Source organism: Manihot esculenta, chromosome 17 (genome assembly GCF_001659605.2).
Source record: "Manihot esculenta cultivar AM560-2 chromosome 17, M.esculenta_v8, whole genome shotgun sequence".
NCBI classification, from domain to species: domain Eukaryota; kingdom Viridiplantae; phylum Streptophyta; class Magnoliopsida; order Malpighiales; family Euphorbiaceae; genus Manihot; species Manihot esculenta.
This window is the reverse complement of record NC_035177.2, coordinates 10,556,607-10,700,785: the sequence shown is the minus strand read 5'-3', so window position 1 is coordinate 10,700,785 and position 144,179 is coordinate 10,556,607. Positions and strand designations below refer to the sequence as shown.

At 36.4% G+C, this 144,179-nt stretch overlaps 1 protein-coding gene and 1 non-coding gene across 3 annotated transcripts; both read left to right on the top strand.

The window, feature by feature from the left end:
* The first annotated feature begins 25,691 nt into the window (after positions 1 to 25,691).
* On the top strand, positions 25,692 to 25,798 carry LOC122722320. The gene has a single exon (XR_006349288.1). It is a non-coding gene; the product is annotated as a small nucleolar RNA R71 (small nucleolar RNA).
* A 3,945-nt stretch (positions 25,799 to 29,743) lies between these two features.
* Positions 29,744 to 140,732, top strand: LOC110605481. 2 transcript variants are annotated; one of them, XM_021744077.2, is made up of 64 exons: positions 29,744 to 30,113; positions 30,678 to 30,781; positions 39,453 to 39,587; positions 39,676 to 39,726; positions 41,240 to 41,334; positions 41,408 to 41,525; positions 45,767 to 45,868; positions 45,983 to 46,171; positions 46,263 to 46,423; positions 51,448 to 51,618; positions 53,859 to 53,951; positions 54,057 to 54,378; positions 54,474 to 54,578; positions 54,662 to 54,757; positions 63,318 to 63,385; positions 64,248 to 64,368; positions 64,450 to 64,656; positions 64,819 to 65,022; positions 65,876 to 65,985; positions 66,810 to 66,906; positions 67,019 to 67,117; positions 73,756 to 73,920; positions 74,002 to 74,076; positions 74,155 to 74,610; positions 74,697 to 75,041; positions 75,131 to 75,262; positions 75,551 to 75,664; positions 75,744 to 75,928; positions 76,009 to 76,117; positions 81,720 to 81,863; positions 82,004 to 82,291; positions 84,717 to 85,367; positions 85,464 to 85,655; positions 92,259 to 92,362; positions 104,345 to 104,634; positions 104,741 to 104,825; positions 104,913 to 105,248; positions 105,430 to 105,792; positions 105,884 to 106,373; positions 108,565 to 108,728; positions 120,231 to 120,393; positions 120,507 to 120,776; positions 120,939 to 121,130; positions 125,697 to 125,739; positions 126,224 to 126,348; positions 126,471 to 126,932; positions 127,562 to 128,329; positions 128,438 to 128,511; positions 128,613 to 128,964; positions 129,048 to 129,146; positions 129,223 to 129,378; positions 130,287 to 130,468; positions 130,549 to 131,067; positions 131,630 to 131,807; positions 131,901 to 132,037; positions 136,025 to 136,151; positions 137,062 to 137,283; positions 137,363 to 137,722; positions 138,745 to 138,903; positions 139,027 to 139,311; positions 139,447 to 139,662; positions 139,779 to 139,831; positions 139,975 to 140,083; positions 140,205 to 140,732. In XM_021744077.2, the coding sequence occupies exons 1-64, from the start codon at positions 30,017 to 30,019 to the stop codon at positions 140,538 to 140,540; spliced, it is 13,020 nt and encodes a 4,339-aa protein (XP_021599769.1). In that variant the 5' UTR covers positions 29,744 to 30,016; the 3' UTR covers positions 140,541 to 140,732. The 2 variants fall into 2 exon arrangements, with proteins under 2 accessions (XP_021599769.1, XP_043808419.1); XM_043952484.1 differs by lacking the exon at positions 29,744 to 30,113 and having other exon boundaries at positions 39,392 to 39,587.
* The last annotated feature ends 3,447 nt before the right edge of the window (positions 140,733 to 144,179 follow it).

The window sequence follows — 144,179 nt, the reverse complement described above, 5'->3', positions numbered from 1 at the left end:
ACCTGAAATTATAAAACTCAAGACCACAACATCTCATAGCAACTCTCTCTCTAGCTCTTCTTTGGTTCACTAACCTCTAGCTACTAACTCTTCTCTGAATTTCTATCTCTTAACTTCTGCTCTCACCAAAACACTAACATCCTCTGGGGTCCACAAGAAAATACACATCAAAAAAACACTCATAAGGAAGCATACTTGGCACCACTGGGTGCGATGTGTCTACCTCTCTTCCTTGCCTACTGGCCTGAGCCGCTCTACCTGCAAAAGTCTGCTGGGACTGAGCCATCCAAGGCGTAGTAGGACACTCACGTACCATGTGCCCTTCCTGTCCGCACCTGTAACAAGCTGTTGTCCCCGCAAGACAGACTCCCTTATGCAACCTTCCACACCTCAAACATTTTAATCTGCCTATACCAGAACTCGAACCAGCACCACAACTCCCTATCTTATTCTTCTTCGACCTTCTCAGACCTCTACTTCATTTCCCAGTGGTTCTCCCCCACTTCACTCCCTTCGAGGTAGTTGTACTCCAAATGGAAGGATCATTCTCTCCTGAACCAGAAATCCTGGAATCCTTGGTCTGAGCATCTTCTAAAGACTCTTCGTCCATATTCACCTGCAGACCTACCTCCCTTTTCTGCACATCTAACTCTACTTTTCTCCTATCTCCAGATACTCTCCCTAGATCCATTCCTTCTCTGTTTTCATCAAAAGACCCTTCCGACGGATCTGATTCCACAGATTGACTCACACCACTCATCTTAGCTCTTCTGAAGAACAACACACAAACAAACAAACATGAGCACACATATAGTTCATATGAAAGACACATGAACTTACAACACATACATGCATACATAGCATCACACTAATGCACATGCATAAATTCATGGCATTTCACATCCTCATGCAAAAAAAAACTCATCATCCTATCCTAGTGGACATGATTTTACTTATTGTGTTGGCCCTTCTATGACTCTAAACCACCCTCTTTCCGATGTGGGATCTCTCTAATCCTTGAACAAAAAAGCTCACACACCGTACTCTTGAGGCCCTATGCTCTGATACCATCTGTAACAGCCCGAAAATCGGTACCCCTCTGTAACGGCCCCAAATTGCTCGGCGCTAGGATCCAGATCGGCTTAAGGCCGCCAAAACCCGTAGCAAGCCTAACCTGTACTCAAAGTATCTGACAAATCCCATACATGATCTGATAAAACATACAATTGGAAAACTTTTCGTTAAAAATTACCAGACTTAACCTTAAAGCACTCAGATATACCAATCTGAAATAGCCCCCAGGGCTTACACCAGTAATTCTGCCCGTGTTAGGGTCAAGGGAATCAAACCCTTTCTTCCCTTACGGTCTGGTCTTGGGTCAAGGGAATCAAACCCTTTCTTCCCTCACAGTTGTCTTTCACTGGAGTTTTATAAACACATCATCTGTTAAGCCTGATTTGACTCATTTCTCATCAAGAAACATAAAACAGGAGACATGCGTACACAAGGGATTAAGCATACTCTAGGCAAAGCACATACTAAACCATAAACACACTAACCTACTATCTGTTACATCATACATCTCTTTATTTTACATCATGTCCACTATTCTATTACATAAGCAGTACTGTAGCTAACTCTCTGCTGCTTCTGACTGCCCATGGCTAACTCTGAACCTGCAAAACTGGGGTTAAGGGAAAAGGATGAGCTACTAAAGCCCAGTGAGTAGAAACACTGAAAACAGTTCATTAATTACACACTGTCATGAAATGCGTCACTGCACAAACATTTCACATCTCGGATTAGACATGACCTCAAAACTCCCTCTGTCGGCGCCCGATTCCCGAAGGAACTCACACAGGACTTTCACTGCCATGATAGATCGTGGGCTATTGATGTCGCCTTGGTCCAATCCCCACTATCAGTAAATAATGCAATGCACCATAGTCATGATTCTAATGCAAGCACCCTAGTACATATCATGGTATCCATGATGCATGAACTATGCTAAAGCATTCCGTTTCTCAGTATAAAAGATTAAGTTTAGTTCTACTCACCTCTGCTCCTCTAGCAGATACTGAACTGACTCTGCCACCACTAACACTGACGACCTCCTCGATCTCTCAGGTCCAATCCTACACAAGTGGACTCGAATGAGGTTTCAAACACAACCTAAACAACTCATTAACAACTCTTAAACAACTCCGCAAAACCCCTCTAAAAGCTCTTAAAAGAATCACATAAAGCATGCAAAAGAAGGCTGGACAGGACACTTTCGGCGGCAAGTTCGGCGGCCGAATGTCCTCTCCAGAGCCGAAACACAAGCCCCTTCGGTGGCCGAATCTCTACTTTCGGCTGCCGAACCCTTTCGGGGGCAAGGTTCGGGGGCTGAAACACACTCCAGAGACGAAAGTCTCTAACCTTCGGCGGCCGAATCCCCCTTCCAGAGCCGAAACTCAAAACTCTCAGGGGGAGCTTTGGCAGCCGAAGCCACCTCTTCAAGGGGTTCGGCGGCTGAATGTACCTTCGGCTGCCGAACCTGAGTTCATCCAGAACTCATCCTCGATGGCAACCAAGCTTCTCAATCCATTCGAACTCTCACAACATGCAACCCTTAACTCCTCAACACACATATACTCAAGTATATGCACAAAGGGGTCCAAAACTACCTAAAACCCCAACAAACAACACACATAACATAGATAAACATGCTTTCACCCACAAAACACCAAAAATCATACTTTTACCCTAATCATGCAACTCTACCCTTAACCTCCATAACACCTCTATAAATCATCAAAAGAAGTTCAAGATCTTCACTTACCTCTTGAAAACAACAAGATGAGCGATCTGAACTTAGCGATATAGAGCAACTCTCCTTCCAAGTCTCCAAACCACAAAACTTCTCTTTTGAACTCAAAACCTTCAAAACAACATTAAAACTCATTAAAACGTTGCAAGATTTGAGAAAACATGAAGAATACCCATGGAGGACATGATCTCACCTCAGAGAGTGAAAAGAGAAGCCAAACTTATCCATTTCACAGACTGGAGGTGCTTTATAGCTTGCTGACCGACTCGCCTTCGGCTGCCGAACCTGCATGCGAAACCATACAACGTTCGGGGGCCGAACTTGAAGTTTCGGAAGCCGAATCTAAGGCACTTTCGGCGGCTGAACATTACCTTCGGCGGTCGAACCTAGCAATTGCCCCCATAGTCTTTTCTCTTCAAAACTCAATCCTATCTCATTCAACACCTTTCCAATACTTAAAAACATTTTAGAAAACCTTTCTCTTACCCTTCTAGAAAACTTCGACATCCCTGAATTCCACCGGACGATAGGAATTCCGATGCCTGATCTAGCCGGGTATTACATAGGGGATGTTGCATCTCCTCCACCCCCAGCAGAACCTATGATCCCAGAAGCCCAAGCACCTAAACTTAGCTCATCTGGAGGGAGCAAGGTCAAGATGACTGACTATTTGAAGTTGGATGCTCCTAAGTATGAAACAGGTGATGACCCGTTTGAGTACCTCAAGACGGTCAAGATGATAACAGATGAGTTAGGGGCAGATGATAGTAGAGCCATTCAGATGGCTGGGTTCACACTGAAGTGCAAGAAAGCCCGAGAGTGGTTTAAAAACTATGTGAACCCGAGGTTGGATAGCATATCATGGGAGGAGTTTGCTAATGAGTTTGCAGGATGGGCTTTCCCTGATAGTTCAAGGGAGTTGAAGATGATTGAGTTCAAACAGCTAAGGCAGATGGAGCAGATGAGTGTAGATGTATACACTGATAAGTTCTTGGAGCTGTTACCATTTGCTGGGCAAAATCTTGACACAGATCAGAAGAAGGCTAGGAGGTATATCATGAGGCTTCATTCCAGGTATTCCTCCTTGATCCAGTCAGCAGAGAGGGAGAGTTTCCATGCCATAGTGGATATGGCCCGGAGAATGGAGGCTAGTGCAATAATCGAAGGAAAAGTTAAGCAGTCAGTGGCACAATCTTCTGGTTCTAAGACCCCAGGTGGGGGAAAGTTGGACCCTTCTTCTTTGAGTTCAGCAGCTTCAGGCAGTAAGAGGTGGGGCAATACCACCAAAAAGTCAAAGAAGAACAAGTTCTGGAACAAGATAAAGTCAGGTCTGGGATTAGGAGGTGGCTCGAGCTCAGGTGCAGAAAGTGCAGTATGTATGAAGTGTGGGAAGCCGCACAAGGGAGTATGTCGGTTTGGGATGACAGCCTGCTTCAGATGTGAGCAGGAGGGACACATGGCACGGGAGTGTCCTAGGCAGCTTTCATGGCACAGTCCCAGCAGACAGCTTCTGGTAGTGTGGCTCAGCCAGTAGCTCCAGCCTCGACTCAGGCCAGTGGCAGAGGCAGAGGGAGAGAGGCAGTCTCTTCTTCAGCGGGTTTCAGAAGTGAAGGTCCATCAGCTCCAGCGCGGATCTTCACGATGACATAGTAGGAGGCAAATGCATCAAACACTATGGTATCAGGTAATCTCATCATTGCTTGTTCGGATGTTTATGCCTTAATGGACCCTGGTGCATCTCATTCTTTTGTTGCTCCGAGAGCCGTCGAGAGGTTGGGTTTGATGGTCTCTGGGTTAGAGTGTCCCCTTTGGGTCAGTGGACCTAAGTGTGATCCATCAGTGGCGGAGTCAGTCTGCCGGTTTAGTCCAATTTTTATTGAGGAAAGATGCCTTCCAGCCGACCTTGTGGTTCTAAATTTGACAAATTTTGACGTCATTCTAGGGATGGATTGGCTATCTACCCATGGTGCTACCTTGGACTGCAGAGACAAGGTAGTCAGGTTCAGAGGTCAGAATGGGTCAGAGGTTATCTTCAGAGGAGATAGAAGGGGTACACCTAGAGGTTTGATATCAGCCCTACAGGCTCATAGGTTGCTCAGAAGGGGTTGTTAAGGTTTTCTAGCTCATGTGAGAGAGCTGGATAGTCATGTTAGAGAGCCCGCCTCAGTGCCCGTGGTCAGAGAGTTTTTAGATGTTTTTCCAGACGAGCTGCAAGGTTTACCACCTGCTAGGGAGATAGAGTTTGAAATAGAGTTGATGCCTGGTACCAGACCGATCTCTATCCCTCCCTACAGGATGGCACCAGCAGAATTGAAAGAGCTTAAGGAGCAGTTGCAAGAGCTGGTAGATAAGGGCTTCATCCGACCGAGTACCTCGCCTTGGGATGCTCCAGTACTGTTTTTGAGAAGGAAACGGGCAGTTGAACAAAGTCACTACCAAGAATAAGTACCCGTTGCCAAGGATCGATGATTTATTTGACCAGCTAGCAGGAGCGGGTTGTTTCTCCAAGATAGATATGAGATCCGGGTACCATCAGCTGAGAATAAGAGAAGAAGATGTGCCGAAGACAGCGTTCAGGACCAGATATAGGCACTATGAGTTCCTTGTAATGCCGTTCGGGTTAACCAATGCCCCTGCAGCATTCATGGATCTCATGAACAGAGTTTTCAGACAGTATCTGGATCACTTTGTTATTATCTTCATAGATTATATCTTAGTGTATTCCAGGAATGCAGAGGAGCATGCCCATCATCTGAGGTTAGTCTTGCAGACCTTGAGGGAACACGGCTTGTATGCCAAGTCCTCCAAGTGTGAGTTCTAGTTGAGGAGCATTTCATTCTTGGGGCATGTTGTGTCAGAAAATGGAATAGAAGTGGACCCCAAGAAGGTGGAAGCTGTAGCTAACTGGCCTAGACCCACTACAGTGACAGAGATCAAGAGCTTCTTGGGTTTGGCAGGATACTACAGGAGGTTCGTTCAGGACTTCTCTAAGATTGCAGCTCCTATGACCAGACTGACTAAGAAGAATCAGAAGTTTATGTGGACTGATCAATGTGAAGAGAGTTTTGAAGAGCTAAAGAAGATATTGACGTCGACACCGGTGTTAGCTCTGCCTACCAGTAATGAAGACTTCACAATGTTTTGTGATGCATCCCATGTGGGATTAGGTTGTGTGTTGATGCAAAATGAAAGGGTAATTGCTTATGCTTCTAGACAGCTGAAGAAGAATGAGTTGAATTATCCTACACATGATCTAGAGATGGCAACTGTGATCTTTGCACTCAAGATGTGGAGGCATTACCTTTATGGGGTTAAATGTGAGATCTTCACAGATCATAAAAGCCTGCAGTACATCCTGAGTCAGAGAGAGTTGAACTTGAGACAAAGAAGATGGGTAGAACTGCTTAGTGACTATGATTGCAAGATTCAGTACCATCCGGGTAAGGCGAATGTTGTGGCAGACGCCTTAAGCCGGAAATCACTTGGCAGTCTATCCCATATCACAGCAGAGAGGAGACCGGTGGTAAAAGAGTTTCATAAGCTCATTAATGAAGGTCTGCAGTTGGAGTTGTCTGGTACAGGTGCTTTGATAGCCCAGATGAGAGTGACACCCGTGTTTTTAGAGTAGGTGGCTCAGAAACAGCATGAGGACTCAGAGTTAGTGAAAATTGCCAGGACTGTTCAGTCAGGCAAGAATGATGAGTTCAGATTTGACAGCAAGGGGATCCTCCGCTAGGGGAATAGATTGTGTGTACCAGATGACGTGGGTCTGAAGGGAGACATTATGAGGGAGGCTCATAATGCCAGATACAGTATTCACCCTGGAGCCACCAAAATGTACCAGGATCTTAAAAGAGTTTATTGGTGGCCAGCTATGAAGAGAGAAGTGGCACAGTTCGTGTCAGCCTGCGAAGTATGTCAGAGGGTGAAGCTGGAACATCAGAAGTCGGCTGAAATGCTTAACCCACTGCCGATTCCAAAGTGGAAATGGGACAATATAGCTATGGATTTCGTGGTGGGGTTACCGACGATGTCCAACAGATTGGACTCCATATGGGTAATTGTGGACAGACTAACCAAATCTGCTCACTTCATCCCTGTTAGGAGTGGCTATTCTGTGGATAAATTGGCGCAGGTGTTTGTTGATGAAGTGGTCAGGTTGCATGGGGCTCCTGTTTCAATAGTGTCTGATAGAGGACCCCAGTTCACCTCCAGGTTTTGGCGGAGTCTGCAGAATGCTATGGGCACCAGGTTAGATTTCAGCACTGCTTTCTATCCTCAGACGGACGGACAATCAGAGAGGACCATCCAGACGATAGAAGATATGCTCAGAATGTGTGTGCTAAATTTTGGCGGTTCTTGGAGGCAGCATCTAACTTTGGTGGAGTTTGCCTACAATAACAGCTATCATGCTAGCATAGGGATGGCTCCATATGAAGCGTGGTATGGAAGGAAGTGCAGGTCACCTGTCTGTTGGGAGGAAGTTGGAGAAAGGGCTTTAGCAGAGCCTGAGCTAGTAGAGATCACCAGCAGAGTAGTGCCCATAATCAGAGAAAGGATCAAGACTGCTGTAAGCAGACAAAAGAGTTATGCAAATATCCGCAGAAGACAAGTAGAGTTTCAGGAGGGGGATTTGGTATTGCTCAAGGTGTCTCCTATGAAAGGGGTGATTCGGTTTGGGAAGAAAGGTAAGTTAGCTCCATGGTACATCAGACCCTTTAAAATCTTGCAAAAGATTGGGAATGTATCGTACAAGTTGGACTTACCTGCTTCAATGAAGAGAATCCATCCGGTTTTTCATGTTTCCATGTTACGGAAGTTTGTGTCAGATCCGGGCAAGGTTCTTAGTGAGCCTGATGTGGAGATCCTTGGAGATCTCACCTATGTTGAGCAGCCAGTGCGGATCTTAGACACGCAGATCAGAAAGTTAAGGAACAAGGAAATCCCGATGGTGAAAGTCCTTTGGAATCACCACAACATCGAAGAGTGTACCTGGGAGACACGGGAGTCTATGCTCCAGTAATATTCTTATCTCTTCTAAGGTGAGTGTTATGTGCTTTGTATGTATGTTTATGTTTTATGCTATGTTATGCATGTACTAGTTTGAGGAACATTCGGGGACGAATGTTTTTAAGGGGGGGAAAATGTAATACCCGGCTAGACTTCGGTATCGGAATTCCTACCTCCCGGTGGAATCTCGGATGTCGGAAACCTCTAGAAGGGTAAAAACATGTTTTTACAAAATATTTTTATGGATTTTATGATTTTAAGTAAGAAAGAAATTGAGTTTTGAATGAAAAAGACCATGGAGGCATTTCCAGGTTTCGGCCGCCGAACCTCAAGTTCTGCTGCCGAACCTCAAGTTCTGCCGCCGAACATGGGATAGTTTAGGGGGGCAAGTTAGGCTTCCGAAAGTGGCTTTCTTTCGGCCGTCGAACCTCATGTTCGGCTGCCGAACTTGCATGAGTTTTGGAGTCACCTTCGGCATCCGAAGGTGGCCTGGCCAACCACCTATAAAAGGCCCCATGGCCGAAAAGGGGCGAGCTTTCTCCCTTATTTTCGACCAACGGTGAGTCCATGCCCTCTCATGGTTGGTTTTGATGATTTTCCTCAAATCTTTCAAGTTTTAACAAGTTTTAACGTGGTTTTGAAGATCTTTGAAGCTAAGATCAAGTTTTGGAGCTTAGAGACCCAAGGAGCTAGATTTCTCCCATCTCTAAGTTAGGATCATCTCTCCTCTCGATCTGCAAGAGGTAAGAGTAGATCCTCACCCTCTTCTATGTTTTAAGTAAGTTTTATGAAGATTTATGGGGTAGAAATGTATGTTAGGGTTAATGTTGAGTTATGGGTAATGTGTGTTGTTTGAGTTGCTTTATGTGTTTGTGTTGGGGTTTAGGATAGTTTGAGACCCCTAAATGCTTGGTGGTATGTGTATGCATGTTGTAGAATAGCTAAATACATGTTTGAATGGTTTGGGAGGCAAAATGTGCATGAGGAGGCTGAGTTCTGCCCTTTGGAAGAACTCAGGTTCGACAGCCGAAGGACTTTCGGCCGCCGAACCTGCCTGTGGAGGCAAGCTTTCGGCTACCGAACCCTGCCCCTGAAAGCTGGACTTTCGGCTCTGGAAGGGAGTTTCGACCGCCGAAGGTGCCGCTGAACATTCACGAGTTTCGGCTCTGGAACCACTTTCGGCCACCGAAGGTGCCGCCGAAAGTGGCTGAGTTTCGGCTCTCGAGGGACTTTCGGCCGCCGAACCTGCCGTCGAAAGTGCCCTGTTCAACCTTCCTTGGCATGATTTCAGTGGTTGTTTTAAGGTGTTTCAAGGGGTTTTTAGGGAGTAGGTTAGAGTCATGTTCATGTATGTTTGGTCCCTCATTTGAGTCCACCTGTGTAGGTTCGGAACCGAGGAACCGAGGACCCCAGTAGTGAGATAGATGCTTCAGTGTCTTGTCAGAGCTAGCCTGAGGTGAGTAGAATGAATCTTCATGTTTCAAAGCAATTAATGAAAGTTTTAGCATGATTCACGCTTCATGAATCCCATGAGATATATTAGGGTGTTTACATTAGAATTCACGAATATGTTGCATTGCATAATATAATGTTGATGTGGATGGGTGTTGAATGATCCGTTAGCCCTCGTACGATGATATGATATGATATGATATGATATGATATGGTATAGTATATATGACCAGTGAGGCCCATTTTATGCCCCTAGTACGAGGTAAGAGAAAGACCAGTGAGGCCCATGCTACGCCCCTGGCACTATTGGAATGTTATATTATGTTATGTAAGAGAAAGACCAGTGAGGCCCATGCTACGCCCCTGGCACTATTGGAATGTGTAGAGGGCTATTGGTGACAAGTCCATCCTTGATGTGATTTGTTTGTGATGTGATGCATTCCATGAAAGCATGAAATTTAATATAATGTTTTTACTATTCTGCTCACTGGGCTTTAGTAGCTCACTCCATTCCTTTAATCCCCCAGGTTTGCAGGTACGGAATAGATCAGGAAGTCAGCAAGAGTAAAGTCATGTTTTATGTAATACCTAGTTGTGGACATGAGAAAGACATTGTAATGTAAAGTATAGTAATGTAATGTAACGTAAAGAATGGTATTGAGGATAGAATTGTGCTTGGCCCTAGAGTATGTTAATTCCTTTTTCACATGATCTATGAAATGTTTTAATGATGTTTATGTAAACCAAGCTTAATGTACGATATGTTACCCCATTGGAGCATTTGATGAGGGCTCCAGTGTGGGGTTTTATGTTTATGAGTTTGTACATGCACAGTTTAAGTTTGGTAAATGAAAGAGAAAGTTTAAAGTTTTTATGTATATGTTTGATCATGTATGGGATTTAACAGGTATACAGGATGTATGTTAGGCTTGCTACGGGTCCCGGCAGCCTTATGCCGATCTGGATCCTAGCGCCAATAGCGGTCCGATTTCTGGGTCGTTACATGTAGTTTTATAATACTGAAAATCACTTAATTTTTTACATTTTAAATTACTTAATAGTTCAGCATTCTTATCCTTTAAGTGCGATGAGTCTCCTATAAAATGTAATGAAATTGTTAGAATTAATGTTGATACTGCATCCTGAATGGTTTCTCCTAATTCATTATATATAGGTTCACAATTACTATTTACTTAAATTGAGTTTAAAATTTCTAATTGTTGCATATCTGTTAGGTGGTAATCCCACCATCCTTTTAACTGTCCTGTAAAGCCTGCTATAATTATTTCAGCTATTACCCTATATGAGGCAAAAGAATGGATTTTATACGCATTAGCTGCCATAGTCATCTGCTGTAATAAACTTAAAATATTATACTCAAATAATCCATCTATATTTCATTCATAGACTGTCGAAGCATTACACTTAAACTGAGAAATATTATTTGGTTTATCTAATAATCCTAGATCTGGTGCCCTACTTACTATTTCTCTGTGTGATATGTGATTTATTTCAAATTGTTTTATATCCTCTGACTCTGGCTGACTTTGCTCAGTTTCAAATTTTAATTCTTCTTCTATTACATTTATATTTCTAGACTGAGGTGTTTTTGGAGCTACATTTTTTGTAGACTCTGAAAACTCTATTTTACTTAACTGATCTCTTAAACTTTGTAAAATTCATTTTTATTACTTTTTAATTCCTTTTGACTTGAACTAGATATCTGATAAGGTTTAAAAATATGCGGTTTTATTTCTTTTTTCTCTTCTATTTCTATCTCTTTTTCTTTTAAAATTTTTTCTATCTTTTTTAACTGAGTACCTATACATATTAAACTTGCATTACTAAAATTATTATGTTCTATGATCTTCTTATCTGTATCATTTTCTTTAGCTATCTTATATGATGCACAAATTATTTCATTTTCTCCATGCATTATTTTATTAATAGTTTTAGGTGGAAAATCACTCTGAATTACTTTATCATTTATAATCCATTCTGGCATTTTATCTCTTACAGTTATTAGATTTATGCTTTTTGTCTTTTTTAACTCAAACCACTCAAAAAATTTTATTTTTCCTATTTTACTAACATATTCAAAATATTCTTCTTTTAATTTTTCAAAATTATTCTCTTTAACAATCTTATTTAATTTGCTTAAATTTTTTGTCTTAGTTATTTCTTTTAAAAATTTATTTTCAATCTTTTCTTTACTAAAAACATTTAATTCTCTATTTATATTATTTATATTTTCTGTTATAGCAGATGCTAATGGTGATGAAGATGCTATTTCAACCTGCTGATTTAAATAATTTTCTACTGGATTATATACTGCCTGGGGAACTGAAGAACTATAATCTACTCCTTTCATTTTAAGATGTCTATCTGGAATATCTGATGTAGAAAATATGGGTTTTACTATAGTTTGGATTACAGGTTTAGGTTTATCTCCTTTATTTGTAGCATATATTATTGAAGGTAGGTTTGAGGCTATATCTTCTGTTACTACTGAAGATGATGACTCTGTATACCTACTGCTTACACTTCTATTAAATTTTAACGATACTTTACCATCTTCAAACTGCTCTATCTTACTTAAACTTGTATTTGGTTTTACTTTTTCTTGTTCTGGACGAGGTATTATACCTTATAATATCCATTCTTCTAGTAAGGTTATATCTTTCCACTGAATTGTTTTAGGTATTACAGTATTTATTTTAGTCAAATCTGTTTGTAAAAATCTTGTTTCTCCCAATTTAGGCTGTAATTTATATTTAGTTCCAAAAGCCGAATTCATAGCCTTATAATGAATTTTATATATTAATGCTATCGGAATAGATCCTGATTTAATTTTATAATTATGAGTTTTAATTTCTAAGACTATACTTTCTAAAATATTTAAATCATTTAATAATATTGTCATATCTGGATATACCTCAAAAGATATTGGTCCTTCACTTAGACTAGTTTCTATAGATCCTAATAAAGAATCCTGAAAATTTAAAAATCTTGCATCTCTTACTACTGCTAATATACTAGTGTTTAATCCTTCCCTAGTTAAAGTTTTATACTTACTTGAATTAATCCTATATGAATATACTTATACATTATACTTCAATGGTGATTTAATGTTTTTGCTGATAAAAGAGTTATTTTCTCAAAAAGTTTACTTAATTGAAAATCTCTTTCCTCAGTTTTTATCACATAATCTGTTTTAAAAATATTAAACTTTGGAATTTTATAAATTTGTTCCTTATCTACCTTTGGAATTTCCCACTCATCTATGACTTTTACAAAATCTTCAATATTAATTCATTTTTATTTATCACTCTTTTAATTTCCGAAAACTCTGAATCATCTGATTTTCCTGTACTTGCCGATTTATACAAAAAATTATCTATTTTCAAAAATCTTGAATTATGTCGCGGCCACTGCCTGTTCTACCCTAACAGATGCCTACCAATGGCTAAGACGAGTTCAGTAGGCATACCCAAAACATATTCTTTCAAAATTTTTTAATAATGGATTCTTTCCCATGCAAATAACCTAAGGCTCTGATACCAACAAACACAAAGGATCGACATGCAAATAAGCGATTTAGAGTTAATAAAATTATAGTTTTAACAGGTTATAACTTTCAATATTATATTATATTATATATATACATATATATATATATATATATATATATATATATATATATATATATATATATATATATATGTATGTATATGTATATGTATATGTACATGTATATGTATATATATACATATATATGTAGATGTATATGTATATGTATATACATATACATATATATGTACATATATGTACATGTACATGTACATATATGTACATATATATGTATATGTATATACATATACATATACATCTACATATATATGTATATATGTATACATATATTTTTAAACTATAAGTTTTTTCTTATAAAAAACATTTTTTCCTAAAAAATAGGTTTAATTTTATTTTTAATTTATTGAAAAATATATTTAGTCTTTTATATATATTAGAATTAAATAACTCAAATAATTAAATTATTCATATCAAATTTGATTTTTATAACAATAAATTAATAAATAAAATTGATATAACACAACAATTGCTTAAAAAAAAAGTTATGAGCTGTCACGATAAGATAAGACCACATGGTAAAATTCTGATAAGCCGTTACGTGGTCTCACCCACACAAGGAAAGACCCAAATACTGTTGCACTCGGTTCTTCATCAAGACTTCCCCCTCTCCTGAAGAGGCCGAGTCTCCACATAAAGTTATCGTTAGTAGGAATAATTCAGTAAATTTCAATTATGCCTGTAATCGTGAGATCCCCAACCGATTAGCTAGCAAGATCCCTTATCGATTAGTCGACTATATCATTGCCGGATTTTTAGAAAATACTATAATTAACTCTATTTTCTCACAGTATGAAGGCTAACGATCATAGAGGCAAAGGTACGTAATTCTTACACAACTGTTCTTAAGTTCTAAGAAATTACTTATATTCACCCTATTTTCCAATTTACTAATTTGAGCGTCGTAGTGGCTGTCGTAGGTGCCAACCACCTCACGTTCTCTTTCTCACAGGATTAACAATCACAGTATGGCTCTATTTTGGTCACATCATTTAATTCTGTTGCTGAAAATTCCATTGAATTCTCTCTATTTATTAAAATCAGTCTCTTATCCCCTTTTCTCTTAAAAAAAATCTCTTTTCTCACTCGAAATGGTTGATAATTCACAAGCTGCTGCTAAGTTTGCTACTAATGAAGGAGTTATTATTTCTTCCACTCCTGGCAATGGATAGAACACAACCCTTATAGTAAATGAAGTAGATCTCAACAATTTGAATAATGAGCAAATGCATGGCTCTTAGAGGAAGGGAGAAAGCCTTCATTGATGTCCCAAGGGCTCAAAAGAGAGGCGATCTAAACGCAATCTAGAAGGAAGGCCAAGTTGAAGAAGAAAAGTCACCAGACGATGCTCCGAAAGACTTCGATTGGAAGTTGGTACGAACTATTCAAAGGTACCAGAAGGAGTATGAGAAGGACTATGCCTGAATGATGCCTCGCCCTTATCAGAAAAGACATTAGAAGAAACTTTCCCAGCCAAGTTCAAGCTCCTAAGTTTGAGTAAATATAACAGATAGGAGACCCCAGAAGTCACCTGGCGATCTTTAAGACGATCATGCAGCTTCAGAATGTCAATGACTTCGTGTTCTGCTGAGTGTTTTCATCGACGCTCATAGGTCTGACTAAAAAATAGTATCAGCATCTTAATCCAAATTTAATCATGAACTTTACACAATTTGCTATATTATTTAAATTCAGGTCCATTACTTGTAAACTTCCTAAAAAGCGCTCATTTGACCTGCGGAAGATCCGCTAAGAAGAGGGCGAGTCTTTAAGGAGTTTTATCTAACGCTTTAATAAAAAAGTAATACAGGCGGAGGAGTTAAATTATGAGATAGCATGTGAAGTATTAAAGAAAGGGACACACAACATCAAGTTCATGGATTCTCTAATTAAGAATCTAGCCGCTACTTATCAATGGCAAATGGACAAAGCCCATAAGTACATCATGCTGGATAACGAAGTCCTAAAATTGAAAGAAAATAAAAGGACATGTCAAAAATAAAATCAAAAGCTAGGGAGGCGAGGATATGAAGGAGACCACAGAAGCTACTCAGTCTCTCGAAGGAGGGACGATCAAAGTAAGTATAAAGATAATACTCCTTTGAATGACTCACGAACACGCATTCTAATGTGGATCAGGAAGAATGACAAGGAAGTCAGATGATTTTTCAAGCTCAATTTAGAGAAAGCCGAAAGATGAGACAGGACTAAGTACTATCATTTCCACGAACACCACAGACATACAATGGAGGAGTGCCGACAATTGAAAGACAGGATCAAGAAGATAATAAGGGATGACACACTTTAAAAATTTGCCAGAAAAAAATAAAGAAGAAAAGAGGTCCAAACCTGAGGCAACAACCCTTGAAACTCCACCAACAGTGAATTTGTAGGGGCTATACATGTAATTACAAGAGGACCTAAAAATGGCAAGGAAAAAATAAGCACGTCATAAAGGATGTTATGCCAGTCGAGTAGGAACCATAGGCCAAACAGGAAGTAAGGTTTGGACCTGCAAATAAGGCAATAGGATTTTTCCAAAACGAGTAGTTGGTTGTCAACATCCATGTAAACATGTATGAGGTGAGGCGAGTATTGGTGGATACAGGTAGTTCTGTTAATCTCCTCACCTTAAATGTTTTTAATAAATTAGGCTTGGATAAAAATAACCTTGTTAAAGTGTCCTACCTATTAGTGGGACTAGGAGATTAGACCGTGGCAGTATTGGGGACTATTAATCTTGCCCTGGTGTTGGATGATGAAAAGTATAAGCAGGAATTGTATGCGGAGTTCGCGGTGGTAGATATCCCACTCGCGTACAATGTGATACTCGATCGCCCAGTTCTAAACTATCACGATATCACGGTATAATTATTAACATGGGTTCTATATGTCATAAGTTACCCGCTCCAGGGGGATTAGCCGTAGTTTGAGGCAACCGAAATTCGACCCAGGAATGTTACAGAGACTCTACAAAAAACCTTGGAAAAACGGTGATGCCCATTGACTTGCTAGAGTAGCCTGATTCTCACATAAAACCAGAGCCAGCAGACCTAGTAGAAGAGGTCTAGTTAGCGAAGGAACAAAAGGTTCGATTCATTATTGCGTTAACTGGTGAAACAAAATTTCATTTAATAGAATTACTAAGATGCACAGTGACAACTTTCACCTAGTCTACTGAAAATATAACAGGTGTGGATCTGACTCTTATCACCCATAAGTTATCTATCGACAAAATAATGAAATTGATATAACAAAAGAAAAGAAAGTTTGCTCCGGAGAGATAGCAGGTGATTAAGGAGGAGGTTAACAAGTTGTTAAGTGTAGGATTAATAAAGGAGGTATAGTATCCTACAAGGCTCACCAATATGGTACTTATAAAGAAGGCCAGCAGGAAATGAAGGATGTGTGTGGATTTTACCAACTTGAACAAAGCATATCCAAAGGACCACTACCTGCTCCCATTTATTAGTAGGTTAGTAGACTCAACATTGGGTCATGCAGTGGTTTTCTTTCTTGATGCTATTTCAGCTTACCACCAGATTATGATGGATATGAATGATTCAAAAAAGACTGCATTCATTACTGATGTAGGAGTTTTCTGCTACAAAGTGATGTTATTCGAACTAAAGAATACAGGGGCAACTTACCCAAAGCTAGTGTCAGGTATCTTCAAAGACTTGATAGGGTCAACCGTCAAAGTGTACGTGGATGACATGCTTGTAAAGAGCTTATCCTTAGAAGATCATTCACACGATATCCGAAAAGTTTTTAATGTTCTAGATAAGACAGGTATGAAACTAAGTCCTGAAAAATACAAATTCGGGGTAAAAACTAGAAAGTTTTTAGGGTTTATAGTTTTATAAAGAGGTATAGAAGTAAACCCAGAAAAGATCAGTGCCATTCCAAACATGGGCACCTAAAACCATTAATGAAATATAGAAGTTGAACGGGCACATCACAGCCCTTGACCGATTTATATCATACTCGGCCAAAAGGCGTCTCCTATTAGGAAATTCAGAGATTTACTGCAACCCAAACATGCAGCGAAAAAAAAATTAAAATCTATGATTTTCTTCCCGGGATCTGTGTGCTTCGTTTAATTCGAAAGGAAGGATAAGCTACTAACCTGTTAGACTTGACGAGAAGATACAATCCCGGACTCAAGGTATTGCTTTTTCAACAAACACCCGCTATGGTATCCACACGAACATCTCTTATCCTTCTAGAGTGCTAGCTTTCTCAAGGATGGATAGATTATGTGCTCCACAATCTGCAACTGTTAGACTGAATTTTCTAAAAAAAGTTTACTCCAGAATTCGTAGAAGGAGTTTTTATATGTTTCAGTCTTTTGTTTTTTCCACAACTCTTTTCGTAAAAGAGTTGTGTTCAGAACCCACTATCACGATCTCATCGATACTCAAATATCTTATGTGATAGAGTTCTTTATCTGTAATAGTTACAGATAGACTGCAGATCCTTTTAAATATTATTATCTTATAATAATAAATAATTAATATTAACAATAATAACACTTTATTATTATTAATTATACTAATGGATTTTTAGCCCATTAATATAGCACATCAACAACGTTCTTGTGTGTGACCCAATAGGCTCACATTAATTGGCAATAGGCTCAGTCTCACAAGACCCATAAATCATAAGCGGCCTCTAGCAAGACATTATTACTATCCAACTAATATGAGGATCGATAGTTCGATAAAGCCTAATAAATAGAACATATATTAATCCCTTTGTCACACAATATCTTGTTTGAACATAAGTCATAGTCAATGTCAAACTTTTGATTTCTCGATCTCTAAGTAGACTGATAAATTCAAATGATATTGATCACACTATCAATTCATTTGAGCACGGCCATACATTTCTCAGTCTCACTTATCGAGGGGCCCAGAAGATATCTCTCTCAAAGAGAGGAACAAATTCTATCTTGATTGTTCAATATCCTCTACATAATTTCTATTATGCTCAATCATAATCTTTATGATTGTCCGATTAAAGACAATGTTTGGTTATGTCAAAACATAACAGTCCCTATGTTGGAAACTATGACAATCTCAAGTCAAAGGATTAAGGCATAACTACTTTGAGATCCACTTGTGACAATAACCCATGTAGTGATCTCAGTGCAGGTCCATCCAATACTTTGTTCTCTAACAAGTATCTATGATTATTGAATTATATCAACATATACATAATCATCTCATAATTATCAATCAATAACCATATTAGTTATATTTTATTATTATCAACATAATAATAAGTAACCAGAGATGTTAATTATTATTATGTAACATACAAATAAATAATAATGATAGTAAAACCTCTTTTATTAATAACCAAAACGACATACAAAAATGTCTAAAATAATGGTCTAGGGCAAATACACTAACATCTCCCATTTTTTAAAGTCTTAAAAGGTAAAAATAAGTTTGTGTGGAAGGAAGAATGCGCAAAAGCATTTGAAAGGTTAAAAACCTTTTTATCAACTCCATCATTGCCAAGCTCGCCCGTCGAAGACAAGGTTTTGTTTCTATTCTTGTCTGACTGATGGGTGTCAAAACCATAAAAAATAACCTACTAAATATAAAAAAATTATAAATTGTGTATAGGGAGAATATGATCAAATCTACAAGGAATTGACGCTAAGAATTTCCAAAGAATTACTAGGAAAATAAATAATAAAAATAAAATGGAGAGTTTTGATGATGAGTAAAATAAAAAGCAATTTAAAGAAAGCGATAATTAAAAGAGAGATAAATCAAACCAAACAAGTTCTAGTTGAAGTGTAAGGTTTATTTTAGTTTGAAAATTAATCATCGATATAAAAATACTTTTATTCATTTCAATAAATTAGCTACAGTTATGAAAGATGCTCCACATAACCAATCTCTCCTTAGATTTAAATTAATTCCAAAACGTTTGCTAATTAACTCTAGCAAACAAATTGCTCAAAGAACATTTTTGAAATTTTATTTATCAACTACTTTAAGCATTAGAGAGACCTAATTCTAACTGACTAGCCGCGTGGTTAGTTTGAGTTAAATTATACAACTTCTTAGTTGTTACACTAATTGTTACTTGTTGTTAAATAACCTAAATAATTACGGACTTCAAGCATTCAAACTAACAATATATTACTTTAAAATTAAGAACAATGGGCCCTCTTGATCCAATAACAAACCAATAATAATATGAAGAACAGAATTTGCATAAATATTGAAGAATAAAAGATGAAAAATTGAGTTTAGATCTCTCAGTTCATGTAAAAACTGAAATTTCACCGTAACTTCAACTAGAAATAAAGAATTTAGCCATTCATGGCTTTTAAAGAAAATACAAAAGAGAAGAGAATTGAAGATGAAAGATCAGTGTTGGTGAAGAGAGATGAGATGAGATATGCGACTATCTTAAATGATGGGCTTATATAGGTGCTTAATCCTAGTAAAGTTCTTTTGGTAATAGGAATTCTTCTTTGCTTTGAATTGGAAATCCTTCTTTGCTTTGAATTGGAAATTGTAATACTCGGCTAGATTCCGGCATCGGAATCCCTATCTTCCGGCGGAATCCTCGTTGGAATCTGGAATTCTGAAGATGCCAGAGGCTTCTAGAGGGGTAAAATGTATTTTCTGAAATGTTTTTACTGATTTCATGGTTTTAAATGGAAAAGAATTGAGTTTTTGAAAAGAAAAGACCAAGGAGGCATTTGCCAGGTTCGGCCGCTGAAAGTGAAGTTCGGCCGCCGAACATGGGAAGGTTTTGGGAGCGCTTTTAGCCTCGGAAAGATTTGTTTGAAAGAACCAAGGTTCGGCCGCCGAACCTCAAGTTCGGCCGCCGAACATGCTTGAGTTTAGGGGGCACGTTAGGCTGCCGAAGGTCTTTGACCAGGACACCTATAAAGAGCCCTTAGATCGGAAATGGGCGAGTTTTCTCCCCATTCTTGAGCTCAGGTGAGTTTTTGTCCTCCCTTGGCCGTTTTCATGTTTTTCTTCACTTCCTTCATGTCTTTATGAGTTTCTTGGTTGTTTTGAAGAGTTTTCAAGCTTAGATCTAAGTTTTGGGAGCTTGGAGACCCAAGGAGTAGTTTCCTCCCATCTCCAAGTTAGGGATCACACCAACCCTCGAACTCCAAGAGCTAAGTGTAGATCTTTGCTTTCCTTTATGTTTTAATGAAGTTTTAAGAGGTTTTAATGGTTGAGTATGGGTAGATATGCATGTTTAGGTTTATGTGGGTTTTATGCCCAATGTATGCTTATGCTTGTTTATGTATGTTTATGTGAAGTTATGTTGAAGGTTTAAGCTAGTTTGTGTATGTGGGAGAGTGTATGCATGATTGGGATAGAGCAAGTGAGGTTTTGAATGATTTTGATGGTTTTGGCTTATGTGGGTCATAAGCTATTTATGTATGCTTTATGATGTTCTTTGTTAGAGTTTAAGCTTGTTTAAGCTCCTTTGTGCATGGTTAAGGGTTTATGCATGTTTTGGAAAGGTTGGGTGCTTGTTTTGGGGTGTTTGGAAGGTTTGGGGGGCTTGTATGCAGAGGCTGAATTCTGGATGAACTCAGGTTCGGCCGTCGAAGGTGGTTTCGGCCGCCGAACCTGCCTGTGGATGCATGGATTGGCCGCTTAACCTTGCCCCCGAAAGTTGAGTTTTGGCTTGAAAGCAGACTTTCGGCCGCCGAAGGAAGGTTCGGCCGCCGAAAGTGCCTGACTTTCGTCTCTGGAGAGGGACTTTCGGCCGCCGAAGGTGCCGCTTAAAGTGCCCGAGTTTCGTCTCTAGAGAGAGGGTTCGGCCATCGAAGGTGCCGCCGAAAGTGCCCTGTCCAACTTTTTCATGGTTGTTTTCTATGCATGTTTAAGCGATGTTTTAGGGGGTTTTTGGGCAGTTGTTTTTGAGTTGTTTAGAGTGTGTTTGGCACCTCATTCGAGTCCACCTGTGTAGGATCGGACCCGAGGGACCAAGGAGGCCATCAGTGTTAGCAGTTGCAGAGTCAGTCCAACGTCTGCCAGAAGTGAGTAGAACTAAACTTAATATTTTACTTTACGAAATTCAAATGCCTAAAGCATGTTCATGCATCATGTTTATATGTAATAGGTTGATTGCACTAGTTACACGAATATGACGCATTGCATTATTTACTGTTGATGTGGATGGACCAAGGCGACCCCAATAGCCCTAGCTATGTTATGTTAATGAAGTCCTGAGGAGCCCCTTGAGGGCCGGGCATAATGAAGTCCTGAGGAGCCCGAAGGCCCGGGCATAATGAAGTCCTGAGGAGCCCGAAAGGCCGGGCACCATGTTATGTTATAGTCAGAGGGAGTTTTGGCGATCATGTCCAATCCGTTATGTGAAATGTTTGTACTGTGACGCATTTCATAAGAGCATGTAATTAATGAACTGTTTTCTTTGTTTCTACTCACTGGGCTTTTTAGCTCACCCCTCTCCCCTAACCCCAGTGTTGCAGGTTTGAGGAAGATTGGGAAGTCTCAAGAGTAAAGGTTTTGCTTATGTAATAGGTTAGCATCTTTAGTGTGGACATGTATTGTAAATTGAGATAATGAATCGTAAGAGAATGTAATGTAAAGTAAAGTAGAGTTATGTTTATGGATTAGAACTGCGCTTGGCCCTAAAACTTGGTTAGTCCCTTTTTAGTACATGATATATGTTATGTCAGATGTTGAGTTGAGTTTGAACCAACTTGTGGCATGTGTTGTTTACCACGCTAGAGTTTGATGAGGACCCTAGTAGAGGTCTTATGTTTGTGGTCTGATGCATGCACAGGTTAAGTTCTAGCTCTTTGGATGTGATCCCAGCTCGATGTATGTGTTGTTGACCCAGCTAGAGTTTTGATGAGGGCTCTAGTAGGGGGTTCTTTATGTTTCCAGTTATGTTGCATACAGGTCAAGCTCGGTATTTTACATCAGATGTTTAAGTGTTTATGTTAAAGTTTTGATCATGTATGGGATTTGACCAGGTGATAGGAGATATGTTTGGCTAGCTACGGGTCCCGACGGCCTTAAGCCGATCTGGATCCTAGCGCTGGTAGCGGTTCGGGCCGTTACAAAGGAGTATCGATTTCCGGGTCGTTACAGAAATCCTTCTTTGCTTTGAATTAAGAATCCTTCTTTTAATATGTTTCTTCTAAGGATGGAACTCCTTGATTTGAGGAAGACATGGTGTTGCACTGATGGAGAAGAAATCGCATGGGTCTCGCAGCTTTTGATAAAAAGACATGGTCTTCTTATTTTTAAATCTGATTTTTTTCCCGCTCACTGTTTATTTATGTGAATCTGTTGATTTGCTCCAGTGGTTTGGGCAAATCGCTTGGTCAAATCTATCGTTTGAAAATGGTTAATTCAGCCTGTGGGTCTGGACAATTTCTGGTTTCTGTGCAGTATGATCATCTGGAAGGTTTTCCCAAATTATTTGGTCAAGTCAGTTTCAGTGCTTTTAAAACATTTTTATCAAATCTTCTTCTCTTTTTGCTTTTCTACAAAATATGACTAAAAATACAAAATTAGCCAGAAAAATACTCAATTCAATGCTAAGAATAGTATGAAAAATGTGTTGAAATTACTTTCGATCAAATACCCCCACACTTAAACCATGCTTGTCCTCAAGCATCCAAATAATTTAGATAATCAACTCCACTATTTTATCTAGACTTTTGGATTGAAGCACAACATTGTACCTGCATGCGTATAACTAATAATCTCATGAGTCACATTACAAACAATAATCCCATCAAAATCTCTGACATAAATAAGAGAGCTCAAGCTATTCTCACTCAATCATATAAATAGTCAAGTAGCATTCATGGAGTAGTTATTAGACCTTACTTTAGCCAATTCTATTGATATTCAGAGCTGGTTCTTAAGTCTAAAAACAAAGTATCAAAGACCTTTTTTTTTATTTATTATTTATGAACACTTATTCATCTCTTGCTTGAAACGTCACCACTCTTTTAATGCGAAGGTATATATTTGTGATATCTACCTTCGGTTACTCAATTGGTCACAATTTCAAGGTTACTAGCACTACTCATGGTTGCTTAACCAGCAAAATAGATTTATTTTGTGCTCTCTTTTTTTATTTTTTTTTCTTTGGTACCTTGAACACCTTATTTCTTTGACAAAAGTTCCATGAAAATTAAAAATTCATGGCTTGAGCAACTCTTAGTTATACTCCACTAGTGCCTTAATCATGCAAGCACACACATCTTATTCAAGCTCAACTATTTATGCATCAAAACAATTATCAAAGATTATTGCAGGTAATGTGAGAATCGAGACAATCACAAACATAAATACTAATATACTGTTTATGATTCAATCTAAATTTAAAGAATTCAAAGTGAGTGGAATAATCAAATTGCAAAGTTAAGCCAAAATTCCTACCAAAATGCATAAAAAGAAATAAAAGGAAATGCATGAAAATTTAAAAAAATACAAAATAAAACAAAAAATAAGAAAATGCAACATATATAGTTTTTCTCCCCCACACTTGACCAACACATTACCCTTAATGTATGCAAAACCGAAAAAAGTAATACAAAGAGGGTTAGAATAATACTCTCCCGGTCAAGTTGATGTGGCCAAGGAATAAGACATGACTCAAGTAATTGGTGGAGGGAAAAGGATCCCAATATAATTAAGTAAGAAATGTAGCATGCCTTTTATCTTGGTTATAACTCATTCTATTTCTTCCATGTACTCATGAAATAACATGATTAGTTTCTCATCTTTTAAGTGAAGTGTGTCTCCAGCCACTATGTTTGAATTTTTAAGGTGATTGGACAGTATTTTGAACTCCAATTCATGTTTTTTTCATAACAAGTGGCTGTAGTCTGGTACCGGACTTGGGCAAATCACGGGGCAAATAAGTTCTATGCAGTGGCTAAATGTTGTCTAGAGCATAAACAATCTCTTGTAACTTTTTATTGGCCACAATTTTCTGATTTAATTGCTTTGAATCGTCCATGTCCACACTCCTGTATTCAGCACAATTCAACTTGTTATCAACACTTAATTCAAATGTATTTTGGCTTAAAGTATCAAGAATATATATACCATCAACATTAGTTGCATCACTAAAAAATTTCAAAGAATCATAAACATTAAATTTAATCACTTCCCCATCAAATTCCATAGTGAGAATACCATTATGCATATCTATTTTAGTTTTAGCCGTGCTAAGAAAAGGTCTACTCAATAAAATATCAGATGTAATATTAACTTTATCCTCTTTCATGTCAATGATGTAAAAATCTGCAGGAAAAATTAATCCATCAACTTAGACTAGGACATCTTCCAAAATACTCTCGGGATACATAATAGATCTATCAGCAAGTTAGATGATAATATATGTTTTCTTTAAGGGGCCAGCATTCAATGAATTATAAATAGATAAAGGCATGGCATTAATTGAGGCTTCAAGATCACACATAACATTTTTAAATCCAATATTACCAATGGTGCAAGAAATAACAAACATACCTCTATCATTGCATTTGAGGGGTAATTTTCTTTGAATAACTGTAGAAATATTTTCCCCACACTTACCCTTTCATTCTCAGGTAGCTTTTTCTTTTTGTTACAAAACTCCTTCAAAAATTTTTCATATTTAGGTGTTAGCTTAATAACATCAAGTAAAAGAATGTTTACCTCAACCTTGCAAAAAGTTTCATAATTTTTCTTTTCTTTTTTTTTTTTTCCTTTTTGCTATTATCTAACCTTTTCTGGAAATGGAGGAGGAACTTTGAATTAATCTTACTGTGTATTCTTGGTTGCCTTGTTCTCTTTTTGTTGTTCTTGAATTGTCTGCAGTTGTTCTCTTTTTGCTATTCTTGAATTGTCTGTAGCTTCTTCTCAATGGTTTGCCCAGAGGTTTAGGTAAATCGCTGCTCAGATCTATCATTTTGCAGTACTTTTTTGGTGGTTTGTCCAGAGTTTTAGGCAAATCTCTGCTCAAGTCTGTCATTCTGCAGTACTTTCTCGCTTGTTTGCCTAGAGATTTGAGCAAATCACTGCTCAAATTTGTTATTCTGCAGTATTTTCCCGCTTCTCAAGGTAATAGCACTGACATTCTGTTTTAGGTTAACTACTGTTTGTGAAAACAATTTTCCTTGTGACTATAGCCTACTCACTAATGTGGCTATTTGGCTTATCTGTTGTTCCAAATTTTGCATAGAATTAGCAAGAGATTTAACAATATCTTCAAGAGGCATACCTTGCTTTTGAGGAGGTGCTTATTGAGGGTAGCTGTACTGAAAATTCTGAAAATTATTGGTCCTTGCATAGTTAAAGTTGGGATGATCCCTCCATCGTGGATTGTATATGTTGGAGTAGGGTTCTACCTCTTTTAACCACTGAACCCTCCTTGCTGCTCAACATCTTGAAGATAAGGACACATATCTGTTGGGTGTCCTACTATGTCACAGATCCCATAGGGTCTTACTTGCTGAGCTTGATGAGTTTGCTGGGCCTGTCCTACAAGCAAACTTTGTACAACAAATGTTAAATCAATAATTTGTGAGGCCAAAGAAGATGCACTTACCTTATTGACTCTCTTAGGTGGTCCCTTTTGATCTCCATATTGCTTTAAGGCTGCTGCCATGGTGGAGATTAGGTCTCTTATGGTATGAGGTGTCTTATCCTCAATCGATCCTCCACACGCTGCATCAATCAATCTCCTTTCTAAAGGTAACAAACCTCCATAAAAGTATTTAATAAGAGATTTATCAGAGATGTCATGTTGGGGACAACTTGTGCACAACCATTTAAATCTCTCTCAATATTCATATAGTTTTTCAGAATCCTTCTGCGTGATACCACTGATCTCTCTCCTGATGCCAATGGCCTTTGAGGTTGGCAAGTATTTACTTAAGAAGGCCCTCACCATCCCAGCCTATGAGGTTATGGATCCAGGTGGCAAGTAGAATGACTACTCTTTGGCTGAATCATCTAGGGAGAAGGGAAAGACTCTCAATTTAACATATTCTTCGGTTATTGCTTGGGGCCACATGGTTAAGCAAACAATATAGAATTCTTTGAGGCGTTTGTGTGGATCTTCATTTTCTAGACCTCTGAATTTTTGAAGAAGGTGAATCAGTCCAATTTTTAACTCCAAAAGCACTGTCAAAGGTGGGAATATGATGCACAATGGTGCTTGATCATCCACAGGAGCTGCTAATTCACACATGTCATTTCTGTTAGTGTAAACCCTAGTTCCATGTACATTGTAAAGACATTTTATCTACGATAAATAAAAATGAGACATTTGTTTTATCACTTTGTTTATTACTGTACACATTAAATTGATAAAACATCCATGAATGTTGGGTCTGTTCAAGTTATCAAGTGTGAGGCACTTGGTAGTAAAACCTTGAACCTTTAAAGAATAATATTCTAAACTTCCCTAGTCAATTATTGCCATGGGAGTGACATTGAACTAAGGATAGTATGATCTTTGTGAAATGATCATATTTTACGGATCATAAGTTATTGAATATCAATCAGATAACATAAATACAAATTAAGAATGTTGTATTTGGAAACTATCCACTTATGAGAGCACTACATGGTTGAAAGTCATAAGTGTTTCTCTAGTGATACTTGTACTAGAAGTCCTTAGACTGAAAATCTCTATGGATACCTAGACGAGTCCTCGTATACTTTGACTTACACCTAACGCACCTGTAAATGGGATGGCAAGTACGGGTATGATTGGGTATGTCACAATTCATGCTAAGCAACATGAAAGAAGTGAAGGGATTGCTTCTCTCGAAAAAAGAAAATATCATCGGCCACTTGACTAGTGAAACTGAGAAGAGTGTGGTCACACCCAAGTTGTATGATAAGAGTTATCATCAATTTGATTGATTCAATATCACTAATAAGTGAAGGAAAATGATTTAACAATGAGTAGGGATGACCTGTTCCATGCCTCATGCAAATCATGATATATTATGGCAAATGATTGTACTAGTTCACTAGTAGAGTGATTTTCTGAGTAAATTTATAACTATTTAATTTGGATAATTATAATGTCTTGCTAGAGACCAATTATAATTTATGAACCTTAAAAATCCATTACCAATATTGAATAATCCTATAGGATCGCACACGATAAAATTTGGATAAAGGGTACTTTTGTCTTTTCTTTATCGGGTCATTAATAAGTGTTAAAATATTATCAATGGATTCATGTGAATTTCGGCACACATTCCTGGGCCTACTTAATATTGCTTAAGGTATGATATAATTAGTTAATTAAAAGGTTTAATTAATTAGTTAAAAGAGAGACAGAGTTCTAATAGGATTAGGGCTTGTTTTAAGGAAGTATATTTTGAATTAAATGCCAATATCTAATTGGATTTGAATTCAAATTAAATCAAAATTTTTCTCTAGGTTTTCTTCTCATTAAGGCCGAATTTGAGTGACTATAAAAGGAAAAAAAAAAAAGCCTAATTGGATGCCTAAATAGATGCGGCTATATAAGTGAGAAAAAGGAGAGAAAAACTGCAACATCTTCCACCTCCTCTTTTTGGCTGAACCTCTTAAAGAAAAGAAGATATTTTTCTCCTACTTCTCTGAAGTTTTTGGCCCTAAACACATCAGGGATTGATAGAGAACAAATCTCCAATCCTCTACCTAAGTTAAATTCACAAAACCGAAAGGAAGAGACAAACATTCAAGGTGTTAGCACACTTCCTTTGGCTGAGAATTTCAGTGTGTGAAATTGTAGAGAAGAGTCACTATTGGGCAGTCCCTTGGTCACATTTTACTGCAGGAAAGGAGATAAAAAAGGTGATTTTGATTCATTTCGTTTTGGTCTAGTCTTACAAACAATTTAGCAAAGGTAACTCTTGCAACTTTAATGCTATTGTTACATGCATTGACTCTTATTTATTCTTATAGCTTAAAATTATTTTGTTTTTATGTTGCACTAATATGATATTAAGCTCATAAGATTTCCAACACTTTCTTGTGGCATTAGAGCTCTTTCTTTGATGATTTCAACTTTTAAATCAACAAGGCCAACAACTGGTTTAAGAGCAGTAGTTGCTGCGTTTTCTGCCTCTTCAGGTGCTTCAGGTGCTATTGTAATTCCCTCTATAGCAGCTGGTTCAACTACTGTTCGAGAAGCTAGTTCTATAATTTTTTTAGCAAAAATTTCTAGTTGCTGGGCTGGTTCTTAGGCTGTTTCTTTGTAGGCTACAGAAGTGGATGCTAATGAGACTTGTTTCCTCAATTTGGCTTGTTTTCGCAAGCTTTTGGAAATCCTTTCAATCTCATGATCGTAAAGCAAATCTTCTTCATGATAAAAATCAAGGCCATTCAATATCAGAATTCCACAAGGCGAGAGGTTCATAAAGGAAAAAATCAAGGCTATTTATTATCAGAATTTCACAAGGTGACAGGTTCGTATTAAGACAATTCATTGCCAAAATCGCATAAGGCGACAAAGGTTCATCAAAAGGAACCACTAAGGCGATTTATCCTCACACAAGATGACAAGTTCGCCAAAATAACCACCAAGGCTATTTATCCTCAAAATCCCATAAGGTGATAAGTTCATTAAAGAGAACTATCAAAGCGATCCTGCAAGATGACAAGTTCATCAAAGGGACTAACCAAAGCAATTTATCACCAAAATCCCACAAAGCAATATGTTCGTCAAAGGGAACAACTGAGGCATTTCGTCGAGCTTAAAGATTCAATCACTGAAGGGAGGACTACAGATGTATTAATAATAAAATATATAAAATTCATATCTTAATAATTTAAGTTACGTCAATTATTCAGATGATCTATTAACTTTTAATAAAGTGATAGAATTCTAATTTTAGTAGGTATATCAGAATATTATCATTATCCAATAGGATTTTATATCGTATTTTATTTAAAATTTCTTATCTAGATATTATTAGGATTCCTTATCATATCTATATGGTATTTCACATTCTATATTACATATAATTGTATATACTCATACACTTCTAATAATATCCAAACTCTATCCATTATATTATACAAGGAGTTTACAACCTCTATAATTAAGTATGCTATTATTTCAATAGTTCATATTGATTTAACCATTGGATAAATTGTCAAACCAATCCTTTCTTATTTTACAGGTTTATACCTGAAAAAATATGATATGAATAATATTAATTAGTTTCTAAACTTTTTAGAGTTTTTTTTTTTTTCAGAAAATAGATTGACTTTACATAAGTGAACAAACTCTTTTTTTCTATTTTTTTTTAGTTTTAAAAAAAAACTAATATTTAACAATTTTAAAAGATTTTCTATTGTTTAAAAATTATTAACTTACAATGACAAGAATTAATCATATTAACTAAAAATAAATAAATAACTAATATATTTAAAATAAAAGAAGTTTTAAAATTACGAAGATATGTATAATTTAACCACAATTGTAAATAAAAATATATTTTTTTATTAATAAAAAATGAAAGTATTATCATGTTCTTTATTTTTGATAAAAATAAAATTAAAGTTTTCTAATAATAAATACTAAAAAGCAGTATATGATTTTCCACGTGTAAACAGCCCAAAATTTTTGGGAAAAAAAAAACAGCCTAAAATTTGAGCTTCACAAATGGAGCTCATTTGGTGACGTGCATCCTACTCATTTACATTCGGTATTTAGCCGTCAGTAGCACGAGGTTGACGTGGCCGAGTGCAGCTTGAAAGTTACGCACGGGATAACTGCTCCTCTCCCACTTTCCAGTCCAAAAGGAGAAAGCCTAGTATGTTCAAGAGACTAGAACTACAAAAAGGACAAAATAATAAAAAAACAAAGAAAAGAAGGAGACGTGCTTTTGGCTCCTTAAACGGCGAATCCCTCTGTCAGGAAGAAAGAAAAAGAAAAGAAAAAAGAACAAAACAATCAAAGACTTGCTCTCAACTTCTTCTCGTTTACATTTCTTGATCGAATTTTGCCTAATCAGCTTCCTCTTCCACTCATCTACACAGTACACTGGCGATGCTACCAGCAATTGATCCTCTAAAACGCTGATCTGAGAATCTAATTCATCTCCTCAAGATGTTGGAAGATCAGGTGGCGAATCTATTGCAGAGGTACCTGGGCAATTACGTCCACGGCCTCAGTAAAGAAGCTCTAAAGATTAGTGCCTGGAAAGGTATGTGCAATTTCCTCCTTGTTCTTCTACCTTCACGATTGTGTTTTATGTCTTCTTCTCGTGGAAGTTCGTAATTAGTTTTTCCTTTTCTTGAAATTTTGTTTGAATTTAAATTTTGAGGGTTTTAATTGGCTCCATTTTGGTTCTCGAAGTTGAATTTTATGTGGTTGATGAGCTTGGTGGTGACATGAAATGGCTTTTGTGGAATGCTATTGCGTGTTGGTGTTTGATAGTATTGTTTCGTTACTTTTAGTTAACATTCAGTTGAGAAACGTAATGGACTGCTTGTTCCAATTAATTTCTGTCCTGGCTTGTTTAGGACACTAATGTGATAGATTGGAACATCAAATCTATCCCCACTCTTCGGAGCGGATGATTGCAAAAATTTCTACATATTGGGAAGTGATTAACTTTCTTTTGTTTTAATTTTGTTTTAGTTTTTGGATTTCTTCAAGAGTAATCGGATTTCTCAGTAAACATTTTGTTGAGGTCAAAGGGGTGTTACTATTGCTTTAGTACTTGGTGTATTGTGATTTATTACTTATGGTTTATAAACTAAAACAGGTGATGTGGAGCTAACAAATATGCAACTGAAGCCAGAGGCACTCAATGCATTACAGTTGCCTGTGAAGGTTAAAGCAGGATTTCTTGGATCAGTGAAGCTTAAGGTTTGTGGTTTAGCATGCCTATCACTGTAACTTACTCAGATATAGTGGCATAGCCACACTAGGGCCAAAGGAGGCATTGGACTCCCCTGGACTTTCAAAATGTTTCAGGGGTGCATTTGTAGTTTCTCAAATCCCTACATTATTTAGTGTACCAGCAGCTTCATCTTTCCCATTACTCTGTTATGAAGCTTTTTTAGAGAAATGATTGAAAATCTGAGTTTTAGACTACATCTTAAAAAGAAAAAGAAAATTACTTCTACTAAAATATGGATTTCATGGGTAATGGGTTAGTCTACTTAGGAAAAAGAAATATTAAATCCAGAAAAATGTGAGTTTAATGAGTTCTGTCGGTTACACTATTTAAATCTAGAAAAAAAAAATTTAAATCTAGGAAAATTATGAGTTCCAAGTTTAATGGGTAAGACTAAATGGAGAAATAATTTCCATTAAAAAAATATTATGACTATTTGAAACAAAGATATTCAGTTTTTACTACCAATCTCTTACTAAACCTAGGAAAATTATTATGACTATTTAAATTTAGGAAATACAAGTTTCATGGATTGTATTAAATATATGGTGAATCCATATAAAAAAGAATGTTACTAAATTGGAGTTCTTAGGAATTATAATAATATGAATTAAAAAATTATTTGATAGTACAAAAATTAATTCTTTTTTATTATTAAAAATGGTTTAAGTAATATTATGATTTTTAAAATAGTTTTATGTAATATTCATTTTAAATGGTAGTGAACTGTACTTATAAATTATTCATCTTAAGAAACTGCATTTATTCAGTTTAAGTGATGGTAGTTTATAGAATAATCATTTTAAGTGATATATGTATAGAATTGAAAATAAATTATTATATCTTTTAGTTAATGAAAATAGATTATATCTTTTAGTTAATGAAAATAGATGAGGATTATTGTAATTTAATTCTTACAGTTTATTCACTATTGTCGGAAATTAACTTATGAACATGTATTTATTTTATATATGTTATTTTTGTAAATCAAACATTTTAATTGAATCCCCCCCCAAACTGAACTTTTGTGTCTGCCACTGCTCATACAGGAAGTTTCTGGTGTACAATTTCATATTTCTTTTGAAGTTTATGGAGGAGGCATTTAAACTTTTTCATATTTAAACTTAGATTATAAATTCCTCCTTTGAGTTTGTTTTGTACATTGGAGGCATATTTACTGCTTATGTTGGTTATGGACGTCAGTTTTAATGTGTTGAGGCAGGCTTAAGGTGTCACCTTTATATTTATATCTGTTTTTCTTAAAACTTATGATCCTAAGAGTTTTTTTTTTTTTTTTTTTTTGATTTTTGACATTATAACTTCATATAAGGTCAATATATGGAAGAATTGTAAGAGTATTTCTGGATCCCAAAATAGTTTTTGAGTGTAAGAATTTCATGTTTTATATGAGTGACAACTGATGATAAACTCATGACAAAATAAATATATAGAGAGTCTCTTTTGAGAGTGTTGGTTGATGAATTTTTAAACTGCGTTCTGAATTTTGTCAAGGATTTGGAAGAAGGGAATATAGCTCTACCTTTCTTTATTACAGTTGTTGTGGATGACGGCAGTACGAAAAGATGTCTATTGGAATGTGTTCTGTGGTAGACAACTGCAAGGGGTTTGGAAAATGGCTTTGCTGACTTTTCATTACTGTAAAATAAAGAAACACCAGTTGGCTTGGTCAGCACTTTGCTTGATTAGTGCCTGAAATTTGCAAGCATGTTAAAATTCACTGGGAATTTAGTTGGTAACTCCTTCTTTTGGATGCTGTTTTATGAGTTTTCGATCTATTGGTTAAGATGGCAGGATTGGATTGGACTTTGTTGACCAACATATAAGGTTCCTAATTAGGAGGATCAGATCTTTGGGATTCTAATTAGGCTTGATTATAAGGATTTTATTTTCATTATAAATATTCCTATTTTAGGTTGATTTTTTGTGCACAAATACTCAATATTATAAAGATCAATTCAATTGGAATAAAATAAAAAATTTCTCCCAAAATTCAGAGTTTTTTTTTCTTGATTTTAAAGTTTAAATTTAATTTTTGCTCTTTAGGATTTCTAAAACTCTAGATCTACCTTTTTGGTATTACCCTATCTGAGAGCTTTTTTTTCATCTGGAAAGCCTTACGCGTGAGGCTCATGTGCCCTTGCAAGATTCTGCGTCCTTCCTAAGCACTTGCACATGTGACATTTTTCGATGGTCTTTTTCGATGACGATCCTTTTTGGCGGATTCGTCTTCAAATCGCCTCTGACCTGTGTGGACCCGTGACTTGGTTCACCAATTTTCGGCATGAGAGACGTTTTTCGGTGGTTTTTTTTTTCTCGCAGTGATTCTTTATAGCAGATCGCCTTCAAGTCGTGCATTTGATTTGCTGGACCTGTGCCTTTTTCGCTGGTGAACTGTTGATAGAAAAAGGGTGGTTTTCTCTTGAAATGGCAGCGACTTGTGTGGATGATGTAAGAAAATGCTTTTGTTTCGCCTCTTGGTTTTGCTCCATGGATTATTGATTCTGGTGCAAATAGATATATGACGCGCTCCTCTGAAGGCTTTCTTAATTATATTCCATGTCTACAAAAAGACAATGTTAGAATCGCAGATGGTTCTTTCACTCCTATCTCTGAAATTGATTCTATTGTTTATACTCCAAATATCAAGCTATCTTCCGTTCTTCATATTCCTCATTTCCCTGTTAATCTTTTATCTGTCAGTGCTCTCACTAAAGCATTTAACTGTGAAATTAAAATTTTTTCCTGATCATTGTGTTATTTAGGACCTTTAAACTGGGAAGAGGATTGACAATAGTAGACTATACGATGACTTATATATGTTGGGAATTTGAGTTTGAATTCATTTCGTGCTCTTTTTTTCGAAGAAATCATATGTCAACAAGGAAATTATACAGTGACATCGATAGTTAGGACATCCATCCTTTTTGTTTTAAAGAAACTTTATCCTGATTTATTTTTCAAGGCTCACTGTGGTTCTTTAATTTGTGATTCCTGTGAATATGCTAAGCATACAAGAACCTCTTATTCCTCCAGTAGCAATAGGAGTATGATCCCTTTTGTGATAATCTATTCTGACATTTGGGACCTACTCAAGCAATCTCCCTATCAATTAATCATTGATTTGTTTCTTTTATTGATTGTTGCACTCGTATGACTTGGGTTTATTTTATAAAGGCAAAGGGTGATGTGTTTTCTTGCTTTCAATCTTTTTACAAGATGGTTTGTACTCAATTTGATGCTACAATAAAGTATTGAGAACTGATAATGGCACAGAGTACATGGATGAACGTTTTTCTGCTTATCTGGAGTCTAATGGGATACTACATCAAACTAGTTGCCTTACACTAGTGCTCAAAATGGTGTTTCTGAAAGGAAAAATAGGCACCTGTTGGAAGTAGTCAGATTTCTCCTTTTCACCATGAATTTTCCAAAAATCTATTAGGGAGATGTAGTCTTAGTCGCAACTTATCTCACTGATAGAATGCCTCTCAAAACTCTTGCCTTTAAAAGCCCTTTAGAGGTGCTACAAGGGAAAAATGTTTATACTGTTTCACCAAAGGTGTTTAGATGCACATGTTTTGTTCATACTAGGACAGGTGAAAAGCTTGATCCGAGGGCTCTTAAATGTGTGTTTGTTGGGTAATCTCTCACACAGAAGGGTTACAAATATTATCACCCTCAATTTAGAAAATACTTTGTTAGTATAGATGTTACGTTTAGAGAGACTGAACTTTACTTCGGTACCACCCTATCATTTCTTCAAGGGAGGACAATGAGAGAGAAGAGATGATTTCTAGTTCTTTAACTCTATAACGTTTTACTCTAGAGGAGACTACTATATAGGGGGAGACTATTGGTGATTAAGAGACTATTATACAGGGGAGACTATTGGTCTTTTGGTGATCAAATTGGGCGTTTGGATAAACCAGATTTGAGGAGATATTCAAGAAGAGACAAAACAGAAGCAGAAAAAGGTATTGTGCAGCCTACTCAATATCATGAATCTTCCTCTTCTCCATCTGGTTAGTCATCCCTAAATCTTGAGCCTATTGATGATTTAAATAAATCAATTGCTAAAAAAAAAGGAGTTAGATCTTGTACAAAACACTCTATTTCTAACTTTCTCTTTTATGATTCTTCGTCTCCATTCTATAGAGTATTTGTCTTCTCTATTTTCTCTGTGTCTATCTCACAGGATTGGAAGGCATCTTAAAGATTTTAATTGGAAGTGAGCAATGATTGAAAAAATGAAATTCTTAGCTAAAAATGAGACCTGGGAGTTGATGTCTCTTCCACCTGAAAAAAAAAAACTAGTTGGTTGCAAGTGGGTTTTCAATATGAAATACAAAGTAGATGGATCAATTGAAAGATTTAAGATTAGACTAGTTGTCAAGGGATACACTCAAACCTATGGGGTAGATTACCAAGAGACATTTGCTCCTGTTGCCAAAATGAACTCAATTAGAGTATTGCTATCTTGCACTGCCAATCTTGACTATGACCTATAATAATTTGATGTGAAAAATGCATTCCTTCATGGAGACTTGGAGGAGGAAGTATATATTGAAATTTCTCTTGGATTTGCTGATGAAAAAATACAAGGAAAATGTGCAGGCTAAAGAAGGCTTTGTATGGGTTGAAGCAGTCATCCAGAGTTTGGTTTGATCGATTCAACAGAGCTATGATTTTCTTTGGCTATCAATAGAGCAATACTGATTATACTCTATTTGTCAGTAAAATTACTTTTCTCATAGTTTATAGTAATGACAGAGGATGACACTAAAGAGATAGCTCTCTGAAAAAGCTTTTGGCTCGGGAGTTTGAAATTAAAGATATAGAAAAACTATAATATTTCCTAGGAATTGAGGTTCACTGGTCAAAGAAGGGAATATTTATTTCTCAGAGAAAATACATTCTGAAACTTTTGAAAGAAACTGGTATGTTATGTTGCAAACTAGCAAAAACTCTCATTGAGAGCAATCACAAGCTACAAGGAGGGATTGGTGAATCAGTGGATATTGACAGATATCAGAGATTGGTAGGCAGACTGATTTATTTTTGGCATAGTTGACTAGACATGGCATATGTAGTCAGCTTAGTCAGTCAGTTTATGCATGACCCTCGTGAGTTGCACATGCAAGTTGTTTTTTGTATTTTGCGATACTTAAAGTCTGCTTCTAGAAAAGGTCTCCTATTCTCTAAACACGGTCATCTCCACATACACACATTCACAGATGCAAATTGGGCTAGATCCCTAGTGGTTACCACATACTTGTGGGAGGAAATCTTGTCACTTAGAGAAGCAAAAAGCAAAGAATTGTTGCTCGATCAAGTGCTAAAGCAGAATATAGAATATAGAGTAATGGTACAAGGTGTTTATGAACTCATATGGTTGCAGAGATTGTTGGAGGAATTGAAACTGTTGGAGAGGGACAAACTCCTCTTATACTGTGACAACAAAGCTGCCATCAGTATAGCTCACAATCCGGTTCAACATGACCGAATGAAGCACATAGAGATTGATCAACACTTCATTAAGAAGAAGTTAATAAATGGTGTCTTGAGACTAGATCATATGACTTCCGATGAACAGTTAGCTGGTATATTTACCAAAGGACTCAACAATAAGACCTATCACACCTTGATATGCCCAACTTAGGCATGTGTGATATTTATGCACCAACTTGAAAGGGAGCATTGACCAACATAAAAGGTTCCTAATTTGGAGATCAGATATTTAGGATCCTAATTAGGGTTTATTATAGGGCTTAATTATAGAGATTTTATTATTATTGTAAATATTCCTATTTTAGGTTGATTTTTTGTATATAAATACTCAAATCTTATAAAGATCAATTTAATTGGAATAGAATAAAAAATTTCTCCCAAAAATTCTTCAGACTTAAATTAAGTGTTAAAGATCAATTCCATTGGAATAGAATAAAAAATTTCTCTCGAAAATTCTTGAGACTTAAATTAAGTGTGTGACGGAAAAGTACAAGATTATAGGATCCAAGCTTTCATGTGGGAGTTGGCATGATAAGGTGCCTTGCATTGATTTATGCCAAACAAGTACTTGGATTTCTAGAGTTTTTGGAGATGTAAGAAGACGATCATTTTGACTGCATTTCTTTGCTACTAAAGTATGTTGATACTCTGTACTATGTTTCTTCTATTTCCCTTGTAAAGAGTGGTGTGTTAAGGATTGAATCCCTTACAAGTTAGAAAGAGAGCAAAGGGGAGAGAAAATAGAAGAAAGAAGAGAGAAAGAAAGGGGAGAAATGCAGAATAGAGAGAATTAGAAAGAGAGAGATAGTAAAAAGAAAGATTGATTAATATTGATAATTCTTGGAATGGGTCCCCTTTAGTTACAGTAGCTGTTATTTATACGGCTTTTAGATCTCTAAAATAACTGTTCTTGCCACTCCACTCTCTAACTAATTCCTAGTTAAGTTTACTATCATCTACTCCTTCCTTTTATTACAATTTCAACCTTAAATACCTTCTGTTTATTTTCTAACACCCTTTATTCTCCTTATCATAACATTCCCCACTTTTTGAAATCATTCTTGTCCTCAAGAATGAAGAAAATGCTGAAAATTGAAATGAATTTCTGTTGCTTCTTTCCTCAGACTTGGTTAGAAGGATGTGAATATCCTACACAGCAGCTTTTTGTTGGTTAGTTGATCACCTGAATTTAGAACCCCAAATGTTAACTTCTAGCACATGCTTCAGCTGAAATGTTCCAGAAAGTTGGGCTGAAGTTGTGGGTGGTTTTATGGACTCTTTATTGACAAGGAATTTTTTTTTTTCCTTTTTGTTGTTTAGCTGAAATGACCCATAAAGCTTGGTTGAAGATGCTATATTTTCTTCCTTTTCCTTCTCCAAATTTCCTATGCTTGTTCCTTCAAGATCACAATAGAATTTGATGTCATAACCTTCTTCCTTTCTCTTCTTGCTATTTCCCATTTATCTTCCATAAGAATTCCAGGATGACAACAGCTGTACTCACCATCTTGGCTCCAAAAATACTACCAAATGTTCCAACACCCACACCTTTTGTAACATCTTTATCTTGTTTTTTCCCCAATAACATTTTCTAGAATTTGAGTAACAAAAGCTCAGTTTTAAGACTGAATTGTGCAAACATCTCAGAATCAACTAATATTGTCCTCGTTTCAGACTCTAGTTGCCCATCATCACCATCTTCATCATTCTGCTCCTCATTGATCTCACTTACATTCGACATGTCAACAAAAAGCTCCTGCTGCTCCTCAATGGCTTTGTCTTTCTTATTAGAAGTTTCACGTGAGACATCTTGCTCTTCACTAGGCATTTCAAAAATTTGAACTTCATTGATCAAGATTGCAATTTTTTTCCTTTGTCACTTGAATTGATTGCTCAAATCTTTCCATTTTCTCATCTATTTTCTGAATCACTTTTTTGAATTTTTGTTCCAACTGCTCTTTTCGTTCTGCTAATCTTCTATCTAGAATTCCTTGAATGCTATCAAGAAAACTTTATGCCAAATATTGCTGTTCCATAATTCAAGAATTTCAAGAAAACAAAGAAAATCAAGAAAGAGTAATCTGAAGAAGCAAAATGGGAACTCAAGGAGGAAATTTTCGGGGAAATAAAGAAAGTAGGAAGAAGAAGAATTTCAAGAAAAATTGGGGAAGAAATAAGAACTTAAAAGATTGCAGAAAAAAAAAATCTTGTTTCAATAAAAACCATAGCTTGAAATTTCAAGAACTTCAAGAAATAGGTTTCTTGAAATGAACAAAGTGAAAACTTCAAAAAGAACCAAAGGATTAACCAGAAACTAACGAAGGAAGAAGTAAATCTGATTCAAGAAAGTAAAAAAAAGAAAGAAAGAAAGAAGGAGAAACATGATCTGTTAAGAAGGAGAGAAGACAAGAGGGAAAAGAAAAATGGAGAAATTTCAGGTAAAAGAAGGAAAGAAAATCCAGGGAAAGAGGAGCAGAGGAAAGAGGGGAAGAAATATCTGGGAAGAAGAAAGAAGAAATTCAGAGAGGAGAAGAAGAATAGAGAATAGAAAGAACCTGGAATATAGGCCTCCAAATCGTTGGCTCTGATACCATTTGTTATGGATTGAATCCCTAACAAGTTAGAAAGAGAGGAAAGGGGAGAGAAAATAGAAGAAAGGAGAGAGAACGAAAGGGGAGAAATGCAGAGCAGAGAGAATTAGATAGAGAAAGATAGTAGAAAGAAAGATTGATTAATATTGATAATTCTTGGAATGGTTCCCCTTTAGGGGAGAATGTCAGAGAAGCTGTTCCATTCTATTTAATTTGCAAATATATGTTGCAGAAGAAGCAATCTGATGTTGATGGTAGAAATTCAGATGTAATTCCTTACCATTCCTTATATTTGTATGCATCCAGCACACTTTATTCACAATCCTCTGTAAACTGATAAAATAACCTGTTAAGAAAAGTAATTAGTGTAAATAATATGCTAGATGGAAATTTTATGTTTTTTATTCTCCAGCTCTACTCTGCTTTCCACCTAATTTGAGAGATTGTTTACTTGTGTAGGCTTATTGTGTAGATGTTTTTTGCATGCTCAAGAAATATACATGAGATATTTCAATTCCAGGTTCCATGGAGCAGGCTTGGCCAGGATCCTGTTTTAGTTTACCTGGATCAAATTTTTTTATTGGCAGAACCTGCAACACAAGTTGAGGGACGTAGTGAGGATGCAGTCCAAGAAGCAAAGAGAAGTCGTGTACGGGTAAGACATGTTGACCAATGAATAAATTGATTTTCATTATAGAACATATCTGGATGATGTATTGACTTCTTTATTCTTTTGGGCACAGGAAATGGAAATGAAGCTATTGGAGCGAGCACAATTATTGAAATCAGAAGTGGTACGACATTTGTCTGCTATGTCATGCAAATCCTAGTTAAAGATGCTGATTGTAAAGAGTTGCTAGCTTTTATGCTTAAAACTTTTAAAACGGGTTGTAAACTAGTTGGGCCAATCTTTGAACAACTCTAGGTCGACTATTATATTTTTTGTAGGCTTGTGCTCAACTTGTTATAAATATAATAAGTTTGAAATTGATTCGAGATCAGCAGATCTCAATCTCGTTATAATATAAATGAGCGGAGCTTGAGCTCGACTTTAGTTTGTTAATATTATTATATAGTTAAAATTTAATTTAATTTAAAATTCAAATATTATTATATAATTAGAATAGAGGAAAAAATTCAAATATTTTGTCTATAAGGCTCTGATATAATGTAGAAAAGTAATATTTCTTTTGTCTATTGTAATAGATATTACAACATATTTATACATAAAAAAACCTATCTAAAAAGGAAAGGGAATCCTTTTATCAAATCTATGATCATGCAATCCCTAAGATTAAGCAACTAATAGATCTATTTTATCCATATTTACTTCCTATGACACACTCATTGTAGGTATCAATTCATGCTTTTCTATAAAAGAAGATGAGTTGGATCCAAAAACGTATAAATCCAAAAAGGTAAAAATAAAGAAAATTGCTTACAAAGATTAAACCTAGTTGGGGCTCGAGTACCTGGAGACAAGAAGATGGGAATGGAGGAAGGTTTCTAGGACATATGCTAGTAAAAATAGCAAAAGAAAAAAAAAAGAATGGGTTTAGGGATGGTTGGGAGAGGAGAGTTGGAGGGAATATATAGGGGGAAAGGAAAGCGAGAAGGAAGCAGAATAAGGAGGTATAGTATATTTGTGCATTGAAGGCTTAAAGTTGCTAAGGTCAATGTTTTTAGAGGGGGTGGGGAGGGGGGGGCGGGGGGGGGGGGAGGGAGGGTGAGTGTCATTTGGGTACCACTTCAGATCTGCACTTCTGCAGGCCTGATTGTAAATGAAGATGATAGGTTGTTTTTGAATCTGGGTTTTCTAAGCTCTATTAATTTTGCTTATTTTCAAAAAATGCAAAGGCATTATGGAATGCGGGTTGAGTTCATGGAGAAAGATGATGTTGGTGTGAACTTGCTCTTTCTAGTTTTGTAGTAAATTTGCTGAAGGTTTTGAGGAGTGAGTCTTTGTAGCTATGGTGGATGAACAGGAAGGAGAGAGGTGAGAGAGTAATTAGGTAAGATGAGGGTATTGTAGGAATTAAAACATTTCTCTATCATTTGATCATTGAATTACCATTGACTTAATGGAAAATGACTTAAAATTAGATGGAAGGACTTAAATGAAAGTTAGGGTGAATAATTGCTTTTAAAAATCAAGGACTGTGTTAATTTTAATGTAACTCAGGGACTATATAGTACTTTATACTAATCTTTTGATCTTTTTGTTATTTTCATTTCTGAAAAATCCTATATCCTGAATTTGGTTGTAACTTACTCTGCGTTGGGTTTTTGCATGTTTGACTTTTGAAGAATACGACGTGGTTGGGGTCCCTTATCAACACCATAATTGGGAATCTGAAGCTTTCAATTTCGAATATCCATATCAGATATGAAGACCTTGAAAGGTGTGCTCTCTCCTTTTAGTGTCAACTCTTGATGTTTTATTAACTTGATTCGAAACTTTTCTCCTTATTGTAGCAATCCTGGCCACCCATTTGCTGCTGGTTTATCCTTAGGGAGACTCTCTGCTGTGACGGTAGACGATAATGGAATGGAAACTTTTGTAATTGGGGGTACTCTGGACCGGGTTCAGAAGGTTCATATTTATGTTGCATACATGAATAGTCAATCTTTTTTTGGGTATATAAATAGTCTATCATGGAGAAGCTCTGGAACACTGTTTCCTGTTCAATTTTTAGATAGAAATAATTAGTTTATTCTAAGTACCAAACTGATACATACATAATGTTGTGTTGACTTATTTGCTGATTTCTAATGATATAATTTGATTTGATTATTGATTCTAGGAATAAATTAGGATCCTTAATTATTTTTGTAGTTATTTGATTATTTGCTTTCTTTTTAGTCTTAATTCTTTGTGTATAAATAGTCATATAATCACTTGTAAAAATTAAGAGTGAAAAACAAAAATACTTTAAAATTCTTTAAAATTCTTCATGGTATTAGAGCCTTTTCCTTATTTTAGGGTTTAAATTTAATTTTTTCTTTTTAGAATTTCTAAACTCTAGATCTACCTATTTGGTACTGCCTTATCTAGGGACTTTTTTTCATCTCATTGCTGCCACCAGCAGAGTCATCGGACTGTCGCTGGCCAGCTGCCTAACTTCGATGCCGCAACTCCATGTGTGTGAGGATCATGCGCCTTTCCTTCCTTGCGCATGAGCTTCTGTCTTACACTACTTTCCTGCCCAGTCCACTCGGGCTGCCATTTCCGACCTCTTTTTGGCCATCCCATGCCGCTACCTGGTCTCTTGGTGATTTGGTTAAGACTCTCTTATGTGTACGATCTTGGGTACCTTTTATTCTTTCACAGTTCATTTTTATCATGGCAGAAGGTAAAAAGGTCTTGATTCCTAACTCTGATAGCCCTTCCTTGCAAATTAGTCCTGCAAAACTTGATGGAACCAATTATCTTGCTTGGTCAAGGTCTTGTTTGTTGTTTTTCAAGGCTAGAGGATTGCAGAGCTATGTCACTAGTAATAAGAAGCAACCGGATAAGATTGATCCAGATTTTCCTCAATGGGACTCAGATAATTGTCTTGTTATGACTTGATTACTTAACTCTATGCAATCTCATATCTATAAGTCCTATTACTTGATACTGTTGCAAAGATATGGAAGGCTTTGTTCTTGACTTATTCCAAGATTGAGAATGATGACTAAATTTATAATATTCGAAATATGATCAATAGTATTAAGCAAAGAAAAATGACTGTCTCCCAATTTTATTCTGAGTTATGTGGTTGATGGCAGGAGCTTGATTACTATCTGCACTTTCAGGCAGAGTGTACTGGAGATGTAGTGATTTTCGAAAAATGATTAAAAAGGAGCGCGTCTATAATTGTTTTGTAAAGTTGAATAATGAATATGATCCAATTCGAGTCCAAGTGTTAGGTAAAAACCCTTTTTATTCACTAGAAGAGGCCCATGTCTATCTTCAACAAGAGGAAAGTCACCGGCATGCTATGCTTTATACTGTACCAGTTGAAATGGCTGGTGTTGAATCCCACATCGATTGTGGAAAGGGGTAATGTGCCCCTTATATGGGCTATACGCACTCCTCCCTCTTGAGCTAGCTTTTGGGGTGAGTTAGGCCTGACCCAAATTTAACATGGTATCAGAGCCTCTCCATCCGATGTTGGGTGCCCCATAAATGTGCCACGCACCAGTAAAAATTCTGGGCGTGGGGGTGTGTTGAATCCCACATCGATTGTGGAAAGGGGTAATGTGCCCCTTATATGGGCTATAGGCACTCCTCCCTCTTGAGCTAGCTTTTGGGGTGAGTTAGGCCTGACCCAAACACCGGCATGCGATGCTTTATACTGTACCAGTTGAAGTGGCTGGGTTGGCTACAAGTTTGAGCACACTGCAGCCTCCTAATTTTGAGAAAGTTCACTTGCATCGTGACTATTATGGGAAACCGAGGCATGCTAAGGAGACTTGTTGAAAGTTATATGGTCATCCTACTAGGGGCTATGGGGGGAAACGAGGTACCTCTAGAGTTCACACTAATTTATTAGAAACTGTGGAGGAGCCCTTTAAAGAGAACAACAGCTGAAATTTACAATTTCAAGCGCCTCCTGTCTCATATTGACACCTCTTCCGCTTTTGGTGCCACATATAATTTTGTGAAGTTAGGTAATGCTTTCTCTCTTGATACTGGCTCATGGATTATTGATTCTGGTGCGAATAGACATATAGCACAGACGGTAAGGGCGTTCATTGTTTTTTATCTTAGAAAAACTTTATCCTAGTTTGTTTGCTAGAACTCAATTTGGTTCTTTATTTTATGATGCTTGTGAGTATGCTAAGCACAATAGAACCTCCTATCCGTTGAGTGATAATAAAAGTCAAATTCTTTTTGTGACTATTCATTCTGATATTTGGAGGCCTACTCAAACTGTCTCCTTATCTGGTAATCAATGGTTTGTCACTTTTATTGATTGTTGCACTCGAATGATTTAGGTGTATTTGATTAAAGTTAAAAGTGTTGTTTTTTCTTATTTTCAATCTTTTCACAAGATGATTTGTACTCAATTTGATACTAAGGTGAAAATTTTGAGAACTGACAATGGAAGAGAATATATGGATAGTAGGTTTTCTGCTTATAAAGAGTCAATGGGATAGTACACTAGACAAGTTGGTCTTATACTAATGCACAAAATGTGGTTGCTGAAAGGAAAAATAAGTATCTATTGGAGGTAGCTCGATCTCTTTTGTTTACCATGAACCTACCCAAAGCATATTGAGGAGATGCGGCCCTTATAGAGATTTAGATGAAAAGGTGTTCATGGAGATCCTTCCTGGTTTTGCTGATGAGAAGACACAAGGAAAGATGTGCAAATTAAAAAAGGCTTTATATGGGCTATAAAAATCTCCCAGAGCTTGGTTTGATAGGTTTAGTAGAGCCATGATGTCCTTTGGTTACCAACAGAGCAATGTTGATCATACTCTGTGTATAAGACCACTCTTCTTATAGTGTATGTTGATGATATAGTGGTGACAGGTGATGATAAAGAGGAAATGACTCAACTAAAAAGGTTGTTGGCTCAAGAATTTAAAATAAAAAATATGGGAAAGTTTCAATATTTTTTAGGTATTGAGGTGACTAGATCAGAAAAAGAGATCTTTTATCTCCCCAAAAAGTTCATTCTAAATCTTTTGGAAGAAATTGTTGTGTTGGGGTGTAAACAAATAGAATTTCTCATTGAAAGTAATCACAAGATACAAGTGAGTCTGTGGATATTGGAAGATACCAAAGATTGACAGGGAGGTTGATTTATCTCTCACACACTCGACCGAATATAGTCTATGCTGTTAGCTTAGTCAGCCAGCCAATTCATGCTTGACCCTGAGACTCATATGCAGGCTGTCTTTCGCATCTTGAAGTATCTAAAGTCTGCATCAGGAAAATGACTTCTTTACGCCAACCATGATCATCTCTGAGTTGAAACTTTTACAGATGTAGATTGTGTAGATCTCTCAATGATAGGAGATCAATCTCTGCATACTGCACGGTTGTGGAAGGGAATTTTGTCAGCTGGAGGGCCAAAAAATAAAGAAGTGTTGCTCGGTAAAGTGGTGAAGCAGAATGCATAGTAGTGGCTCAAGGCGTGTGTAAACTTTTGTTGTTGCAAAAGTTATTGGAAGAGCTGAGATTACTCGAGAGAGACAAGATAATTTTGTATTGTGACAACAAAGCTGCCATAAGTATAGAACAAAATCCAGTTCAATATCACCGAATGAAGAACATTGTGATCGATCAACACTTCATTGAAGAAAAAATAATAGACTGTGTCTTGAGCAGTTTGCGGATGTATTTACTAAATGGCTCAATAATAGAACCTATTATAATTTGATTCTGTTCACCAACTTGAGGAGGAGTGTTGACTTATTTGCTGATTTCTACTGATATAATTTAATTTGATTATTGATTCTAGGCCTAAATTAAGATCCTTAATTATTTTTGTAATTATTTAATTATTTGCTTTTTTTTTTTTAGTCATAATTCTTTGTATGTAAATAGTCATATAAATCACTTGTAAAGATTAAGAGGAAAATACAAAAATACTCTAAAATTCTTCATGTTGCAAAATGTTTAGATGAGGGCTGATAGCGATTGCAACTTACTGTGTTCAGTGTTCTTAATACTTTAAACTTTAGAGGATCTGTGCTTGCTTGTGGGATGAATCTTGTCCTGGAAATAGCATCAAGGTTTTCTTTGTCACTGTCCCCTTACACTGGATTAATGATTTCAGTGTTGGATTGTGTGTTACCACTGTTTTGGGTAATTTTCTGTGTTCTGCTCTTTTTCAGTCTGTTGAACTTGATCAACTTGCTATTTATCTGGATTCTGATATATCACCATGGTATATTAGCAAACCATGGGAGAACTTGCGTCCTTCTGAGTGGGTTCAGGTATCATATTTTCAGTATTTTTGTTACATTAGTTTTAGGAACTATTTGGTTTTGCTTTATGTTTATCTTGGCTCCGTAAATGATATTTATTTTCAAGTTTCCATGGAACTTCAGGTTTTTAGGTTTGGTACAAAAGATGGTAAACCGTCAGATTCTATAATGAAAAAGCACTCATACATTCTGCAACCAGTGACTGGAAATGCTAAGTACTCAAAGTTGAGGTCGAATGAATCTGTTAATGGAGGCCAGCCTCTCCAGAAAGCAGAAGTGAACTTGGATGATGTGACACTCTGTTTGTCAAAGGTCTTCACTGGTCTTCTGCATCATGTTTGCTTTTGCTCTGAGAGCAGTAGGATCATGAGGTTTTTCATTAAGTTATCTCTTTGTTTTGCAGGATGGATACAGGGATATTTTAAAATTAGCTGACAATTTTGCTGCATTTAATCAACGCTTAAAATATGCTCATTATCGTCCTTTGGTGCCAGTAAAATATAATACACGGTTGTGGTGGAATTATGCATACAGAGTTGTCTCTGACCAATTGAAGAAGGCAAGGTATTGAAATAGTAATTCTTTTCTTTCTGAATAAAAATATTGAAATCACTAGAAGTTATTGCAGCAGACATAGGCACTATTATTAGTTACAGTCTTCTGATTCAATTCTTCACCGTAGCAATTCAAATTTGTGGGGGAAATCTTAAATATGCCTGAATCTTACGATTTTTGAGTCAAATTGTATGGTTGTTGATTTGATTCCCCATTCTAGTGATTTGGATCTAGAGTAAATAAAAAATGTTCCTGAATTGTGACTAAATCAAAAAAATTGATAGTTAATAGGTGAGGTTGATTCTTCACCTGATTCTGTCAGTTCTTCTCTAGAAGATTGTTGGACTTTATAGCTTTATAATTTTAGTATTTCGTTTCTTTTTTGCTATTAAAAGTGAATATAAACTTTCCCTTGGCTATTTTTCTTCCATTGGTGCGAATCTTTTCTCTATCCCCCTTTTTTTTTTCCTTTTTTTTGTGAATTTTCTTTGTTAGTTATATTTGTCAAATTTTGATATTTTTATTAATATTTGCTGGTGGTTTAATGTGTCCTGCTATTCTTTTTCTGTTATTATTTAATTATTTGATCATAGTTAAGTGGGAGTTTCTGCATATGTAAAATGATAATCAACATCTACAATCCAAAATTTCATAATGTATAACAATAAAGCCATTTAACATGACAAGAATATACTGTTCTATTATAAAACATAGTCTAATTAGCGTATTGATATTTTTACATTTATCAAAACATGTTGTTATGATTTTTTAATTATTTTTTAGAATATAAATTATTTTAATTACTTTTGAGAACTTTTATAGAATCTTATGATTCAGTTTTGATTCCAGATTCACAATATGAAGATTTTGATTCTTGCTTTGACACTGCGAAAATAGGTATAGATATGTGACAAATTTAGGTGACCTTTCTTGGGATAGTCACTGAGGTTTTGCATATGATGTCAGATGGTGGAAATCTTCTCTTCCTACTTGTTTGAGAGCAAAGCATGAGTTGTTTTGTTCTATAGTACAAGTTTCATCATGTGCATGCGGTTAAAAAATCACTGGAGTATTTTTATGGATGAAAGTGATATGGAAAATTGTTATATGCAGTGTGTATGAATATCATGAATAATAAGTAATGTTCCTGCAATTTGGCAACTTATACGTTTGGATTTAGGTGATTGTTTAACATGGCATCAGATTAGGAGCTTTTGTTTTTAGACCACATTAACCTCCTAAATTATTAATCCTATCTTTTGCTCAGTATTGCAGAGTAGGTTTAAAGTGAGGTTTTTTGAGAAAATGATTAACTAACAACATAAATTGGGTTATGCGATGAACTATTCTTTAGCCTTCTACTTAGTAACATGATATTTGAAAGTATCATGCAATTTTTTGACGCTGGTTTTTGATGCGTTGCTAATGATAAGATAAAAGCTTTATCATACATTCTTATAACTTTTTATATCTGAATAAATATGATACTAGGAAGTCTAGTTTATGTGGTGGACCTCGTTAAAATTCCTCCGACCCACTCTTTATTAACATAATGACACCAAGCCCTTATTGCATCCCGTTGCATGGCAATGAAATTAAAAAGTTAAACTTAAGCTTATTCATAGTACTCACAGATGATGATTTTGGTTATAAAAAAATGGTGTTGGATTGTTTTCTTCTTATTTGTGGTGGGTGAATGGTACTGGAGGTTGATGCCCTAGAAATCACTGGGGTGAGTTATGGAGTTTGCCTTTATGTGCCTGTTTTTGGATAAGCTTTGGAGTTTGGATGATACTAAAGAAACAGAAGCCATGGCTTGGAGAAAATAATTGTGTTGACCTGTTCTCTTCTTATTTTTTGTGGGTGGATGGTGTAGGGGTGAGCATTCGGTCGGTTCGGTTCAAAACCGATCCGAACCGAATAAATCAAAAACCAAAATTTTAATATTTATAAAAACCGAATCGATTTTGGTCAGAAACCGAATCGAACCGAACCGGTTCGATTCGGTTGGGTTTGATAGGTTTAAATTTTTAATAAATTTTTTATTTTTTATACTTTATTTTTAGTATTTTAAAATTTAATTGAACTATTTTAACCTTAATATGATCTAATCTCTCTAAATTATTGAAAATAATATATTATTATCACTAATCGGTTCGGTTTGGTTTTTTCAATTTTTTCAGATCAAAACCGAACCGAACTGAAATAATCGAAAATTTTAAAATTAAAAATTAAACTAAACCGAAATAAATAAAAAACCGAACTGAATTTTCAAATTAATTCGGTTCGGTCGATTTTTTCGGTTTGAACTGAATACTGGTCACCCCTGGTTGCAAGGAAGATATCCTAGAAATCACTTGACAGTTGACATGAATTATCAGGTTCGCTTATTGGTGGTATATGTATAAGCTTTGGATATTGCAACAAAAAAAAAGTGCTTCTCAATTATATTCTTCTTCGCACAAAATTTATTTAAGGCGCAGCTACCTTATCTTTGTCTTGATTTAGTTGCAGTTAGATGTGTATGCTGATATTTGTCCGGAGACTTGTGTCCATGACTCAATGTGTTCATCAGTATTATTTAGAGATGTGTCTGACTCTGTGTGTATGAGTTTTGTCACTCAGTTTGCTGTGTTTTATTTGCTCAGTTTTGGACTGTTTGGTTAACATGTATAGAAAGATAATATTTGTTGTTGTATATTACAATAGAGATTACAACCTATTTATACATGAAAGACTGTATCTAAACAGGAAGGAAAATCAAGTCTATGATCATACAATCTCTAAGATTAAGCAACTGACACATCTATCAATATTTACTTCCTATAACCTATAACACTCTCCCTCAAGTTGGAGTATAGATGTTAATTATGCCCAACTTATTACATATATAATCTACTCAAGTCCCATTTAGAGCTTTAGTGAAGATATTTTCTAGTTGTTTCTCCAATTTGGATATATCCTGTTGATATTATCTTTTGTTGGACCTTCTCACGAACAAAATGACAATCAATCTCAATGTGTTTAGTCCTATCATGAAATACTGGATTGGAGGCAATGTGGATAGTTGCTTGATTATCACACCACAACTTAGCAGGCACCGAATTTGTGAAGCCAACTTCTTCCAATAGTTGACGTACTCACAAGACTTCACAAACGGCTTGTGCCATGGCTCGATATTCGGATTCGGCACTAGAACGGGAGACCACATTTTACTTCTTACTTTTCCATGAGACCAGGTTACCTCCCACAAAAATACAATATCCAGTAGTTGACTTCCTATCAACCTTCGAACCTGCCTAATTAGCATCAGAAAAACATTTAATATTTGAGTGCCCATGGTTACTATAGAATAGACCTTACCCTGGGGCCCTTTAAGGTAACAAAGAATTCAGCTTGCCAACTAATTTTCTGTACCTTTCAGGATTTGCAAATGACTCAATGTCTTTTGTGGTAAGTTGAAGGTTAGGGGACATTGGAGCACTACAAGGCTTAGCACCCAATTTTCCTGTTTCTGCCAATAAATCAAGGACATATTTTCTTTAAGATAAGAAGATGCCTTTCTTATACCGCATAACTTCGATTCTCAAGAAATATTTCAAGGAGCCCAAATCCTTTGTATGAAACTGTGTTTTAAGAAATTCTTTTAGGGATGTGATACTAGCAACGTCACTTCCTGTGATAACGATATCATCCACATATACTACAAGCAGAATTACTCCACTATCAGAATTTCTATAAAACATTGAGTGATCACACTTACTCGTCTTCATTCCATACTGTTGGACTACCTCATTGGACCTGCCAAACTATGTCTGACAAGGGGACGTTGTGGCGACTCTGTCAATGGTGACCGGAGCAGCGACGGAGCAGGGATGCGCCTTCACACGCCGGCGCGTGAGGCCCACTCGCTAGCCGAACGCCCGTCGGCTCTTTAGGGAAGCTTCGCCGGCGCTTCGGCGTCCTTCCCAGGGGGGCTGTGAGATCCAAATGTTACTCTATATGGGTAACCCAAATGAATAGAGTCCTAAGTCTCCAAAAAATTTTTAAATCTTTATGGGTGAAGCTCTGATATCATGTAGAAAGATAATATTTGTTGTTGTTGTATATTACAATATTACAAAATTTTTAACTTATTTATACATGAGAGTCAGTAACTAAACAAAAAGGAAAATCAAGTCTATGATCATACACTCCCTAAGATTAAACAACTGATATATCTATCAAAATTTACTTCCTATAACCTATAACAACATGCATTCATGTTTTTGACAAAAATAAAAAATTTATTTAAAGCGCATGGAGGTTGTTGTTCCCAATAGGTTTGGGATAAGGAAATTGTGCTAAATATAAAGACTTGGGCAGTCTTCCCTTTGACTAGTTTTTGGGATTGGGTTAGGCTCACTAAATTAATTTCTCTACATGATATTAATGTCTACTCTTGATTTGTTGTTAGACCACTTGCAGATGTTCGTTCTTGTAAACTTCACACTTTAAATGTTCATGTCTAGACATGAGGGGATGTGTTGTTCAACATCAGTTTGGGATAAATAAATTGAGATAAATATAAAGACTTGGGCAATCCTTCCTGCTTGAACTAGCTTTTAAGGTTGAGTTAGACTAGTCCATTTCTTATAGAGGTAAACTGAAATGCAAAAGTGCTCAGATCCGGTACATGATCTTTGAAATGTTACTCAAAACAGGGAGTATAAATCCATTCATATTCCCTGAATGTTATTCCCTGCATAAATAAGTGTAATCCCTGAATGTTTATGATGCTTTGTTTATGAACAATCTGCTTCAGTGTGAATGGAAGTTGCTGAAGCCACAAAAGAAAAATAAAAGAAAAAAGAAAATGCTATTTGTCTTTATTTCTCAAGATAATTTTTGGCAATGGCTTATTACTTTCTGTTTTAGGTTGGGTGGTTGCAATTGGTTCTGGGATTGTAGTACTTGTATTTTATTTTTTCCCCACATAACTTGTTTTAGGTTTTGATTTGCTTCTGTTGCTAAGGAAATGATATTTGTGGCAGTGGGAAGTTATCCTGGGAGCAGGTACTAAGATATGCAAGTTTACGTAAGAGATATATCTCTCTATATGCTTCTCTGCTGAAGTCTGACCCAAAGCGGGCAATAATAGATGACAACAAAGAAATTGAGGAGCTGGACCGTGAACTTGACATTGAACTCATACTACAGTGGAGGTATTGACAAGTGTGCAAGATATATTATTATTGTCATTTTGTGTAGTGCATGCTCATTGTTAAGCAAGTGGACGAGTAAAATTGTTCAGCGGAAGTGGAAGTTGCAGGAGTATTATTTAAGATTCTGATAATGTGGAAAGGGAAAGAGAAAAGCTCTGTTATATAAACTGCACTGTTTTACTGGGACAAACATGGAAAACTTTTGCTCTCATATGCATGTATGTGCACGCACTTTGCTAGTTTCACTTGTGCAAATATTATTTAAGATACTAGCTTCTGAATATTCCTGTCCAAGGCGTATAGTGGTTATCTGTCGGAGCTAGAAGTGATGCACATTTTTTCGGACACTTACCAGTTCAGTGTCTATTATTATTTTATTTTATTTACTGTTATTTGTTGTTGAACTTTTAGCCAGAGTTAATTTTGTGCTCTGAGTTATTTTTCCTTTAATTTATGAAATAACTTGTTTTACGATGACTAGGGAAAACTTTTGTGTTTGAAAATTAGATTTGAGGTTTGGAGAACTCAAAAAAAGGATTGAAAGACTGGTTTATATTTAAAGTTTATAGAACTCAAAAAAGGATTAGAAGACTGGTGGCAGATCTGATTTTTGCAGAAAACAGAAGAAAGGGCAAACAAAAAACTACTACTAGCCTCACACTGGTTGAATCTTGAACCCACTCCAATTAAGAAAGCATCACACTTTCTGGGATTAGAATTGCATCACGGAACTCAGAAACAAAAGCATAAATTGCGTGAATTTTATTCACCGTAAAACTTCAAAAAGCATTAAGCTTAATAATTTCTGGACTGGAAGTAATCCTGTACAACAAATACTTGAATCCCTAATCTTGATCCTTAGAAGGACTTGGGTTCCAAATAAACAGCTAAAACTAACTGCTAGAATTACTAAGGTTCTTTAATACACAAAACTAAGACTCTAGAGACTCCAGCTGAGTTCATTCCAGTGAAATTATAAATTATCAGATACTGTGAATAGTATACTTCCAAAATCATTAACCTAATTTCTGTATAAGGTTCTTTTATGGTAGGAGAAAATCTGTTACAGCCAAGAGGAAATGACAAATATACATGCATAGGCCTCTAGAGACTCGCATTGTTTTAAATGCGTCTATGGAAACAGGCCTATGCCAGCTGTAACATAAAGGCAATGCCTGCTGCTACCCAAATTTTTCAAAACAATTTGCAAAGTTCATGAAATGAATTGATTTGATAAGAGTAATGTACATGACTATATAATAGGCATACATGACGAATAATGAATACATACATCCAATAAAGACTATATAACTTAAACATCATTAAATTAGGGAAAAATAAAGTAATGTACATGACTATATAATAGGCATACATGACTAATAATGGATACATACATCCAATAAAGACTATATAACTTAAACATCATTAAATTTTCTTTCATTTCTATCTGACATCAACATGAATTTTAATCAACAAAAAAAGCAAAAGACAGCAAATAATAAAAAATAAAAGCGAAAAAGGGAAAAATAAAGTAATGTACATGACTATATAATAGGCATACATGACTAATAATGCATACATACATCCAATAAAGACTATATAACTTAAACATCATTAAATTTTCTTTCATTTCTATCTGACATCAACATGAATTTTAATCAACAAAAAAAGCAAAAGACAGCAAATAATAAAAAATAAAAGCAAAAAAGGGAAAAATAAACTCACTTTTAGAAGAAAGAACTATGAAATGGAGGTAGTTTATGATAAATCTTAGCGTATGGGGAGAAAGATGCAGGAAGAATGTGTTATTTGAGTGAAAAGAAAGAGATATCCTGAAAAAAAGAGCTGTAAAACTGTTGGAGGTCGTAGGAATGCAGAACACTTCTGTTTGGCATGTGATTTTAAGGGGGTGAAAGTGAATTACATGTAAAGGCCATAACAACCATTACAGTTACACCTACAGTTGTTAGGCAGCCTTTAAATAACAGTGTCATGGGAAATGCCCCCCCCAAAAATCCTGTTATACGACTGTTGTTTGATTCCATCACTTTATCCCTTGCCTTGAAATTCCCATATATGTGCGTGCTTGCATCTATATGTACTTATGGTTCCTATACTATGAGTTATATGGTCAACTGTTCATGATAGGTCTGCAGATCTCTTCTTTTTTGTTTTTTTTGTTTTTTGTTTTTTTGGCATTGGACTATTTTTATGCTATCCTGATTCCTGATATTGTGCAGGATGTTGGCTCACAAGTTTGTGGAGCGGTCAATGGAATCAGAACTTGACTCGATGAAACAGAAAGCAAAGAAATCATGGTGGTCATTTGGATGGTGATATATATTCTTTTCCTTGAGAAAATCCTTTGAAGCTGATCTTTATTTAATTGGCAATGCGGTAAAATTTGTAATATTTTCTGTCTCTGTCTACTTTTTCAGGAGCAGTCAATCTTTCAAAGATGAAAGCGAACAATTTCGTTTCAGTGATGAGGACTGGGATCAACTTAACAAACTGATAGGTTATAAGGAAGGTGATGATGGGCAGTCAGTAATATTCAATGAGAAGATGGATGCTCTTCATACTTATTTGGAGGTTCACATGCAACATAATGCTTCAAAGCTTGTTGAGGACCACAAGTGTCTTGCTGAATTATCTTGTGATGGTTTTGATTGCTCCATTAAGCTTTACCCAGAAACAAAGGTTTTTGACATGAAACTGGGGTCCTATCAGTTATCATCACCAAACGGTCTTCTCGCCCAGGTTGGGGTCCTCCTTGTTACAAAGCCATAAAAGCTAATTATTTGTTCCTTGACATTAGTATGTTACCCAAAATCATTTGGCCCTTCTCCCTGCAGAGTGCAACTGCTTTGGACTCTCTAATTGGTGCCTTCTGTTATAAGCCTTTTGATGCTAAGGTGGACTGGAGCATGGTTGTCAAAGCTTCTCCATGTTACATGACCGTATGCTGCTACTCTCTATTTCTCATAAGATGATAAGCTTACACTTTTGTTGTGTTTGTTTACTGATTAATGTTATTGACCAGTACTTGAAGGATGCCATTCATGAGATTATCAAATTTTTTGAGAGCAACCATTCTGTCAGTCAAACTATTGCACTGGAAACAGCTGCTGCTGTGCAGGTATTCTTCTATTTGTACATGATCTCTGTATTATAAATAAAAAGTTAGCTTGGATTACTAGGCAAGCCTTCTAGAAATTATTTTATTGTTGCTGCACTCAAGTAGGTTATTGTTTTGGAAGGTGCAAAAAATGTTAGTTAGTAGGAGCTTTCAAGCTGGTCAACACTCTTGAGCAAACATGGGTTATAGTTCAGGAAGGAAATTTGATTGTTTAAAGGAATCTCATGTAAGCATGCTTATAATAATTGGAGACATGAGTACTGTTAGAGAAAAGGAATTTTACCAGTAATATCACACAAGAACCAACAAGAAGGAAGGAGGAGTTGTGTTAAAAAGGATAAACAGCCAAACAAGTTCAGGAGATAATTCTCCCTCGAGCAGGAAAAGTTCCAGCTCCCAATTACAAGATAAAACACTAGATAGTTGATACCCTCTAATTATTCCTTAATTAAGATGCCGTTTTTTCTTTCGGTATCACCATTTTGAGATAGTTTATCGATACAAGAAGACTAATGAAACATTCTATTTTGGGTTCATGAAGGTTTGAAAGTTCTTTGAAAAATATTCTTTGGCATTGTCACTGCATAATAGCCACACAGGAACATTGAACTGAGTTTTAATTTGAGAACAAAAGGCTCAAAAGATGGAAAACAATTCTGAACGATTCTTCATCAAATACAACCAGGTAACACGAGAGTAATCATCAACAAAAGTGATAAAATATTTAAGACCAGGCTTAGAAACAATAGGCAGCTTTGTTGTCGCATTAAAAGAGGAGTTTGTCCCTCTCCAACAGTTTCAATATTTCTCCAACAATCTCTACAACCATAAAAGTTCATAAACACTTTGTGCCATTGCTTTATATTCCGCCTCAGCACTTGATCAAGCAACACTTTGCTTTTTGTTTTTCCAAGTGACAAGGTTTCCTCCCACAAGTGTGCAGTAACCACTACTAGTCGACCTTTTATCATTAAGAGATGCAGTCCAATATGCATCTGTGAATATATAGATACACGGAGATGACTATGTTTAGAGAATAGGAGACCTTTTCAGGAGCAGACTTCAAGCATCGCAAAATGCAAAAAAACAACTTGCATATGGGACTCACGAGAATCATGCATAAACCGACTAAGCTGAGTGTATATGTTATGTCTGGTCGAATATGCGAAAGATAAATTAGTATGCCTACCAACCTTTGGTATTTGCCAATATCCACTGATTCACCAATCATTGCTTGTAGCTTGTGATTGCTCTCAATGGGAGTTTCTGCTGGTTTGCAGCCTAACATACTAGTTTCTTCCAAAAGATTTAGAATGTATTTTCTCTAAGAAATAAAGATTTTCTTTTTTGATATGGCAACCTTGATTTCCATGAAATATTAAAGTTTTCGTAAATTTTTAATTTTAAACTCCCGACCCAAAAGCTTTTTCAGCTGAGCCCTCTCTTTAGTGTCATTTCTTGTCATTACTATATCATCAACATAGACTATGAAAACAATAATTTTACCCTTGTGATGTGTGATAAATAGAGTATGGTCAGTATTGCTCTGTTGATAGCTAAAGGAAATCATAGATTTGCTAAATCGATCAAACCAAGCTCTGGGTGACTGCTTCAGTCCACACAAAGCCTTTTTTAAATCTGCACAGTTTTTCTTATATTTTTTCATAAGCAAATCTAGGAGGGATTTCCATATACAATTCCTCCTTTAAGTCTCCGTGGAGAAATGCATTTTTCATATCAAATTGTTGTAAGTCCTAGTCAAGATTGGTAGGTAAGATAGCAATATTCTGATATAGTTCATTTTGACAACAGGGGCAAATGTCTAGTAATCTACTCCATAAGTTTGGGTGTATCCCTTGGCAACTAATTTGACCTTAAATTTTTCAATTGATCCATCCGCTTTGTGTTTCACACTGAACACCCATTTGCAGCTAACTGGTTTTTTTCCAAGTGGAAGAGACATAAATTCTCAGGTCTCATTTTTAGTTAAGATTTTTATTTCTTCAATCATTGCTCCCTTCCAATTAAAATCTTTAAGAGCTTCCTTCTAACCCTATGGGATAAACACAGAGAAAATAGACAAGGCAAAGGTTCTATAGGATGGAGACAAAGAATCATAAGAGAGAAAGCTAGAAATAGAGTGCTTTGTGCAATACCTAACTCCTTTTTTTTTGGACAATTAGTTTATTTAGATCATTAATGGGCTTAAGATTTAGGGATGACTCACTCGATGGAGAAGAGGAAGATTCATGACACTAAGTAGGCTGCACAATATCTTTTTCTGCTTTTGTTGTGTCTCTTCTTGAGTATCTCTTTAAATCTGGTTTATTTAAATGCCTAATTATCTTTTCCTGATCACCAATAGTCTCCTTCTGTATAGTAGTCTCCTCTAGAGTTATAAGACTAGGAATCATCTCTTCTCTCTCATTGTTCTTTCCCTAAGGTGATGGGGTAGTACTAAAGTAAGGTTCAGACTCTCTATATGTAACATCCATAGTGACAAAATATTTTCTAGATGGAGGGTGATAACACTTGTAACTTGATGTGTGGGAGAGTACCCAACAAACACACATTTAAGAACTCTCGAATTGAGCTTCCTACTTGTCTTAGTATGAACAAAATATGTGCATCCAAATATCTTTGGTGGAACAATACAAGCATTTTTCCCTTATAGCACCTAAGGCTCTTAAAGACGAGCTTTGAGAGCCATTCTATTAATGAGATAAATTGCGGCTAAGACCAAATCTCCTAATAGGTTTTTGGAAGGTTCATGATGAGCCATTCTTATTCTATTAACTAGAGTAAGGACTACTAGTTTGATGCAACATCCCATTAGACTCCAGATAAGTTGAAAAATGGCCATCTATGTACTCTGTACTATTATCAGTCCTCATAACTTTTATCTTAGCATCAAATTGAGTACAAATCATCTTGTGAAAAAATTGAAAGCAAGAAACCATATCTCTTTTTGCCTTTATCAAATAAACCCAAGTCATGCAAGAGCAGTAATCAATAAAAGTAATAAATCAACAATTACCAGATAATGAGATCGTTTGAGTAAGTCTCCAAACATCATAATAGATGATCACAAAAGGGATCATATTTCTATTGTTGTTGTAGGAATACGAGATTATTGTATGCTTAGCATACTCACAAGTATCACAAACTAAACTAAAGAACCACATGGAGCCTTGAAAAATAAATCAGGATAAAGTTTCTCTAAAATAAAAAAGGATGGATGTCCTAACCGTCGATGCCACTATATGATTTCCTGGTTGACAACTTGATTTCTTTCAAAAAGTGCCCGAGGTGATTTCAAACTCAGATTTCCTTCCAACATATATGTCATCCTGTAGTCTACCATAGCTAATCCTCTTCTTAGTTTGAAGGTCTTGAATAACACAATAGTAGGGAAAAAAATTCAATTCTACAGTTAAGAGTTTTGGTAAGAGTACTAACAGATAAAAGATTAACAGGAAAATGATGAACATGGAGAATAGATGATAGCTTAATATTAGAAGTACAAACAATTGATCCGATTTCGAAGATAGGAATAAAAGAACCATAGGCTATTCTAACTGTGTCCTTTTGTAGATACAGAAGGTAATTAAGGAAGCTTTTAGAGGAACCTGTCATGCGTCTATTTGTACCAGAATTAATAATTTATGGAGGAGTATCAAAAAACATACTTCACCTCCATTAGTGCCTTTCTTATATGACATTTTAAAGGTAAAAGGGGCCAGTAACACAAAGAGGCAGTAATGATCAAGTTACCGTTAACACACCTTGAAAAATCCAAAGGAGAATCCAGTCATGGAAAATGGCCGGTCGGAGACACGACATTCTTGAAAGAGGGCCGGAAAGGAGCGCTGAAAGAAAAGAACGCCGGAGAAAGGCTCACACGCCGGCGCATGGAAGGAGACGCGAAATGCTGTGGCATCGTGTGAGGACACGCATGTGCTCAGAGCAGGGTCACATCGCGGGGTATCGGCTGCAAATTTGATGGGCTTTCTTCCGGTACAGGGGGTGTCGAACAACTCCCTTGATATAGTCACCTAGAAGCTTGACCTATTAGTTAACCTTAACTTTTTGTGACATATTTGAAACCTATGCCAATTAAAGTGGCAATACTTTGATACCATGAAGAATTTTAGGAGGAATTTTTAATTCTATTCCAATTGAATTGATCTTTACAAGGTTTGAGTATTTATACACAAAGAATCAATCTAAATTAAGAATATTTACAATAAGAATAAAATCTCTATAATCTAGCCTATAATTAAGCCTAATTAGGATTTCAAATATCTGAATCCTCCTAACTAGGAACATTCTATATTGGTCAATAGAATGATTGGTGAAAATCAGGCATCAATAATACTAGAGTTGGTCAATTGTAGCCTTCAACTTTTCAAATGCTTCTTGCGCAGCAGAATCCTAAACAAAATATTGTGGATACCTTATTTGTTAGATGAGTTAGGGGCTGTGCAATTTCACCATAATGTTGAATGAATTGGCGATAATTTCCTATGGGCCCTAACAAACCCCTTGCATCTTTTCCTAAGTTAGGAACAGGTCACTGTAGCACTGCTCAATTTTATCCAGATCCATTGACACACCTCCGACATATATTAAAAGTCCTAAGAAAGAGAGAGACCTCTTTCTAAATGAGCATTTCTTCATGTTGGCTACCAAGTGATTAGATGATAACAGTCGAAGAACTTGATCCATATAGGACACGTGATCATCCTATAAGCGACTATAAACGTGTATGTGGTCAAAGAAGACTAACACAAAACGGTGGAGTGAAGGCCAAAATATGTCATTCATGGTTGCTTGGAACATTTTTAGGGCGTTGGTGAGACCAAAAGGCATCACAGGGAATTCATAGTGTCTAAAGTGGATCCGAAATGCCATTTTGGGAACATTTTCCGGCTTCCAATATCCACAGACTCACTAGCTCTTGCTTGCATCTTGTGATTACTTTCAATGGGAGATTCTGTTGGTTTACACCCCAATATATCAGTTTTTTTCAAAAGATTCAAAATGTACTTTCTTTGGGAGATAAAGATCCCTTTTTCTAATCTGGCCACCTCAATACCTAGGAAATATTGAAACTTTTCTAGATCTTTGATTTCAAATTCTTGAGCCAACAACCTTTTTAGCTAAGCCATTTTCTTTTTGTCATCACCTGTCACCACTATATCATCAATATACACAATAAGAAGTGTGATATTACCCTTGTGATGTTTAATAAACAGAGTATGATTAGCATTGCTCTGTTGGTAATCAAAGGATATCATGGCTCTGTTAAACTTATCAAACTAAGCTCTGGGATATTGTTTTAGCCCATACAAAGCCTTTTTTAATTTGCACAACTTTCTTTGTGTCTTCTCATCAGCAAACCCAAGAGGAATCTCAATGAACACCTCTTCCTCTAAATCTCCATGGAGGAATGTATTATTCGTTTGATGTAAGTCTCAGTCCAAATTGGTTGCACAAGATAACAACACTCTGATTGATTGAGTTTATTTTTGCAACTGGGACAAATGTCTCTTGATGATCCACTCCATAGATTTGGGTGAAGTCTTTAGCAACCAATCTGGCTTTATACTGTTGAATTGTACCATCAACTTTGTGTTTCACTGTGAGTACCTACTTACAGCCAATAAGTCTCTTCCCAGGTGGGAGAAAGACAAGCTCTCATGTCTCATTTTTTGCTAGTGCTTTCATCACTTTAATAATTGCTCCCTTCCATTTAAGATCTGCGAGAGCTTCCTTCCATTTCCGTGGAATAGACACAGAGGAAATAGACAAGGCAAAGACTCTATAGTAGAGAGACAAAGATTCATAAGAAATAAAGTTAGAAATAGGGTATTTGGTACAAGAGCTGACACCTTTTATTTGTACAATAGGTTTATCTAAATTATTGGAGCATTCAAGATTTGAGGGTAACTCGCCAAAAGAAAATTCTTGACTCCAAATAGGCTGGCATCATTGCTTCTTCTGTCTTCTCTCTCTTCGAATACCTCCTCAAATTTGGCTTGTCCAAATGTCCTATTCTCTCCTCTGATTAGATGTCTCCCCCTGTCTGCTAGAACTTTGCCTCTAAACCATATCATTCAGAATCAGACGTCTCCCTCTGTCTGCTAGAACTTTGCCTTTGAACCATATCATTCAGAATCACAAAATTCGAGATCATCGCTTCTTTCTCATTATTCTCCTCTTGAAGAGGTGAGTCGGTGTTACTAAAGTGGAGTTCAGTTTCAACATCCATACTGACAAAGTATTTCCTAGATGGAGGATGATAATATGTGTATCCTTTAAGTGTCGGAAAATACTCAACAAACACACATTTAAGGGCTTGGGGTCCAACTTTCCTACTGTTTTAGTATGCACAAGGCAAACATACGCAAATACTTTTGGTGAAACAATGTATGAATTCCGTCCTTGTAGAACCTCCAAAGGACTAACAAAGTCTAGGGCTTTAAGGGGCATACGATTGATAAGATAAGAAGATACAAGGACTGCATCTATCAATATGCTTTGGATAGGTTCATGGTGAACATAAGAGATCGAACTATCTTCAATAGATGCTTGTTTTTGCTTTCAGCAACTCTATTTTGTGCACTAGTATAAGGACAACTTATTTGGTGTACTATCAATTGGACTCCAAATAAGCAGAAAATGTAATATTCATATATTCTCTTCCATTGTCAATTCTCAAAATTTTCACCTTAGTATCAAATTGAGTACAAATTATTTTGTGAAAGGTTTGAAAAAAATAAAAGACATCACTTCTAGTTTTAATCAAATATACACAAGTCATTCGAGTGCAACAATTAATAAAAGTGATAAACCATTAATTACTATATAAAGAGACAGTTTGAGTAGGCCCCCAAACATCATAATGAATAGTCACAAAAGGAAGTTGGCTTTTTATAACTCAAAGGATAGGAGATTCTAGCGTGCTTAGTATACTCGCAAACATCACAAAATAAAGAATCAAACTGAGTTCTAGCAAACAAATTAGGATAAAGTTTTTCTAAAGAACGATGTATGCCCTAACCGTCTGCGTCACTGTATTATTTTCTAATTGGCATCTTTATTTTCTCCAAAACAGGCTTGAGATATTGGAGAACTTACATCACCTTCCAACATGGTTAAGCTATCATGTAGTCTACCATTACCAATCCTCTTCCTTGTGAAAAGATTCTGAATAACACAATAATTAGAAAAAAAAAATTTCAATTTTACAGTTAAGAGCATTGGTGATGGCATTGACATATAAAAGGTTGATGGGAGAATGGGGAGTATGGAGGACAGATGACAATTTAATATTGAGTGTGTTGAATCCCACATCGGTTGTGGAAATGGGTAATGTGCCCCTTATATGGGCTATAGGCACTCCTCCCCCTTGTGCTAGCTTTTGGGGTGAGTTAGGCCTAACCCAAATTTAACATGGTATTAGAGCCTCCCCATCTGATGTTGGGCCTCCTATAAATATGTCACACACCAATAAAATTCTGAGCGTGAGGGGGTGTGTTGAATCCCACATCGCTTGTGAAAAGGGGTAATGTGCCCCTTCTATGGGCTATAGGCACTCCTACCCCTTGAGCTAGCTTTTGGTGTGAGTTAGACCTGGCCCAAATTTAACAGGGTGCACAAATAACAGAACGGTTCCGAATATGGGAGTAAAAGAGTCATTAGCAATTCTGACACTATTTTTCGTTAGAGAAGGAAAATAATTGAGAAAATCTTTAGAAGAGTCTGTCATGTGTCTATTCGCACTATAATCAATAATCCATAAAATAGTATCAAGAGAGAAAGCATTACCTGACTTCACAAAATTAGATGTGACACCAGAGGAGGAAGAGGTGTCAATATGAGACATGAAGCACTTGGGTCTCTAAATTTCATTAGGGGGAAGGAGCTCAGCAGCTGTTGTCTCCTTAAATAGCTCCTCCACAGTTTCTGATAAATTTGCAAGGAAGGTTTATCAGAGTTAGGTACTCAAGATTGTATACACAAGAGAGTCCAACCAAATTACCAAGAAACCGGGTAGCGGCATGGGATGGCCGGAACGGTGCCAGGGTTGTATGGGCAGCATAGCAGCTTTGGATTGAACCTCACGCGCTGGGAAGGAAGGGCGTGTGAGCCTCACGCGTGTGGATTTCTGGCATCGAAGTTGGACAATTGGCCGGCGACAGTCCGGCGACCCTGCTGGTGGCGGCGGTGAGACGAAAAAAGTTCGTAGATGTAGGGTTTTAGAAACCCTAAAGAGAAAAAATTGAATTTAAACTCTAAAATAAGGTAAAAGCTTTGATACTACGAAGAATTTCGGAGAATTTTAGAGTATTCTTATATTTCACTCTTAATCTTTACAAGTGATTTACATGATTATCTATATACAAAGAATTACAACTAGATAGGAAATAAATAATAAAAAAAAATTATAAAGATAATTAAGGATCTTAATTTATGTCTAGAATTTGTAATTTAATCAAATCATATAATTAGAAATCGGCAAATAAGTCAACATTTTTCCTCCTTTGGTAACCAGATGACCATTGATGGAGTCAAGCGCACTGCTCAACAACAAGTGAACAGAGCTTTGAAAGATCAAGCAAGGTTGGTATCTCTGTTTTGGTTTTCCATTTGAAAAAGGGTTGTAATGATTGTTCTTTGACATTTTTATAAAAGTATAAATTTAGTTGTAGAACTCATATGGTGTTATCTTTTGGATCTTTTATGAGTTTTTTCTTTATGTCATCTTTTAGGAGTGCTTTTGGCTGATGTTGACACGGGCTATTTTATTAGTTTTGTTCTTTTGTCATACTTCTCTTCTTTCTTTGACGGGAGGTCGTGTTGTTGTCCAATTTGTATTGCTCTTCTTTCTTCACTAATAATCTTCTTCTATCGAATGAAAAGTGATCGTTTCCGTGTAAATACATGCTTATAGTTTTGAATATCTCCATTATGTTTCGTGTTTATTAATATGTCTTGAGAAATTATTGTACAAGGTTTATGGATATTCCTTGCAACTTGGTACTTTGGTGGAAGGTTGCAAAGCAGATTCCCTATGGATTGTTAAAAGCCCATCAGCAAATATTTGTAGAGTTAGAGCTATGTTCTGTGGCATTATTTAATTTTAATATTAACTATGTGCAAATGTTTGCGACTGTATTGAAAGCTGCATACTGCCAGTTACCTAGGCTAGTAATATGTTAGTTGATGTTGGAGATATATGACTATTACTGGGGCTTTCACCTACAAGCTTAGGTGAAGTGGTTCCTTGACATGGCATTAGAGCCTGTCAGACTAAAAAGGTCTACAGTTAGAATTCTCACTACCTCCATTTATTGATATAGCATAAGATAAAGTGGGCATGTGTTTGTTCACGCTTCAAGCCCAGTGGCATTTGCATGTGGGGGTGTGTTGGAGACATATTTAACTGGTAGAAAATGACATTTTGCATCTATATGCTGATTAGGTTTCTGTTGGACTTGGACATTGCGGCTCCAAAAATTACAATTCCTACTGAATTTCGTCCTAACAACGTCCATGCAACAAAACTTTTGCTAGACTTGGGAAATTTGGTGATTCGCTCACAGGTTCATCTTCATCAATGAACTCGATCTTGGCATTTTGGAATGCAGAGTTATGCTTTATATGGATTTTTCAAATGTATGCAGGATGACAATAAAAGGAGACCATCTGAGGAGCTCAATATGTACTTGCAGTTTGATTTGGTTTTGAGTGACATCTCTGCCTTTTTGGTTGATGGTGACTACAACTGGAGTCAAGCCCCTTTGCGCAAGTCTGCTGATTCTGGCAAATCAAATGGTGTTAGCTTCTTGCCTGTTATTGATAAGTGTGGAGTAATTGTAAGGCTTCAACAGGTAAAAATGTGGATGCTTCCACTTTGGGTTATAACATTTTACTGGTGTCGGCTTGTGTACATGCACCTGTATATGTTGTGTGCATGGTTTTCATCTATTACATGCATGATTGTGGTAGTTGATTACCTTTTGAGTTAGAAACTAACATCACGTCATATGCAGATTCGATTAGAAAACCCATCCTATCCTTCCACAAGACTATCTGTGCGGTTGCCGTCATTAGGGTTTCACTTTTCTCCTGCACGGTACCATCGGTTGATGCAGGTAGCAAGGATGTTTCAGGATGAGGATGCTGAGAATTCAAGTCTTCTTTGTTTTTGGGATCAAGCGGACTTTGAAGGGTGGTTGCATCTTCTTATTCGAAAGGTTTTTTCTTCTTCTTCTTCTTATTCTCCTTCCTCTCTCTCTCTCTCTCTCTCTCTCTCTCTCTCTCTCTCTCTCTCTCTCTCTCCTGGTGTTTGAATGCAGGCTTTCAAAAATTGGCTGTACATCCGTATTGGGTAGATCATCATGGAATTTGAAGGTGCAATTGACAATATAGGACAGGGTATAATAGGAGTATAGGACTGTGATTTGGGATTTATAGCCATACTATCATTATTGGTTTATATAGAACAATATGTCTGAAATAGACTGAGATGCATATTGATGTCTCAGTCATGGAACAATAGCCTCTTCCTTTTTATGCGAGAGAGATCCTTTTGTGATTTCTTTCCTTTTTTATAGCGCTTCTCTTTTCTGCCATTTTAGCCAATTTTAATTTGTTCTAAGTCAGCAAAATTTGTTAATTTATACTTCAAGAGGTCTTATTTATTAATTCTTATTATTTTCTTTTACTTGTTATTTGCTGTGAAATGTTCAATGTTGTTAGATACATAAGAGATGATGTTATTTGAACATATGAATTGAATGCTTCATAATTTTAGGTTTAATAATTGAATTTATTTAAACGAGCGACGAGCTATTTCCTTTAGCTATTATCTGAGTAAAGTGCATATGAAATCAAATCCATGTTTCAATATCGATATCATTTTTATGAGATATGAACTTTAAAAATGTTCATGAAGTGCAATTGAGTGCAAAACTGTAACAGATTGACTGATGCTGATACTGTTATTTGAAAACCTGGTTCAATATTGAAAAACAGGGCGAGCCTTTTGACAATGAGTTACTTCTTCTTTTTAGCTTTTGATTTTGCTTCATAATTTTTATGTGACAGGGCGTGGCAAATAGGGCAGCTGAATGGCAGCGTCGATACCTCTGCTTAGTTGGGCCTTTTCTTTATTTATTGGAAGACTCTAGTTCTAAATCTTACAAACAGTATCTCAGGTTAAGAAACCAAATTCTTAGCACCAATTTTTTATGGGCCTTGTGTATAGTTGTATCTAAATATGGATTTAGAAAATGAAAAACTTGACATCAAACAGGGGAGTCTTGACAAAAGTGTGTGGTTGGTTATTTATATCAAATGTTCTTATCATTGAATTACATGTACATATTATTCTTGTCAATATACATTATTATGTTCATTTTTCAATTGCTGTTCATATTCCCCAAAATTTGACATTAGATGCTGTTTGAAACTTATTTTGTTCTACTTCATGAAAAAATCAGTTAGAAATAAGGAGAAATGAGCAGTGGTAATGGAATGTGCTGAACATTTGCACAACATCGCACAGTAGTAAAAATAAGACAAATTTCATGCTTGCACATGCATATTTCCATATCCATTAGGAGATTAATGGAAAATTGTAATATTTTTGTTGTGAAAAAAACAACATTGTGCAATTCAAGTTGCAGCTTATTTGGAAGGAAATTCTGATATATGGATTATGTTCTGTTTCAACTTTCAAGTTTCAAGCCTCAAGAAAGTGGGGTTGCCTTTGGTTGACATAGCTTTACTGCATGGAGTAAAGTGTTTAACAAGTTTTCTTTGTTAACTTTGTGCAACAACAAAAAAAAAAAAAAAGGAAAAATGTCAAGAATTCTTGCAGGTCTCGATGTGGTAAGTGCTAAAAAATTTGCATGGAAAATTGTACAGCAGAACCCAGAGTTTCAGATATATGTTCTATTGGTTGAGTTGTGTACTTCTATGAATTATGGAAGGTTTAATGGTTTTTTATTGATTGGGTTTATTCATATGCTTGCTGTAGTTTGCGAGGAAAACAATTATATCAACTTCCAGCTGAATTGGTTGGTGGTATGCATCATGTATTGGCCATCTGTGATACTGGACGTCCTGTTAACAAGGTTGCACTTGTTGTGTTTGTATCTTGTCATCCTTTTAGTTCCCAGAGTGGCCATTCATATTTGAATTATCTCCTTAAACATCATCTCATTTTCATATTGAATTTGTGTGTAGGTTGTAGAAGATGTGAATTCAGTAATACTGCTATGTGATTCTGGTGATTCACGGAGAAATTGGCAAAGCCGCCTGCAGAGGGCTATATATAGTGCTTCAGTAAATCCTTCAATATCATACTTGACTTTTAGTTAGTATTGTTGTAGAATTTTGGGAGAAATTTTTTATTATATTCCAATTGAATTAATCTTTACAATGTTTGGGTAGTTACACACAAAGAATTAACCTAATTAAAAATATTTACAACACAACTAGTAATACCTACAATAAAGGTAGGAAATAAAATCCTTATAATCAAGCATAATTAGAATCCCAAAAATCTGCCCAAACAGTGATTGAATCTTCCTAATTAGGAATCCTCTATGTTGGTCAACAATTGTACTTGTATATAATCTTAAAAGATTTTGCAGTCTGTTGACTAATAGAGCAGAAAAGGTTGAAAAGGATCTATTTCTTTTAAAATTGGCTTGCAGTGTCCCATAGGGTTCTCTTTCTTGTTTTTACCATCTAAGCTACGTCAAATGGTCAAATTTATGGATATGGAAGGTAATTAAGGAAGCTTATAGAGGAGTCTATCATATGTCTATTTGCACCGAAATCAATAATCTATGGAGTAGCATCAAGAGACGACATATTAGAAAAACAACAAACCCATCACGGGAAAGAGATTGTCCAACTAAAACAAATACCCAATCAACACCCAACTCCACAAGAAATTCTTTATGCTTCTAGCGCAGTAAACAGCAGCAACAAAGCAAAAGGAATATCCAAAACAACGATAAAGAGTCTGCCCACAGCAACAAATCAACAGAGCAAGAAACAACAGCAGAAGGCCGGAAACAGGAGTCCAGAGTCAACAACGGCGAATAGACGTGAAGATCCTTGCTAGAAACAGTCTCACGCGCTGGCAATGGGTGGCGCGTGAGACTCGTGCGCTAGCGGATGGCTCACCAGAGACTGGTGGACAGCTCACCGGAGACTGGCGGACAACCTTCGAGAAGGCTGCGACTCGATGGGAAGTGGCGGTGATGAAAGAAAATAGGCTTAGACCGGAGAGTACCAAATTTGATTGCTTAAGATTTTGAAAATTTAAAATTGAATTACAACCCTAAATTAGGCTTATGCTCTAATACCATGTAGAATTTTGAGAGGAATTTTTTTTTTAATGTTACAATTGAATTGATCTTTACAATGTTTGGCTATTTATACACAAAATCAACCTAATTAGAAATATTTATAACACACCTAATTAGGAATATCTATAATAAAGGTAGGAAATAAAATTCCTATAATCAAGCATAATTAGAATCCAAAAATCTGCCTAAACATTAGGAATCCTTTATGTTGGTCAACAATTGTATTTGTATATAATCTTAAAAGATTTTGTAGTCTATTGACTAATAGAGCAAAAAAGGTTGAAAAGGATATATTTCTTTTAAAATTGGCTTGCACTGTCCCCTAGGGTTCTCTTTCTTGTTTTTACCATCTAAAAATTATGAAGTGATTTGTTCCTAATTTTTGTTGTCCTTTATTATAGTTAACTTATTGTTGACTTATTTGCTGATTCCAGTGATATGATTTGATTTGATTACGGATTCTAGACATAAATTAGGATCCTTAATTATGTCTATAATTATTTTTTGATTATTTGCTTCTTATTAGTTGTAATGTTTTGTGTATGAATAGTCATGTAAATCACTTGTAAAGATGAAGTGTGAAATATAGAAATACTCTAAAATTCTCCAAAATTCTTCATGGTATCACAATATTTTTTTGATTTTAGGGTTTACATTCAAATTTTCTTCTTTAGGGTTTCTAAAACCTTAGATCTATCTTTTTGATACTACTCTATCTAGAGGATCTTTTCACATCTTACTGTCGCCACCAAGAGAACCGCTGGATCATTGCCGGACAGACCACCCGCTTTGACGCTGGAAAGCCATGCGCATGAGGCTCACGCGCCCTCCTTCCTAGGGTGTGAGATCTGTCTGATGCTGCTTCGCCGCTCCGATCACTCTGGTACCAATTTCGATCCTCTTTCCAACCATCCGGTGCTGCTACTTGGTCTTTTGGTAATTCGATTGGCTCTCTTGTGTGTACAACCTTAGGTATTTTCTATTCTTTCACGGTTCATTTATTTTTACCATGGGCAGAAGGCAAAAAGGTCTCGATTCCTAACTCTGATAATCTTTCCTTGCAAATTAGTCTCGTAAAACTTGATGGAATCAATTATCTTCCTTGGTCAAGGTCTTGTTTGTTGTTTATCAAGGCTAGAGGACTGCATAGCTATATCACTGGTAATAAGAAGCAACCGGACGAGAGGGATCCAAATTTTTTTCAATGGGAATTAGATAATTGTCTTGTTATGACATGATTACTTAACTCTATGCAACCACATATCTTTAAGTCCTGTTTGTTAATTGATACTAGTGCAAAAATATGGAAGGCTTTATCCTTAACTTATTCCAAGATTGGGAATGATACCCAAATTTATGATATTCGAAATAAGATCCATGGTACTAAGCAAGGAGAAATGACTATCTTGCAATTTTATTCTGAGTTATGTGGCTTATGGCAGGAGCTTGATTACTATCAGGACTTCCAGGCAGATTGTACTGGAGATGCAGACTGTACTGGAGATGCAAACTATGCTGGAGATGCAGTCAAATTTTGGAAAATGATTGAAAGGGAGCGGGTCTATGATTTTCTTGCAGGGTTGAATAATGAATATGATTCAATTCGGGTCTAAGTGTTGGGGAAAAATCTTTTTTTTTTTTTTTTTTTTTTTTTTTTTTTGGAAGAGGCCCATGTGCATGTTCAACAGGAGGAAAGTTGCCGACATGCTATGCTCTATACTGCACCGCACCAGTTGAAAAGGCTGGGTTGTCTACTAATTTGAGCACCCGCAGCCTCCTAATTCTAAGAAAGATCACAATCATTGTGACTATTATGGGAAACTGAGGCATACCAAGAAGACTTGCTAGAAGTTATATGGTCGTCCCACTAGAGGCCGTGGAGGAAACAACGAGGTACCTCTAGAGCTCAAGCTAATTTAGCAGACGTGTGGAGGAGCCCTTTAAGGAGACAACAACTGCTGAGTTTCTTTCCTCTAATGAAATTAAGGGTCTGAAGCGCTTCGTGTCTCATATTGACACCTCTTCCTCCCTTGGAGTCTGGTGTTACATTTAACTTTGTAAAGTCAGGTAATGCTTTTTCTCTTGAAACTGTTACATGGATTATTGATTCTGGTGCGAATAGACACATGACAGGCTCTTCTAAAGGCTTTTTTAATTATTTTCTTTCCCTAAGCAAATGCAGTTTCAGAATTGCTGATGACTCTTTTAATCCCATATTCGGAATAGGTTCTGTTATTTGTGCGTTCGATATTAAATTATCATCTATCCTTCGAGTTTTCAATTTCCTGTCAACCTTTTATCTGTCAGTGCTATCACTAATGCTTCTAACTATAAAATTGAGTTTTTTCTTGATCATTATGTTATTTAGGATTTTCTCACCGGGAAGAGGATTGGCAATGGTAGATTGCGTGATGGCTTATACATATTGGACGGTGATCCAGGTTCTCCGATATCTCAAGCCTGTTTTGGAGAAAATAAGAATGTCAATCAGGAAATATTACAGTGATACAGGCGGTTAAGGCATCCATTTTTTATCTTAGAAAAAGTTTATCCTAATTTGTTTACTAGAACTTAGTTTGATTCTTTATTTTGTGATACTTGTGAGTATGCTAATTACACTAAAACCTCCTATCTTTTAAGTCATAATAAAAGCCAAATTCCTTTTATGACTTTATTATGATGTTTGGGGGCCTAATCAAACTATCTCCTTGTTTGGTATCAATGGTTTGTCACCTTTATTGATTGTTGCATTTGAATGACTTGGGTCTATTTGATTAAAGCAAAAAGTGATGTTTTTTCTTGTTTTTAATCCTTTCACAAGATGTTTTGTACTCAATTTGATATTAAGGTAAAAATTTTGAGAATTGACAATGGAAGAGCAGTCCTTGTATCTGCTTATCTTATCAATAGAATGCCCCTCAAAGCTCTTGATTTCATGAGTCCTTTGGAGGTTCTACAAGGAAGGAATTCATGTATTGTTCCACCAAAAGTATCTGAGTGTATTTGCTTTGTCCATACTAGGACGGCGAGAAAATTGGATCCCAAGGCCCTTAAATGTGTGTTTGTTGGGTATCTTTCGACACAGAAGGGATACAGGTGTTATCATTCTCTATCTAGAAAATACTTTGTCAGTATGGATGTTACCTTTCGAGAAACTGACCCTACTTTAGTACCACCCACTCACCTCTTCAAGAGGAGAATAATGAGAAAGAAGAGGTGATCCCGAATTCTATTATTCTAAATGACATGGTTTCGAGAGATAGTTCTAGTAGACAGGGAGAGATATCCGATCAGATGGGAGAATTGGACGTCTGGACAAACCAGATTTGAGGAGGTATACGAGGAGAGACAAGGCAGAAGAAGAATCTTCTTCTGGTGAGTTACCCACAACTCTTGAATGCTTTAATAATTTAGATGAACCTATTGCACAAAGAAAATGTGTCAGATCTTGTATAAACACTCTATTTCTTATGAATCTTTGTCTCCCTCCTATAAAACCTTTTCTTTATCTATTTCCTCTGTATCTATTCCACAGGATTGAGAGGAAGCTCTTGTAGATCCTAAATGGAAGGGAGCAATTATTGATGAGATGAAAGTACTGGTAAAAAATGAGACTTGGGAGCTTGTTACTCTCCCACCTGGAAAGAAACTTGTTGGGTGTAAAGTTGATGGCACAATTGAACAGTTTAAGCCCAGATTGGTTGCTGAAAGGTTTATCCAAACCCATGGAGTGGATTATCAAGAAATATTTGCCCAGTTGTAAAAATGAACTCAATCAGAGTCCTATTATCTTGTGTAGCCAACTTGGATTGGGACTTATAGCAGTTTAATGTGAAGAATGCTTTCTTTCTTGGGGATTTAGAGGAAGAAGTGTTCATGGAGATTCCTCTTGGGATCGCTGATGAGAAAATAGAAGGAGAGGTGTGCATATTAAAAAATGCTTTGTATGAGTTAAAACAATCTCCTAGAGTTTGGTTTGACAGGTTTAGTAGAACCATGATGTCTTGTGGTTACTAACAGAGCAATGTTGATCATACTCTGTTTATTAAACATCACAAGGGTAAGATCACTCTTTCTATTGTGTATGTTGATGACAATGAGGAAGTGGCTTAACTAAAAAGGTTATTGGCTCAAGAATTTGAAATCAAAGATCTAAAAAGTTTCAATATTTCTTAGGTTTTGTGGTGGCTAGTTTAAAAAAAGGAATCTTTATCTTCTAAAAAAAATTTATTATGGACTTTTTGGAAGATACTGGTATGTTGGAGTGTAAACTAGCAGAATCTCCCATTGAAAGTAATCATAAGATGCAAGCAGGAACTGATGAGTCTGTGAATATTGGAAGATACCAATGATTGGTAGGGAGGTTGATTTATCTCTCAGCCAATTCATGTATGACCCTTGCGAGACTAATATGCAGCTGTCCCTCGCACCTTGAGATACTTGAAGTCTACGCCAGGGAAAGGGCTTCTTTACTCCATATATGGTCACCTTTGAGTTGAAACTTTTACAGATGCAGATTGAGTAGGATCTCTCGATGACAGGAGATCTACCTCTAGCTACTGCACAGTTGTAAAAGGGAACCTTGTCACCTGTAGGAGCAAAAAATAAAGTGTTATTAGCTCAGTCAAGTGCTGAAGCAGAATACAAAGCAATGGCCCAAGGTGTAAACTTTTATGGTTGCAGAAGTTATTGTAGGAGTTGAGGTTGCTCGAGAGACAAGATAACTTTGTATTGTGACAACAAAGCTGCCATCAGTATAGCACAAAATCCGGTTCAACATGTCTGAACGAAGCACATTGAGATTGATCGACATTTCATTAAAGAAAAATTAATAAACGGTGTCTTGAGTTTAGTTCATGTGACTTCTACTGTGCAACTTGCAGATGTGTTCACTAAAGGGCTCAACAATAGATCTACAATAATTTAATTTGCAAGTTAGGCATGTGCGACATTTATGCACCAACTTGAGGGGAGTGTTGACTTATTTGCTGATTCTAATGATATGATCTGATCTGATTATGGATTCTAGCCATAAATTAGGATCCTTAATTATTCTTTTATTATTTGCTTGTAATTTTTTGTGTATAAATAATTATATAAATTACTTGTAAAGATCAAGAGTGAAATACAATAATACTCTAAAATTCTTCACGTATCTTTTCGTTGCTATTCCTTTCTTCATAAGCTTGTTTAATTTCTGTTGTTTTAGTTGATTCAATTTCTAAAATTGATTTAATTAGTCCTTTACATTTAAGAAACATAAACTAATTATTTGTAAAATATTTTATTCACAGAAGTAGTTAAATCAATGGTTTAATAAGTTTTTCTAAAAATATCATTTTCAGGAAATTTTCACGTAGAAGATAAAGAAATTATTGGTAGAAATACCGGAAGAAGGTTATAGATCATTTTGTTTGTGCTTTGATAAACAATTCAATAATCAGTTTATAAGTTATTATAAAACTAAAGAGTAATCTTAAGCAAAAATGCGCAGGAAATGTGTAAAAAATTACAACAATTTCTGTGCTTATGGAGGGTTTGTGGCAAAATGTTTCATTTTGAAGGCATAATCAAAGATCTTACCCATGGATTTCTACACAGGGTTCAGCACCTATTACTGGTCTTTCTGAAACTTCATCAGATTCCGAGAGCTCAGAAATGGGACTCAATAGCAACACTGATACAAGTGATGCATTGGAGATGGAACGTGTTTTTTTAACAGGAGTTCTTGATGAACTAAAGTTTTGCTTCAATTACAATCGTCAGGTAAAGCCTGGAGAACATGTGTTCTTATGTTCCTTTTCGATGGAAGAACTTGAAATCTTATATATCTGCTGCTTTTGCTAGCATGACCTGAGTTTTCTAAAGGTGCTTCTTTCTGAAGAGATTCCTTTATTTGAATTTCGAGCAATTGGTGGCCAGGTACAAATGATACTGAATGACAGTTCAGTTCACTCATGCATTTTCTTTTTCTCATTATGGTATTTTTTTTTAACACAGGTTGAGTTGTCAATTAGAGAAAATGACATGTTCATTGGCACTGTTTTGAAATCTTTGGAGATTGAAGATTTAGTTTGTTGCAATGGCATTTCTCGGTCTTCTTTCCTAGCAAGATCATTCATCCGAAGTGAAGAGCATTCGTCATCACTTGAACAGGCTGGGAGTAAGAGCTTTAACAACAATAATGTCACACCTAGTGAAGGTGAGGACAAGTTCTACGAAGCATCAGAGGATTTGGTTGATCCTGAGTGTTTGGCTTCCCCAATTTCACATCCATTCGAAGATGCCTTGTTGAAGCTTCCCACTTTTACTCGAATCAGTGGCTTACTACCTGTTGATACTGTTCAAAATCGCATGGAGGATGTTGAACTAACTGATACCTTAGATAGTTTTGTGAAAGCTCAGATAATTATCTACGACCAGAACTCTTCTCTATATAATAATATTGACATGCAGGTTGATTAGTTTTCTCTGGTAGAGTGTTTGCTTTCAGTCCATTTGGTTGGCTAATGGACCGACTAATTTGTAAATGGTGATTTCAGGTATCAGTGATGCTAGCTACTTTGTCATTTTTCTGCCGCAGACCCACAATTCTTGCCATCATGGAGTTTGTCAATGCTATTAGTGTTGAAGAAGGAAATAGTGAATCTGGCAGTGGTAATTATTCAGCATTGATGGTTGAGCATGACGATATTAGAGGAGTGGTTGATGACCAAAATTTGTCAACGATCGAGGACCCTGTTGTTAAGGGTTTGCTGGGGAAGGGAAAATCTAGAATTATTTTCAATATAGTGTTGAATATGGCCCGTGCTCAGATTATGTTGATGAATGAAAATGAAACTAAGTTAGCGTCTTTGTCCCAAGATAATTTACTTACAGATATCAAGGTTTGCTTCAGTTTTTTCCCTTTCCTTAGTGTTCTTTTTGTTTAGAATGATACTATCTGTTTATGCTTGTTAATTTTTGTTTAAATAAGGTATTTCCAAGCTCTTTTAGTATAAAAGCAGCTCTGGGAAATCTAAGAATAAGTGATGAGAGTCTTCCTAGCAACCATGCATATTTCTGGATCTGTGATATGAGAAATCCAGGGGGAAGCTCATTTGTTGAGGTGTGTATTGCTCTGTTTTCTTTTTTTTTTTTTTATTATTTCTTTTATGTTGTGCTTCTCTTACAACTTACAAGTTACAACAAAGGAAAATAGTATTTGGTTTTCTCGAGATTTTCAATTGTTGATATGTTACTTTGTAGTTTAATACTGTATGCCTGTAGTGCTCTGATTTCTGTATTTCTTTTTGATGCTGGTTTTCAACATTTTCTATTTTCTCGTATTTTAACTGTTGTATATATACTTATCTTTTTATGTTGTGGTTACGAGCCTTAACTTGTTATTATGCAGCTGGTTTTTGCTTCATTTAGTGTTGATGACGGAGACTATGAAGGTTATGAATATAGCCTTTTTGGCCAGCTTTCAGAAGTGCGCATTGTCTATTTGAATCGATTCGTGCAGGAGGTAAATCAACTTTAAGCATTTTAACCATTTTACATGGTTATATTTCACTTCTCATGTATTGTCAACTTTTGATATGCAGATTGTTAGTTACTTTATGGGTCTATCTCCCAACAATTCAAAGGGTCTTGTTAAATTAAATGATCAAGTGACAAATTCTGGGAAGTCATTTACAACCAGTGAAATTGAAGGATCACCTGCTCTGAAGTTGGACATTTCACTTAGGAAGCCAATAATATTGATGCCTAGAAGAACAGATAGTCCTGAGTAAGTTGACATTTAGGCTTAAGAAAGTTTATGCTTTGCCACAATGTCTATGACACATTGTTAAATTGTTTTTATCACAGCTACTTGAAGCTGGATGTGGTTCAAATAACTGTGCAGAACACCTTCCATTGGTTTTATGGTGACAAGAGTGAGATGAGTGCTGTCCATTTGGAATTGCTAATGATTCAGGTGAGAATTTTAGCAGCATGTTGAAATCCCTTAATTTGCTGGAATCTCATAACTGAAGTGATAGCAGATTGTTAGGAGATTTATTTGTATATTTTTTACTATTCTTATTTTTATTACTATCTCCTATTATTTTAGTTTCCAATCTTGGGTATATTACTTATGTGTTCATGGAATTACTTTATTGTTTTACACAATCATCTGGTACAGATATATAACACGTTTATGGTAATTAAAATAGGAACATAATCCCTATGATCATACCTAATTATTATTCTAACTAAACAGGAACACGGTTTCTGAAGTAGGGAAACGTATATACAAGGTTGACTTTCTATAGCACTCCCCTTCGAGTTGGAGTATAGATGTTGATCATACTTGTTACAAATATGGTCTACATGAGCTCCATTTAGAGCTTATGTGAGTGAAAATATCTCCTAACTGTCTTAAGTTTTGATGTGCTCGATTAAGATAATCTCTTATTGAAGCTTTTTTTTATCTAAGTAATAATCAATCTCAGTGTGCTTAGTTTGTTTGATTAAAGTTAAAAGTGATGTTTTTTTTTATTTTTTTTATTTTTTTTTGTTTTTTTTTGTTTTCATTCCTTTCACAAGATGATTTGAACTCAATTTTATATTAAGGTGAAAATTTTGAGAACTGACAATGGAAGAGAATATATGGACAATAGGTTTTCTGCTTATTTGGAGTCTAATGGGATAGTATACCAGACAAATTGTCCTTATACTAGTGCACAAAATGGCATTGCTGAATGGAAAAATAGGTATCTATTGGAGGTAGCTCGATCTCTTAGGTTCACCATGGACCTACTCAAAGCATACTGGGAAAATGCAGTCTTTATATTTGTTTATATTATCAATAGAATGCCCCTCAAGCCCCTTGATTTTATGAGTCCTTTTGGAGGTTCTACAAGGAAGGAATTCATACATTGTTCCTCCAAAAGTATTTGGGTTTTGTTTTGTCCATACTAGGACGGTTGGAAAGTTGGACCCCAAGGCCCTTAAATATGTGTTTGCCGGGTATTCTTCGACACAAAAGGGATACAGGTGTTATCATCCTCTATTTAGAAAATACTGTTTGTATGGATGTTACTTTCTGAGAAACTGAATTTTATTTGGTATCCACCCACTCACTTCTTCAGAGGGAGAATAATGAGTAGGAAAAGGTGATCCCGAATTCTCTGATTCTGAATGATATAGTTCAGAGAGCGAGTTTTAGTAGACAGGTGGAAATGTCCAATCAGGGGAGAGAATTGAACGTTTGGACAAGCCAGATTTGAGAAGGTATTCGAGGAGAGACAAGGCAGAAAAAGTCATTATGCAGTCTACTTAAAGTCAAGAATATTTTTTTGATGAGTTACATACAACTCTTGAATGCTCCAATGATTTAGATAAAACTATTACACAAAAAAAAGGTATTGTCCCCTCTTATAGAGCCTTTGCCTTATCTATTTTCTCTGTGTTTATTCGTAGGATTAGAAGGAAGTTCTTGTAGATCCTAAATAGAAGGGAGCAATATTGAAGAGATAAAGCACCGGCCAAAAATGAGACATGAGAGCTTGTCACTCTCCCACTAGCGAATAAACTTGTTGGCTGTAAGTGGGTATTCACAAAGCTAATGGCTCAATTAAACAATTTAAGGCCAGATTGGTTGCTAAAGGATTCACTCAAATCTATGGAGTAGATTATAAAGAGGCATTTGCGTCAGTTGCAAAAATGAACTCAATCAGAGTCCTATTATCTTGTACAGTCAACTTGGACTGGGACTTTCAGCAGTTTGATGTGAAGAATGTATTTCTCTATGGAGATTTAGAAAAAGAAGTGTTCATGGAGATCCTTTCTAGGTTCACTAATGAGAAAATACAAGAAAAGATGTGCGGGTTAAAAAAGGCTTTGTATAGGCTAGAACAATCTCCTAGAGCTTGGTTTGAGTTGTTTGATAGGTTTAGCAGATCCATGATGTTCTTTGATTACTGATAGAGCAATGCTGATCACACTCTATTTATTCAAAATCATAAAGGTAAGATCACTTTCTTATTGTGTATGTTGTAAGATCACTTTCTTATTGTGTATGTTGATAATATAGTGGTGATAGGTGATGATAAAGAGAAAATGGCTCAATTAAAAAGATTGTTGGCTCAAGAATTTGAAATCAAAGATCTAGAAAAAATTCAATCTTTTCTAGGTATTGAGGTGGCTAGATCAGAAAAAGGAATCTTTATATCTCAAAAAAAAGTACATTCTAGATGTATATTGGGTGTAAACCAACAGAATTTTTCATTGAAAGTAATCACAAGATGCAAACAGGAACTAGTGAGTCTGTGGATATTGGAAAATACCAATAATTGGTAGGAATGTTGATTTATCTCATACACTCAACCAAATATAGCCTATGTTGTTGCTTAGTCAGCAATATCATTCATGACCTCCGGCGAGATTCATATGCAGGTTGTCCTTCACATCTTGAGATACCTAAAGCTTGCATAAGGAAAGGGCTGCTTTACTCTAAATATAGTCACCTCCAATTTGAAGCTTTTACAGATGCAGGTTGGTCTGGATCTCTCGATGATAGGAGATCCACCTCTGGCTACTGTATAGTTATGGGAGGGAACTTTATCACCTGGAGGAATAAAAAACAAAGTGTTGTTGCTCGGTCAAGTGCTGAAGCAGAACAAGGAAGCCTCCGTTATAAATAGGGAAGCCTTTGTATTATAGGGAGACAAAATGTAAGTCAGTAAAGATGTAGCCCTTTGAGGTTGTGTCCGTGGACGTAGGCTCTCATAGTTGAACGGCCGAACCACGTAAATCATATTGTGTTATTTTCCTTGTTGAGATTATTTTTATAAATAGTCTAGATTTGTAGTGATAATTAGGGATATGATTGTGTGATATGATTGAAATATGATTAGACTATAATTAGGGAATTAATTTATTATATGTACTCTTGTAAGTAGTATATATACCCCAATTGGCTTGAAGGGAATAATCATGTATTTTCTCTCAAATCTTCTGCCTTCTTTTTCTTCTTTTCATCAAAGGTTTTATTTTTCTCTATTTTTTATTATTCTAAACCTAACACGAATAATGGTCCATAAAAGTGACAAATATCTAAACCCAGCTTTAGAACTAACAAAATGGGGGCCCATTGACTCGCGGTTGTCGAAGCCGGTCAAAAATAACCTTCTTGGTTATCAACAATTTACAACTGCAGATAGTGGTGAAGGATCGAATCCACAGAGAATTGATTACCTATTTATTTTTCTCAACAAGACCAATAAAATAAACTGAAACAATGAGATAAACCAAAAATGAGATAAACTGAAAGCGGAATAAAAATAAATTGCAGTAAAAGTAAAATGGGGGGGTTTGAGATTGATTTGATTAATAAACTACTAAAAACAATTAAAATAAGCGAATAATAAAATAAAAGAGAAATAAATAATAAGAAAGCTCTAGTTGAAGTATTGGATCCACTTTAATCATTGGGATTGATCACAGACACTTTGTTCTTTTGGGTTGATTCAATAGATTAGTTATGGGGATGGAAGACGCTTCTCACCACCATTATCTCTCCTTATGATTAAACCAATTAGGGAACGTCCTCTAATTAATTACTAATTAACAAATTGCCAAGGAACGTCCTTGGGCCTTAGGCATCAAAACAATTGTCAATTGCATTAAGAAATAGAGAGATCCAATCCTAGTTACCCAAACGTATGGAGATAACGCTAGATCAAACAATTTCCTTGGGTTTTATCCCAAGTGTTCTCATGTAAGAATAACCCAAGTAATTACGGACTTAAATTATTCAAACTAACAAATAATTATTTTGCAATAAAAAATCAACGTAGATTTCAATAACAAAATAATATGAGAATTAAATATGAAATTGCATGAATATTGAATTCCCAAAATTAAACAATATTTGATTAAGTCTCACAACCCATTAAACAACTAAAGTTTCAACCAATATTCAACTAGATGAAAAAAATCAGCCACTCATTGGCTGAATTAAAAATAAAAAAATAAAAGAAAAAGAAAGAAAGAAGAACCGAAGAGAGCTGCGCCGAACTTGCGGAATTGCCGAGTATTGAATTCTATGTAATCGTTCACTGAAGAGCCTTTAAATAGGTGTAGAGGAGTGCCCCTAATTAGGAAATTTCTGTCCGCGCACGCGTGTGTCCCTTGGCTGTGAGCGTTGCTGCCCGTGTGTGTGAGTTGAGTGTGCGGGCCCATGTGCAAAGAAAGAGCGGGCCATAAGCGGGTCTGCGGAGGCTTGGTCCACGTGCTGTGTGAATTGATTGTGCGGGTCCATATGCGTGAGTGCAAGGTGGAAATGGGCCATCGTGAAGGAATGCGCGGGTCCGTGTGAAGTGGGCTTTCCGCGTGTCTGAATGTGCGTGAGTGGATGAAGCGGTCCACGTGCAGAGAGCTTTGGCCCGCGTGAATTGATTGTGGTGCAGTGGCTTCGTGCGGATCCCATGTGCGTGGTGGACGGTGCGTGAGTGGCGGGCCATGTGAAGATTGGTCCATTGTGTGAGTGAACGTGCTGAAATGGGCCGCGAGTGCAAGGTCGTGCGGAAATAGTGAAGTGGTGGCCATGCGCTTGGCCCATGGGCTGTCCATGTGCGGGCCCAAGTGTGGGTCCATGGATCAAGTGTCCTTAGCTGCCCAATTATTTCTTGGCTCCAAATAAGGCAGTTTTAAGGGGATTTTCTCCAAATTGTCATTTTACACTATTTTCTGCAAAATAATATTAAAAGCACTAAATTAAGCAGAAATCATATAAATATTCATCAATAATATTAATATAAAATGGATTAAATTATGCTCTATCACCCATATATCAGAGTGAACTAACTCAAAAGGGGGATAAAGCTCGCTTATTAACTCTAAGCAAAGAAGGTAAACGGTGATGCTTGGCAAATTGATACACAACATATTTTAGGATAGACAGAGATTAATACTGAGGATACAATTTATTCAAAGTAGGCAAGGCGGGATGACCCAATCTGTAGTGGATGTCAAGAGGAGTTAAAGCAAAGCAGCAAGTAAGATATTGAGGTGCTTGTCTAACAACGATGTAGAGGTCACCAGACTCTCATTCTCTATTGATAAACTGCTTTGTTGGAAGATCTGAAACAAACAATAGCTAGAGAAAAAAAAAGACAAGACAGAATAGCATATGGACCGCGTGAGTTTTCTAACAAAAGACAATAGTTTAAGGACCGAGTGAGTTTTCCAACAGGAATATGATCTCTAAAATAGGTAAAAGTGTCTACAAGGTTGACTTTCTATAATAGTATATAAATAGCAGACATGTAACAAAAATCTTATCAGTGAGAATTACACAAATATGCTCTCAAATTTATTTATTTCATCATAGTAAAATTGAAATTTGCTATCCAGCCTTGTTTATTGGTGGATCCAAGGAAGAGATTTATTGTTTGTTCTGATTTCATACACTTAACGCTCACCATCACTGTTTGGCATTTTATCCTATAGACTTATAGACCCAATTAATTTGGAATTAAGGCTTAGTTGTTGTTGTTGTTGTTTATTTTGTTTTTTCCTTCTTTGAGTTATAGGTTGAGGACATCAATTTAAATGTCGGTATTGGGACAGAATTAGGTGAAAGCATAATTCAAGATGTCAAGGGGGTTTCCATTGGCATTCGAAGGTCACTTAGAGACTTGTTGCATCAAATACCAATTGTAGAAGCAACAATCAAGGTGTTGTATTTCAAATTTCATGCCATGTCTCCTTTCATACTTTCTTTATCCCTTCGGACTATTTTCTGTTTTTTCACAATTATTTGCAATTTATGGAAAGACAAAAGTGCTTACTTGTATCTAACATTGTACTTCATCAGATAGAAGATTTAAAAGCGGTTCTATCTAATAGGGAGTACCAGATTATTACTGAATGTGCGCTGTCTAATATGTCTGAGACTCCTCATCTTCTGCCTCCTCTTGAGCTTGATTCTGGGGCATTTTCTGCTGATGCTGTAGAACCTGTTGTTTCTCAGGACAATATTGGTGAATTGGAGGCCCAGAACGGGAAAGTATGGATTTCCATGAAAGTTTCTGTTCTTATCAATCTTGTTGAGTTGAGTTTACATGTGGGGGTAGCCAGAGATGCATCTCTGGCCACTATACAGGTAATGCTTCAGTTATTCATTTTCAAGTTTTTAATATAAATTGTTCTTCACTAGTTATTCTTTGCTTGAAATCATGAATGACATGTTTAAGTTTTTGTTGCACCACCTTTTTGAATCTCTCTCTCTAGTCTCTACTTAATTTGTATCTATTTTCTTTCGTGTGATATATGTCTAAAATCTATATCACTTTTCTTAAATATCAAGATGAGTTTTTGCCCCTCTCTCTCTTTCTCTCTCTCCCCTCACACACACACACCCACACACACACACATGTCAGTTAACATTGGTCCGCCATTGTCATTATTATTATTCGGGGGCAAAATACCATTGGTTCAATTTTGTCATGCAAATGTCAATTGCTTTTGTTGTTTCACATTTAAGAGAGTTTTATTTTTCAGATTCTTGTTCCTAGTAAATAAAATTTTATTTTGTTCTCCATACTAACCTTGAGAATGAAAAATGCAATATATTGTCATTTTTAGTTTTATTTTATTCTTATGTTCTCTTTAACCTTTTGGATGCCTTATTATTTTAATATTCAAATTTCTTTTCTGCAATTTGAAATTTGAAACACTTTCACAGTTAATTATTCACTTGGTCTTGGTCCATCCTCATGGTATTGTTTGCTTCATACCTTGGGGCTCTTTTGCAAGCTTTCTTTTCCTCTGGTGAACTTTCCTTATGGGAGTAGGATTTGTTAAGCCTAATACGACATAGAGCCCTCAACTCCTAGTTGATATTGGTGTTGGCTTTCACTATTCACTACCCGTGATTTGATGTCCTTTTTATGTATAAGAAAGTAATTCCTATGTTTTGACAGTGAAAATTGATGCCACTATTAATGGTTTAGACTTTAGACATCTTGTTTTCGCTCTCATTTTTTTTATGAATTTTATTAGGATTATCAATAGGCGAACACAAGATAAAATGCAAAGGGGGCCTAAATTTTAATAGTTGTGTTGAATCCCACATCGGTTGTGGAAAGGGGTAATGTGCCCCTTATATGGGCTATAGGCACTCCTACCCCTTGAACTATCTTTTGGGATAATGTTGAATCCCACATCGGTTGTGGAAAGGGGTAATGTGCTCCTTATATGAGCTAGGTTTTGGGTGATTTAGGCCTGGCCCAAATTTAACATGGTATCAGAGTCTCTCCATCCGATGTTGGGCGCCCCATAAATGTGCCACGCACCAGTAAAAATTCTGAGCGTGAGGGGTTGTGTTGAATCCCACATCGGTTGTGAAAAAGGGTAATGTGCCCCTTATATGGGCTATAGGCACTCCTCCCCTTGAGCTAGCTTTTGGGGTGAGTTAGGCCTGGCCCAAATTTAACGAGTTGTACAATTATTATAATTAATAATTATAAATTATATTTTTATCAAATGATAATCTACATTTTGTTTTTTGATAATCATATGTGTTCTATTAATTGCAAATGATTAAAAAATTTAGTACATAAGATGCGTATTATACCATCTAAAACCTAAAATGCAAATTGAAAAATCTAATGTAAACACATCATAAAACAAAATAGGATATAGGAAACTTTAAAGCTTCTCAGAAAATGTGAAATTAGGATGTAACAAATCTGTCTTTTTGCTATGGCATTTCATAACAAGTATAAAGATCTATGAAGATTTTAAACCAGGTATCATTATGACTTTATTTTTGTCATCATTTTTCATCAGTAGTAGATGGGTTGATACTGGTTTTATAAGCACATAAAATATCTTTTGTGGATAGTTGATGCTTGGTAGAAATAATGTTCTCTTATATAAGAAAAGCATGCTAGTCTAACATGAATTAGCAGAATTAACTTGTCCTTGATAAGAAAAGGGTTTAATTTGTCCATCAAGATGAAGTCAGAGGGTTTCTTTATTTTGCATTGCTTGCATTGGAGGTGGGAGGTTATACGATAGAGGAAGTGACCTCGGGATTGAGCATTCCAAAGGCATCTAGGCCTTTTTATGGACCAAAAATCAATGTTGAATTTATTTGTACTTTTTTCCTGCTATCGACATTCACATATTAGCCATGGTTCAATTATCATTGTTTACCCTTCATAAATCTCATTGCTATTCACTTCTTCATATTTCTCTGTATGTATAGTCCTGTCACATTGAACTCTCCATCAAGTATCAAAATGATTACCACACTTGTGCGTATGCCTCATTTGCTTAACTATTCTTGGAGGTTAGAAACGTTGAGGGAGGGAAAAGAGAACTTCCAGGTTGGATCCTGGGTCAATATTGTTTCCATTGGATGCTATCTATTTGAAGCAAGTGTTCCAATATTTTAAATTTCATTTCTTTTTATTCTTAGCTTGTTGGTTTCAGGATCTATTGCCACATGATCAAGTTTGTCATAGTTTCAATTGTTCTTTGCAGCATTCTTTGGTTTAATTTTTTAATTTGTTGTCATGCAGGTTGCTGGCGGATGGCTTCTTTATAAATCTAATAACCTTGGGGAAGGTTTTCTCTCGGCAACACTTAAGGATTTCATTGTGATTGATGATAGGGAGGGAATTGAAGAAGAATTTAGGTTGGCAATAGGAAAGCCTGAGAAGATTGATTATGGTCCCCTTTGTGCAATTGCAGAGCATGAAAACCAGAATGTGGCTAATGCAAATTTCAAAACGGAGACTGAGATGAAACCAACTCCTACAATGCTTATACTTGATGCAAAATTTGGTCAACGCTCAACTATCGTGTCTCTCTGTGTTCAAAGGCCACAATTGCTTGTTGCACTTGATTTTCTTCTGGCAGTTGTTGAGTTTTTTGTTCCAGCAGTTGGTGGTATGCTGTCAAATGAGGAAAATAAGAATCCTTTACATGAAGTTGATGCAGTTATTTTGGACAAGTCAATTTATAGGCAATCCCTAGCTGAAGTTTCACTCTCTCCTTTGACACCATTAATTGTTGACGAGGAAAGATATGACCATTTCGTTTTTGATGGTCAAGGTGGAATTTTGCACTTAAAAGATAAACAGGGACATAATCTTTCTGCGCCTAGCAAGGAAGCTATTATATATGTAGGAAGTGGAAAAAAACTACAATTCAAAAATGTCGTCATAAAGGTGTGATTAACTGTTCCATATTCTCATTTAGTAAGAGTTTAGAATAATTATTTTCTCATGCCAAATACTGACCAGTTATGAATTTTGGTGATGTAGAATGGGAAATATTTAGATTCTTGTATTTTTCTGGGAAGCAATAGCAGTTATGTTGCTTCAAGGGATGATCAGGTCCATTTGGAGGAAGAGGATGAAGCATCTAATATGGACTCCTCAAGTGGGAGCATTAATGGTTTACAAACTCAAAATGCGGCAGTTGACAGATCCACAGAAATTGTCCTTGAGTTTCAGGTTATATTTTTATTGTCTTGTTTATTTAAAAAAAAAAGTAATTTAGAAACTTATGTTGAATTGCTTTCAACTATGGTAATTTCTATTTAAAACTTTGCCTAATGTCTAAAACAATTCATGATAGTGGCAGGCACACAGTTTGAGTCCTAATGTAAACTCTATAAATTTCTGGATATTTGAATATAAATTGTTTGTCTTAACTATAGATTTTGAAGATAATTTTCTAGTAATGCTCAACAAAAAAAAGAAAAAAAAACTGTACGGGGCTTTTATATATATACATTAACTAGTCCTAGAATAGAAAGCTAAACAAAAAAGGTAACAATGTATTACATGGAATTAGCTATATACAAAAACTAAATTAATTCCTAAATATGGAATTTCTACACTCTCCTCAAGATGGTCTATGGATATTACACTTGCCCAACTTGCCCAACTTGTAAATTGAAGTGTGAAATATTTTACTGGATAGATCCTTAGTAATTATTTTGGCAAAACTTTCCTTTGAAGCCCTATGAGAAATTGTTAATGAACATCCACCATCTTCTCCTTTATGAAGTGTTAGCATTTTTAGGCAACAGTTTCATTTCTTCAATTATTGTTCGCTTTCAATTAGAATCTTTGAAAGCTTCTTTCCAATCTTGTGGGATAGACAAAGAGGAAATAGATAAGGTAAAGACTCTATAGGACAGAGGCGAAGCATCATAAGAGAGAAAGTTAGAAATAGAGTATTTTGTGCAAGACCTAAAGCCTTTTCTTTGAGCAATTGATTTATTTAGATCATCAATGGGCTAAAGGTTTAGGGATGACTCACCAGATGGAGAAGAGAAAAATTCACAACACTGAGTAGGCTGCACAATGACTTTTTTCTGCTTCTGTTGTCTCTTCTCGAGTATCTCCTTAATCTTATTTATCCAAACGCCTAATTACTTTTTTCTGATCACCAATAGTTTTCCCTGTATAGTAGTCTCCTTAGAGTAAAACGCTCTAAAGTTATAGGATAAGGAATCATCTGTTCTCTCTCGTTGTCCTCTCTAAAGAGGTGATGGGTAATACTAAAGTAAGATTCAGTCTCTCTAAATCTAACATTTGTACTGACAAAGTATTTTCTAAATGGAAGATGATAACACTTGTAAGCTGTAACCCTTCTGTGTAGGAGAGTACCCAACAAACACACATTTAAGAGCATTTGGATTGAGCCTTCTACTTGTCCTGGTATGAATAAAACGCGTGCATTCAAATATCTTTGATGAAACAGTATAAACATTTTTTCCTTGTAGCATCTCTAAAGGACTTTTAAAAGTAAGAGCTTTGTAGAAGGATAATATTTTTGTTGTATTTCACAGTAGAGATTACAACCTATTTATACATGAGAGACGGTATCTAAACAGGAATGAAAATTAAGCCTATGATTATACAATCCCTAAGATTAAGCAACTGACCCATCTATCAATATTTACTTCCTATATTAACATATTTACTTTCTATAACTTATAACACTCCCCCTCAAGTTGGATCATAAATGTTAATCATGCCCAACTTGTTACATATATAATCAACTCGAGTCCCATTTAGAGTTTTAGTGAAAATGTCTCCTAATTGTTCTCCAGTTCGGATATGTCCTGTTGATATTATCTTTTGTTGGACCTTTTCACGAACAAAATGACAATCAATCTTGATGTGTTTAGTCCTCTCGTGAAATATTGGATTGGAGACAATGTAGATAGCTGCTTGATTATCACACCACAACTTAGCATACACCGAATTTGTGAACCCAACTTCTTCCAACAGTTGATGTACCCACAAAATTTCACAAACGGCTTGTGCCATGGCTCGATATTCAGATTCAGCACTAGAACGGGAGACTACATTTTGCTTCTTACTTTTCCATGAGACCAAGTTACCTCCCACAAAAACACAATACTCAGTAATTGACCTCCTATTAACTTTCGAGTTTGCCCAATCAGCATCAGAAAAGCATTCAATATTTGAGTGTCCATGGTTACCATAGAATAGGCCTCGCCCTGGGACCCCTTTAAGGTAACAAAGAATCTGTCCCAGAGCATCCCATTGGGCAACAGTAGGAGAAGACATAAATAGACTTACCACACTCACTGAATATGCAATATCAGGACGAGTCACCGTCAAATAATTCAACTTGCCAACTAATCTTCTATACCTTCCAGGATCTGCAAATGGCTCACTGTCTTCTGTGGTAAGTTGAAGGTTAGGGGTCATTAGGGCATTACAAGGCTTAGCACCTAATTTTCCTGTTTCTGCCAACAAATCAAGAACATATTTTCTTTGTGATAAGAAGATGCCTTTCTTACACCGCATGACTTCGATTCCCAAGAAATATTTTAAAGAACCCAAATCCTTTGTATGAAACTGTGTTTTAAGAAATTCTTTTAGGGATGTGATGCCAGCAATGTCACTTCCTGTAATAACGATATCATCCACATATACTACAAGCAGAATTACTCCACTATCAGAATTTCTATAAAATACTGAGTGATCTTTTACCAATTAAACGGGCTCGTGCATTGAACATCGTGTCATCATGCCATGTCAACAATGTTTAGTTAATTGCCAAAAAAAGCTATCTTTTATTTTTGTTGTAAGTCCACTCTATACTTTCATTTTTTACCAATTAAACTATGTCCTTTTTAGTGTTTGACCAAATGCACCGTACAGTTACTTGTATAATTATTGACCAACATAGAAGGTTCCTAATTAGGAGGATTCAAATTTTTGAATCCTAATTAGACTATGGAATCCAAGTGTTAGAATATTCAATGAAACTAAACAATTTTGAACATCTCATCAATAAAATTTTTATCTATGAATATAGTATTAATATGAGACGATCACCAAAAAAACCTATACTTCATGTTTGTTGTGATTATGCTGTATACTATTTTTTTTTTTGCCAATTAAATCTTTACATTTTAAAGTTGCTTCAAATAGATCCTACCATTACTTGTACAGTTGGAAACTAACAGAATTGTCATGTCACTCAACACGTAAACGCCTAGTTATCATGCCATGTCAGCAAAGTTTATTGTTAATTGCCAAAAAAAGCTATCTTTTATTTTTGTTGTAAGTCCACTCTATACTTTCATTTTTTACCAATTAAACTATGTTCTTTTTAGTGTCTGACCAAATGCACCGTACCGTTACTTGTATAGTTATTGACCAACATAGAAGGTTTCTAATTAGGAGGATTCAAATTTTTGAAATCCTAATTAGACTTGATTTAAGGGATTTTATTTTTATTGTATAAATATTCAAACCTTATAAAGATCAATTCAATTAGAATAGAAGAAATTCTTTCCAAAATTCTTCATGGTATCAGACCTTTGTGGCTGTTTTTTGGGTTTAATTTCAGATTTCAACATCTGAAATTTCTTCAAACCCTAGCCACCTATTGCTCTTTGGGGTTTTCCCATCTAGGCCCACCTTTTCCTCTCACCGCTAGCGTTAGAAGAGTCGCAGTGACGTCATTGGCCATTCCAAAAGTTCTGGTGGCCAAAATCCAGCACGTAGGCACACATGCGCGTCATCATTCTCAATGCGTTAGTCCCACGCGCATCCTTCTGCCGGCACGTGGTGCGTTATCCGATAGAGGTCACTGGTCTGGCTACTGTCGTTGGTTTTTTCGGCATGTACCCGCTGGCACAAAGGTCCTTCTCTGATGAATAATACTTGTTTAAAAAAAAGGAAAAAAAAAAAGGATAGGTTTTTCCTTCTCCTTGAAATAGCAGACAAGAAATTGACTAATGTGGAAAATGTAAGGGCCTCTGATAATGCTTTTGTTTCATCTATTGATTTTGCTCAATTGATTATTGATTCTGGTACAGATAGACACATGACGGGCTCTTCTAAAGTCCTCCTTAACTATCTTCTATGTCTACAAAAGGATAATGTTAGAATAGTCGATGGTTCCTTCATTCTTATCTCTGGAACCGGTTCTATTGTTTGTACTCTAAATATTAAGCTATCCTTTGTTCTTCATGTTCCTTATTTCCATGTTAATCTTTTATCTGTTAGTGCTCACACCAAAGCACTTAACTGTAAAATTGAATTTTTTTCTGACTATTGTGTTATTCAAGATCTTCAAACTGGAAAGAGGATTGACAATGGTAGATTATACGATAGCTTATATATGTTGGAAGAGAATCTGAGTTTGAATTCACTTTGGGCACTTTCTGGAAGAAATCAAGATGTCAACAAGTAAATCATACAGTGGCATTGATGATTAGGACACTCATCCTTTTTTATTTTAGAGAAACTTTATCCTGATTTATTTTTCAAGACTCAATGTGGTTATTTAGTTTATGATGCTTGTGACTATGCGAAGCATACAAGAACCTCTTATCCCACCAGTAACAATAGGAGTACGATCTTTTTTGTAACCATCCATTTGGTCTCACTATCCGATAAATGGAAGGGAGCAATGATTGAAGAGATGAAAGCACTGGCCAAAAATGAGACCTGGGAGCTTGTCATTCTCCCACCTGAGAAGAAACTTGTTGGCTGCAAATGGGTGTTCACTGTGAAACACAAAGCAGATGAATCAATTGAAAGATTCAAGGCTAGACTAGTGGCCAAAGGATACACTCAAACCTATGGAGTGGATTACCCAAAAACATTTGTTGCTCTTGCCAAAATGAACTCAATCAGAGTATTGCTATCTTGCGGTGTCAACCTTGACTGGGATCTACATCAATTTGATGTGAAAAATGCATTCCTCCATGAAGGGCTTAGAGGAGGAAGTGTATATAGAAATCCCTCTTGGATTTGTTGATGAAAAAACACAAGTAAAGGTGTGGAGGCTAAAGAAGGCTTTGTATGGGTTGAAGCAGTCATCCAGAGCTTGGTTTGATTGATTCAGCAGAGTTATGATTTCCATTGGCTATTAATAGAGCAATGCTGACCATACCCTATTTATCAGATATCACAAGGGTGAAATTACTCTTTTTATAGTCTATGTTGATGATAGTAATGACAGAGGATGACACTAAAGGGATGACTTGGCTGAAAAAACTTTTGGCTTAGGAGTTCAAAATTAAAGATCTAAGAAAACTGCAATATTTTCTGGGAATTGAGATTACCAGGTTAAAGAAGGGAATCTTGATTTCTTAAAGAAAATACATTTTGGATCTTTTAGAAAAAACTGATATTTTAGGTTGCAAACCGGCAGAAACTCCCATTGAAAGCAATCACAAGCTATAATCAGGGATTGGTGAATAAGTGGATATTGGAAGATATTAGAGGTTGGTAGGCAGACTGATTTATCTTTCGCATACTCGATCAGACATAGCATATGCATTCAGCTTAGTCAGTTGTCCTCGTGAGTCTCATATTTGAAGTCGGCTCCTGGAAAAGGTCTCCTATTCTCTAAATACGGTCATCTTTGCATATCCCTTGGTGATAGAAGGTCGATTAGTGGTTACTGTACACTTGTGGGAGAAAACCTCGTCACTTAGAGAAGCAAAAAATAAAGTGTTGTTGTTCGATCAAGTGCTAAGATGGAATATAGAGCGATGACACAAGGTGTTTGTGAACTCCTATGGTTGCAGAGATTGATTGAGAAATTGAAACTATTGGAGAGGGACAAATTCTTCTTGTACTGTGACAACAAAGCTGCCATCAGTATAGCTCACAATTCGGTTTAACATGACCGAACGAAGTACATAGAGATTGATCGACACTTTGTTAAAGAGAAGTTAATAAATGGTGTATTGAGGTTAGATCATGTGACTTCCGATGAACAGTTAGCTTATATGCTTAACAAAGGGCTCAGCAACAAGACCTCTCATACTTTGGTTTGCAAGTTGATCATGTGTGATATCTATACACCAACTTAAAGAAGAGTGTTGACTAACATAGAAGGTTCCTAATTAGGAGGATTCAAATTTTTGGGATTGCTTGAATTAAGGGATTTTATTTTTATTGTAAACATTTCTAATTTAGGTTGATTCTGTGTGTATAAATACTCAAATTTTGTATAGATTATTCAATTGGAATACAATTAAAAAATTCTTCCCAAAATTCTTCAATAGTCGACAGAATTGCCACGTCACTCAACACGTAAAGGCCATGTCATTATGCCATGTCAGCAAAGTTTATAGTTAATTGCCAAAAAAGCTATCTTTTATTTTTGTCGTAAGTCCACCCTATACTTTCATTTTTTGCCAATTAAACTATGTCCTTTCTAATGTTTGACCAAATGCACCGTTACTAGCGAAATTGTCAAGTCACCCTTTTTCACTATTAAATGTATTTAAAAATTACTTTTTTTATTATTGTTATTTTTTTAGAAAAAAAATTATCAATAATTTCTGAATAAGAATTTGCCTTTATCTTATTTTGACTAAAGTTATTATTGATCAACTTTTCTTGAACCTGTCTAACAACGGCAAAAGTAATAGTAGGGTATATTTAGAGCAACAAAAAAAAAAAAAAAAAAAAAAAATAGTATAGGTATAATTGCAAAAAACCTTAGAAGTACAAGATCTTTTTGGTGATTGTCTATATTAATATTGTTATTGTATCTTTGTATTTTACATAACTTTGCAAGTAATTTGTTTTCTTGAGCAGGCTATTGGCCCAGAGTTCACATTTTACAATAGATCAAAAGATCTGGGAATGTCATCGACCATCTCTAACAAATTATTGCATGCACAGTTGGATGCGTTTGCTAGGTTTGTTCTGGTTAATTATCTTCTTGTTGTTTATCAATTCTTTCTATTGTTATTACACAATTTTATGTCTTCACAAAATTATACATTAAGGTTATGATACCGCTATTGACCAACGTAAGGATCCCTGAATAGGGGGATTCAATTACTATTTGGGCAGATTTTTGGAATTCTAATTATGTTGATTATAAGAATTTTATTTTCAACCTTTATTGTATATATTCCTAATATGGTGTGTTGTAAATATTTCTAATTAGGTTGATTTTTTGTGTCGTAAATATATGTCAGAATCTTTCCAGGTTTACATGACTCAAAATGGTATTTTTCACCAATTGTCATGTGTTGATACACCCGCTCAAAATGGAGTAGTTGAAAGGAAGAATCGACATTTCCTTGAGACTACTCGAGCTCTGCTGTTTCAAATGCAAGTTCCTAAGCCATTCTAGGCTGATGTTGTCTCTACTGCATGCTTCCTCATTAATCACATACCCTCCCTAATACTAAATGGTGACTCCCTATAATGTTCTCTTTCCTAAGAAGCCAATATTTTCTCTGGAACCACGACTTTCTGGCAACACTTGTTATATTCGGGATGTCAGACCTCATGTGACTAAGCTTGATTCTAAAACTTTGAAGTGTGTTTTTTTGGAATATTCTCGACTTCAGAAAGGATATCGGTGTTACTCTCCAGAGCTCAACAAATATATGGTCTTAACAGATGTAGTCTTTGCTGAGCAAATTCTTTTTTTTTTTTGCTGCTGCACAAACCTCTACTAGTGAGTTGGAGGACAACGAGTGACTCATCTATAGAATCACATCTAATAGTAGGAACTCCTCTAATGTGCCTTCTACTGCACAATCTGATGGTGTCATTCCTTCTTCTAGTACTCAGCCTTCTAATAAACCGGCAGTTGTTCAAGTTTACTTTCGAAGACTAATACCTGATCTACTTCGCAATCAGATCCACTACCGAGTGACCTTGACCTTCCCATTAGTCTTCATAAGGTAAACAACAATGGAAGTCTACTTATTTTGTTACTAACTTTCTTTCTTATGATCACTTGTCTCCTTCCTCTATCTCTTTAATTGCCTCTGTAGATTCCATTTCCTTACCTAAGACAGTCAAGGAGGTTCTAGCCATTCTAGATGACGTGACGTTATACTTGAGGAAGTCAAGACTCTAGATGAAAATCATACTTAGAAACTAGTTAATTTACCCCTGACTAGAAGACTGTGGGTTGTAAATGGGTTTTTGCTATCAAAGTTAATGCAGATGATTCTGTAGCGAGGCTTAAAGGTCGTCTTGTCGCTAACGGCTACGCCCAAACCTATGGCGTTGACTACTCTGGCACTTTTTCTCATATGGCCAAAATGACCTTGATTCGCTTGTTCATCTCCCTAGCTGCCTCTCACCATTGGCCTTTACACCAATTAGATATCAAGAATTCATCTTTATATTGTGATCTCTAAGACAAGGTGTATATGGAGCAACCACTAGGTTTGTTGCACAGGGAGAGTATGGGAAAGTCTGTTGTTTGAAAAATTTTTGTATGTGAAGAATTTTGGAAAATTTTATAGTATTCTTGTATTTCACTCTTGATATTTACAAGTGATTTACATGACTATTTATATACAAAGAATTATGACTAAATAGAAAGCAAATAATCAAGCAATAATTACATAGATAATTAAGAATCATAATCAAATCAAATCATCTCTTTAGAATCAGCAAATAAGTCAACACTCCTCCTCAAGTTGGTGCGTAGATGTCGCCCATGCCCAACTTGCAAATCAGATTATGGTAAATCTTATTGTTGAACCCTTTAGTAAACACATCTGCAAATTGCCTAGTAGAAGTCACATGAACTAAGCTCAAGACACCGTTTGTTATTTTTTCTTTAATGAAGTGCTGATCAATCTCAATGAGTTTCGTTCAGTCATGTTGGACTGGATTTTGTGCTATACTGATGGCAGCTTTGTTGTCACAATACAAAGATATATTGTCTCTCGGGCAATCTCAGCTCCTCCAATAACTTCTGAAACCATAAAAGTTCACACATACCTTGGGCCATTGCTTTGTATTTTGCTTCAGCACTTAATTGAGCAACAACACTTTGTTTTTTGCTCCTCTAAGTGACAAGGTTCCCTCCCACAACTGTGCAGTAGGCAGAAGTGAATCTCCTATCATCGAGAGATTTTGCCCAATTTGTATATGTAAAAGCTTTAACTCGGAGGTGACCATGTCTGGAATAAAGAAGCCCTTTCTCTGGCGCAGACTTTAGGTATCTCAAGATGCGAAGTACAATTGTATATGAGTCTTGCGAGGGTCATGCATGAATTGGCTAACTAAGCTAATAGCATAGGCTATATCTGGTTGAATGTGTGAGAGATAAATTAACCTCTTTACCAATCTCTGGTATATTCCAATATCCATGGACTCACCGGTTCTTGCTTGCATACTGTGATTACTTTCAAAGGGAGATTCTGCTGGTTTACACCCTAACGTACTAGTTTTTTCTAAAAGATCCAAAACATACTCTTTTGGGGAGATGAAGATTCTTTTTTGGATCTAGCCACCTCAATGCCTAGGAAATATTGCAGCTTTTCTAGATTTTTGATTTCAAATTCTTGGGCCAACAACCTTTTTAGTTGAGTCATTTCCTCTTTGTCACCACCTGTCACTATTATATCATCAACATACACAATAAGAAGGGTGATCTTACCCTTGTGATGTTTAATAAATATAGTGTGATCAGCATTACTCTGTTGGTAACCAAAGGACATCATGGCTCTGCAAAACCTGTCAAACCAAGCTCTAGGAAATTGTTTTAACACATACAAAGCCTTTTTTAATCTGCACACCTTTCCTTATATCTTCTCATTAACGAACCCATTAGGGATCTCCATGAACACTTTCTTCCTCTAAATCTTCTCATCAGCAAATAGATCCAAGTCATTTGAGTGCAACAATCAATAAAGGTGACAAACCATAGATTATCAGATAAGGAGACAGTTTGAGTAAGCCCCCAAACATTAAAATGAATAGTCACAAAAGGAATTTGGCTTTTATTATGATTCAAAGGATAAGAGGTTCTAGTGTGCTTAGCATACTCACAAGCATTACAAAATAAACAACCAAACTGAGTTGTAGCAAACAAACTAGGATAAAGTTTTTCTAAGACAAAATGATGGATGCCCTAACCGTCTATGCCACTATATTATTTCTTGATTGATCTATTTATTTTCTCCAAAAACAGGCTTGAGATATCGGAGACCCTGGATCACCTTCAGTCATCATACAATCTACCATTGTCAATCCTCTTCCCAGTGGAAAGATCCTGAATAACACAATGATCAGGAAAGAATTCAATTTTACAGTTAAGAATTCAATTTTACAGTTAAGAATTCAATTTTACAATTAAGAGTATTGGTGATAGCACTGACAAATAAAAAGTTGATAGGAAAACGGAGATTATGAAGGACATATGATAATTTAATATTAGGTGCACAAGTAACAGAACCTATTCTGCATATGGAAGTAAAAGAGCCATCAGCAATTCTGACACTATCTTTGGTTAGAGAAGGAAAATAATTAAGAAAGCTTTTAGAAGAGTCTGTCATATGTCTATTCACACCAAAATCAATAATCCATGGAACAGTATCAAAAGAGGAAGCATTATCTGACTTTACAAAGTTAGACATGGCACTAGAGGAGGAAGATGTGTCAATATGAGACAGAAGGCGTTTGAGACTCTAAATTTCATTAGGGGAAAGCAACTCGGCTGCTGTTGTCTCCTTAAAGGGCTCCTCTACAGTTTTTGTGAAATTAGCTTTGAAGATTTTTGGAAGAATATTGAGTATTCTTGTATTTCACTCTTGATTTGTACAATATGTCTACATGGCTATTTATACACAAAGAATCATATCTAAACAGGAAGCAAATAATCAAATAATAATTACAGAGATAATTAAGGATCCTAATCAAATCAAATCCCTAGAATCAATTAGGATTAGCAAATAAGTCAACACTCCCCCTCAAGTTGGTGCAAAGATGTCACACATGCCCAACTTGCAAATCAGATTATGATAGATCTTGTTGTTAAGCCCTTTAGTAAACACATCCGCAAGTTGCTCAGTAGAAGTCACATGAACTAGACTCAAGACACCGTCTGTTAATTTTTCTTTAATGAAGTGCCGATCAATTTCAATGTGCTTCGTTCGGTCATGTTGGACTGGGTTTTGTGCTATACTTATAGCAGCTTTATTGTCACAATACAAGGTTATCTTGTCTCTCTCGGACAATCTCAACTCTTCCAATAACTTCTGCAACCATAAGAGTTCACACACTCCTTGGGTCATTGCTCTGTATTCTGCTTCCGCACTTGACCGAGCAACAACACTTTGTTTTTTGCTCCTCCAAGTGACAAGGTTTCCCCCCACAACTGTGCAGTAGCCAGATGTGGATCTCCTGTCATCGAGAGATCCTGCCCAATCTGCATCTGTAAAACTTTCAATTCGGAGATGACCATGTTTGGAATAAAGAAGCCCTTTCCCTGGCGCAGACTTTAGGTATCTCAAGATGCGAAGTACAGCTTGCATATGAGTCTCGCGAGGGTCATGCATGAATTGGCTGACTAAGCTAACAGCATAGGCTATATCCGGTCGAGTGTGTGAGAGATAAATCAACCTTCCTACCAATCTCTGATATCTTCCAATATCCACGGACTCACCAGTTCCTGCTTTCAGCTTGTGGTTACTTTCAATGGGAGATTCTGCTGGCTTACACCCCATCATACCAGTTTCTTTCAAAAGATCCAGAATGTACTTTCTTTGAGAGATGAAAATTCCTTTTTCTGATCTGGCCACCTCGATACCTAGAAAATATTGCAGTTTTCCCAGATCTTTGATTTCAAATTCCTGAGCTAACAACCTCTTTAGTTGAGCCATTTCCTCTTTGTCATCACCTGTCACCACTATATCATCAACATACACAATAAGAAGGGTGATCTTACCCTTATGATGTTTGATAAACAGAGTGTGATCAGCATTGCTTTGTTGGTAACCGAAGGACATCATGGCTCTGCTAAACCTGTCAAACCAAGCTCTGGGAGATTGTTTTAGCCCATACAAAGCCTTTTTTAACTTGCACACCTTTCCTTGTGTCTTCTCATCAGCGAACCCAGGAGGAATTTCCATGAATACTTCTTCCTCTAAATCTCCATGGAGGAAAGCATTCTTCACATCAAACTGTTGCAAGTCCCAGTCCAAGTTGGCCGCGCAAGATAACAGAACTCTGATTGAATTCATTTTTGCAACTGGGGCAAATGTCTCTTGATAATCCACTCCATAGGTTTGGGTGAAACCTTTAGCAACCAATCTGGCCTTAAATCGTTCAATTGTGCCATCAGCTTTATGTTTCACTGTGAATACCCATTTACAGCCAACGAGTTTCTTCTCAGGTGGAAGAGTGACAAGCTCCCAAGTTTCATTTTTAGCCAATGCTTTCATCTCTTCAATCATTGCTTTCTTCCATTTAGGATCTGCAAGAGCTTTCTTCCAATCCTGTGGAATAGACACAGAGGAAATAGACAAGGCAAAGGCTCTATAGGAAGGTGATAAAGATTCATAAGAAACAAAGTTAGAAATAGGGTGTTTAGTGCAAGATCTGACCCCTTTTCTTTGTGCAATAGGTTTATCTAAGTCATTGAAACATTCAAGAGTTGTGGGTAACTCACCAGAAGAAAGAGTTGTGGGTAACTCACCAGAAGAAGATTCATGACTAGGTAACTCACCAGGAGAAGATTCTTGACTCTGAGTAGACTGCATAATGGCTTCTTCTGCCTTGTCTCTCCTTGAATACCTTCTCAAATCTGGCTTGTCCAAACGACCAGTTCTCTCTCCCTGATTGGACATCTCCCCCTGTCCACTAGAACTCAAACTTTCTGGTTGAACCATATCACTCAAAATCACAGAATTCGGGATCACCTCTTCTTGCTCATTATTCTCCCCCTGAAGAGGTGAGGGGTTGGTACTGAAGTAGGGTTCAGTTTCTCGGAAGGTAACATCCATACTAACGAAGTATTTCCTAGAGGGAGGATGATAACATTTGTATCCTTTCTGTGTTGGAGAATATCCAACAAACACACATTTAAGGGCCTTGGGATCCAGTTTTCCTGCCGTCCTAGTATGGACAAAGCAAACACACCCAAATACTTTTGGTGGAACAACGTATGAATTCTTCCCTTGTAAAACCGCCAAAGGACTCATAAAGTCAAGGTTCTTGAGAGGCATTCTATTGATAAGATAAGCAGATGCAAGAATTGCATCTCCCCAATATGCTTTGGGTAGATTCATGGTGAACATAAGAGATCGAGCTACCTCCAATAGATGCCTATTTTTCCTCTCAGCAACGCCATTTTGAGCACTAGTATAAGGACAACTAGTCTGGTGTATTATCCCATTATTCTCCAAATAAGCAGAAAAACTACTATCCATGTATTCTCTTCCATTGTCAGTTCTCAAAATTTTCACCTTAGTATTAAATTGAGTACAAACCATCTTATGAAAGGATTGAAAACAAGAAAAGACATCACTTTTAGCTTTAATCAAATAGACCCAAGTCATTCGAGTACAACAATCAATAAAGGTGACAAACCATCGATTACCAGACAATGAGACAGTTTGAGTAGGCCCCCAAACATCAGAATGAATAGTCGCAAAAGGAATTTGACTTTTATTATGACTCAAAGGATAGGATGTTCTAGTGTGTTTAGCATACTCACAAGCATCACAAAATAGAGAATCAAACTGAGTTCTAGCAAACAAATTAGGATAAAGTTTTTCTAAGGCAAAGAATGATGGATGTCCTAACCGTCTGTGCCACTGTATTATTTCCTGATTGACATCTTTATTTTCTCCAAAACAGGCTTGAGATATCGAAGAACCTAGATCACCCTCCAATATATATAAGCCATCATGCAGTCTACCATTGCCAATCCTCTTTCCTGTGTGAAGATCCTGAATAACACAATGATCAGGAAAGAATTCAATTTTACAATTAAGGGCATTGGTGATAGCACTAACAGATAAAAGGTTGACAGGAAAGTGGGGAACATGGAGGACAGATGATAATTTAATATTCGATGTGCAAATAACAGAACCTGTTCCGGATATGGGAGTAAAAGAGCCATCAGCAATTTTGACACTATCTTTGGTTAGGGAAGGAAAATAATTGAGAAGGCCTTTAGACGAACCTGTCATGTGTCTATTCGCACCAGAATCGATAATCCATGGAATATTATGGAGAGATGAAGTATTACCTGATTTTACAACGTCAGATGTGGCACTAAAGAATGAGGAATCAGAGTTAGGAATCGAGATTCTTGTACCTTCTGCTATCGACACCCTTTTACCTTCTGCCATTGACACCCTTTTACCTTCTGTCATGGTAAAGGTTTATAAACGGTGACAGAATAGGAGGTATTCAAGGGTGTACACACAAGAGAGCCCAATCGATTCACCAAAAGGACCGGGTAGCAGCACGGGAAGGCCGGAAAGATGATCGGAATCGTCGCCGGAGTGATCGGAGCAGCAAAGCAGTGGCAGATGATGGGTCATGCGCCGGGAAGCGCCGGGTCACGTGCCGGGAAGAGGTGGCGCGTGAGCCTCACGCGCAAGCTTTTCCGGCGTCGGGGCTGGTCGATCGGCCGGCGGCAGTCCGGCGGTTCTTCTGGTGCCGACGGTGAGAGAGTGAAGAGCTCCTAAATGGGTTAGTACCAAAAAAGTAAATTTAGGGTTTTGAAACCCTGAAGAGGAAAAATTGAATTTGAACCCAAAAAATCAGGAAAAAGGCTCTGATACCATGAAGATTTTTGGAAGAATATTGAGTATTCTTGTATTTCACTCTTGATTTGTACAATATGTCTACATGGCTATTTATACACAAAGAATCATATCTAAACAGGAAGCAAATAATCAAATAATAATTACAGAGATAATTAAGGATCCTAATCAAATCAAATCCCTAGAATCAATTAGGATTAGCAAATAAGTCAACAAGCTTGAATTTTGGAGGTAGCTCATTTCCCCCCACGGGTTCTAGTGGGACGTCCATGTAACTTCTACCAAGTCTTATGCCTCGATTTCCCATAATAGTCATAATGCAGGTGATCTTTCTCAAAATTAGGAGGCTGCCAGCCTTTCAACTGGTACAAGTATAGAGCATAGCATGTCGACGACTTTTCTCTTGTTGAACATAGGCGTAGGCCTCTTTTAGAGAAGGAAAATGACTTTTCCCCAACACTAGGACCCGAATTGGATCATATTCGTTATTCAATCTTGCAAGAAAATTATAGACCCACTCCTTGTAGAAATATAATATTTGATGTTGTATTTCATAATAAAGATTACAACCTATTTATATATAAAAGACGGTATCTAAACAGGAAAGAAAATCAAGTCTATAATTATACAATCCCTAAAATTAAGCAACTAACCCATCTATCAATATTTACTTCCTATATTAATATATTTACTTCCTATAATCTATAACACTCCCCCTCAAGTTGGAGCATAAATGTTAATCATGCCCAACTTGTTACATATATAATCAACTCGTCCCATACAACTTAACAGACACTGAATTTGTAAACCCAACTTCTTCCAATAATTGACGTACCCACAAAACTTCACAAATGGTTTTTGCCATGACTCGACATTTAGATTCAGCACTAGAACGGGAGACCATATTTTCTCAGCTTGGTAAAACGCCTTACAGTGAATAGAATTTCGAATTCGTGAACAGTACCCTATGAACAGTACTCGTGAACAGTACCCGAAGAACAGTATGCGTGAACAGTACCCCCGATGAACAGTACTCGTGAACAGTACCCGATGAATAATTCCCGTGAACAATACCTGATGAACAGAGGCCTAAATCTCCAAGTGTTACCCTTTATGGATAACCCAAATGAATATAGACCTAAGTCTCCAAATGTTACCCTTTATGAGTAACCCAAATGAATAGAGCCTGAAGTCTCCAAATGTTACCCTTTATGAGTAACCCAAATGAATAGAGCCCTACGTGAGTAACCCAAATGAACAGAGCCCTAAGTCTCTAAATGTTACCCTTTGTGAATAACCCAAATGAACAGAGCCCTAAGTCTCCAAATGTTACTCTTTATGAGTAACCCAAATGAACAGATCCAAATGTTACTCTTTATGAGTAACCCAAATGAACAGAGCGCTACGTCTCCAAATGTTATTCTTTATGAGTAACCCAAATGAACAGAGCCCTAAGTCTCCAAATGTTACCCTTTATGAGTAACCCAAATGAACAGAGCCCTAAGTCTCCAAATGTTACCCTTTATGAGTAACCCAAATGAACAGAGCCCTAAGTCTCCAAATGTTACTCTTTTATGGGTAATCCAAATAAACAGAGCCCTAAGTCTCCAAAAGTTACTCCAAAAGTTACTCTTTATGGGTAACCCAAATGAATAGTATCAAAAAGATGTCTTCACCCAACACCCAAACGGCAAACGAACCACAAATCTGACAAGGATGCTACAAGGCGACTTTGGCATCCTCTCTAGGTGAACGGTGAGAGACAAATATTATCCTAGATGGATAACACAAAAGAACAGGAGTCCTGAGTCTCCAAAAATTTAAAACTTGACGAGAGAGAAAATAAATCTCTACAAACCTGGCTCTGATACCATGTAGAAATATAATATTTGATGTATTTCATAATAAAGATTACAACCTATTTATATATAAAAGACGGTATCTAAACAGGAAAGAAAATCAAGTCTATAATTATACAATCCCTAAAATTAAGCAACTAACCCATCTATCAATATTTACTTCCTATATTAATATATTTACTTCCTATAATCTATAACACTCCTTTTCAATCATTCTCCGAAATTTGACTGCATCTCCAGTACAGTCTGCCTAGAAGTCCTGATAGCAATCATGTTCCTGCCATAAGCCACATAACTCATAATAAAATTGGGAGATAGTCATTTCTCCTTGCTTAGTACCATGGATCTTATTTCAAATATCATAAATTTGGGCATCATTCCCAATCTTGGAATAAGTTAAGGACAAACCTTTCCATATCTTTGTAGCAGTATTAATTAACAAATAGGATTTAGAGATACGAGGTTGCATAGAGTTAAGTAACCATGTCATAACAAGACAATTGTCCAAGTCCCATTGAGGAAAATCTAGATCACTCTCATTCGGTTGCTTTTTATTACCAGTGACATAGCCCTGTAGTCCTCTAGCCTTGATAAATAACAAATAAGACCTTAACCAAGCAAGATAATTGGTTTCATCAAGTTTTACAGGACTAATTTGCAAGGAAGTATTATTACAGTTAGGAATTGAGATCCTTTTACTTTCTACCATGACCCTTTTACCTTCTGCCATGGTAAAAATAAATAAACCGTGAAAGAATAGGAGGTATCTAAGGTTGTACATGCAAGAGAGCCCAATCGAATAACCAAAAGACTAGGTAGCAGCACGGGAAGGCCGGAAAGACAGTTGGAATCGGCGCTGGAGTGATCGGCGCGTGACCCTCACGCACTGGATTTTCCAATGTCGGAGCTAGGCGGTCAGGTCAGCGACAGTTTGACGATTCTCCTAGTGCCTGCGGTGAGAGGTGAAAAGGTTTCTAGATGGGGTAGTACCAAAAAGATACATCTATGGTTTTGAAACCCTAAAGAGGAAAGATTGAATTTAAACTCTAAAATGAGGAAAAAGTTTTGATACCATGAAGAATTTTGGAGAATTTTAGAGTATTCTTGTATTTCACTCTTGATTTTTACAAATGATTTACATGACTATTTATACACAAAGAATTATAATGAAACAGGAAGTAAATAATCAAATAATAATTATAGAGATAATTGAAGATCCTAATCAAATCAAATCATATCCTTAGAATTAGGAAATAAGTCAACAGTATGAATTGAAACAATGTCTCTGTGCATGGTTTGGCATGTTTAGTAAAATTGTTCAAGAATTTGAATTGAAACTAATGTTGAACTATCTTAAGGTGATGAATCGTCCAGATATTGCTTTTGCAGTAAGCGTTGTAAGTCAATTTATATCTATACATATAGTGAAATATTGATCTGATCTAAAACAAATTCTATGTTATCTAAAAGGGACCTCTAGATAGGCCAGACTTGAGGAGATATTCTAGGAGAGATAAGGCGGAAAAAACTAATGTGTAGTCTACTCAATGCCAAGAATCTCCATCTTCTTCCCCCTCCGTTGATATATTTATAATAATTTAAACTTGAAAGGGAGAGATCTCTACAAAGGAGGAGAAATTTTTTGAGAATGTGATAGAAGCAGTAGGTTTGAATGGGTAGGACATGCAAAGACTGAAAACTAATGAAGAAAATACTCCTACATGTTATTTGTAGTAGCTTCATTATTGCAGGTAGCGCACATTACTGCTACTCATTGTTAAAATAATGGCTTTTAAGTAATGGCAATAGTGGTTGTTACCCATGTAACTCAGAAAGTGCCTATACACAATGGGATAATGGATAACTGGGCCTTGAAAAACCTGCAAATAATACCTATGATGTCTCTTGCCATGATAAGGGAATCTATAATGTCTCTTGCTATGGATGTGGTTCTACGATAATTCATGTTGAATTGCTTCACTAGCGTATTGATTAATATACACTAAACAATATTTGTTGTTCAATTATTTTCTGAGTTCAGAAGTTCCTTCACATATATTTTTTTGACGAGCAAAAACTATTATTTGGTGCTTTTTTATTGTCCCACCTTGCAAAAATACATCATGAATGAAAAAATTGAGAAATGTGCATCCCTCTTTGCAAATATTTTGCAGTTGTTACTTCTAATCTTGATGTCTTGAGATATTGAAGGATTTCTTATTGGAAATATGAGAAAATATAATTGATGGAATGATGACATTTGGTTTACTTTTGGTGTTAGCAGGCTTGTTTTGAGGGGTGATATAATTGAAATGACTGCAAATGCACTTGGTTTGATGATGGAGAGCAATGGAATCAGGATTTTGGAGCCGTTTGATACGTCTATGAGTTATTTGAATGCTTCTGGGAAGACAGAGATTCATTTATCTATTACAAATATATTCATGAACTTTACTTTCAGCATTTTGAGACTTTTTTTAGCAGTTGAAGAGGACATCTTGTCATTTCTGAGGATGACTTCAAAACAGAAAACAGTAGCCTGTTTTGAGTTTGATAAAGTTGGAACAATAAGAAGTATGTTATGCTTGCTTCTTCCCTCTTGTGGATCAATGATAAGAGGACAAGAACATGCGTTAAGATTTGTGATGTTGATTTATTGCCTTATCATTGTGCTTTGCAGATCCACATAGTGACCAAGTCTATGCCTTCTGGAGACCTCGTGCACCACCTGGCTTTGCAGTTCTTGGAGACTATTTGACTCCATTGTCCGTAACAACTTTTAACAGTGTTATTTTAAGGTTATGTCTATGTATTATTTCCTTACTTTCATATAACTGCTTTGCACATGGCAGGGACAAGCCTCCTACAAAAGGAGTCGTTGCTGTGAATATGAACTTTGCAAGAGTCAAAAGACCTATATCTTTCAAACTAATTTGGCCACTATTAGCTTCTAAGGAAATTTCTAATCAAGGCATAACCAGTTCTGTCACTTTACCAAATGGTCAAAGCAGTGGAGATGATAGCTGTTCCATTTGGTTTCCTGAAGCACCCAGAGGTTATGTTGCATTGGGCTGTGTGGTGTCTGCAGGAAGAAAACCACCACCTTTGTCTTCTGTTTTTTGCATCTTGGCTTCTCTAGTTTCTCCTTGTCCCCTGAGGGATTGTATTGCCATCTTCTCTCCCAACCTGTATGCTGAAATTTTCTAAATTATTCTCTTATATGGGTTAATTTTGCACATGCACAGATACATGCATGCACAAACACATGGATCTATACTTCTTCTCATGCATATGAACAGGTGCACACACAGTGCTATTTGGTTCAACTGATGGAATTATCTGTTTTCTATTTTTCTTTTCAAATTTCAGGTATCCATCAGCTTTGGCCTTTTGGCGTGTGGAAAATTCTTTGGGTACTTTCTTGCCGGCAGATCCAATGACTCTTGGCTTACTGGGTGGTTCTTATGAGTTACGCAATATAAAATTTGGGCTCCAAGAGTTTTCTCCAAAAGCATCCAAAAATTCAGATGCACAAGCTTTCTCTACAGGAGATGTTGATGGACTTCAATCAGGAAAATCATCATCTGTAAACTCTGCGCGACGGTTTGAAGCTGTTGCCAGTTTTCAATTGATATGGTGGAACCGGACTTCAACCTCAAGGAAGAAATTTTCCATATGGCGTCCAATAGTCCCTCAGGGGATGGTATATTTCGGTGATATCGCTGTTAAAGGGTATGTAGTACTTATTATGATTGTCTTATATGTTAATTTCCCCATTTTAGACTAGGTAAGGTTAATTTTCTTTGATTTTTTTGGAAGTTAGGTATGAGCCTCCCAATACTTGCATTGTCCTTCATGATACTGGGGATGAAGAGTTTTTCAAAGCTCCTCTGGATTATCAACTCGTTGGACAGATAAAGAAACAGAGGGGCATGGAGAGTATTTCTTTCTGGATGCCCCAAGCCCCCCCAGGCTTTGTTTCATTGGGCTGCATTGCATGTAAGGGCTCACCAAAACTTCATGATTTCAGCAAGTTAAGATGCATGCGCAGTGACATGGTTGCTGGGGATCAATTCTTGGAGGAAAGTGTATGGGATACATCAGAAGCCAAGCTTACAGCAGAACCATTTAGTGTATGGACAGTTGGAAGTGAGTTGGGGACCTTCATGGTCCGCAATGGTTTCAAAAAACCTCCAAAACGGTTTGCTCTAAAGTTGGCTGATACTAATATACCAAGTGTTTCCAATGATACTGTTGTTGATGCAAAAATTGGAACCTTTTCTGCAGTCATTTTTGATGATTATGGTGGCATGGTGAGAGTTTGGTTTCTTGTAGCATTATTTAAAATTGTTTTCATCATTTTGAAATTCCCTATTGTGTATTAATATATGCTTGCTGATATAACATACTGAACTTGAGATTCAGGTCCATGAGACTATGAATAATGTAAATAGACAAATATATGCTTTAGGATATTTTTCCTGTTGCAAAGAATTATTTTAAAACTGAATTAAAAAAAGAAAGTCCTAAAATGAAGTTAAAACTGAACTGTTAAAACTGGTTTGTTTGCTTTTGTGATTAACTAATATTTTTGGGTCAAGTTCAGATTTTGAGAATCATAATTGGGTTCTTTTGGATTGGATAAAAAATATTGTGAAGTGTTTGAATATCTGGTCGGTGCCATTCCTGAAGTTGGGTTGGGTGTTGAAATGGGAATGTCTATTTTTGTAACCTGTGGGAACTGGGGATGTGATGGCATGATGCACAAGTCTGATGCTTCGACTGTTTTTTTGGTCTGATAGATATCTGGACTCATGCATTGCTCAATAAGTTGCAGTGTACTATTTTTTCTGTTGCAACTGAACATAATTTTGTTTTCTCTATGTTGTCTAAGTACTTCGTCTTTTTCCATGAAATGCACTGATCTTTACTTTAATATATATGTAACATCAATTTATGAAAAATGAGCAAAGTGTCAAATCCTTGGCATTTACTAGCTGAGGGAACTGAGTGGTGTCTGATTGCTTGTATATGTTGTCTGACTCCCAATGAACCTTTTCATGGCTTTCGTTTTAGTTGGGAACCATTGGGATATTCTGATGTTATAGGCATGTTGACCTATGACTGGCAGGTGAACACACTGCTCAGCCAAAAAAAAAAAAAAGGTCATTTTAGGTTTGTCTACCTTAGTCTTCTATACTTTCTCTTGCTTCAAATATTTGCTGGTCTTGGATGTAAAATTTACATTTTTAATGGACGGTTTTTTGCAGTTTCACCTTTAAACTTCAACTTCAGAAGTAAAGAATTTCATAGAAAACTGATTTAATGTTCTTTTGTGTCTCTTATGATGAACACTGTCGAATTGTAAAATAACAAGGAGCATTATGGAGTTGAGGTGAGGGTTAGAGTTGATATGGTTTCAAATGCTCTTGCTTGCGTTTCTCTGTGTTGTTTAGGTATCCCTTTGAGTTCTGAGTTTCAAATGATAGTTGTAGCATTTAAATGTTTTGCTTTTTCCAGATTGTCCCTTATGAATTATTGAAGTATTTATTGCTTTGTCACCTTACAATTTGGGGCTCTTTTTTTTTTTTTTCGCTGCAGCCATTATATTATGTAACAACTGTACCATATTTATAGGTTTTTGGCCCATTCCATCGCTGTGAAACCTGTTATTTAAAGGCAAAAGAAAATTTGTAATCATAGCGACTGTTATTTAACGGTAACTGCTGTTATTTACTATTAGGTAATGTAATGATCCATTACCTCACTTATCTTTTAAGGCCAGCTAGGGGCTAACAACTCTTCCTCATTCTTCTTTTCTAGTCTGGGGAGTTTAAGCTGTTGTGTCTCACTTTCTCTCTCAAATTTCCATCAAAATTCTGCTAGTTTTCTACAGATGTTTCAATTCTTCTCTAATATCATCAACTATCTTTCTAGTTCTACATGTAAAAGTTGAGTTATTTATCTTTGTATCTAGTTTTCCCCTTGTTGTTCAAGAAAACTGTGTTTGCTTGTTTGTTTGTTTTTAATTAAAATTTTAGTATGAAGCATTATTCTTTACCATCCACATATTTATTTTAGCTTTAAATTGATTAATGCTAATGATGTCTATGAATGACAAATTTAATATCTTTATTGGATATATTTATGATTATCATTTTGTTGTGCATCTTAGTTTTACTTGTATCTTAAAACATCTATTCGTTCAAGAAAAAAAAAAAAAGCGTAGGGATGGTGGTTACCATGACCATGATTTTAAATCCATGCCGAGACCTCTAAGATGGTCCACTTTCTTATGTTTTTAGCCTATTGTTGTCTTTTTTTCTCTGAGCGTTTTGATTGTTTTGATCCTTCTGAAACATATTATCATGAAGTTTCAGTAGTTTATATTCTCTGAAATGCTTCAATCAATATTTTAGAGTTTTAACCATGTTCTCTTTTCAGAAACTAGGTAACTACAGATTGCTGTTATTATGACGTTAATTTGTTTAATGAAATTTGCAGATGGTTCCATTGTTCAATGTATCTTTAAGTGGAATAGGGTTCAATTTGCATGGAAGAACTGATTACTTGAATTCTACTATCAGTTTCTCTTTGGCTGCGAGATCATATAATGATAAGTATGAAGCATGGGAGCCACTTGTTGAGCCAGTTGTTGGATTTCTAAGGTAACCTATTGCTTTAGGCATAAGATTTTCTTTATATGGCTGCTTTGTGAAAAGATGGCAAGATACAGACATCTGAATCCCTGTTTTGCTATTGCATGGGATTGTTATTTTTGCTTAGATAATTGCTAAAGAAAGTAATAGAAAAAGTTTGAAAAACCATATTAAAGCCCTTGATTCTTTCTTATTAGTTTTGTTATTGGGCCTTAGTTGGCACTTCCATTCTATTGAACCCTCCAACTTCTTGTTTGATACTATCAAGTAAATTTTTTAACAATGGGAAATAAATTTTTGTTAATATTATGAATAGCTGTCATATTTCTCAATGAATTATTATAAAGTGATTTTAATTTCAACCAACGTAGAACTACAAAAATGACATGATGTAATTGTCTGGTCTTTAGTCATGAATGGGACTAGTAAAATTACTATATGTTGACCAACATAGAAGGTTCCCAATTAGGAAAATTCAAATCTTTGGGATTCTAATTAGGTTTGATTATAGGAATTTTATTCTTATTATAAATATTTCTAGTTTAGGTTGATTCTTTGTTTATAAATAATCAAACCTTATAAAGATCAAAGCAATTGGAATAGAATAAAAAATTCCTCCTAAAATTCTTTATGGTATTATAGCTATGCCAGCTTAATTAGCATAAGTTTCAAACCTGTCACAAAAAAAGTTAGGGTTAATAATAGGTCAAGCTTCTAGGCGACTATATCAAGAGAGTTGTTCGACACCATCCGTCCCGAAGGAAAGCCCATCCCATTTTCGGCCTATTTCCGTTGTCGCTGTCCGGTCACGTGCGTGAAGCCACCACCATCGCAAGATTCTACATATTTGCCACGCGCCGGCGCGTGTGACATTTCTGATGGTCTTCTTCGACGGCGATCCTTTACGGCGGACTCGTCTTCAAGTCGCGCCTTTGACCTATGTGAACCCGTGAATTGGTTAACCTTTTTTCGGCGTGGGAGACGTTTCTCGATGTTTTTTCTGGCAATGATTCTTTTCGACAGACATGTCTTCAAGTTGCGCCTCTGATCTGTCTGGACCTGTGCTTTTTCGCCAATGAACAGTAATTCTTTCTTCAGTAATATTGACCAACATAGAAGGTTTTTAATTAGGAGGATTCAAATCTTTGAGATCCTAATTAGGCTTGAATTATGAGATTTTATTCTCATTGTAAATATTCTTAATTTTGATTGATTCTTTGTGTATAAATACTCAAACCTTGTAAATATTAATTTAATTGGAATGCAATAAAAAATTCTTCTCAAAATTCTTCATGGTATCAAAGCTTTTTTGTTCTGATTTTAAGGTTTAAATTCAATTTTTCTCTTAGGATTTCTAAAACTCTAGATCTACCTTTTTGGTACTACCCTATCTAGGAACTTTTTTTTTCATCTCACCATCGCCACCAACAGGGTCACCGGACCGTTGCTGGCCAGCCGGCCAGTTCCAATGCCGGAAAGCCACGCGCGAGGCTCACGCCCCCTCGCAAGATTCTGCATCTTTCCCATGCGCCGGCGCATGTGACATTTTCCAGTGGTCTTTTTCGACGGCGATCCTTTCTGGTAGACTCGCCTTCAAGTCGCACCTATGATCTACTGGACCCATGCCTTTTTTGCCGGTGAGCAGTAATTCTTTCTTCAATAACAATAATTTTTCGCTATTTTTGACAGAAAAATGATAGTTTTTTCTTAAAATGGCAATGACTTTTGTGGGTAATGTAAGAACTTCTGATAATGCTTTTGTTTTGTCTCTTGATTCTGCTTCATGGATTATTGATTATAGTGCAAATAGACATATGACGGGCTCCTCTGAAGGCTTCTTTAATTATCTTCCATGTCTACAAAAAGACACTGTCAGAATCGCTGCTTTTCCACTCCTACATCTGGAACAGACTCTATTATTTGTACTCCAAATATCAAGCTATTCTCTATTCTTCATGTTTCTTGTTTCCCTATTAATTTTTTATCTGTTAGTGCTCTTACCAAAGCACTTAACTGTAAAGTTGCATTTTTTCCTGACTATTATGTTATTCAGGACCTTCAAACTGGGAATAGGATTTGCAATGGTAGATTGCACGATGCCTTATATATGTTGGAAGGGAATCTAAGTTTGAATTCACCTTAGGCTCTTTCTGGAAGAAATCAGGATGTCAACCAGGAAATCATACAGTAGCATCGACAGTTAGGACACCCATCTTTCTTTGTTTTAGAGAAACTTTATCCTAATTTATTTTCCAAGACTCAATGCAGTTCTTTAGTTTGTGATGCTTGTGAGTATGCTTAGCATACAAGAATCTCTTATCCCTCCAGCAACAATAGGAGTACGATCTCTTTTGTGACGATCCATTCTAATGTTTGGGGTACTCAAACGATCTCACTATCTAGTAATTGTTTGTTTGTTACTTTTATTGATTGTTGCATTTGTATGATTTGAGTTTATTTGATAAAGGCAAAGAGTGATGTGATTTCTTGCTTTCAATCTTTTCACAAGATGATTTGTACTCAATTTGATGCTAAGATAAAAGTTTTGAGAACTGGTAATGGTACAGAGTACATGGATGGCCTTTTTCAGCTTATTTGGAGTCTAATGGGATAGTGCATCAAACTAACTGTCCTTATATTAGTGCCCAAAATGGTGTTGCTGAAAGAAAAAATACACCTATTGGAAGTAGCCCGATCTCTTCTTTTCACCATGAATCTTCTAAAAATCTATTGGGGAGATGCAGTCCTAGCCGCAGCTTATCTCATTAATAGAATGTCTCTTAAAGCTTTTATCTTTAAAAGCCCTTTAGAGGTGCTACAAGGGAAAAATGCTTATATTATTTCACCAAAGGTCTTTGGATGCACGTGTTTTATTCATATTAGGACAGGTGGGAAGCTCGATCCGAGGGCTATTAAATGTGTGTTTGTTGGGTACTCTCCTATACGAAAGGGTTACACGTGTTACCACTTTTCATCTAGAAAATATTTTTTCAGTATGGATATTACATTTAGAGAGATTAAACTTTACTTCAGTACTACTCCATCAACTCTTTAGAGGAAGGACAATGAGGGAGAAGAGATGATTTCTAGTCCTATAACTCTAAAACGTTTTACACTAGAGGAGACTACTATACAGAGGGAGACTATTTGTGATCAGGAGACTATTATACGGGGGACTATTAGTGACCCAATTAGGCGTTTGAATAAATCAGATTTAAATAGATACTCAAGAAGAGACAAAACAGAAGCAGAAAAAGTCATTGTGCAGCCTACTCGGTGTCATGAATCTTCCTCTTCTCCATCTGGTGAGTCATTCCTAAACCTTGAGCCCTTTGATGATTTAAATAAACCAATTGCTCAAAGAAAAGGAGTTAGATCTTGCACAAAGCACTCTATTTCTAACTTTCTCTTTTATGATTCTTTGTCTCCATCTTATAGAGCCTTTACCTTATCTATTTCCTCTGTGTCTATTCCACAAGATTGGAAGGAAGCTCTTTCAGATCCTAAATGGAAGGGAGCAATGATTAAAGAGATAAAAGCACTAGCCAAAAATGAGACATGCGAGCTTGTTACTCCCACCTGGGGAGAAACTTATTGGCTGCAAATGTGTGTTCACTGTGAAACACAAAGCAGATGGATCAATTGAAAGATACAAGGCTGGATTAGTGGCCAGGGGATACATGCAAACCTATGGAGTGGATTACCAAGAGATATTTGCTCCTGTTGCCAAAATGAACTTAATCATAGTATTACTATCTTGCACCGGCAACCTTGACTAGGATCTACAACAATTTGATGTGAAAAATGCATTCCTCCATAGAGACTTAAAGGAGGAAGTGTATATGAAAATCTCTCTTGGATTTGCTGAGGAGAAAACACAAGGAAAGGCGTGCAGGCTAAAGAAGGCTTTATATAGGTTGAAGCCGTCACCAAGAGCTTGGTTTGATCGATTCAGTAGAGATATGATTTCCTTTGGCTATCAACAGACCAATGCTGACCATATCCTATTTATCAGACATCACCAGAGTAAAATTACTTTTCTTACCGTCTATGTTGATAACATAGTAATGACAGTGGATGACACTGAAGAGATGACTAGGTTGAAAAAGCTTTTGGCTTAGGAGTTCGAAATTAAAGATCTTTCTTGGGAATCGAGGTTGCCAGGTCAAAGCAGGGAATCTTTATTTCTCAGAGAAAATATATTGATCTTTTAGAAGAAATTGGTATGTTAAGTTGCAAACTAGCAGAAACTCCCATTAAGAGCAATAACAAGCTACAAGCAGGGATTGGTGAATCAGTAGATACGGGTAAATATCAGAGGTTGGTAGGCAGACTGGCTTCACATACTCGACCAGACAGCATATGCAGTCAGTTTAGTCAGTTTATACATGATCCTCGTGAGCCTCACAAGCAAACTGTTTTTCGCATTTTGCGATACTTGAAGTCTGTTTCTGGAAAAGGTCTTCTATTCTCTCAACATAGTCATTTTCACATACATTCATTCATAAATGCAGATTGGGTTGGATCCCTTAATGATAGAAGGTCGATTAGTGGGTACTGTATACTTGTGGGAGGAAACCTTGTCACGTGGAGAAGCAAAAAGGAAAGTGGTGTTGCTCGATCAAGTGCTGAAGCGGAATATAGAGCGATGGCTTTGTGAACTCCTATGGTTGCAGAGATAGTTGGAAGAATTGAAACTATTGGAGAGGGACAAACTCCTATTGTACTGTGAAAACAAAGTTGCCATCAGTATAGCTCGCAATCCGGTTCAACATGACCAAATGAAGCACATAGATATTGATCGACACTTCATTAAAGAGAAGTTAATAAATGGTGTTTTGACGTTAGATCATGTGACTTCCGATGAACAGTTAGCTGATGTGTTTACCAAAGGGCTCAACAACAAAACCTATCATACCTTGGTTTGCAAGTTGGATATGTGTGATATCTATGTACCAACTTAAGGGGAAATGTTGACCAACATAGAAGGTTCCTAATTAGGAGGATTTAAATCTTTGGGATCCTAATTAGGCTTGAGTTAAGGGATTTTATTCTTATTGTAAATATTCCTACTTTAGGTTGATTCTTTGTGTATAAATACTCAAACCTTGTAAAGATCAATTCAATTGGAATAGAATAAAAAATTCCTCCCAAAATTCTTCAAGTAACAATAATTTTTCCACCGTTTTTGACAGAAAAAGGATGGTTTTTTCTTGAAATGGCTGTCACTTGTATGGGTAATGTAAGGATCTTTTATAATTTCTGCTCTATGTATTATTGTTTCTAGTGCAAATAGACACATGACGGCTCCTTTGAAGGCTTCTTTAATTATCTTCCATGTCTACAAAAAGATAATGTTAGAATCGCAGATGCTTTTTCTACTCCTATCTCTGTAACCGATTCTATTATTTGTACTCAAAATATCAAGCTATCCTCTATTCTTCATGTTTCTCGTTTCCTTGTTAAACTTTTATCTGTTATTACTCTCACCAAAACTGCGCAGTAGCTTATTTATGTTGAAAGAGAATCTAAGTTTGAATTCACTTCGGACTCTTTTTGGAACAGTTAGACTTATTTGCTGATCCTAGCTGATTCTAGGGATATAATTTGATTTTATTAGAATCCTTAATTATCTCTGTAATTTTTATTTGATTATTTGCTTTCTGTTTAGATATAATTCTTTGTGTATAAATAGTCATGTAAACCAAAATTAAGAGTGAAATACAAGAATACTCTAAATTTTTCCAAAATTCTTCATGGTATTAGAGGCTTTTCCTGATTTTAGGGTTCAAATTCAATTTTTCCTCTTTAGGGTTTTGAAACCCTAGATCTACCTTTTTTGATACTCTAGTCTCACCGCCGACACTAGGAGAATCGCCGGACTGTCGTCGGCCGATTGCCCAGCTCCGACATTGGAAAAAACTAGTGCGTGAGGCTCACGGTGCCTCCCTTTCCCTGCGCGTAACCCATCACTTCCCGACACATGATCCATTGCCCAACGTGCTTCGCTGCTCCGATCACTCCAGCGACAATTTTGACATCTTTCCGACCTTCCCGTGTTGCTACCCGGTCTTTTGGTGAATCGATTGGGCTCTCTTGTGTGTACAACCTTGGATTCCTCCTATTCTTTCACGAATCATTGCCATGGCAACAGGTGAAAGGGTCTCGATGGCAGAAGATAATGTTTCGTCTCTTAATAATATTCCATGGATTATCGATTTTGGTGCGAATAGACACATGACAGGCTCTTCTAAAGGCTTTCTCAATTATTTTCTTTCTCTAACCAAAGATGGTGTCAGAATTGCTGATAGTTTTTTTACTCCCATATTCAGAATAGGTTCTGTTATTTGCACTTCCAACATTAAATTATCATTTGTCCTCCATGTTCTTCACTTTCCTGTCAACCTTTTATCTGTCAGTGCTATCACCAATGCCCTTAACTGTAAAATTGAATTCTTTCCTGATCATTGTGTTATTCTGGATCTTAGCACAGGGAAGAAGATTGGCAATGGTAGGCTGCATGATGGCTTATACATGTTAAAAGGTGATCCGAGTTCTTCAATATCTCAAGCCTGTTTTGGAGAAAATAAGGATGTTAATCAGAAAATAATACAGTGGCACAGGCGGTTAGGGCATCCATCATTTTTTTGTCTTAAAAAAACTTTATCCTAATTTGTTTGCTAGGACTCAGTTTGGTTCTCTATTTTGTGATGTTTGTGAGTATGCTAAACACACTAGAACATCCTATCCTTTGAGTCATAATAAAAGTCAAATTCCTTTTGCGACTATTCATTCTGATGTTTGGGGGCCTACTCAAACTGTCTCCTTATCTTGTAATCGATGGTTTATCACCTTTATTGATTGTTGCACTCGAATGACTTGGGTCTATTTGATTAAAGCTAAAAGTGATGTCTTTTCTTGTTTTCAATCCTTTCATAAGATGATTTGTACTCAATTTGATACTAAGGTAAAAATTTTGAGAACTGACAATGGAAAAGAATACATGGATAGTAATTTTTCTGCTTATTTGGAGAGTAATGGGATAGTACACCAGACTAGTTGTCCTTATACTAGTGCTCAAAATGGCATTGCTAAGAGGAAAAATAGACATCTATTGGAGGTAGCTTGATCTCTTATGTTCACCATGAATCTACCCAAAGCATATTGGGGAGATGCAATCCTTGTATTTGGTTATCTTATCAATAGAATGCCTCTCAAGACCCTTGACTTTATGAGTCTTTTGGGGATTCTACAAGGAAAGAATTCATACGTTGTTCCATCAAAAGTATTTGGGTGTGTTTGCTTTGTCCATATTAGGACGGCAGGGAACAAGGCCCTTAGATGTGTGTTTGTTGGGTATTCTCCGACACAGAAGGGATACAAGTGTTATCACCCTCCTTCTAGGAAATACATAGTCAGTATGGATGTTACCTTCCGAGAAACTAAACCCTACTTCAGTACCACCCACTCACCTCTTTAGGGGGAGAATAATGAGCAAGAAGAGATGATTCTGAATTCTGTGATTCTGAATGATATGGTTCAACTAGAGAGTTTGAGTTCTAGTAGACAGAGGGAGATGTCCAATCAGGAAGAGAGAATTGGTCGTTTGGACAAGCCAGATTTGAGAAGGTATTCGAAGAGAGACAAAGCAAAAGAAGCCATTATGGTGTCTACTCAGAGTTAAGAATCTTCTTCTGTGAGTTACCCAGTCAAGAATCTTCTTCTGGTGAGTTACCCAGTAAAAAATCTTCTTTTGGTGAGTTACCCACAACTCTTGAATGCTTCAATTACTTAGATAAACCTATTGCACACAGAAAAGGGGTCAAATCTTGTACTAAACACTTTATTTCTAACTTTATTTCTTATGAATCCTTGTCTCCTTCTTATAGAGCTTTTGCCTTGTCTATTTCCTCTGTGTCTATTTCACAGGATTGGAAGAAAGTTCTTGCAGATCCTAAATAGAAGGAAGCAATGATTGGAGAGATGAAAGCATTGGCTAAAAATGAGATCTAGGAGCTTGTCACTCTCCCACCTGAAAAGAAACTCATTGGCTGTAAATGGGTGTTTACATTGAAACACAAAGCTGATGGCACAATTGAACGGTTTAAGATTGGTTGCTAAAGGATTCACCCAAACCTATGTAGTGAATTTCCAAGAGACATTTGCTTCGGTTGCAAAAATGAACTCAATCAGAGTTCTGTTGTCTTGCGCAACCAACTTGGACTAGGACTTGCAACAGTTTCATGTGAAGAATGCTTTCCTTCATGGAGATTTAGAGGAAGAATTGTTCATGAAAATTCCTCCTGGGTTCGCTGATGAGAAGACACAAGGGAAGGTGTGCAGATTAAAAAAGGCTTTGTATGGGCTAAAACAATCTCTCAGAACTTGGTTTGACAGGTTTAGCAAAGCCATGATGTCCTTTGTTTACCAACAAAGTAATGCTGATCACACTCTGTTTATCAAACATCACAAAGGTAAAATCACCCTTCTTATTATGTATGTTAATGATATAGTAGTTACAGGTGATTGCTAAAGAGGAAATGGCTCGACTAAAGAGGTCGTTGGCTCAGAAATTTGAAATCAAAGATCTAGGAAAATTGCAATATTTCCTAGGTATCGAGGTGGCTAGATCAAAAAAAAGGAATTTTCATCTCCCAAAAAAAGTACATTCTGAATCTTTTGGAAGAAACTGGTATGATGGAATGTAAACCAGTAGAATCTCCTATTGAAAGTAATCACAAATTGGAAGCAGGAACTGGTGAGCCTGTGAATATTGGAAGATACCAGAGATTGGTAGGAAGGTTGATTTATCTCTCACACACTCGACTGGATATAGCCTACACTGTTAGCTTAGTCAGCCAATTCATGCATGACCCTTGCCAGACTCATATGCAGGCTGTACTTCGCATTTTGAGATACCTAAAGTCTGCACCAGGGAAAGGGCTTCTTTACTCCAAATATAGTCACCTCTGAGTTGAAGCTTTTATAGATACAGATTGGGCATGATCTCTCAATGACAGGAAATCCACCTCTGGTTACTGTACAGTTGTGGGAGGGAACCTTGTCACAGGAGCAAAAAACAAAGTGTTGTTGCTCGGTCAAGTGCTGAAGCAGAATACAGAGCAATAGCCCAAGGTATGTATGAACTTTTATGGTTGCAGAAGTTATTGAAGGAGTTGAGGTTGCCCGAGAGAGACAAGATAACTTTGTATTGTGACAATAAAGCTGTTATAAGTATAGCACAAAATCCAGTCCAATATGACCGGACAAAACACATTGAAATTGATCGGCACTTCATTAAAGAAAAATTAACAGATGGTGTCTTGAGTCTAGTTCATGTGACTTCTATTGGGCCATTTGCGGATGTGTTTACTAAAGGGCTCAACAACAAGATCTAACATAATCTGATTTGCAAGTTGGGCATGTGCGACATCTTTGCACCAATTTGAGGGGGGTGTTGACTTATTTGTTAATCCTAGCTAATTCTAGGGATATGATTTGATTTTATTAGGATCCTTAATTATCTCTGTAATTATTATTTGATTATTTATTTCCTATTTAGATATAATTCTTTGTGTATAAATAGTTATGTAAACCAATTGTAAAAATTAAGAGTGAAATACAAGAATACTCTAAATTTTTTCAAAATTCTTTAGGAACAAATCGAGATGTCAACCAAACATTACAAGAGTAAAATTACTCTTCTCATAGTCTATGTTGATGACATAGTAACGACAGGAGATGACTCAACTGAAAGAGCTTTTTGGCTCAAGAGTTCGAAATTAAAGATTTAAAAAAACTTCAATATTTCTTGAGAATTGAGGTTGTCAGATCAAAAAAGGAATCTTTATTTCGCAGAGAAAATACATTCTGGATCTTTTAAAAGAAACTAGTATGTTAGGCTACAAATCAGTAGAAACTCCCATTAAAAGCAATCACGAGTTACAAGCAGGGATTGGTGAATCAGTAGTTATTGGCAGATATCAGAGGCTGGTAAACAGATTGATTTATCTTTCACATATTCGACCAAACATAGCATTCGTAATCATCTTAGTCAGTTTATGAATGATCCTCATGATTCTCACATGCAAGCTGTTTTTCGAAGTTTGCGATGCTTGAAGTCAGCTCGTAGAAAAATTCTCCTATTCTCTAAACACGATTATCTCCACATACATGCATTCAGAGATGTAGATTGGGATGGATCCCTTGATGATAAGAGGTCGACTAGTGGTTACTGCACACTTCTAAGAGGAAACCTTGCCATTTGGAGAAACTAAAAGCAAAGTGTTGTTGCTCGATCAAGTGTTGTTGTTCGATCAAGTGCTGAGACAGAATATAGAGCGATGGCACAAGGTGTTTGTAAACTCCTGTGGTTGCAGAGATTGTTGAAGGAATTGAAGCTGTTGGAAAGGGACAAACTCAGTACAAGCCATCAATATACCTCACAATCCTATTCAACATAACTGACCGAAGTATATAGAAATTGATCTATACTTCATTAAAGAGAAATTAATAAATGGTGTCTTGAGATTAGATCATATGATTTTCCATGAAAAGCTAGATGATATGTTTACCAAAGGGCTCAGCAACAAGACCTATCACACCTTGGTTTGCAAATTAGGCATATGTGATATTTATGCACCAACTTGATGGAGAGTGTTGACCAACATAGAATGTTCCTAATTAGGAGGATTACATTTTTGAAATTCTAGAGAAGTTAATAAATAGTGTCTTGCGATTAGATCATATGATTTTCCATGAACAGCTAGATGATATATTTACCAAAGGGTTCAGCAACAAGACCTATTACACCTTGGTTTGCAAATTAGGTATGTGTGATATTTATGCACCAACTTGAGGGAGAGTGTTGACCAACATAAAATGTTCCTAATTAGGAGGATTATATTTTTGAAATTCTAATTAGGCTTGATTATAAGGGTTGATTATAGAGATTTTATTCTTATTGTAAATTTCCTAATTTAGGTCGATTCTTTGTGTATAAATACTCAAATCTTGTAAAGATCAAAACAATTAGAATAGAATAAAAAATTTCTCTCAAAATTCTTCACTATATTAGCTATAGATTTTTAAATGTTAGGATTCCATTACCTTCATTTGTAGTATAGCTATGGTTCCAATTGCATCTTAATAGTTCCGTCTTAATGGCTGTTACAAATTTTATTCTATAACTAAATTCATTAATTGGAGGGATTAATAGAATGTGAGACAGCCAGGAGTCAATAGCAAAAGGTCAAATATGCGTTTATAGAACATTGTTATTCAAGAGTGGCAAGGAAACACCAGAAAGCTATTAAAGGCCTAAGCCTAATCCTCCAAGTTGGCCTACAACATTGGAGTCCAACATTATTAATTTTAGAGTATTGGAGCCCGACATTTTTATTATTTATTATTTCTTTAATTTTTTATTTGAGTGGGATTGGTATGGCTGGGTGTGAATTTGAGATGTGCATGTAAATGTGCAATTCTAATTTTATTTCAATTGTTCTTCAGATACCAATATGATCTCAATGCCCCAGGGGCAGCTTCACAGCTACGCTTGACCTCAACAAGGGACTTGAACTTAAATATTACTGTATCCAATGTTAATATGATTATTCAAGCATATGCAAGCTGGAATATTCTTAGTAATGTCCACGAATATTACAAAAAAAGAGTAAACTTCTGCGCTTCTTTTTTCTCTCTCACCATGGTGCTCTATCTTTATGAAATTTTGCATTTGTTAGTTTGATAAGTTCATGTCAACTAACAATCTCTTTGTTCAAACAGGAAGAATTTTCTCCAACTTATGGGGCAAACTCTGTAATCGACGTTCATCAGAAGAGAAATTATTATATTATCCCACAAAACAATCTTGGTCAGGACATTTTTATTAGGGCAACTGAAATCAGGGGACCAGCCAATATAATAAGAATGCCATCTGGGGATATGAAGCCTGTGAAAGTTCCTGTTTCAAAAAATATGTTGGACTCTCACTTAAATGGAAAACTTTGCTCAAAAGTTAGAAAAATGGTGACTGTTGTTATACTGGATGCACAGGTATGGGTAATCTTATGACAATTTACATTTCTAGCCTGTCCAAATTCTGTCTTTATAGCTAGGTTCATTTAAATGGTTGCGAAGAAATAGCAACGAAGTCATATCCTTGTGTTTGAGATGTTATTGCTAATTTCAGTGATATCTTTTATAATTGTAATGTAGTTGCCCGGAGTCGGTGGGTTGAGTTCCAATTTCTACACTGTAGCAATCCGTCTTACTCCAAACCAAGTTCTGGACAGTGAACCAGTATTTCATCAACAAAGTGCACGGACAAGTGGAAGCATATCTAACTCTTCCTCTGAAGTCGAATTGGTCAACTGGAATGAAATATTTTTCTTTAAAGTTGACTCTCAGGTATGAAAGAAAATTTATGTTTTTACTAATTGCTTACGGTTTGAGACCTCTTTCTTTCCCTCTATGCACTATTGAAAATCTGATGAGCTGCTTAAGGGAATCCTTTGAACTCCTTTCTCCACTGCCCTTGCTCAAGTCTCATGAGGAGAACATTTAACTATCAAGCGATGACAGTTTAGTTTTCTTTATTTTATTCCCTTAAAGGAGAGCTATTAGGCTCAATAAAATTTGATTTCCATCCGGAAAATATTGTTAATCAATATCACTACATAAGGGAACTTCACTTTTATCAATCCTTGGTAATCTTATTATTGTCTGTTATAGGTTATAGGAATTAAATAGGTTAATATAGAAAGTAAATATTAATAGATGGATCAGTTGTTTAATCTTAGAATTGTATAATCATGAACTTGATTTTCCTTCCTGTTTAGATACTGTCTATCATGTATAAATAAGTTGTAATCTCTATTGTGAAATACAACAACAAATATTATCTTTCTATATGGTATCAGAGCCACTTTGAGTCAGATAAATTGTGCGGAGCTAGTGGACCTGCGAGGAAAGGGCTACCCGTGTGAGACGAGGTGGAGCCACCCAAGGTACTAGCGAACCACAATACCCGAGGGTCCGGTCTTGGTTTAGCAATTGTATTCAATTCAGTTGCGACGAGGACGTCGCAAATTTAGCAGGGGAGAGTGTGACGTCCACCTGCTAGCTTGTGGATTCCGTCCAATATTTGGAGACTTAGGACTCTGTTCATTTTGGATTACCATAAAGGGTAACATTTAGAGACTTAGGCCTCTGTTCATCATGTTATCCATAAAGGGTAATATTTGGAGACTTAGGACTCTGTTTATTTGGGTTACCTATAAAGGGTAACATTTAGAGACTTAGGGTTCTGTTCATCGGTTTACCCATAAAGGGTAACATTTGGAGACTTAGGGCTCTGTTCATTTGGGTTACCCATTAAAGGTAACGTTTGGACACATCGGGCACTGTTAATCGGGTATTGTTCACGGCTACTATTCACGAGTTACTGTTCACGGGTTCTGTTCTTCTAATCCTTTGTTTATTTTGATTGTTTTGGGTTGGTTATTCTTATGGCTGAAATTGATTATATATATAGCAAGTTGGGCATGTTTAACATTTATGTTCCAACTTGAGGGGAAGTGTTATGGATTATAGGAAGTAAATACGTTAATATAGAAAGTAAATATTGATAGATGGATCAATTGCTTAATCTTAGGATTGTATAATCATGGACTTGATTTTCCTTGCTGTTTAGATACTGTCTCTCATGTATAAATAAGTTGTAATCTCTATTGTGAAATACAACAACAAATATTATCATTCTACATTGTCTGGCAATCTTTCCCATCTTCATTGATTTTAAATTAAATAAAGATGCTTAATTCACAGTTTTAGTTGTTTATGTGTATGTTATCCTGGTATTCTTGCCGTTGGCATCTCTTCCCATTACAATTGCATTAATTCATTTTTATTTTTTTGTTTGTGCAGAATATGTTAATTTTATATTTGATCTGCTTTCATTATTAGAACCTGTTATCTAATTAATTGACATTGGAGTTATGAAAGCATAGTTTGGGTTGCATATGCACACATATATATATATATTTATAACCCTTGATATATCATGTTGTCAGTGGTCTATGGTAAGTCAGAACTCAAAATAAGTCGTTTTCGTTATATCCTTATTTCTTCTGTTATTTTTATTGATGAAATAGATATTTTGAGAGAATTTCAGTGTATTTATTGATAATAAGAATTCTATATGTAGTCCCTATTTATATACAAGAAACTAGATATACTAGAAACTAATTGTTAAATTTGGGCCACTAATTATAATAGGAAAATTACACAATTAATCCCTAATAATCTGGCCTTCCTATAATTATGGGGTTCCAACATTTACTTTCTAAAGTACTCCTAGGGAGCATGTTTGCTTGTTCTAATGAGCTTGATAGTTGATACGCTTCTGTTGATATTTGTAGAAGGATAATATTTGTTGTTATATCACAATAAAGATTACAACCTATTTATACATGAGAGGCAGTATCTAAACAGAAAGGAAAATCAAGTCTATAATACAATCCCTAAGATTAAGTAATTAACCCATCTATCAATATTTACTTCCTATATTAACATATTTACTTTCTATAACACTCTCCCTCAATTTGGAGCATAAATGTTAATCATGCCCAACTTGTTATATATATAATCAACTTGAGTTTCATTTAGAGCTTTAGTTAAGATATCTCCTAATTGTTCTCCAGTTCGGATATTTCCTGTTGATATTATCTTTTGTTGGACCTTTTCATGAACAAAATGACAATCAATTTCGATGTGTTTAGTCCTCTCGTGAAATACTGGATTAGAGGCAATGTGGATAGCTGCTTGATTATCACACCACAACTTAGCAGACACCGAATTTGTGAATCCAACTTCTTCTAATAGTTGACGTACCCACAAGACTTCACAAACAGCTTGTGCCATGGCTCGATATTTAGATTTAGCATTAGAACGAAAGATCACATTTTGCTTCTTACTTTTCCATGATATCAAATTGCCTCCCACAAAAATCCAATACCCAGTAGTTGACCTCCTATCAACCTTCAAGCCTGCCTAATCAACATCAGAAAAGCATTCAATATTTCAGTTCCCATGGTTACCATAGAATAGCCCTCGCCCTGGGGCCCCTTTAAGGTAACAAATAATCTATCCCAAAGCATCCCACTGGACAACAATAGGAGAGGACATAAACTGACTTACCACACTCACTGAATATGCAATATCAGGACGAGTCACCGTCAAATAATTCAGCTTGCCAACTAATCTTCTATACCTTTCAGGATCTGCAAATGGCTCACTGTCTTCTGTGATAAGTTGAAGGTTAGGGGTCATTGGGGCACTACAAGGCTTAGCTCCCAATTTTCCTGTTTCTGCTAACAAATCAAGAACATATTTTCTTTGAGACAAGAAGATGTCTTTCTTACACCGCATAACTTCGATTCCCAAGAAATATTTCAATGAACCCAAATTCTTTGTATGAAACTGTGTTTTGAGAAATTCTTTTAGGGATGTGATGTCAGCAATGTCACTTCCTGTGATAACGATATCCACATATACTACAAGCAGAATTACTCCACTATCAGAATTTTTATAAAACACTGAGTGATCACACTTACTCATCTTCATTCCAAACTGTTAGACCACCTCACTAAACTTGCCAAACCATGCTCGAGGACTCTGTTTCAAGCCAGAAAGGGATTTTCGAAGTCTACAAACCTTGCTTGACTCCCCCTGAGTAACAAAACCAGGTGGTTGCTTAATATAAACCTCCTCCTGAAGATCACCATGAAGAAAAGCATTTTTAATATCCGTTGATGCAAAGGCCAATCATGTGTAGCTGCCAAGGAAATAAACAATCGAACAGATGCGAGCTTGGCAACTAGGAAAAATGTATCAGAATAGTCAACTCCATAAGTTTGTGCATAACCTTTGGCCACTAAACGGGCCTTGAGGCGAGCAACAGATCCATCAGGATTTACTTTCACAACAAACACCCATTTGCATCCAATAGCCCGCTTTTCTGGGGCAAGGACATCAACTCCCAAGTACCATTAGTGTCAAGGGCCATCATTTCCTCTTCCATTGCAGCATGCCAATGAGGATGGGACAAAGCCTCAATAACAGTTTTGGAAACTGAAATAGAATTTAAAGCAGTGGCACAAGCTGAAATAGGATAAGTGCAAGTACGTTTACCTTTGCGAAGAACAATTGGCAAATCCAAATCAGACAGTGAAGGATCAGTGGGAGCAGGATCTGTCAACGAAAAAGCGGGTAGTGGAGCGGAGTCAGAGTCCTCTAAGCGTCTGGAATACACATGAAAGATGGGAAGGCGACCTGGCACATGAGCGAAAGGTGTAGGAGTAGTCTAAGGAGACAGAGAGCGAACAGTGATGGTGAGATCCAAATGTTACCCTTTATGGATAACCCAAATGAACAGAGTTCTAAGTCTCCCAAAAAAATTTTTAAAACTTGACGACAAAGAAAAAAAAAGAAAATTAAATCTCTACAAGAAAGGCTCTGATACCATGTAGAAAGATAATACTTGTTGTTGTATCACAATAAAGATTACAACCTATTTATACATGAGAGACAGTATCTAAATAGGAAGGAAAATCAAGCCTATGATTATACAATCCCTAAGATTAAGTAACTAACCCATCTATCAATATTTACTTTCTATATTAACATATTTACTTCCTATAATCTATAACAATATCCAATTGCATATTGTTTATTATGAGTTGGAATTCATAGGCCACAGCAAAGTTTGTAGACTTCGAAAATCCCATGATGTTATTTCCTGAAACATTGCCGAGAACACTTTCCTCCCTCCTGTTTTGTTTGAGACTAGCACCAACATGTTATTGTTGTGTGGGAAACAGTGTATATTTTCTTTTTTACATGGTTGCTTTTTGCTAGTAATTTATTGCCTATATACTTTGTTATTTTTACTTTCTAATTGCCAAAATTTTGCAGGATAATTTCTTGTTGGAACTGATTGTGACTGATATGGGAAAAGGTATTTGTTTGTTTGTTTCGTGGTAGTTAGCAATGTAATCTCATTGAGGTCATTTGTTGGTACAATAGTAAAGTGTTATGAGTTGCAAACAGAAGGGTATGAATTCAAAATTTGAGAGTAGCTACTTCATGAAAAAATGTTGAAGGGTAGAATTGTCCATAAGTTTTGCCTCAAATGGCTTGCTTTTGGTGGAACCATATCCCGGTTGTTGCCCTTTTAGTTGGTGATATATTTTGTTAGTAGCTGTTGCCTGGTGTAATGATAAATGGCTTGAGTAGCCACTTCAGGCATAAATTCTGGAAAGGAAGGAGTATGCCTAATTCTCCCTTCTAGAACATAAAGGGACATTGGATTAGCTAATGATGTACTGTTGCGTAGGTTTCTGTGAAAACTAGCAAATACATATCAAGTAAAAGAGAGGGAGAGATTGTGAATAAGCATAAATCAGACTTCTTGATTGTTGATCTCATTTTTCATTCTGCAGGTGATCCAGTTGGATTTTTTTCAGCTCCTCTGAATCAGATTGCAGGAAATATCCAAGAAAATCTAAATTGGTGTGACTATCTGAATTACTTGACCTGGATAGACCTATCCCCTGCAAAATATCTGGTGATGTGATCTTTCCACCTTAGTCTGACGATGTTGCAGCTAACTATTTGACCCGTTTTTCTTGTGATTATCCATTGTGCTGTCCATAAAACACAATTGTAATCTTAGCTATTTGCATGCAGACCACACATCTTGGAGATAAACATAAGTCATCCCGGAGAATAAGATGTGCTGTACTCTTGTCACCTGGATCTGACAGTGAGGATAGAAATGATGTTTCTAATGATCGCAGTAAATCTGGATTTATTCAGATCAGTCCCAGCATGCAAGGACCTTGGACAACTGTGAGACTAAACTATGCTGCACCTGCTGCTTGTTGGCGACTAGGAAATGATGTTGTTGCCAGTGAAGTCAGTGTGAAGGATGGCAATAGATATGTAAACATAAGGTCTCTGGTTTCTGTATATAATAATACAGATTTTATGCTTGATTTGCATCTTGTATCCAGTGATTCCAGAACACCCAAGGATTTACAGAGTGATGATGGAGCTGAAACAGATGAGTTCTTGGAAACTGAAATCTACAGCCCAACAGTTGGATGGGTCAGCTACTCAAATTACTTAGAACGTGAAGGTTTCCATGAGGTGAGTGATATATATATATGTACAAGGGTTCTCATAATATATACTTTGTTTGTACTGTTCCAAAATTGACATTTTCACTCCTTGCAGTATGCTAGTTATTGATTATGATGAATTTTTCATTGCACTTCACCCAAATGTTCTAGTGAACACAGTTGGCCCTTAAAATTTTAAAATTTAATTTCTTTGAGTCCCTTAAAAATTTTGCATTTTTGGCACCACTTTTTGTAGCTTCCATTCTATGGTTAACGTGAATACTAATGACTTTTTGTAATTTATTGTTTTTCTATCTTATGTCGGTTCGTTATGACAGTCACTTGCCACCAATTCATTGTCCTTTCAGTTGACCATTGTGATTAAAAAATTTATAAATGCATCAATACTGAAGTTCACTTGTTTTGGAATTTAAACTCTCACTGAAAATGCTTACCACCAATCCATTGTCTTTTCAGTTGACCATTGTGATTAAAAAATTTACAAATGCATCAATACTGAAGTCCACTTGTTTTGGAATTTTTACCCTCACTGAAAAACCTTTGAGATTTTGAACCTTGTATTTTGTCGTATTTAACTGTAGTCTGATAACTGATATTTGTTTGTTACATTATTTCTAACATCTGTTGATCATTCAGGCTTCTTTTGGAGGTCAGTTACCATCAGGATGGGAATGGATTGATGATTGGCATTTAGATACACCATCTGTCAATACTGAGGGTTGGGTTTATTCTCCAGATGTTGAAAGCCTAAAGTGGCCCGAGTCGTTTGATCCTCTAAAGTTTGTGAATCATGCAAGGCAAAGGAGATGGATCAGGAATAGGAGGCAAATTTCAGGGGGAGTAAAGCAAGAGATATCCATTGAGCCATTGAAACCTGGAGAGACTGTACCTCTTCCTTTATCAGGCTTGACACATTCTGGAATGTATGTCTTGCAGTTTAGACCTTCAAGAGCTAGTACTCATGATGAATATTCCTGGAGTTCTGTAGTGGATAGGCCTGATCGAACCTTGCAATATGGCATGCTGAGAGGTTCTGAAATATGTGTATCAACTCTTACAGAGTCGGATGAACTTTTATACTGCACCCAGATAACTGGCACCTCGTCAAATAGTTCTCATCGATTGTGGTTTTGTGTAAGCATACAAGCCACAGAGATTGCAAAAGACATTCATTCTGATCCTATTCAGGACTGGACTCTTGTGGTCAAATCCCCGTTATCTATCAGCAATTATCTTCCATTTGCAGCTGAATACTCTGTTCTTGAAATGCAAGTGAGTGGTCATTTTGTTGCATGTGCTAGGGGAATATTTGCTCCAGGAAAAACTGTGAAGATTCACACAGCTGACATAGGAAAGCCTCTATTCTTTTCACTTGTTCCACAGAGAGGGTGGCTGCCAATTCAGGTAAGATTTCAGAAGTTATCTGGTCTTGTCCATCTATGCTTATAACATTATATGTTTGCATCAAGTACTTGTTATTTCCTCTGCTGCTAAATTCTTATTTCATTACAGGATGCTGTTCTTATATCTCATCCTAGTGGGTTTCCATCTAAAACAATAAGCTTAAGGAGTTCAGTTTCTGGAAGGTTCTGATACACAACATGCAATTTTTATTTTCAAAATTTTGTCAATAGATAGAAGTGCATATCTTTTGTTGTCTGATGACTCTAAATCATCAAATTTTCAGGATTGTTCAACTTATCCTCGAACAAAGTTATGGCAAGGAGCAGCCGCTGCTTGCAAAAGTCATTAGAGTCTACGCCCCTTATTGGTTTTCAATTGTTAGCTGCCCTCCACTTACATATAGGCTTATAGATCTGACACAGAAAAAACATGCACGGAAGATAGCTATGCCATTTGAATCCAAAAAGAGCAACGAAGTAATTCTGGGGGAAATAACTGAAGAGGAAATATATGAAGGTTGTACAATTGCTTCAGCTTTGAACTTCAATTTTTTGGGCATTTCAGTATCAATTGCTCAACCTGGTGAGGACCAGCACCATGGGCCTGTTACAGATCTTTCTCCCCTTGGTGACATGGTAATGTCATTTTAATTATTTAACAAGCCATCATTCTCATTAAAAAGGGTATCTTTGTTAAATTCTCGTCCTTCTGTTGTCAGGATGGATCCTTGGATCTTTATGCTTATGATGCCAATGGTAACTGCATGAAGCTTTTTATTTCCACAAAGCCATGTCTCTACCAATCTGTCCCAACAAAGGTAGTGATAGGATTTAATTACTTTAAAAAAAAAATTGCCAAATTGTGAGGTGCTTATCTCAATATTCTTTTCTTAGGTAATTTCTGTACGGCCATTCATGACATTTACCAACAGACTTGGTCAAGATATATCTATCAAGTTGAACACTGGAGATGAACCAAAGGTTCTTCTTGCATTTGATTCAAGAGTCTCCTTTGTACATTGCAGAGCAGATGGAGCTGATCAACTCCAGGTTAGCAGACTGAATGCACTTCTTAAATCAAACTTGGTTTCTAGATATGTACCTTTGTCCTAATCTTACTGATTTTTTTTCCATTTTGTTCCAAGATATTTTAAATCAATTTCAGTTATTGCCATTTTAAAACCTTGATATTTGTCGAGAACAATTAAAAACCTTGCAAAAAGCGTGAGTCTTTTATCTAATCTGAAATAGGAAAAGCAAAAATATGCTTAATCCTACAATCTTAGGTGCAAAAAATTACAGAATATGCTCTATATGTGCATTGTCAGTGTCACTTTCACCCATTTTAATTTGTTGAAGAGCAAATCGAACTGAAGTGTCCTATTTTTAGGAACCTAAAGTTAGCATAAGTGGTTGAAGGACAAAAACAAATATAATCAAAACTGATGAAACAATTTTATAGTAGTGCTGTACATCTCATTCCTTCAACATAATTCATTATTATGCATTGGCAAAGAGGTTCCAGACTCCAGTACCTCTAACCATTTTAAAATTACTGTGTCTGCAGTCTGCAACCAGGGTTAATTTGGTTTGAAAAATCTGTTACCAAAAGCAGAATACAACAGACAAGTGTTGGTAACTTAATATCGTGTAGGGGGCCAAATCTAAGAGTAGTTGGCATCAAAGTTATTTAATATTTTTGACACTAATTCAAGAGTAGTTGACATCATAATGAATAATTATAACAATGTAATCTATTTCGTATATGTTATATTCCAGTTTAATAAAAATGCTGCAAAGAATATCTGATACTGATAAATTTAGCTTTCCTACAAAGAGGGGATAATATGCAAACCAAGTACCATGAATTAATTTGCAATAGGTATAGTGCACTTAACTCTCTTACCTTTTTTTGTCAAGTGACATTTAATTTTCTTTTTTCTTTCCTTGTGTTTCAGGTCCGCTTAGAAGATACAGAATGGTCATACCCTGTTAAAATTACAAAAGAGGACACCTTCTTTCTTGTTTTAAGGAGATCAAATGGTACACGAAAAATTTTAAGGACGGAAGTACGGGGATTTGAAGAAGGATCACGCTTTATAGTCGTGTTCCGCTGTGGGTCAACTGATGGTCCTATCAGGTACCTTTATTTCACATCTATAAATACCAGTACGTACTTCACTCTGCATAGTGATTAACCTGCCAATCTTTTATAAAAAGGATTGAGAACAGAACAAGTAGCAAGACTATAAGCATTCGTCAGTCAGGATTTGATGATGATGCATGGTTTGTATTGGTACCCTTGTCGACAACAAATTTTTCGTGGGAAGATCCATATGGCCAAAAATTCATTGATGTGAAGATAGATAGTGATGGTAGAATTAGTATTTTGAAATTTGATTTGGAAAGGACTGGGATATCTTCAGCACAGGATGGTGGTGAAACAAGATTACAATTCTATGTCACAGAAATGGGAGATATCAAAGTTGCTAGGTTTACTGATAACAGGGGTTCAATTTCACATGGGGAAAGCACATCTGTGACACCTTCTGGTTATTGGGGAGATTCTCACAGGCAGAATGAGATACTCAATGAAACCACACCTCTAGAACTTATAGTTGAGCTGGGAGTGGTTGGAATTTCTGTTGTGGATCACAGACCAAAAGAGCTCTGTTACTTGTACTTGGAAAGGGTTCTTGTATCATACTCTACTGGCTATGATGGTGGGAAAACAAGCAGGTATGGCTACTTATGTTCAAATAACTTTATGCCATCCTTTAACATGGGGGTGCTATATTTATATCAATCCTTTTTGAAATCATGATTGAGGGAAAAAGGTATAAGAAAGATTTTCAATATTGCTTTTTAAATTTCCTTAAACCATCAACCATACCTTTGTAATTACAATATCTATCTACAAATTAATATAATCTTTCTTGCAAAATATGTTATAAAATTATCTGGCCTTGTAGATAGGGAGCACGATCTTGTCTTCACCGGAGGACATACATAACACATAAAAACTGGCATTAAGTTGTTTAGGTTGTGTCCTGGCTGGAAGCCTCAGATACGTAAGTTAGAGGTGTCCATTGAGTGTGAGAGAATTGAGAAGAGAAAAGGTTAGAGAGACAATAGAGAAGGGTAAATGAACCTCCCCCCCACCCACCAAAAAAAAAAAAAAAAATCCTTGCGCCTTCCCTTGCCTATAAACCTATTTATAGAGAGGGCAATATGTGTTCCTTATTTTATTTAAAATAATGATTCAGGTTCAGGAATTGAGTGTTTGCTTTTGTTGTGCCAGGTTCAAGATCATACTTGGTTATTTGCAGCTTGACAATCAACTTCCCTTAAGCTTGATGCCAGTGCTGTTGGCACCTGAACAGACCGCTGATATACATCATCCAGTTTTTAAGATGACTATTACAAAACACAATGAGAACACTGATGGCATCCAAGTCTACCCATATGTATACATACGGGTAAAGCTGATTAGTATATTACTTGAATTGTATAGTGTTTTGTGCTTACACAACACATGCTCACATTAGGGAAATCTATGTTTGAGATTGTAGGTTACTGAGAAGGTTTGGAGGCTTAATATCCATGAACCTATTATCTGGGCATTTGTGGATTTCTACAACAAACTTCAGCTTGATCATGTCCCCCAAAGTTCTAGTGTCACGCAAGTTGATCCTGAGATACGTGTAGAGTAAGATCCTCATTTTCTAATGCATATATGATTATGATCATGATCACATCTGTGGAGCAAGATTGATTCTGTTATGCTTGATGGCCTAAAATTGGGGTTAAAGGTTGCCTAGGAATCTGCCTTGCCTTGTTGCAACTTCCAACTTTTGTATTTTTACCTTCTTGATTGCTGTTGTATCTCATAAAGTAGTGGCCTGTCTAGGTTTTCATTGAAGCTAGAAATGTAGCATTACTGTGTACTTCGAATTAGGGTTGAGAAATGGTTCTTTGATCGGAAAATTTGGTGGAAAGCATTAGCTGTGTTTTACATGGTTTGACTTGCATTTTCCTGATTTGGTAATTTAGTCCCCTTCTTTTGGATCTCCATCTCATGCAAACAAGATGAGCATTTATTTTCTGGCAAATCAATGGAAATTTACAGGCTATTTAGCATCCATCTAAGGATTTTTCAAATAGATGTTTCTTGAAGAATTATAGAGTATAAAAGACTCTTTCTTTCTTGTATATTGAAGTGAGAAAATTACAAGTATTTATATATGTTCTCTATCCCAAAAAAGAAACACACAATCTCAATATTTTACAGAAATTAAGCTAATCAAATCAAACAAATCATGCTGAAATTACGCTGAATAGACCTACAATCTTGCTCTAGTCAACACTCCCCCTCAAATTAGTGCAAAGTTGGTGCAAAGATATTAGTATATTACACATGCCCAACTTACAAATTAAAGTGTGAAAGGTTCTGTTGCTAAGACCTTTGGTAAGTACATCAGCTAACTGTGTATCAAATATCACATGTAGTATACTCAAGCAACCATGTTTGGAGGTGGATCTCCTGTCATCAAGAGATCGTGCCCAATCTGCATCTGTAAAAGCTTCAACTCGGAGGTGACCATGTTTGGAGTAAAGAAGCCCTTTCCCTGGCGTAGACTTTAGGTATCTCAAGGTGCGAAGTACAGCCTGCATATGAGTCTCGTGAGGGTCATGCATGAATTGGCTGACTAAGCTAACAACATAGGCTATATCCGGTCGAGTGTGTGAGAGATAAATCAACCTTCCTACCAATCTCTGGTATCTTCCAATATCCACGGACTCACCAGTTCCTGCTTCCAGCTTGTCTTCCAGCTTGTGATTACTTTCAATGGGAGATTCTGCTGGTTTACACCTCATTATACCAGTTTCTTCCAAAAGATCCATAATGTACTTTATTTGGGAGATGAAAATTCTTTTTTCTGATCTAGCCACCTCGATACCTAGGAAATATTGCGGTTTTCCTAGATCTTTGATTTCAAATTCCTGAGTCAACAACCTCTTTAGTTGAGCCATTTCCTCTTTGTCATCACCTGTCACCACTATATCATCAACATACACAATAAGAAGGATGATCTTACCCTTGTGATGTTTGATAAACAGAGTGTGATCAGCATTGCTTTGTTGGTAACCAAAGGACATCATGGCTCTGCTAAACCTGTCAAACCAAGCTCTAGGAGATTGTTTTAGCCCATACAAAGCCTTTTTTAACCTGCATACCTTTCTTTGTGTCTTCTCATCAGCGAACTAGGAGGAATTTCCATAAACACTTCTTCCTCTAAATCTCCATGAAGGAAAGCATTCTTCACATCAAACTATTGCAAGTCCCAGTCTAAGTTGGTTGCGCAAGATAACAGAACTCTGATTGAGTTCATTTTTGCAACTGGGGCAAATGTCTCTTGGTAATCCACTCCATAAGTTTGGGTGAATCCTTTAGCAACCAATCTGGCCTTAAACCGTTCAATTGTGCCATCAGCTTTGTGTTTCATTGTGAACACCCATTTACAACTAACGAGTTTCTTTCCAAGTGGGAGAGTGACAAACTCTCATGTCTCATTTTTAGCCAATGATTTCATCTCTTCAATCATTGCTCCCTTCCATTTAGGATCTGCAAAAGCTTTCTTCCAATCCTAGAAAAGGCTCTGATGCCATGAAGAATTTTGGAAAATTTTAGAGTATTCTTGTATTTCACTCTTAATCTTTACAATTGGTCTACATGACTATTTATATATAAAGAATTATATCTAAACAGGAAGCAAATAATCAAATAATAATTACAGAGATAATTAAGGATCATAATCAAATCAAATCATATCCCTAGAATCAGCTAGGATCAGTAAATAAGTCAACGCCATCCTCTTCTCGTTTCGTAAGTCTTAAAAAATACAACGAGTGGGATAAAATTCCACTTCACAATTAAGAGAATTAGTGAGAGCACTAATAGATAACAAATTAACAGAAAAACTGAGTACATGAGGAACGTAGGAGAGAGATATTTAGAGTACAATTAACAGAACCTGTACCAACTATAAAAGCATAGGAGCCATTAGCTATTCAAACATGATCTTGTCTTAGACATGGAGGGTAGGTAAGAAAAAGTTTGAAAGAGCTTGTCATATGTTTATTTGCTCTAGAGTCTATAACCCATTCACAAAAATTAATTTTAACAAGAGAGGCAATACAGACTTTGACCAAGACAAGAGGGTAGAGAGAGCAGTGGTAGTGGCTATCTCTCCAAAAGATTTCAGTGGAGACTAGAGATCCATTACAAGGAAAAACAAGGTAGATGCAGTCGGGATCTGATGAGAAGGTGACCGGAAAAAAAATCAGCAGAAAAAGGTGACCGATAGAGGCAAAACGCGCTTCATGCCCTAGCGCGTGAACAGTGCCTGAAATTTTTGAATCAAAGCGTGGGATCATGCGCAGTGGTGGACGGTGGCAAACTTCTGGGAAGGGGCCGATCAGCGTCTAGGCTACCTCCTGGGGTGGGGTGTCATGAGAAAGACACTATAGCGCCAACTCTTGAGTTTTGCTGAAAAAACGAGAGTAAAAAATAAAATAGAAATACCTGGAAGGGAGAGTACTCACCTCCACAAAGTGAGCATTGGCTATGATATCATGAAGAATCATAGAGTATGAAAGACTCTTTCTTTCTTTTATATTGAAGTGAGAAAATTACAAGTATTTATATGTGTTCTCTAGCCCAAAAAGGAAACTATACTAATTACTCAATCACAATATCTTACAGAAATTAAGCTAATCAAATGAAACAAATCATGCTGAAATTATGCTGAATAGTCCTACAGTCTTGCTTTAGTCAACATCTCTAAAATCTGACCACCGAGGATTCTGTGTGCTCTTATTTTTTCTTTGCATTTAACATGATTTATATTCTATTATGGTTTCTGTTACCTCAATTTCAGATTATAGCTATATATTTTGATGATGTTGCTCTATTTGCACTTGTTATTTCACCTTGCTTTTATTGAATTGTATGAATGTTTCGAGCTCATTCAATCCTAGGAATCCTGTCAACTTTAATGTAATGTTCAATTTAATTGTTTTGACAGATTACATGATGGAAAACTTGAAAGCTTAGTATTTTGAAGAGAAGATGCGAGTCATGTTTCTTTTGTTAGACTAGTTTTCTGCAAGGAGTTCATTTGTTTCACAATTTATGAGTTTCTTTTTTTTTTTTTAAGAACAAAAAAAAATTAAAGAATTCCTCTTGCCTCTAGAGATATATCGATGCAGTACTGGAGAAGACTCAATCTAGGAACTACATACATTACAGTATTAGGAAGTTTAGAGTTCTATTATTTAGAAATTATATTAGATTAATTATTATTTTCCTAGCTTGAGCTTTTTTTTCAAGCATTACTATATACTTTTTTGTTTTTGGTTTAGTATTCCTAATTAGTTGCTGATAGGACTAGTTGAAAAACTATAAATACATATGTCTAGGTAATTCATAGGGAGATCTTATTATTATGATATTATTATTGAGAACTAACAAGATATCTTCTTTATCTGAGAATTTGATTCTCTATAGAATACATTTCTCTACCAATTGAGGATATGATTCTCATCCCCTAATTCCCCTTAACTCTACTGGGTCTACTTCAGATATTTTTTTGGGATTTCAATTTGCAGATAAATTTCTTTCTCCTCTTTTCAGGTTAATAGATGTTTCGGAAATAAGGCTGAAGGTGTCGCTAGAGACAGCGCCAGCTCAGAGACCTCATGGGGTTCTAGGCGTATGGAGTCCCATTCTGTCTGCAGTTGGAAATGCATTCAAAATTCAGGTGACTTCAGTTAGCTATAAACTTATATTGTAAAGAAACATACTGGAAAGTTTATTCTGGTTTTCACTTAAAATTAGGACACTTCCTAAATATGGTTCCGTTTTTAGTGCAAGTGTTAAAATCCCCATTAATTTCGTAGCTGCTACAATTCCCCACATGAGATGTTATCCTAAATAATTTCGCTGTTGCTAGCACAACTAGGTGATGAACTGTTTACCTGAAGTATGCATGTGTTTTTTGGTGAAAGGTTTGCCATGGATGCTGGAGTAAAAATATGAATTGGTATTAGGTTCATTTTTTAAAAAATAAAATAAATTGAAATTATATTTGATTTTTTTTTTTAACTTGATCCTAAATATTTTTCTATAGAAAGTAAATATGTTGATATAGAAAGTAAAATATGAATAAATTTATTAGTTGCTTAATCTTAAAGGTTGCATGATCATAGACTTGATAAAGGGATTCTCTTTCTTTTCTAGATAGGTGAATATATTTTTTGATCCCATGTCTTCTGGAATTGGATTAGGTGAATATATTTGTTGACGACGTACAAACAAAATGTTGTGAACATAGTTAATGTTGCACTTTGTTCAATTTCTGTATCTGAATCCACTGCTTTTTTATTTTTTTTTTATTTTTTTTACCCAAATCGCTGTCTATAAATATGTTAATTTCTTGCAACTTAGAGGATTCTGATCTTGATAATTACAACATTTTCCTCTGCAAAAATAAAAAGAAAAAGAAAAAAAAAACACTTGGATTTGCAGTATAACATTGTGATAATGTTAATTTCTTGCAACTTAGAGGATTCTGATCTTGATAATTACAACATTTCCCTCTGCAAAAATAAAAAGAAAAAGAAAAAAAACACTTGGATTTGCGGTATAACATTGTGATCTATCTAATGTAGGTTCATTTGAGGAGGGTGATGCATAGAGACAGATTCATGCGAAGGAGTTCCATTATGCCTGCTGTTGGGAACCGCATTTGGAGAGATCTAATCCATAATCCTTTACATCTGATATTTTCTGTAGATGTACTTGGTATGACAAGTTCAACATTGGCCTCCCTTAGTAAAGGCTTTGCTGAACTTTCAACTGATGGACAGTTTCTGCAATTACGTTCTAAGCAGGTAATTTCGTTGGGTTTCTTTATTCATAGATGTTATTTGTCTAGCCCAAGGTATAAATAAAAGTTTGGCATGAGAGCAGGTGGGATCAAGGAGAATCACTGGGGTAGGTGATGGAATTATCCGAGGAACTGAAGCTCTGGCACAAGGTGTTGCCTTTGGCGTATCTGGAGTTCTGACAAAGCCAGTGGAGAGTGCTAAACAAAATGGTCTCTTAGGACTTGCTCATGGCCTTGGGCGTGCATTCTTAGGATTTATTGTACAACCAGTCAGTGGTGCGTTAGATTTTTTCTCGCTGACAGTTGATGGAATAGGTGCAAGTTGTTCCAAATGCTTAGAAGTTTTCAGTGACAAGACTACCTTCCATAGAGTTAGAAACCCTCGAGCTATTCGTGCAGATTGTATTTTGAGGGAGTACTGTGAGAAAGCAGCTGTTGGCCAGGTATGTCTGCTGTTGCTTTTAAATATGTGTGCTTTGCTTTAGAGTCTGAAATGAAAGCATATTATTTTGTTGAGTGTATATTAGCAAAATGCTTGAGTTGAACGAAACAAACATGCCTCAGGTTATTGTTAGTGTTGGTACGTATGGCTTGTGGGTGTCATAGATATTTGGCTTATTTTGGGTCTCCTCATTTTTGGTTTGAGACGATCAGAGTGGTTGAAATTTTTTTTTTTTTTTTTCTAAAAAGAAAAATCTGGTTTAAATCAGAACTAGATAGGTTCTAGTTTGGACCCATGGAGCTCATTCCAGAAACAGTCTGGTTCTAGGTCTGAACTGCACTGTGGCCGAGCTTAGTCCTATATATTTGACCTCATTCTTTCTCTCTATCTAGGTAGATCAAAAAGAGGGTGAAAATGTCTCTCTATGTATAAGTTGCAGTAGTGTAACCCGTTCGATTATTTTCAGTGTCAGAAGATTGGGGAGAGAATGTAATTATGTCCCCACATGAATGTGATTGGGTTACACAAGCTCTATGATTCCTAAGCTTAATGTGATTGGGTTACAAAAACTCTATAAATAGGTGTAGGTTTTCTATTATTTAGTAGATCTGATTATCATGATAGTTATTGACAATAAAATAATTTTCTGAGCATTTTTCCCTCTTAAATTTCCTGCATTTTTTTTCTTTCTTCTTGTTCTACATCAATTTGTTATAGGTGTTTCTGACGGTCTGCTTGTTGCATGGGATCTTGGCAAGTCTCGGCTGAATGAGCATAGTTTCAATTGGAATATTTGAATTATATGATGTGCTTGATTCTATCTTTATAATGTTAAAAAGGAAAAGTAATAAATATGTTACTTAGAGACATGCGAGTATGTGAAATTATCTTGACAAATATATTGCAAGAGATAATGTAACTCTTTCCTGTTATTAATTATCTTAAGCGGATGAAGTTTATTTCATAGGGAAAACTTGAATGCTCTTCTGATATGTTTCTTAATTTTCTTCTGTTATTTTGCAGATGATACTCTGTCTTGCAGAAGCAAGTCGACGTTTTGGCTGTACTGAAATATTTAAGGAGCCCTCAAAATATGCATGGTCCGATTATTTTGAAGAATTTTTTATTGTGCCTTACCAAAGGATTGTTTTAGTCACCAACAAAAGAGTCATGTTGCTGCAGGTTAATCATCACACATTTCAAACAATGTGTCTAGATTTTCTTTTTGAGTTGTCTTAATGTTTATTTTCCCTGCTTATATCATCCTAGTCTAACGAATTTTCTTTATTCTCTTCTCATATCTAGTGCTCGTCTCTAGACAAGATGGAAAGGAAACCTTCCAAGATCATGTGGGATGTGCCATGGGAAGAACTCATGACCCTGGAGCTGGCAAAAGCAGGCTGCCGCCAACCTTCACACTTACTCCTGCATCTCAAGAATTTTAAAAGATCTGAAAATTTTGTTCGAGTCATAAAATGCAATGTGGAGGAAGAATCAGAGAGAAGTGAACCCCAAGCTGTTAGGATTTGTTCTGTAGTGCGTAGGATGTGGAAAGCTTACCAATCTGACTTGAAAAGCTTAATTCTGAAGGTAATTGGATATCAATGTGTACATCTTTTATCTCACATGCAATTTTGATTGGATTGTCTGAGTTTATTCGATTTAATGATTTGACTATGTGATTCTGAAAGCTTATGAAAGGTTTGTCCTTGTACTCTTGCTTAGGTTCCCTCAAGTCAAAGACATGTCTACTTTTCTTGGAGTGAAGCTGATGGGGAGGAGCCACATATCCCAAGTAAAGCCATTATAGAGTCAAGAGAGCTATCTTCGTCAAGTAATGCATCTGGGGAAGGGAAATTTGTTAAACACAGTATCAACTTTTTGAAGATCTGGAGCAGTGAATATGAACCTAAAAGTCGATGCAAATTGTGTAGGAAGCAGGTGCTTTGCCATATAACAAATGATGCTTTGTTTTTGTTTCAGCAACTTTGGTATACCGGTGGCACATAGCATTGATTCATAAATCCTAATGTAAAAATCTGAAATTTTCTTTTCAGGTTCCCGGGGAGAACAGAATATGCAGCATATGGAGACCTGTTTGCCCAAACGGGTAATTATTTGTTTTTATTTGCATGAAAGTCATCGACAGAGACTTAGAAGACACTATTTGTAGCTGATTATGGAAGATTATACAATTAGTTTCAGCTTTTTTATATGCTTGATATGATTCTGATGTATATATATATATTTTAGGTACATCTCCATCGGGGATATAGCTCGTGTTGGCAGCCATCCTCCAAATGTTGCTGCTCTTTATCACGACATTGACAGATTGTTTGCACTCCCTGTGGGTTATGACTTGGTAAGAAACCTTTAATCAATTTATGAGAATATATTATAGTACAGAGGGGCGACTATTCAAGTTGATTTCAAAGCATTCATCATAGCATCAAATAGAAGCATAACCTTTACTCTTCATGCAGGTATGGAGAAATTGTCCGGATGACTACAAAAATCCCGTGTCGATTTGGCATCCAAGGGCTCCAGAGGGATTTGTGGCTCCTGGGTGCGTTGCTGTGGCTGGTTTTGAGGAGCCAGAACCCCATTTGGTACGGTGTGTAGCAGAATCACTGTTGGAGGAAACAGAATTCGAAGAGCAAAAGATATGGTCAGCTCCAGATTCATACCCATGGGCTTGTCATATTTATCAAGTGAAAAGCGATGCTCTTCACTTTGCTGCCCTAAGGCAAAAAAGAGAAGATTCTGACTGGAAGCCAGTGAGAGTTGTTGATTATCCTCACTTTCCAGCGATAGGATGAGAAATTCTATATTTTTAGCTGTGATTGGTTTGATAAATAATAGCAAACGAGCAGGTGAATTATATTTCCCAAAATATTGGGGGATGAAATAGGTTTTCGATTTTTTTTTTTATATATAAACAGAAAATTACAATCATGTATAGTGTATTATTGTGTTCATGGAAAATAATGTCATCTTTTGTTTTCTTTTTAGCTCTTTGGTAATTTTTGGTTGATTACTAATTAAAGAAACTTTGTAGAACTCATTTACTCTTAATAGTTTATTTAATTATAAATAAAATTAAAATTAAGTTCCTTTAAAGAACATAATGAACGTTGTTTATTATTATTATTATTATTATTATTATTATTATTATTATTATTATTATTTAGACATCAAATGTTTATTTGTGCAATTATGTTGCAAAGTAAATAAATCAATTTTGAGCATGTTCATGCATCACGAATGCCATGAGATATATTAGGTTGTTTGCATTAGAATTCACGACTATGTTGCATTGCATAATATGATGTTGAATAATATGATGTTGATGTGGATGAACGTTGGATGATCCATTAGCCCTCGTATGGAATGATATGATATGATGATGATACGGTATAGAAGTCCAGAAAGACCTATTCTACGTCCCTAGTACAATGTAAGAGAAAGTCTAGGAAGATCCATTCTACGTCCCTGGCACATTGAAAAGTTATGATATATTATGTAAGGAAAAGACCAGAGACCCATTCTACGTCCTGACACTATTGGATATGTAGAGGGCTATTGGTGACAAGTTCATCCTTAAGGTGATTTGTTTGTGATGTGATGCATTTCATGAAAGCATGAATTTTAATATAATGTTTTACTATTCTGCTCACTGGACTCTAGTAGTTCACCCTTTTCCCTTAACCCCCAGGTTTGCAGGTGCAGGCTAGACTAGGAAGTCACCAGGATTAGAAGTTTATATATGTAATAGATTAGTTGTGGACATGAAAGACAATGGAATGTAATGTAATGTAAAGTATTGTGTAATGTTCATGTTAACCATGTTCGACTGGATACCTTTTTCATTGAAGCAGTGGAAAAATAAGTATTTTATCCTTTGTCATCGGAAATCTGGGGGTTTTGGGCGCCTTCAAACAAGCTAGCGCTTTTGGGTGGAATTAAGGAAGGCTAAGTCCATAAGCTTTCGATTGTCCAGTTGCACCCCAATAGTTAAAGAATCTTGATGGCCTTTTGGTTCATTTGCCTTAATAACAACATTTAATCGGGCGTAACCCTCTTCTTCCAACTGTACCAGCTAGATACCCACAAAAATGAAGAATTTTGGTACTTTAGTGGGCAAAAACACTTAACCATGTTCAATTGGATACCTTTTTCATTGAAGCAATGGAAAAATAAGAATTTTATCCTTTGTCATCGGAAGTCTGGGGGTTTTGGGCGCCTTCAAACAAGCTGGCGCTTTTGGGTAGAACTAAGGAAGGCTAAGTCCCCAAAGAAAATGGACATTACCCAGGTGGTGAGGAACGCCATTTTGTCTTAGCAGAGTCATTTGCAAGTAAGTTGGACTCGGGCTCCTCACTTGTCAAGCCTTCCCAGCCTCGAGGAAAGCACCTCTCTGGCTAGAGATCAGGGTACTTTTTCTTTATGTCATCTTTTAGGTTTCAAACTGCTTTACTTACTTACTTTGTAATTTTTACAGATATGATTGGTTCAAGGAGTAATTTTGCTAAAGCGACGCGTGTTGCCTGCAAAGATAAGGTGGTTGTTGGGGCTACTAGTCCCCCTAGGAGGCTCTTAGTCAAGGAGTTCTCGAGGTTGAAGACTTGGGTTGACATCAACAATATCCATTCACATCAACAATCATATTATGCAATGCATCATATTCGTGAATTCTAATGCAAAACAACCTAATACATATCATGGCATTTGTGATGCATGGATCATGCTAAAAAGATTTCATTGCTTTGAAAATCAAAGAAGTTCTATTCTACTCACCTCTGGCTGACTCTGAAACAGCTAACACTGCTGGCCTCCTCGGTTCCTCGGGTCTGATCCTACACAGGTGGACTCAAATGAGGGGCCAAACAAACTCTAACATGACTCTAAACATCTCCCTAAAAACCCCCTAAAACATCATAAACATGCATGGAAAAATAGGCAAAGGAAGGCTGGGCAGGGGACTTTCGGCGGCAGGTTCGACGGCCGAAGGTCCCTCCAGAGCCGAAAGTCAGGCACTTTCGGGGGCAGGGTTCGGCGGTCGAAAGTCCTTCCAGAGCCGAAAGTCACAACCTTCGGGGGCAAGTTCGGCGGCGGAAACTTCCCTCCAGAATCGAAAGTCCAACTTTCGGGGGCGAGGTTTGGCGGCCAAAACTGCCTCCACAGGCAGGTTCGGCTGCCGAAACTGGCTTCGACGGCCGAACCTGGGCTCTCCCAAAGGGCAGAACCCGATTCTGCCTTGCATATCCAGCCACCCACAAACCTCACAACATCTATCCAACTATACTAAAACATGCATAAATACATTTTCAAGCATATAGGGGCATAAACTCTTGCAACTGCTCTTTTAGCTTCTTCAATTCTGCTGGTGCCATCCTGTAGGGAGGGATAGAGATCGGTCTGGTTCTAGGCATTACTTCTATTTTGAACACTATCTCCCTAGCAGGTGGTAGTCCTAGAAGCTCGTCTGGGAAGACATCTGGAAACTCTCTGACCATGGGCACTGAGGCGGGCTCCTTAACCTGACTATCAAGCTCTCTCACATGAGCTAGAAACCCCTGACAACCCCTCCTGAGCAACCTACGAGCCTATAGGGCTGATATCAGACCTCTAGGCATACCCCTCCTGTCTCCCCTGAAGACAACCTCTGACCCATCATGACCTCTGAACCTGACTACCTTGTCTCTGCAGTCCAAGGTAGCACCATGAGCAGATAGCCAATCCATCCCTAGAATGACATCAAAATCAGTCAAATCTAGAACCACAAGGTCAGCTGGAAGGCATCTACTCTCAATGAACACTAGGCTATACCGGCAGACTGACTCTGCCACTGATGGATCACACTTGGGTCCACTGACCCAAAGGGGACACTCTAACCCAGAGACCATCAAACCCAACCTCTCTACGGCTCTCGGAGCAACAAAAGAATGAGAAGCACCAGGGTCCATTAAAGCATATACATCTGAACAACCAATAATGAGATTACCTGACACCACGGTGAAGATCCGAGCTAGAGCTGATGGACCTTCACCTCAGGAACCTGCTGAAGAAGAGGCTGTCCCTCTCCCTCTGCCTCTGCCACTGCCTTGTGTCATGGCTGGAGCTACTAGCTGAGCCACACTACTTGAAGCCGTCTGCTGGGACGATGCCACAAAAGATGTCATAGGACACTCCCGTGCCATGTGTCCCTCCTGTCCACACCTGAAGCAGGCTGTAGACCCCAACCGACAGACCCCCTTGTGCGGCTTCCCACACCTCATGCATTCTGAACCATCTGAACCTGAGCTCGAGCCACCTCTTAATCCCAGACTAGACTTCAACTGGTTCCAGAACTTGCCCTTTTTGGATTTGGATCTGCCCCACTTTTTACTACCTGAAGCTGCTACACTAAGAGAAGAGGGATCTAACTTTTCCCCGCCTGGGGTCTTGGAAGCCGAAGA

Coding starts and splice junctions, on each gene's coding strand:
- LOC110605481 (XM_021744077.2), top strand. CDS start 30,017: ATGTTGGAAGATCAGGTGGCGAATCTATTGCAGAGGTACCTGGGCAAT. Junction 105,249..105,429: donor GCCATCTTCTCTCCCAACCT/GTATGCTGAAAT, acceptor TTCAAATTTCAG/GTATCCATCAGCTTTGGCCT. Junction 126,349..126,470: donor TATCCCCTGCAAAATATCTG/GTGATGTGATCT, acceptor ATTTGCATGCAG/ACCACACATCTTGGAGATAA.